General features: G+C 39.4%; 2 protein-coding genes across 16 annotated transcripts; one reads left to right on the forward strand and one right to left on the reverse strand.

Annotated features, from left to right (window-relative positions):
• Window positions 1–6,685: 6,685 nt before the first annotated feature.
• On the reverse strand, window positions 6,686–85,479 carry PHF20L1 (PHD finger protein 20 like 1). 10 transcript variants are annotated; one of them, XM_070802426.1, is made up of 22 exons: window positions 85,189–85,476; window positions 82,923–83,042; window positions 78,549–78,693; window positions 67,652–67,823; window positions 67,416–67,500; window positions 63,079–63,167; window positions 62,758–62,835; window positions 58,176–58,389; window positions 57,464–57,592; window positions 51,856–51,938; window positions 48,099–48,351; window positions 45,814–46,002; window positions 45,336–45,533; window positions 38,593–38,649; window positions 37,276–37,383; window positions 25,722–25,886; window positions 21,932–22,113; window positions 20,857–20,956; window positions 19,359–19,554; window positions 17,251–17,617; window positions 15,841–16,006; window positions 6,686–13,466 (listed from the first exon to the last, which is right to left on the reverse strand). In XM_070802426.1, the coding sequence occupies exons 3-22, from the start codon at window positions 78,599–78,601 to the stop codon at window positions 13,324–13,326; spliced, it is 3,027 nt and encodes a 1,008-aa protein (XP_070658527.1). In that variant the 5' UTR covers window positions 78,602–78,693; window positions 82,923–83,042; window positions 85,189–85,476; the 3' UTR covers window positions 6,686–13,323. The 10 variants fall into 10 exon arrangements, with proteins under 10 accessions (XP_070658527.1, XP_070658524.1, XP_019829300.2 ...); XM_070802423.1 differs by lacking the exon at window positions 78,549–78,693 and having other exon boundaries at window positions 82,923–83,038; XM_019973741.2 differs by lacking the exon at window positions 78,549–78,693 and having other exon boundaries at window positions 15,841–16,003; window positions 57,464–57,589.
• Window positions 85,480–96,160: 10,681 nt separating this feature from the next.
• On the forward strand, window positions 96,161–130,561 carry TMEM71 (transmembrane protein 71). 6 transcript variants are annotated; one of them, XR_011570482.1, is made up of 12 exons: window positions 96,161–96,444; window positions 99,061–99,212; window positions 100,549–101,031; window positions 102,449–102,530; window positions 103,962–104,022; window positions 106,495–106,707; window positions 108,599–108,771; window positions 117,213–117,398; window positions 121,523–121,598; window positions 122,951–125,844; window positions 125,969–126,029; window positions 129,503–130,561. XR_011570482.1 is itself a non-coding variant. In XM_019974094.2 (11 exons), exons 2-11 carry the CDS (start codon window positions 102,485–102,487, stop codon window positions 129,529–129,531), a joined length of 969 nt encoding a protein of 322 aa, XP_019829653.2. In that variant the 5' UTR covers window positions 100,705–101,031; window positions 102,449–102,484; the 3' UTR covers window positions 129,532–130,561. The 6 variants fall into 6 exon arrangements, 5 of the variants coding, with proteins under 5 accessions (XP_070658532.1, XP_019829653.2, XP_019829649.2 ...); XM_019974094.2 differs by lacking the exons at window positions 96,161–96,444; window positions 99,061–99,212 and adding an exon at window positions 128,234–128,295 and having other exon boundaries at window positions 100,705–101,031; window positions 125,783–125,844; XM_019974090.2 differs by lacking the exons at window positions 96,161–96,444; window positions 99,061–99,212 and adding an exon at window positions 128,234–128,291 and having other exon boundaries at window positions 100,706–101,031; window positions 125,783–125,844.
• Window positions 130,562–138,216: the final 7,655 nt, after the last annotated feature.

The following is a 138,216-nucleotide window of genomic DNA, read 5'->3' on the forward strand; positions in this document are numbered from 1 at the left end:
AAAGGGAATAGCAACCCACTCCAGTATTCTTGCCTGGAGAATCCCATGGACAGAGGAGCCTGGTTCAGTCCATAGTGTTGCAAAGAGTAGCACACGACTGAGCAGCTTTCACTTACTGAGGACTGTAGCCTGGGAGATAGCCTTTGAGGATGTAGAAGCACCAGCTTCTAAGTGCTTTCTGGCTAGGGGATCCATGCATTTGGGCATGCACCTTGGTTAAAGATCACTGCTAGTCACAAAGAACAGATATCTTGAGTTAATCACTCAGTGCTCTTCAATGTATGGGAAGATGCAAGAATCTGAGTTCAGTAAAAAATCTGCCTGTGATATATATCTGTCTAAGGGGCTGTTTTCCCAAAGCACAGAGTGGCTCATCTGTTCTTCACCCTGAACTTTCTGCAGGGTGCTTTGCGGGTCACTGACCACAGTGGCTGACAACTTAATCCTTGTGGAACTGGTGGTGAGCAATGCTCTTCTGCTTTGTTCACAACCAGAGCCTGACGCTCCTGAAGCACTGCTCTTCCTCACTTTTGACTCTTTGTGTTTTGAGCAATACTTGTTTTATTATTTTCCATAGTAGAGGAATATAATCCTGACATTTCAATTTCCATGGTGGTTCCGCTTTTACTTTTAGGAAGGCTCAGACAATTTTCTAACACTTTGAATAGCTTCTTAAATCATTCGCTTTTCTTCTCTGGTTCATTTTGTAGTAGTATTGTTTGCTAGATTTGAGTCTTTCTCTCTTGCCCTGCTTTGCTAACTGAAAAGGCATATATTTAACAAATGTGTCTCTAGGTTTTGTCGTTTTGGGTCTCTTAGATTGGAAGAAATAAAATCAGGAACCTCTAGGACTGCCAAAGCATCAGTTATTCAGACCAATCTTGTCTGCTGCCACTTCTCCTGTCACAGTCAAGGCATTTTCCCAACCAATCAAGAAACCAGTCATGGATGCTATCTGGTTTTGCCTGGGTTCTCTTCAATAGGTTTCTTATCTGTGTGTCTTACTTAGTGTGTGTGTGTGTGTGTGTGAGAGAGAGAGAGAGAGCACGCAAGTGCCGTCAGTTGTGCCTGACTCTTTGCGACCCCATGGACTGTAGCCCGCCAGGCTCCTCTGTCCATGGGATTTTCCAGGCAAGAACACTGGAGAGGGTTGCCATTTCCTCCTCCAGGGGATCTTCCCAACCCAGGGATCGAACCCTCGTCTCCTGCATTGCCAGGCGGGTTCTTTACCACTGAGCCACGTGGGAAGCCTGTGCCTTACTTTAAGAGGCATCATTTGATCAATTTCTCAGGCACATTCCTCAGGGCAGAAGTAGTATTTGTGCCTCCACCTCTGCATAAAGGTAGCTGCCTCACTTTGAAACTCCCAGAAATTACCTGGAGTCTTCTGTGCTGATCTTCATGGTCTAATCTTCCCACATCTGTCTAGATTTTCTATGAGCATTGCACACAGTGGCTCATTCAAGGTGTTAGAGAGAAGACACTTTCCTATACTCTCCTGGGTTCTCCTGGCTAGTCTAAGAATTAGGTCAACATGAGACAAGTGAACAGGGGAAAATCAAAAGTTTAGTAACACTTGTACATGGGAGAGACCCATGAGAAGTGAATAATGGGCCCAAACAGCCCAAATCCTCAACTTAAATACTATCTTCAGCTACAGAAAAACAAGGATATTGGGGGTAGTGCTTTGGGACTTCGAAGGGGAGGAAAGCAATTGGCATGGAGATGCAAAAGTGAATGTTTGGTGAACAAATGCTTGCTGAGCCAGGAAGATTTAATGAGTCCCAGAGTGGACTGATGAACTATGGATGGAGGTTTGTGACACTATACAGGAGACAGGAATTAAGACCATCCCCAAGAAAAAGAAATGCAGAAAAGCAACATGGCTGTCTGAGGAGACCTTACAAATAGCTGTGAAAAGAAGGGAAGCGAAAAGGAAAGATATACCCATTTGAAAGCAGAGTTCCAAAGAATAGCAAGAAGAGATAAGAAAGTCTTCCTCAGTGATCAATGCAAAGAAATAGAGGAAAAAAATAGAAGGGGAAAGACACAAGATCTCTTCAAGAAAATCAGAGATACCAAGGGAACATTTTTTGCAAAGATGGGCTCAATAAAGGACAGAAATGGTATGGACCTAACAGAAGCAGAAGATATTAAGAAGAGGTGGCAAGAATACACAGGAGAACTGTACAAAAAAGATCTTCATGACCCAGATAATCATGATGGTGTGATCACTCATCTAGAGCCAGACATCCTGGAATGTGAAGTCAAGTGGGTGATGGAGGGAGTGGAGGTGATGGAATTCCGGTTGAGCTATTTCAAATCCTGAAAGATGATGCTGTGAGAGTGCTGCACTCAATATGCCAGCAAATTTGGAAAACTCAGCAGTGGCCACAGGACTGGAAAAAGTTAGTTTTCATTCCAATCCCAAAGAAAGGCAATGCCAAAGAATGCTCCAACTACCGCACAATTGCACTCATCTCACACGCTAGTAAAGTAATGCTCAAAATTCTCCAAGCCAGGCTTCAGCAATACATGAACCGTGAACTTCCAGATGTTCAAGCTGGTTTTAGAAAAGGCAGAGGAACCAGAGATCAAATTGCCAACATCCGCTGAATCATCGAAAAAGCAAGAGAGTTCCAGAAAAACATCTATTTCTGCTTTATTGACTATGCCAAAGCCTTTGACTGTGTGGATCACAATAAAGTGTGGAAAATTCTGAAAGAGATGGGAATACCAGATCACCTGACCTGCCTCTTGAGAAACCTGTATGCAGGTCAGGAAGCAACAGTTAGAACTGGACATGGAACAGACTGGTTCCAAATCAGGAAAGGAGTCCGTCAAGGCTGTACATTGTCACCCTGCTTATTTAACTTATATGCAGAGTACATCATGAGAAACGCTGGGCTGCAGGGAGCACAAACTGGAATCAAGATTGCCAGGAGAAATATCAATAACCTCAGATATGCAGATGACACCACCCTTATGGCAGAAAGTGAAGAAGAAGTAAAGAGCCTCTTGATGAAAGTGAAAGAGAGTGAAAAAGTTGGCTTAAAGCTCAACATTCAGAAAACTAAGATCATGGCATCCGGTCCCATCATTTCATGGCAAATAGATGGCGAAAGAATGGAAACAGTGGCTGACTTTATTTTTTGGGGGCTCCAAAATCACTGCCAATGGTGATTGCAGCCATGAAATTAAAAGATGCTTACTCCTCGGAAAGAAAGTTATGACCAACCTGCTGCTGCCGCTAAATCGCTTCCATTGTGTCCGACTCTGCGACCCCATAGACGGCAGCCCACCAGGCTCCCCCATCCCTGGGATTCTCCAGGCAAGAACACTGGAGTGCGTTGCCATTTCCTTCTCCAATGCATGAAAGTGAAAAGTGAAAGTGAAGTCGCTCAGTCATGTCCGACTCTTAGCGACCCCATGGACTGCAGCCTACCAGGCTCCCCTGTCCATGGGATTTTCCAGGTTAGAGTACTGGAATGGGGTGCAAGACAGCATATTAAAAAGCAGAGACATTACTTTGCCAACAAAGGTCCATCTAGTCAAGGCTATGGTTTTTCCAGTAGTCATGTATGGATGTGAGAGTTGGACTATAAAGAAAGCTGAACGTGGAAGACTTGATGCTTTTGAACTGTGGTGTTGGAGAAGACTCTTGAGAGTCCCTTGGACTACCAGGAGATCCAACCAGTCCATCCTAAAGGAAATCAGTCCTAGCTGTTCGTTGGAAGGACTGATGTTGAAGTTGAAACTCCAATATTTTGGCCATCTGATGCAAATAACTGACTCATTGGAAAAGACCCTGATGCTGGGAGGGATTGGGGGCAGGAGGAGAAGGCGACGACAGAGGATGAGATGGCTGGATGGCATCACTGACTCAATAGACATGGGTTTGGGTGGACTCTGGGAGTTGGTGATGGACAGGGAGGCCTGGTGTGCTGCGGTTTATGGGGTCACAAAGAGTTGAACACGACTGAGCAACTGAACTGAACTGATAGTGGACTCTGATCTCTAGGCTGCTCAGTTTTCCCCACCAGACGTTGCCCATGTTCTCTGCAGTTATCTGCAGTGACAGCTCTATTCTGGAGCAAGCCCTCTACCTAAATCCTTTCAGATAGCTATGAGCAAGATCAGTCTTCTCCTGAGTCTTTTGGGCCTTGTTTTCAGCTCAAGATAATCCATATTGCCAGAGAGACATTTGGGGGATGGCAAAAAAATTCTGTTTCCCTACAAAGAGATGGTCCCCCCTCTCTATGAGCCTTCCATTTGTGACTTTATAGTCCGCTGATCCTAGACCTGTCTGTCTTTGGAGAATTTCCAACAAAATAGAGTCAAGATCTGACCATGCAGTCTGGTCTAGTCCTCTAGTTCTAGCGTCTCTTTTCAAGACAATTTTATCGCCCATGCGACACTATCACTCACTTCTATCAACCTTCACTGGCCTTCCAAGCCCTGTTTTCTAATTGAAATCTGGCCAGTCTCCCTTGTAAGATCTCAGCCTTTCTCCCAAGCAACACTCTCTTATTCTTCTGTCTTTGAAGTTTGTTTTCAATCTTCCAATGCTCCCGCGCTGACTGTAAGAAAGAAGAACGCTTTTCTAATGAAGGCATTTTCTTCTTGATTTCCTGGACAAGACTGACTCCTAGAGACAGTGTTTCAAGAACTAAACTTTAAATTGTCTGTAGGGTTGTCATAATTTTACTGAATTCTTCTCTTTCTCAAACTAAAAAGACAGCATAGTATAATTATCCCCTCGCATTCCTTTCTCTTATAACTTTTTAAAATATATACTTAGTTTTAGATTTACAGAAAAATTGAGCATACAGTACAGAAAATTCCATTATATCCTTTCTCCAGTTTCTGCTAGTACTGACATCTTGCATTAGTGTGGTACGGTTGTCACAATTAATGACACAATACTTATACATCATTTTTAACTGAAGTCCACAGTTTACATTGTTTCATTTTTTTTTTACTTTTCATTTTGAAATAATTTGTCAACTTGTTCCAAAGTTAAAATAGTAGTAGAGTTCCCAATACTCTTTAACCAATTTCACCTAATATTAACATCTTACATAACCATATCGTAATTACCAAAACTAAGAAACTATCAATACAATACTATTAACAAAACTACAGACTTTTACAGGTTTCCACCAGCTTTTCCACCAGTAACTTTTCTTTTTTTTTTTTTTTTTCCTGTTCCAGGATCCAATCCAGGATCTTACATTTTATTTACCTATAATGTCTCCTTAGTTTCCTCCTTAGAAAATATTTGGAAATATTAAAAAATTCTAGGATTAATAAGTGAATTTAACAATGTCATAAGATACAAGATATTTTTAAAAAATCAATTTTATTTATATTCTAGTAATTAAACATCTGAAAACAAAATTGAGAAAACAATTTCATTTACAATATCATCAGAAAGAATAAGATACTCAGAAACAAATTTAACAAAATAAGTGCAAAATCTGAACACTGCAAACTACAAAATATTGCTAGGGAAAAAAAGAAAAAAACAAAAATGCTAAACAAATGGAAAAACACACCATGCTCTTGGATCAAAAGACTCAATAGTGTTAAGATGGTAACTTATCTGTAGACTCAGTGCAATTCCTGTCAAAAGTCCAGCAGGCATTTAAAAGAAAGTAACAAATCTGAGAAGGGGATGACAGAGGATGAGATGGTTGGATGGCATCACTGACTTGAGGACATGAGTTTGAGCAAGCTTTGGGAGTTGGTGATGGACAGGGAGGCCTGGCGTGCTGCAGTCCAAGGGGTCGCAAAGAGGCAGACACGACTGAGTGACTGAACTGAACAAACCTGATCCTAGAACTTCCATAGGAATGCAAAAAAAAAAAAAAAAAACCAAAAAAAACACTAGAACTGGCAAAATACAGGCAAGAAAAAAGAACATAATTAAAGGAATTATACCTAATTGATTCCAAACCTTAAAGCTACAGTAATCAAGATAGTATGACATTTGACTAAGCACAGACATCTAGATCAATAAGAAGAGAATACAGTGTGGAAATAAACCTACATAATTATGGTCAATTGATTTTTGACAAAGAGACTGAGGTAATTCAAAGGGAAAAATAATATTTTCAACAAAGGGCACTGGAACAACTGGATACCCACATGCAAATTAAAATGAAGTTATCACTGCACACCTATTAAAATAGCTAACGTGCAAAACACTGGCAAACACCAAACACTGACAAGGAAGGATGTGGAACAACAGGTACCCGCCTTCATTCGGCTGGCCACATTTTTTAGGTCTATTTCTAGATTCCCTATTCCATACTACCAACCTACATCTCTGTCTTTATGCTACGTCTACACTGTCCTGGCTACCACAGCTTAACAACCTCCAAATCAGAAACCGTATGCCCTTCAACTTGAGTTCTTCTTTTTCAAAAGTACTCAGGATATTCTCGTTCCTTCACATTTCCATATAAAATCTGATCAGTTTGCTAATTTCTGCTTCAAAAAGTCTGCTGGGATTTCAGTTGAGATTACATTCTATTAGTGTTTTGGGAGAACTGACATTTTAATAGCATTGTGTCTTCTACCCATGTTCTTAGTATTTCTATTTATCCCATCATTATTCTAGGCATTGTTTTGTAGTTTTCTGTGCACAGGTTCTGCATATGTTTTCAGATTCACTGCGACGTTTAATATTATCAAAAATGGCATTAAAAAAAATTCTAATCTCCAACAGCATCTTGCTAATGTAAAGAAATCTTAATTCTAGTGGCATTTTTGGTAGGTTCCTTAGGCTTCTGCAAATACATGTCACCTGCAGATGTTTTTTCTTCCTAAGTGCTATGCCTTCTATTTTTCCTCCTTTATTGCCCAGTGCCCTATTGCACTAGTAGGGCCCACACATTAAGGTTGGATAATAATGGTGATGCTGGATATTCTGGGTTTGTTCCTTATTTTAGAGAAAGTATTCTTTTACCATTATGAGGTTTGTCTCCTGATAGATGCTCTATATTGTTACGCAAATTCTTATTCTAGCAGTTTTTAATCATGAATGGACACTGAAATTATGAAAACCCTTAGTTAATTAACATAATTCATTGACTGTAAACCACCTTTGTATTCCTGTGGAATACCCAATTTGATCTTGATATATTACACTTCCTGTATATCACTGTATTTATGTAATTATTTTGTTGAGGACTGTGTCTATATTCTACATATGTGTTACTCTGTAATTTCCTTTCTTTGTAGTGTCTTTTTCTGGTTCTGGCATGAGGTTAAAAAGTTGGTCTTGAAAAATATGTGTTTCTTTCTTGTCAGTGCTTATGTAAAATCAAGGCTTCTTCCTTAAATGTTTGATATAATTTACATTTAGGCCTGGAATTTTGAAGGAACATTTTCAATTACAAATTCAATTTATTTAAGTTGCTTTGCTAACTTCTATCTTTGAGGAATTTTTTGTTTCACGTAAGCTGTTAAATTTATTTTTTTTTCACTATATCCCTTTTAAAAATTGTATGTTTGATACATTGTAATGTCCCTCTTCCATTCTAATTTTCGATCAGTCTATGTAGGAGTTAACCAGTTTTATTTTCCATGCAAAGAATCAGTTTGTTTATATTGATACTTCCCTTTTGTGTGTCCATTTGATACTTCATAGATTTCACACATTTCTTCCCATTTATTTTGGTTTTAAACTGCTTTATTTTTAAAATCTTAACCAATGATTTTTTATCTTATTTAAAATTTCTAGTTTTTTAAAAAACTGAGGTATAATTGACATTAGTTTCAAGAGTACAATGATTCAAAATTTGCGTATATTGCAAAATGATCACCACAGTAAGTCGTTAAAATCTGTACCTTGCTTTTTATTATAATCATTTAAAATGGTAAATTTCCTTCTAATATCAAGCCGCATCCCCCAAAATTTAACATTATGTGGTTTCCTTTTCATTCACCCATTTTCTAATTTAACATAACTTTTTTGAGTCATGGATTGTTTACAAGTATGTTGATAATTTCCAAATACTTTGGAGTTTTTTAAGATATTTAATACCAGTTTCCAGTATAATTTCATTATTGTTGGAGAACATGTTATACATTTCAATTTTAAATGAGTTGAGACCTATTTTATAGCCTAGTATGTAGTCCATCTCTTTGAGTGTTCCATGTGTATTAAAAAGGAAATTCATATTCTCATGTTGTTGGGTGGAATGTCCTCTCAACATCAATTAGGTTGAGTATTCATTTTTGTTCCAGTCTTCTGTCCTGATATTCTGGCTACTTGTTCCATCAATTAGTGTTAAAGGAGGGCTGAAATCTTCAACTATAATTACAGACTTCTCTATTTTATATTCAGTGATTAGTGATTAGTTCGCCAAGTATTTTGATACTCTATTAAGAAGCCTATAAATACAATTTTAAATTGCAATTCTTTTGTGTTTATGGACAAAAGTATGATAAAGACTTGTAAGTATAAAAGAAGACAACATTCTATTTGGAAGTAAAATAAAAAGGCAAAAAATATAAAAACTGAAAATTTTCCAAATGTTACAAAAGAGCTTGCCTGTGTACTTTTAAAACAGATGTTGGTAACTAACAAAAACAGTATTGATTCTATTCCAACACTGATAAGAGGTTGATTTTAATTGCCCAATATTTAAAAATTAGAAATCACACTCTGCAACTGTTTAAATTTATGATGAGCAATTTCAAATGGCAGACTCAAAGCCCCGCTGCCCACAGCAGTGCCCAGTTGTGCTTATTTACTTGGGCTTTTTCCTCCCTCTTTCCTCATTTTCTCTCTTCCTCACTTCAAACTTCCTTAGATGATCTAAGTACAATTCCTTAGCTGACTAAGTACACTCCAGTTTTGTCTCTGGATGTACTTTCAGGGTTACCCAAAGACAACAGGTACCAGAAACGGATGAGAACGTTTTGAAATTCCTATGGAGAGTTCACAGTCAAAAAACATTCAAAACGACTGTTTTAATTGAAGGTTTTCCAGGTGGCGCTAGTGGTAAAGAATCCACCTGCCAATGCAGAAGCAGCAAGAGATGTGGGTTTGATCCCTAAGTCGGGAAGATCCCTTGGAGTAGAAAATGGCAAACCCCTTCAGTATCTTTGCCTGGAGAACTCCATGGACAAAGGAGCCTTACAGTTCATGGGGCTGTAAAGAGTCAAGACATGACTAAGTGACTGAGCGCACTTTAATTAACATATAGATTCTATTTCCCCCAAACTTCTCCACCTACAAGTCTATTTATCTTTTCTTTCACCTCCATGGTTCCTTGTACTCTCTGACATCACGTATCTTGTTGAAAAAATATTTTTTTAATGTTTCCATTAGGCTATATAGACTGTGATTCTATTAACATTAATTTCATGTCCAACCATGTAACTTAATGGCTGGCAAACAGATGACATTCAATGTGTCTACTATATTTAACTTTCAACTTTACAATTTACTGTATTTGCTTCATCAAACCCTCAAAAACCAGGTTATAAGCTAGGTATTATTCCTTTTAACACATAAGAAAACCAAAGCTCAGAGAGGTTATTGCTAGTAAATTACCAGAGCAGAAAATCTGAGAATTACAGAGCTCCTTTCTGTTCCACCATAGGAAATATATTGTCCACTGACATGGTCCCTCCATAGCTTGGTACAATGACGCTATTAAGACATCTCCAGTGATGGACTGCTTCTCTTAGGAAGAGAAATCAAAGCCTGAAGTACTGTATGCATTTGAAGAGACACAAAGGAGAATTTTCCAGAAGAAGAAAATAATATGAAGGCAAGAGATGGAACCCATCTATGGAAATCATGAGGCTATATACTTAAATGAATTTGAGAACTGATTAGGCAAAGTACAAAAGATCCAGATTACACAGATCTAACTTGGTTTGAAATAGGGAGTCACTAAGGATTTCAGAAAAGAAATGACAAGAATATGTGAAACACACCTGCGAGGAGAACACAAGCTGGAACAAAACTGGGCTTGCATCTTGAACCTGCCAAGTCTCTCAATGTTTTTAACCCTCAGCTTCCTGTCCTCCTCCTCAGCTTGAAAATGAGCCTGTTCCACCTCTCCACAAAAGAACCAAATCAGATGCTGCAGGTAACACGTATAATACCTGGCACAGAGCTGTCACTCAGTGTTAATCCCCTAGCCTGACAGTGATCATTTTGATGAATCAGAATGAAAATTAAAACTTCAGAAGCCCACAGTATTACCGTCATGATGTGATTTTATAAAAAATGGTGTCCTACTACGTGGGACTCAGAAGGAAGATGACACCATCCACTTTGAGGAACCAGCACAACCAGTGAAGGAATGAACTGGGGTGGAGTTGGGGAGGGGGCTGTGAGTTTCCACCCAGGGCTCTTAGAAGATGCGACAGCAGAGAGAATGAAGCTGGCAGGAGATCCTGTTGGCTGGAGGGGAAATGGGGTCCTTCATCTTGAAAATATAGAATATGAACATCTGAGAGGATGTAAGTCAGTGGAAACAAGGTGAATGTGGGACAAAGGATTTCACCTTAAATAATGAGAATAATCAATTTCCTTTAAGGAAAGTGTACACTACTCTAAGTTTGAAAGTCAGCAGAACCACACAATGAGTATAAAGAAGTACAAACTGTACTTATCAGTAGCATACTAAGAAGGATCTCTCCCTACAACGTCTGTCTACTCTGTCTGGGTGGCAATGAAAAGTCACCTTTTCAAGAAACACCCTCCCTAGTTTACTGCTTATATTTAGATATATACTCTCATATTTTTTTAAAGTAAGACTAAGTGGAAAGAAAACCAACTCTGAAACCTCTCATACTGGACTGACTTCTCAAAAACAAATTTACTCACCTAAATACGGAAGGAGTCAGCAGCCTATAGTTGCTAAAATGCTTCAACCAACTGTTGATACACTCTGTATTACTAATAAATGGAGATGTGCGTACAAGTAATTCAATACAGATTTACTTTAAAACATAAATCAAAAACTTCAGACTCCCAATTCATATGCATTGAAGCAGAACAAGAATTCAATATTCTAATTATTAATGAAACTTTTAGCTAGCTGGCTATCAAAGTGATCTAATTTTAAGATGTCCCAAGAAAAAATGCACATTAATTTAACTGTGGTCATCAGGGGCTGAGAATATGAGTGTTACTGGGCACAAAAGGTCCCTCGAGCATGTGACAAGAATCTGGGCAACACTGGTGTTTACAGCCTGTTAAGAATGTTATTTGTTCCATTTTGAAAAACAGATAAATGTCTAGAATTTAACCATAATAGGGAAAAGATTAGGGTCATTATTTTAAAACACAAATGAAAAGATAAAGTATCAATCTTGAAAAAGAGACATTAGAAAGTTTACTCCACACATGAAATACAGGCACTATCTTTTTTTACTTTAATATTCAAATTTAATAACTACCTTGTATCTCCTCTACTAAAGCTTTTCATTTCTCAGTAAGATTTCTGACAACGTTAATGCATCATAAGTAAATCCATAGGGCTGTATTTTATGTCTGTGATCTTTGGCACATGTGTCAAGTTGGAGAATCTCAAAAGGCAATAAAAATTTCTAATTACTGCTTTGCACATTCTTTTAATCATCTTTACATCAAAATATAAGGCTGCAAAAAGGCAAGCTGAAATTTTATGATATGTGGAATTGTTTTAATAAAGAGTTTTACATACAGTACCTTACATATAGAACAGTGTGTTTGCAGTTTTAAATAATATCTGAATGTACAGTGGCATGTATTCTTATCAAAGATAAATTCAAGTTGACTGTCTATCAGTTCTAAAATGCATTTATACAGATTGCTAGAACTGATAAACAGGATGAGGCATAAAATATTCAAGTGTTAACATGTCATCAAATAGCCTCCTCTTAACAGTCTTTTCTCCCCCCTTTTTAAAAAAGTTTCAAAACCTATACATAACATTTTTAATATTTTAAAAACAGTCTGTTAAAAGGTAACATTTCATGTTAACCACCAACTCTTATAGACTATAGTAATAAAACTAGATATGTGTAGATATAAATATGTCGATTATGTACACGTGTACGCTGAGTGTTTGTTTCAAACAAGCACACACACGGAACGCACACCTGCGCGAGCGCGGGGGCGGCACACGGCGCGCAAGAGCACTGGCAGACGGAGGCCAGGCCGAGGCCCAGCAAGAGCTAACGCAGCAACTCAGTTGCCTTTGGTTTCAGAAATCTGTCCATTTGTGATCAAAGCTACAAGTTTTGAGTGCCTCATGTATTTTTTAAAAATAAAATTCATCTTCAGAAATGAAGCTTTTCCAGTATTCCACTACCAGCAGTTTAAAAAAAAAAATCCACAGCCACAAACTATTTCGTTATTTTTGTCACTCCTCATCCCAGCTGAGGTTATTTACATTTTTTTTTTCTGAAGGCAAATATCAAGCACATTCAGGATCAAACTGTACGTTGAAACCTGAATGCTGAACTCTGACTATATATATTCTATATATAGTATATGGGATAGACGCGTCTCTGATGGACTGATGGCATTATGTAAGACTTGGGTGAGAGAACTCCCACAGTATTTAAATCTCTCTTTCCAGCAGTATCGTTATTTGGCACACTGACAATTCTGCGAGCCATTCTGTTTTTACAATGAGCTTCTAATGCCAGCAATGGATTCCAATTATTTCACTGTTTTTAAAATATATTCATAATGAAGTAAGGATGCCACAACTGTTTTCCTCAGAAGTGAGACTTCTACTGTCAGTTTTCTGGTTAAGGACATTCATCACCTAAGAAACAGTTCATGATCCCATAAAAGTTTAAATACTCTGGACTTCAGTGCAGCTGGATCAACTGCAGAGAAGACAGTTCTTACAACAACCTTACAGAACTCTCCACAATTTAAATCTCCTCTACAATTTTCGTTTTGGCCAAATGCTGGTTTATAAACTTAGATCTTTCACTAAGAACTATATGAATGCACCATATTTCTTCCTACAGGTATCTCGTGTTTCATGTTAGCAACTACTCAAAAATCCTGCCAATCTGATTCCCTCAGCATAGATTCTAATCTACCTCCACTGACCCTGGGCATATGGCACATTATCATTTGTATCTAGCTCATGAATGCTTTTTAACATTAGCTTCCCTGATAAAGTTGTTCTTCACTTTCCTTTCCAAGGTGCCATCCTATTGATGGCACAAATCAGTAAATGACCAAACATCACTAAGCTTTTCAACTATCCACTTAGCAGCCATGTGGATAATAAAAGCGAGTCGACTGAACAGAGCCCCATTCTTTGCATCATGTGTTCACTGCCGTCATACAGAGCAGAGAGTGGCTATCTGCTGTACTTTTCCCATGTCAATTAGGAGCTGTTTGATGTGGCGTTTAAGCTGGGGCAGCCTTGCAAGAGGATCGGGTGGCTCCAACTCCCCTGTGAAATCAAGCCAGCTTTCCAGAACTACAAGAGAGAAGAGAACACACACATTTACACGGCAACTGAAAACACAGTCAGAAAATGGTATAATGAGAAGGTTGAAAAGTGATGCAGAAAGAGTTCACTTCCCTTTCTCTAGAAAGCTGCAAGCCACCTCTGAGCTGTTAAGCATCCTCTATCCCTCAGCCCATCTTGGTAACCTTTATCTGTTGTTTTATCTGTCATTATTTTAGGTAATTTTCCCCTTTATAGATATAAAGTAACTTCATTTTGAGTGTCTCCTTTTACTCGCTTCTAGAACAGAAAACAACATCCCCTGTTCCTGCTCAAGATTATTATTAATTTAGGCTTAAATCATTTCCATTTTAAATGAAACTCAGCTACCCTAACCTTTTTTAGTCCATAAGTTCTTTTTAACAAAGAAGGTGGCAACTTCTTAGTGTCCTCTTGAACCACTACTTTAAAAAAATGCAAACATACTAGAAATCTAGGCAGAATGCAATTAGTTACATTTTATCCTTTTTATTAATAATAGAAAATGGCATCAAGCTGCATTTTTTTTCTTCTTTAAAAATCTACTTAAAACTAAACTAACTCTGCTGCTGCTACTGCTGCTAAGTCGCTTCAGTTGTGTCCGACTCTGTGTGACCCCAGAGACGGCAGCCCACCAGGCTCCCCCATCCCTGGGATTCTCCAGGCAAGAACACTGGAGTGGGTTGCCATTTCCTTCTCCAATGCATGAAAGTAAAAAGTGAAAGTGAAGTCGCTCAGTCGTATCCGACTCTTAGCGACCCCATGGACTGCAGCCTACCAGGCCCTCCGTCCATAGGATTTTCCAGGCAAGAGTGCTGGAGTGGGGTGCCATTGCCTTCTCTGAAAACTAACTCTACAGCTAGCTGATAACCAAATGGAGGATGCTTCTGAAGTGGGTTTCCATTTCCTCTTTTCACAGGGAAAAACAAAGGAGTAGGAACCCTAACTTAGTGGGGGGTAAAAGTAGTGCATGCTTTTGCAAATAAAAAGTGGGGGTGGGAAAAACAATCTATGAGTTTAAAGATGGAGTCAAAAACCACAGGAAAAGCACTAGGTTTGAAATCGGGTAATCTCAAGAGTTGGACTGTGAAGAAAGGTGAGTGCCGAAGAATTGATGCTTTTGAACTGTGGTGCTGGAGAAGAAAGACTCTTGAGTCCCTTGGACTGCAAGGAGATCCAACCAGTCCATTCTGAAGATCAGCCCTGGGATTTCTTTGGAAGGAATGATGCTAAAGCTGAAACTGCAGTACTTTGGCCACCTCATGTGAAGAGTTGACTCACTGGAAAAGCTGATGCTGGGAGGGATTGGGGGCAAGAGGAGAAGGGGACGACAGAGGATGAGATGGCTGGATGGCATCACTGACTCGATGGATGTGAGTCTGAGTGAACTCTGGGAGTTGGTGATGGACAGGGAGGCCTGGCGTGCTGCGATTCATGGGGTCGAAAAGAGTTGGACACAACTGAGCGACTGAACTGAACTGAAGTGAATCTCAATGACTCTTATTTTCTCAACTATAAAATGGGGATAATATTTTCCCTGTCTACTCCTTAGGGTTCCTGTGTAATAAAATTAAAAATACAGAAGAAAAACATCTGAAATTGTATATGTGAACTAAAAGTTTACCCACTTAACCTAGCAGGAGTTCTTTTTTGTTGTTAATTTCACTTAACAAACACTGACCACAGTGAAAACAAAATGTTTTCCCCAATATTTCAAATATGCTTCAAGTCCTTATGCTGACTTTCAAAGAAAACACAGTTCAATGAAACTAATAAATATCCTACATGTGGTATACACTGAGCCTGGCAGATGGAGAGTATTTCCTAAGTACCTATCTTAAAAAAGAAAAATCCCTAAAATAGCCATCCAGTCATACTGTCTCGAGACTGCTGCTGCTGCTGCTAAGTCGCTTCAGTCGCGTCCGACTCTGTGTGACCCCATAGACGGCAGCCTACCAGGCTCCCCCGTCCCTGGGATTCTCCAGGCAAGAACACTGGAGTGGGTTGCCATTTCCTTCTCCAATGTATGAAAGTGAAAAGTTAAAGTGAAGTCGCTCAGTTGTGTCCGACTCTTAGCGACCCCATGGACTGCAGCCTACCAGGCTCCTCCGCCCATGGGATTTTCCAGGCAAGAGTACTGGAGTGGGGTGCCATTGCCTTCTCCGGACTCGAGACTAAAATACCCTAAATGCCAGATATGCTAAATACAATGTAAAGGAAGCAATAAAGCTCCATCAGTGTGGTCACTGTCTGCAGTTTTTGTTCCATAATTTAAAAGACTTTAAGGAACGTCATGTTATTCATAAGCACAATAAAAACACTTTACAGACTATAGCAACTGTGTTACAGATCCTTCATAAATTACCGTCAACTTCCTTTTCTATGAGGTCCATCCTGCTGGTGACTTCTTTCTGCACGTTCTCTATGTGCGTAAGGAGATTGAGCTGCCACTGAAGATGCGAGTCTCCCGGGTCTTCAGTGCTCTTTTTATCATTATAAACAAATACTGTATTCCTTTCAGCTGGATTCTTCTCCAAAGAACCAACGGAAACAAAGAATTGGATGAAATGTAATGTCATGTCACACAGGGAAAGATACATTAAAAACCTCATTACCCAAGAGGATAGGTTAAAATCCAATCTGACCCCCAGAATATTCTTAAAGGAAGTACAAGCACGTAATTAAATTACACCTGATGGCCCTAAAAAAGCAGACATGCCTGCTGTGTCTCTTCCCAATGCCTAGCCCAGTGCTACACAGGGTAGAAGGCCTTCAATCAAACCTGCTAAAGAAATGAAGGAGCTAGTTATATATGTAACTAGGAAGCCCAGATAATTTAGACTGACTCCTTCCTCAATTAATCTAAACTGTGTTTAAGTGGAGTGAAGGCAAAAAGCAATATGAAAAAAAATTACGGAAGGTGGCAGAAGCCAGTATAGTGTCCTTAGCTGCACACTAGAATTTATTACTGCAGCTAAGTCAATGAGATGAGGGGAAGATAAAAATCCTTTAAAAATTTAACAAGTGCAGACTGCTTAACACACACACAAAATCTGAGCTCAGATTCACCAGCGATAACTCACTTCATAAGATGAATATTAATTTGACAATTAATTTACCACAAAATTTCATGTAATACAAGCTATTCAAATTCAGTTAAGTATTTACTTATAGAACTTACTTGATAAAAGAGGCCAGAAAAATAAAGAACTGATTTTAAAGCAGTATTGCTAATTGAAAATCAATAAAAAATGAAGGCATGACATCTCTAAGTCGTGAATAGGAAATAAATTTATAAATATTCAATGTATACAGAGCTACAGGAATTCAGCTTATGGCATAATAGGATTGATATACAAATATGCTAAAGTTTAAAAAGACAACCGGACTGACACTTATCTGAAACATGTACAAAAGAACACAAGTTGTATTAATATACACACACCCATATGCACTCTCATGTTTTTAACACATAGATGTTCTCTGGGAAAAAATGCGGTTCACGGTTTTTAGAGACATCTAAGTGTACTTATAAAATTAGAACTTTCGTTAAGGCAAAAGTTTAATGAATTACTGTATTTCTGAATTAGGGGATAATTAAGTGTTCAAAAGGTCAGTGTGTTCTTGGAGAGACAGCAAAGAATGTCTTTACCCTAACAAGGTACTTATGAATTTGGAAATATAAGTAAAACCTGGGAATTCAGTACGCCTTATTTCACGAAATTTTCTTTTGTTCTATCGTATTTCTAAGCAAAGACAAATGAACTACTTATACCTTTCCGGGCCTTCCATCTTCTTTTACTGGATATCGTAAACGGTTTTTATCTCTCGTGTGAAATTCTTGTTCTTCTTCAAAACTACTAACATCATCATCATCTGAGCTCCCAGGCTCTGCGAGAGATTTGCAATCTGGACCAAAACTTTGTGGCTTTTGGTAGCTGTGCTCACTTGTTATATAAGTTCCTTCCATTTTTAGGGGTAAACGAGGTGGTTCTTTGTGGTTCTGTACATGATACTTCTTTTCTTCCACATTAACTATGTTTTGCACTGTTATTTTTTTCTCCACCCCAGCAACCACTTGATCTTGATCTTTCTTCTTCCCGGAACAAGCCCAGAGACGAAGGTCGGGATGATGTTTATTCCTTAAAACAAAGTGGGAGAAACAGCTCAGAGGGAAAAAAAAGTGTAGTAAGTTTTTTGTTGTTGCTGTTGTTTTAGGTTTTTTTTTTTTTATGTGGACCTTTGCACCTGACTCGAAGAGCCAACTCACTGGAAAAGACCCTGATGTTGGGAAAGACTGAGGGCAAGAGGAGAAGGGGGCAACAGAGGATGAGATGGATGGATGGTATCACTGAGTCAATGGACATGAGTCTGAGCAAACTTCGGGAGAGTGAAGGACAGAGAAGCCTGGCATGCTGCAGTCCATGGAGTCACAAGAGTTGAACGCAACTTAGCAACTAAACAACAACAACGTTGGCACACAAGTGGGGATATCAGTTAGATCAATTTCTAGATATGGAATTGCTAGAAAATGCCTGCACATTTTAATTCTGACAAGTACTGCCAAAGTGGCCTCCAAAGAGCTTGTACTAATTACGTGCTAACAGTCCAAGATAATGTGTCTTTACCACCATCCTCACTGAACCCTCAAGCATGATACTGCACAATTGATTCTGTAATAATTAAAATTCTGCAGTAAGTAAAAGAGGAATCCTTTCCTCAAATTCTATAGCGAGGAAAAGAAGGACAATCTGGAGACATAAACCCAAATCTTGTTTCTGAAGCTATAAATTTTATCTTTTAGACCCCTCATTATTTAATATCCAGAAAATACTATAATTCTTCAACAGTAGAAGGTGCAGTAGAAGGACAGCTAGACTTGTAACTCAATAGTCCAATGGGTAGAGTCTTGCTCTGCCTCACAGGAGCTTGGACGACTTCCAGAACCTCTGTCTTTGATCACCCAGCTATCAAAGTAAGGTCATTATTGTAAGGATTAAATGAAATATCATAAGAAACCAACAATTTCAGGGACCTAGTAGACTTTCAATAAATACTGCTGCTGCTGCTGCCAAGTCGCTCCAGTCATGTCCGACTCTGTGCAACCCCGTAGACGGCAGCCCACCAGGCTCCCCCGTCCCTGGGATTCTCCAGGCAAGAACACTGGAGTGGGTTGCCATTTCCTTCTCCAGTGCATGAAAGTGAAAAGTGAAAGTGAAGTCGCTCAGTCATGTCCAACTCCTAGCGACCCCATGGACTGCTGCCTACCAGGCTCCTCCATCCATGGGATTTTCCAGGCAAGAGTACTGGAGTGGAGTGCCATTGCCTTCTAGCTAGTGATAATAACTACTATTAGTAGAAACATTAACATAAACAGAACCTATAGGCATGAGGCAAAATTTGTCCAGTTGAAATCTTTACTGAAATTACAAATGTTCAGAAATTCATATTGATATCAAGGACAACCACATTTTTTTTTTAAAGCCTAACTTTATAAATTAGTTTCTCTCTTGAGTTTTAGCATTTGTGTGACCTTTTTATGAAGAAATTCATCTTCAGGTTTATGACATCCAACAGAAGCGAATTTCATTTGTTACTGAGAACTCATCCCTCCACTAAGCTCTAGGAATAAAATGATGAGTAAGACACAATCCCAACCTTCCAGGAACTCAAGGCTTAGTAAGGGAAGACAGACATAAACAAGGTACACCAAAGTGCCTGATACCAGGATGCATGGAGTCTACCAAGGACATGATCAGTTCCAGTTGGCCAGTAAAGCAACTACACTCCAGTAAAAATTAGTTAGAAACAAAAAACAACTGACTTAGCTTGAATTAAAACTTACACCTAACTGAACCCCTCCCTTGGCCACCCTTCACTTACTTGAGTATTCCGATCTTCAGCTGTAACCCGTGCAGGACTTCTGTAACACCACAGACGTCAGCAAGCAGGTGGTGTGTGGAAACTATCTTTTTGGCATTGAGGTGAGAGTAATTTTCTTTTAAAAATGATAACCCACACATTCTCCCATTATTCAACCAATCCTTATCGTAGCGATACTTTGCACTCCATCTCTGACCTGTAGATGAAATTGAGATTACAGTGACGAAGGAGTCCATTCACTCGAGACTTCCCTTCAACTACTACCAGACCAATATCACTCAGTAAACGAGGCAAGCTCTAGGACTAAGAACAAATTCCAAAGACGAGCAAGGCTAGTGTTTCGAGCAGTTGGCGCTGTTTAGAGTTCTTCCCACAGTCAGATTTCCTGTCCACTAAGGAAGACAAACTCCATTAAGGATGTGGTCAGTGGCAGGTCACACCTGCAGAGGAACCTTGAGTGTTACTTTCTATTTTTTATGTATCTGTCTTCTGTTCTCTAAAAAAGGTTGAAAGGGGTAGACAGAAACTAGTTGAACTGGATGAAACAGAATTCTAGTTAAGTAAATAGGGACCCCTCCTTCATGTCTAAGAGCTCTGTATCTATAGAATCTGATATAATCCTATATCTTCACTATCAACAGTGACTATATCCAGTTACAACTAGCTGCTTCTATGTCTGTGTCCCCTACTATACAGTGAGCGAGTGGATGGCACAGTTACCTCTTACCTCATCTTACCTCTAACCACAGAGACTGGCAAACAGGAGGAATCCCATAAGTGCTGCTAGATGAATGAATGAACAAATGCCTACATTCATGAAGGTTTAAATAACTCTCCTGCTTCTTCGTGTTATTCATCTGATAGACACAAGAAAAGGCAGCAGCCTTTATCTGAGATGCCTCCATGGGTTCCGCCGGGGAGCTGGAAGCACACACCACATGCAGGACACTGCTGCTCAGAGCCCCTGTGGCGAGGAAGGCCCAGGTGCAGGGGAGGCAGGTGCAGGAGTTCCTCCCGGCGCCGCCAGTCTAACTGTCTTGAGCACAAGGCACGTGATACCCAGGGTCCTACTTGCCTCATCAGTGAAACAAAGGGGCCGGCCATGGTCCCTGGGCATCCCACCTGCTCTAATACTGCAACGTCATGCAGCACTCCCAGAAGAGCATTCAAAATCCCGTCAGGAGGAGCCTGAGTTCAGGCTATGAATGCATTCAAATAACCATGTATTAGCCTATTTAGAAATCAACACACAGGAGTACATTAAAGAGATAGTTCTTCTCCAGGAAAAAGCCACAACCCGGTCCTTCCTGTAAGGTGTTAAATTATGCTGATGAATTTATGCTAATGTTTTAAGTAATTGATGTGGAAAATAAAACTTAACAGCAAAAAACACTTTTAAGTTTTAACAAGGAAGCAGTGTCTAGCTGACACGGAAGGTGGGATGTCAGGCGGTGGACGTACAGTGGGACCTGTAAGCGCAGGAGGGATGGAGGCTTACCCGGGGGGTCCCGGCAGATGTAGCAGAGGTACTGCTCCGGGATGCTCTCCTCCAGCAGCCCCATGCACACGCTGTGCTGCCAGCACAGGCACTCTTCACACTGCCGGAAGACAACCGCGCTTTACTTGCCGGGAACAGAGACAAGCCCCTTCTCTTCAGCTAGCTGGCTGAGTCCTCCTGCAGCTTCGGCCCGCTCACTTCTTAATCCACGTCACAAAAGTGAGTCATGACTTACCATGAGCTTTACTTTACTTAAAGTAGACTATTTCAGGAACTTCCTCTTGTTGCACCCATTAACATGTGCTTTAGTAAATGGGTTTAATCACAAGTCAGTCAAAAACTATGTCTCCTATTTCCCACATTCTTAAAACTTAAAAATTGCATATTAGAGAAATTAAAAAAAGAAAAAAGCAACTTTGAAGCAGTGTGTGAGGCAACAACCTCATGAAGTACTACTTGTGTGGTGAACCTACAAACTTGTAGTTCCCTTATTTGAGAAAACCATTGGAAATCGGGGAAAAGAATAGTAAGAGGGAAGTTACTCTTCCTTCACTTCTAGAACTAACACCTTCAGATCTTCCAAACGTCATCACAAAACATGGGTTATGCTTTCCTTTTGTCTCAAAGATCCCTTTTCTACAGGGAGAGGTGATATGTAAGGGTAATCCTTGAAACAAAGCTTTCCTTTAATCTTCGATATTCCGGAAACTCTGTTTCAGTATCTCCCTTGAAGGGTGACTAGACAACATAAATCACTAGACAACAGGATCCAGACCAGCAGAACAGTTCTATGGTTTCCCCTTTGTGTGGAAGCTTAGCCATTTTAATGGCTCTTGGAAAGAATTTTAGCTCGTAAACCTCAAAATAAACACCCTGGAGACAGGTCTTCAGGTAAGAAAACTACACTTCAACTGAAGATGAGACCTGCCAGTCGTTAAAACTGGTACTTTAAACGTGATGACAAGCTAGAAACCTCCATCTTCCAAAGGACGGGGAGGAAAAAGAACACAGATGCCCCCACGCACATGCCGAGCACCTGGACCGACTGATTCCGTGTGAAGGGAACACAGGTCACCTGAATCATAAAGCCATTCTCCTCGTCCAGCTCACAGATGCATCGCACAATTTCATTAAGGGCATCGTCTTCATCCTGAGACTCTTCGAAATTCGTTGAATCAAAGTCCTGATTGTACTCATCCCCACTGAGGAGCAAACTCTCCGTGGAAGAATCGTCCAGGAATTCCATGTCCGATAAGTCTAGAACATACATAAAAGTGCGCTCAGCACTGCTTTTTCCATTTTTATGTCATTTTCTAGAAAGAAGGGCGCTATGGGAAGTGTGTATAAGCTATTAAGTCTTTAGACAGGGAGGATGGATGAATGGGAACAGAGTATTTGTTGCCAAAGAAACATATGATTTTTGAAGCTTGGGTGACTGTGATTGTTTTACATCTTATGTTAATACCATTATAAGTGACTCAGAAAGTATCCTCTAGTCCAGGTGCTTATAGAAGTGATGGCCAAAGTGGATATTAATAACTAAAATAGGCAGTCTTCAAATGCTTTCACAAACATTATCCCTTCTGATCCTCACAACAATGGGTCACAGAAAGAGGTTTTATTATTTGCACCATACAGATACACAGTACTTCAGGGAAGTGAAGGAGCGTGCCTAGGAGCTAACAGCAATACGACTCTTTAACAATCTCAGGAACAGTAACCACTGCACTTCAGAGACAGACCACATGAAGCACTTTATATGTAAGACACAACCTGCCTGGCAGTGTAGCCAGCGTGTGGTAAAGCCAACTGCGTGCCAGGACTGCCTGATTCTAGAGCCTGTGCACTCATGGACCTCACCGGGATTTCTTAAACCGGGATTATGAGTTCCCTGAGGAATTTAATAACATTCTAAATTTCTTTTTGATAAAAATCCTCAAAAAAAAAAAAAAAAAAAGTACATCCCAGAAGTTAGATTATATGGATGACCACTACAAAGACTCTATTTAAGTGCTAGGTTTTAGGTTTGTTCTTGTAACAGGGTCAAATCAAAGACTACCATTTAGCTCAGGCTACTCAGGAAAAACAACTGAGGCAAATATAAGGAAATACTTGAGTGATGACAAAGGGAAAGAAATGACGGCAGGACACTAGAGGTGTGCTGGAGTGTGAGTGGAGAAATGCTGGGGAACCTGAGTCGTCCCACTGCCCGGAAGCTGCTAAATGGGGGCCACCCTCAGAGCAGAGAGGGTTCCTTCCTCTCTACCTCACCTCCCTAACTTGCAGTCATGTGCTCAGACATTCCTCCACTGCTGTTTATTCACCTCCCCTTTCTAGAATGTCAAGCGTGCAGGAGAACAAGGGCTTTTGCACTGCTGACTGCTCTGCAGCCAGTGCTCAGAGTGAAGCCTGATATATACGACAGCCACTCCAGAATGTTTCTGGAAGTGGGGAGGACGGAGTCGTGATATACAGAAAATTTCCTTTTCAGACTTAATCAGATCAGATGTAAGCTGCCTGAACTCAAACCACGTAATTCATGCTATTTGTATTCTAAATATTTCACACGCTTTAGAGTTTCCTTATCAGCTTCCAATCTTGGCTATTTTCTCCCTGACTCAATGTTTTTGAATGTTTTGTTTCTGATTTATAAAAAGTTAATGTTTTATAGAAAAACACATGTTTTTTTCTCCTTAGAATCTTGGGACATCTTGGAGAGTGAAGTCAGTAGAAATGAGGATAATGGTAAAGAAATACAAGAAAATACTCAAGCAGCAAGAAGTAAATCAATTAGCTATTATAAAATATTTCAATATTAACAATCTGAGTAAGAAATTTCATTTATTCATACTCTTCCTAACTTAAATCCAAAATCTGTATTTTTCTCTTGGGCTTTCCTGAACACAAGTTCATGTTTCAAAATGACAGACTAGAACACAGATAAACAGTTTCAAACACTGCTGCACACATACATGGTATTAAACGGATGGCAATCATAACAGTAATGAATTTAATTTAAAAACTATTACCCTTAAAAGGAATTAGGGTGTATCTTACATGGGCTTGTATAACCAAAACAGTCAGGCTTTATGGTGTTAGAAGGCAAATTTGATATATTGGCCAGAAAATCCAGTCTGACTAACTCACATCAAAGCAATATTTGGCTGAATTCTGGAGGCTAAGTAAATGGGTCACAGGGTTGAAAGTTAAATAAGAAAAGCAGGTACAGGTTCCCTCTCGCACTGGACCACCACCTGTTGACAGCTCCAACCAAGCGGCCCCAGCACACTGCTGCCCCCAGAACTATCACTCCTGTTTCCAGACAATATTCCCCAAGTGCGCTGTCCAGGTCAGCACTGCCTGGGAACTTGTCAGAACCCAGAAAATTCTCTGGGTAAGGCCCAGAGATCGGGTATAAGAAGTTCTCTAGCTGGTTCTGATGTACCTTCACATTTGAGAACCTCCCCACTTTCCTTCTCAGGGCTCAGCACTTGAACATGTGAAGGGCAAGGGAAGCCAACTGACTGGAGGGCACACGCTCAGGACACTCTTTTCAGCCACGCTCACCTGTTCTAGTTCCGGCCACACCACTTGCCCATCCCCCACTCTCCATCACTCTGCATAAACAGGCAACCGTCAGACCTTGATGACTCACAGGATGGGGGTTACCTGATTTTCAACACCAGCTACCAGGGCTATCTTGCCAGGATCTGCCCTCCCCAAACCCCCAGACCTGTACCCTGCTGCAGCACCTAAAATACCTGGTATTTTAGCCTCACATCAATGAATATAATGTACACCTGAGGTTAAGAACCACTGGCCCAAAAGGGAAAAGGGCACGGACCTTTTCCCTAGTCCTCCCTCCCCTGTTTTTCTTAGATTTGAGATTTAAAATATCTCACAAGTGCTATGTGCTTATTTTAGCGTCAAGGGAAGAATATACTTTTCTCTATCGTGAGCTAGAGGGGAGTTGGGCCTGGAAGAGAGCAGGCGGTAACAGTGCCAAAGAGAAAACATGACCTGGCATCCGCCATGCAGGGCACTCAATAAGACAGGGCACCCCCTAAACAGTCCTGGGATTTCACACAGGATGGAGCCCCGTCCTTTACCTTCCATTCCCTGACTGTGCTGGAGCTCTGGTCTCAAGCCACTGCTATCAATGTCTATAGTTAAGAGTCTCTCTTCCCATTGCTTAGAACACTGGCAGGAGAGAGTCCTCAACCCCTCCACCATCGGGACTCGACTTGCAGGAAAACCTGAACCATTCCAACTCCAGGGCTCGTGTCATCGCCTAACTGGCTTTCTGTCAACATGCCTAACACCTGAATGTGTTCAGATCACTGCCTGGACCACATTTCCAGACTTTTGGTTACAGAAATATCTGTGATCCGGAATTCAAAGTGTCTTTTTAAACTAGGATAAAAATCTGGCAGAAAAAGCATTTTCTTAGGAGTTAAGATAGACCTTGGTTTGAATTTTAATTCTAATGCTAATTAGCCCTATAAGTTACTTAACCTATAAGCCTCTGCTTGTTTACACAGTGTGGGTAACAATATCTATTTTATAAGCTGGTAGTGAAGAATATGAAAATACATGTAAAAACAGCCACAGAAGACCAGTACATGGTGGACACTAATTGTTTCCTTACCGCCTGTCCTACAATTAAGTAGAAATGCTCATTTTACTTCATATAAATTTTAAAAGTAGCTAAATTTCTAACGTTCAAGTTTTCATATTGGTTTATGGAGTAACTTTTTAAATTGTGGGCCCTGCTCAGACAGGACCTGATCAAGTATGCGCTGGTCTCAGTTCCACATTTAAGAATCGTTAAGACTTTGTTTTAAGCATTACATGGTTACACATACTTTCACCACTAAGATCAACTGACAAGATTGCCCTTGGGTACTGATATGTTGTATTTTTCTCCGTAAACATGCTTCGCAGAGCCAGAGAACTCCCAGAAGATCGAGTTAGTGGAGAAGAGCACCTTTCCAAAAATTCTAGGGAACTGTCTTCATAGTCTGAATAGTCTGCAACATAAGATACATAGAGAAATATTAATAAAGTATCAAGTAATCAAGAAGAGTCACTACAAAAATAAAGAGAAGGTCATGTTTTATGACAAATAAACAAGCATGCCACCACTTTCTCTTCTCATCCACGAGCAGCTAGATCATCATGCATCTGATGAACTGGCTTTGGCAAGAACATTGGAAGATATACCCCAGGCAGTGTCTACCCAGCAGGGAGCACCAGGTTTTAACTGGTATCCACAAACTCTTATTAAGTAGTCCAGAAGTGAACAAGGATTATAGCTACATTTTCTCTTCATCATAATCACAGCTATGTCTGAAGCTAAGATGTGGAAGATGGAAATTAACTGTTTGCTTTTCTTTTTAGTAAAGAGATTCTCATGATGTCTAGCATGTCAATTATCATAGTGATAATTCAATCAATCAATTCTTCAGCAGAAAACCTCTGAACTACATTAAATGGTCCAGAAAGAAATTAGTCAAAGTTCTGTCTTCCTCAGCTTAGACTGAGTCGTGCAGGACTGGCTGAGTTGGGTGCGGTCAGGGGGCAAAGACAGGAGAGGGTGTGAGTCTAGGCACATGGGGCGGCCACCAAGCAGAACCCTGGGCACACCTGAACGACGGGACAAGCCTGTGGCCAGAGCACGGTGAGGGAGGGAGGGAGGTAAGAAATGAGGCCAGAGTGACAGGAGCCAGATCACACTGAAGGTAAGATTTTTTTTTTTTGGTTTTAAAGGAACAAAAGTCAAAGTTTGTAAGGAGGAGCAGGATGTGACACCTGTGTTTTATAGCTGTGGAATGGAGGGGGGAGTCTGGGGAGCACAAACAGAAGTGGGGACACAGTTCAGAGGCAGTGGTACAGACCAGACAAGAAATGCTGGCAGGCTGGGCTGGGAGGATGGCGGCTGAGGTGACATTTGAAAGCAGACGCAGTGATCTGCAGACTGGAGACGGAGGGCTGTGAGCCGCCATCATGGGCAATATCCAGGTTTCTGCTTGAACAACTTGGTGCTGAAACTGGGGTTCTGAGATGAGGCGGAAGCATAAATAGGAGATGGAGAAATCAGAAACGAAATGTGAGTTCAGCAGAGGGCTTTTGAAAGAAGGAAGATCCTACACATTGTCCATACAAATCTAAACATGTGGTAGGGGTGGTGATGGGGGTGGGCGGGGGGGTGGACACGGGAGACACGCCAGGACTCAAGAATAAAAGGACAGGCAGTTCTTCCATTTGGCAGAGGTAAAAGAGAGGACATATTCAGGTAAGTACAAAGATGTGGTGGAGAAGAGATGAGCCAGTGTTCATCTGATGGCTTCCATTTCCTCAACTGAGTGTGAGGCAAAGGATGTAAACTAATGCAGATGAGGGAATAAATGAGAGGTAGAAAAGGCTGAAGAATCATAGAGAATGGAAAGCAATGTTTACAAGAACAGTCCAATGCAGGTGCACACTGAGTCTCAGCCATTTGCAGCTGGTAGTTATGGGAGAAAGAACAATGGTCCCCTAAAATGTCCAAGGCCCAATCCCTAGAACCAGTGGATATGCTGAATCATACGGGGAATTAAGGGGAATAAGGCTGCTGATGGAATCAAGCTGGTCTTCAGATGACTTTTAAATAAGAGACTATCCTGAACTATCTGGGTTGGCCCAGCATAATCACAAGGGTCCCTAAAAGAAAGAGGGAGGCAAAAGAGTCAGTGCCAGAGGGATGTAAACTAAAACAAGACCTGAGCCACCACCGCTGGCTTTGAAGATGGGGTGGGACATGAGCCAGGACATGCGGTGGCCTCTGGAATCTGGGAAAGGCAAGAAAACGGATTCTCCCTAGAGCCTTCAGAGAGGAGTGCAGTCCTGACACCTTGATTTTAGCCCAGTAAGACCCATTTTGGACTTATGACCTGCAGAACCTTAAGATCATCAATGTGTGTTGTTTCTGACTCACTGTTAGGTAGTGGTGTGTGGCAGCAGCAGTGGTCATCCTAAACACCATGGCATGGGCCATGTTCATCAAGGGCTCTCTAGGTGCCAAACAGGACCCTAAGTGTATTACAGGTACCAACTACTCTTAATCCTCACAGCTCTCCAACAAAAAACTACTACTGTCAGTGCCGTTATACAAATGAAAAAACAGGCAGAAAAGGTTAAGCTGCCCAAGAAGACACAGCTATCAATGGCAAAGCCAACATTCGAACCCAGACAGTCTGACTACAGAAGCCTTACTCTTAACCAAAAAAGCATTATTAGTGGATTTTGCATCTGATACACACTGGGAAGCTTGTTAAAACCACTTTTCCCGGGCCTCACGCCCACGTCATTCAGCAGTGGGACGCTCCCAGACGATGCTCACACTGCCAGACCTGAGTCATCCCTCAGAGCCTCCCTGGAACTGCAAAATTGTCAGCATTGCATTACTTGAGCACAGGTGTGGAAATGCGAAGGGGATCTACTAAATGCTAGCCAGGTACTGAGTACTTCATAACAATATCCTTATGACATCCTAACAATGAATCTACGTAGCAAAAACTATCATCACCATTTTATACACAAGGAAACTGAAGTGTATAGAATTTAAATAACTTAAGCTCTAAGTGTCGCAATCGGGATGTGAACTTGCACACTCGGCTCTTAAAAGCTGCCCTTTTACTGACTACATGTTACAATGCCCTCTCAGAGAAAGTGGAAGTATTGGTTCAGTACAAAAATGTTAGAAATCTCAATTTGTTATTAAAAACAAAACATGGAGGACATTTAATCTCTGTACAGTATATTAGCATTGAACACAATTTCCTAGCACTCTACACGCATTCATGTTAAGTCACTTCAGTTATGTCTGACTCTTTGTGACTCTGTGCACTGTAACTTACTGAGCTCCTCTGTCCACAGGATTCTCCAAGCAAGAATTCCAGAGCAGGCTGCCATGCCCTCCTCCAAGGTGATCTTTCCAACCCAGAGATTGGACCCATGTTTCTTATGTCTCCTTAAGTCTCCAGCAGGTGGGTTCTTTACCACTAGGTGCCACTTGGGAAGCCCTAGCCTTCTACACCGAACCTGTATTCCCCAAACTCATGCCCTATGGCTATTACGAATAGAAGTCTACTGCTGTGTTTCAGGGTTAGAGCAAATGTCATCTTCTTCATAAAGCTTCACCAAGTAGAATTTATTTTGTATCAGTTTTACCACACACACAACACATCACAGTAGACATTTATTCATACTCCTTACCACTCCTAACATACATGCTTGCTTACAAACACTTAGAAAGGAATCTTTGTTTTACTATACAATACTTTGGATTCTCTTTGCATTTCTCATTCTAGTTCTCTTAAACCTCTGTATGTCTTCATTTCCCCATATTTACAGATACATAAAAGACAAGGAGATGAAGCAATTTGCTTAAAATAACAAAGTTAAACACTGGCAAAGATGTCACTCTTAAAATCCCAGCACAGCATTTTCTCACACACATGGACTGAACACAAAGTTAACTTTATATTATGTAAACTAAATCTGGTAATCAAAACATCTGTCAACCCACAGTTGTATGGAATAATTATAAAGGATCGTTTAACTACTATTTTCCATAGCTTCATTTAAACTAACAGATAACTACTAAGGACTTAGTATGTTAACAGACACAACAAAGGAAGGATGCACAGCCTAGAAAACAATATTTAAGGCAAGGAGGTCAAAATTAACAACACAGCATGAAAATTAAGACTCAGAAGCTAGACTGCCTCGGTTTAAATCTGCTTTTCTCCACTTACTAGCCATGTGAGCTTGGACAGCTCTCTTTATCCTTCTGTTTTAGTTAACTGTTTATAAAATGGGGATAACAGGCCCCACCATGAAAGGTTAATGTGGGGATTAAATGAACTAGTATATGTAAAACACCTAGTATTTGGTACATAATAAGCATCACAGGATATGCAAAATTGCACTGAGTGGTAAAAGGAAAAGAATTTTTTAAACTCCTTGTTGGTAGTAATTGCAGACTAAAATACATCTTCTATTAGGAACGCATGCAGTAATAATGTGAATTCTTTAAAATTTAAGATGTCCTTAAAATTTCAAAGTTATTTAAAACCCCCTATTTAAGTTTAAAGAACACTCTTCTAATTTAATCACCTGGGGGAAAGTGTCATTTCCAAGATGAATTAAACAGCCCAGAATAAATTTTCCTCAAATGTAATAATTAATTGCAAAGATGCTAGTGATTACCCGATCTAACACCTGCTGTGTACAAAGAGCAATGCTCCTATGCATCACTAGTCTATACCAGGACTCTGTTTTCAAAGTTAAGATTTTCATTTATAGATCTGATTTTACAATGCAAAGATATAAGGTTCTTTTTAATTTAAAAACATGCAACTTTTTTTTAAAAGGTTTATTTCTTTAATATGTGCTTAGTTGATCAGTCATGTCTGCCTCTTTATGGGCTGTAGGTCACTAGGCTCCTCTGTCCATGGGGATTCGCCAGGCAAGAATACTGTAGTGGGTTGCCATTTCTTCCTCTAGGGGATCTTCCCAAGCCAGGGATCAAACCCATGTCTCCTGTGTCTCCTGCATAGTAGGTGAATTCTATACCACTGAACCATCAGGGAAACTCCACAGCTCTTTATAAATAGTGGCGCCATAGGTCATGGTAGGCTACAAGTCTGAGGTGCAAATTTACTCTGAACTTGTCCAAGACTTAGTCATATCTGGAGAAGGAAATGGCAAACCACTCCAATATTCTTGCCTGGAGAATTATATGGACAGGGAAGCCTGGAAGGCTGCAGTCCATGGAGTGGAAAAGTCAAACATGACTAAGTGACTTTCACTTACTCATCCTAATCATTCTCCTTTCTTTAAGTCAATTCTCTTTTTTCCTCCTGCAATCTCACTTGCGGTCACTGTCCCTCACTCTGCTACCAAGTATGGCCTGCTTCTTACTTTGTTCTTCATCAGCCACTCCTTGTCTGTTCCCCACTGTCACAGGTGCTTCAGAACAGGAGATTCTGCATCTGCTACAGCATATTGGAACAGTCCTGTTTGCTGATGCGATGTTCAGTTCAGTCGCTCAGTCGTGTCCAACTCTTTGCAACCCCATGAATCGCAGCACGCCAGGCCTCCCTGTCCAACACCAACTCCTGGAGTTCACTGAGAGTCATGTCCATCGAGTCAGTGATGCCATCCAGCCATCTCATCCTCTGTCATCCCCTTCTCCTCCTGCCCCCAATCCCTCCCAGCATCAGAGTTTTTTCCAATGAGTCAACTCTTTGCATGAGGTGGCCAAAGTACTGGAGTTTCAGCTTTAGCATCATTCCTTCCAAAGAAATCCCAGGACTGATCTCCTTCAGAATGGACTGGTTGGATCTCCTTGCAGTCCAAGGGACTCTCAAGAGTCTTCTCCAACACCACAGTTCAAAAGCATCAAGTCTTCGGCACTCAGCTTTCTTCACAGTCCAACTCTCACATCTATACATGACCACTGGAAAAACCATAGCCTTGACTAGACGGACCTATGTTGGCAAAGTACTGTCTCTGCTTTTCAATATGCTATCTAGGTTGGTCATAACTTTTCTTCCAAGGAATAAGCGTCTTTTAATTTCATGGCTGCAGTTACCATCTGCAGTGATTTTGGAGCCCCCAAAAATAAAGTCTGACACTGTTTCCACTGTTTGCCCATCTATTTCCCATGAAGTGATGGGACCAGATGCCATGATCTTTGTTTTCTGAATGTTGAGCTTTAAGCCAACTTTTTCACTCTCCTTTTTCACTTTCATCAAGAGGCTTTTTAGTTTCTCTTCACTCTGTGCCATAAGGGTGGTGTCATCTGCATATCTGAGGTTATTGGTATTTCTCTCGGCAGTCTTGATTCCAGCTTGTGCTTCTCCCAGCCCAGGGATACAGTGGAAGTTAGAAATAGATTTAAGGGACTAGATCTGATAGATAGAGTGCCTAAAGAACTATGGATGGAGGTTGTGACATTGTACAGGAGACAGGGATCAAGACCATCCCCATGGAAAAGAAATGCAAAAAAGCAAAATGGCTGTATGAGGAGGCCTTACAAATAGCTGTGAAAAGAAGAGAAGCGAAAAGCAAAGGAGAAAAGGAAAGATATAAGCATCTGAATGCAGAGTTCCAAAGAATAGCAAGAAGAGATAAGAAAGCCTTCCTCAGTGATCAATGCAAAGAAATAGAGGAAAACAACAGAATGGGAAAGACTAGAGATCTCTTCAAGAAAATTAGAGATACCAAGGGAACATTTCATGCAAAGATGGGCTCGATAAAGGACAGAAATGGTATGGACCTAACAGAAGCAGAAGATATTAAGAAGAGATGGCAAGAATACATAGAAGAACTATACAAAAAAGATCTTCATGACCCAGATAATCATGATGGTGTGATCACTCACCTAGAGCCAGACATCCTGGAATGTGAAGTCAAGTGGGCCTTAGAAAGCATCACTACAAACAAAGCTGGTGGAGGTGATGGAATTCCAGTTGAGCTATTTCAAATCCTGAAAGATGATGCTGTGAAAGTGCTGCACTCAATATGTCAGCAAATTTGGAGAACTCAGCAGTGGCCACAGGACTGGAAAAGGTTAGTTTTCATTCCAATCCCAAAGAAAGGCAATGCCAAAGAATGCTCAACTACTGCACAATTGCACTCATCTCACATGCTAGTAAAGTAATGCTCAAAACTCTCCAAGCCAGGCTTCAGCAATACATGAACCGTGAATTTCCAGATGTTCAAACTGGTTTTAGAAGAGGAACCAGAGATCAAATTGCCAACATCTGCTGGATCATTGAAAAAGCAAGAGAGTTCCAGAAAAACATCTATTTCTGCTTTATTGACTATGCCAAAGCCTTTGACTGTGTGGATCACAATAAACTGGAAAATTCTGAAAGAGATGGGAATACCAGACCACCTGACCTGCCTCTTGAGAAACCTATATGCAGGTCAGGAAGCAACAGTTAGAACTGGACATGGAACAACAGACTGCTTCCAAATAGGAAAAGGAGTCCGTCAAGGCTGTATATTGTCACCCTGCTTATTTATTTAACTTATAGGATGCAACGTTAAGGTGACTTAAAAAAAGCATGCCCTTCCTGCCCAGATGCTTCGGTGTCTCCACTGGAATACCCAAGGCAGCCAAATACCCTCAGCTAGTTCATCTGGCATCTGTCCTGCAGTGTGACACTTGTCATTTCTGCATTCTGATGTATCATCATGGGAGAGAAGTCACTAAACAGGAATCTGTGGTTCCTGGTTTCTGTTTACCTAACTTATGGTTCTCTCCGGTATGGCTTCCACAGAGCTGTCTATGAAGGGGTGGGGTCAGACAGAAAAGCTGAGGAGCAAGGCAGATTGTCTGGGAAGTGGGTCCAAGTTTTTCAATGCCATTTTGATCCCATGTCTTCAAATTTACTTTGCTAAGTCACTTCAGTCGTGTCTGACTCTGTGCGACCCCATAGACAGCAGCCCACCAGGCTCCCCCGTCCCTGGGATTCTCCAGGCAGGAACACTGGAGTGGGTTGCCATTTTCTTCTCCAGTGCATGAAAGTGAAAAAGTGAAAGTGAAGTTGCTCAGTCGTGTCTGACCCTTAGCGACCCCATGGACTGCAGCCTTCCAGGCTCCTCCATCCATGGGATTTTCCAGGCAAGAGTACTGGAGTGCGGTGTCATTGCCTTCTTTAGAGTTAAAGAATACAGAAACTTTATATTCTGTGGGAAGATCAGATGCTATTTTTGACCTATAGAGAGAGTTAAAATCTGAAGAATTTACCAACAATGATTACAAATTCTGAAAGTACCTCATTGGCGTCATAGTTTCTGAAACTGTTTTTTAAGTATTTGATGCATATGGGGGAGAAATGGGTATGACATAAAGCAGGTAAATACTACAAAATACTTAGATACCCACCATGTACTCTGAGAGAGTATCACTGTCACTTTTGGAAGGTTCCTTTGTGCCACCTTTCAATGTGAACTAAAAAGTCCTTTCTCTACCTCAGAGGCAACACTAATTCTGAATTTCTATTCATCATTCTCTTGCTTTCCTTTATGCTTTTGCTACATACATTGGAATCTCTAAAAAATATACTGCTTAGTTTTACAACTTTTCGATGTTTACATAAATGAAATTGTAAAACTGTACATGTTTTCCTCTGTGACTTGATTTTTAGCTTTGTTCATGAGATTCCAATGGGTATAATCCATTTATTTTACACAGTGACACAGATTCCACTGAAGGACAGGTGGACACAGGCCAACGCCAGTGCTGCCATGAACATTCCTGCACATGTCTCCTGACAGACCATGTGAGTTTAGTTCGGAATCTGGGGTCAACTCTACGCTCATCAGAAAAACATCACGGCTTCCCCATGGTGGCTGTGCCGCTATCTGCACCTCCTCAGCACTTCTGGTACCATTCACCTCATACTCTCTGCCAATACGGCAGAGGGGAAATAGATTTCACTAGGTTCTAAAAGTTACATTAGGCAGCTTCACCTAAGAGTGTGCATTGTCTTGTATAATCACTTTCAGGTTTCCACTTCTGTGAAATACCTATTAAACTCCTTCGTCCATTTTCCTACTGGGTTTTCTTTCTCTTTTTGATCTGTAAGGGCTTGAAATACATTCTGAATACTAATACTCTGTCAGGTATTTATGTTATCATTATTTTCTTATGGTTTGTGTTGTTTTTTCACTCTCTCCATAATGCTTTTGATGAACCAAAGTTCATTTAAGTCTAGTCACATTTTCAACCTTTTCTTTTGGGTTAGCATTTTTCATTTTCAAATCTCTGCCCAAAGAGCACAAAGATGACTTTCTATACTTTCGAAGTTCTATAGTTTTGTCTTTCACGTAGGAAGTCTCATCAGTATCAGTCTGATTGTTGTACATGGTATAAGGTTGGAGCCCAGTTTTATTGTCACTATATGCATTATAAATTATTCTAATACCAATTACTTACCTAACAAACTAAGATATCAGCTTTGAATAAACTAAGTTTTGAAATATGTATGATCTGCTTTGGATTATTCTGTTCTTAACGTATTCTATTCCTTCAAAATACCTCCCGGCTTTGATAACTGAATAGTAACTCTCCTTATTCTTCTTCAAGAGTGACTATCTCATTCTTGGCTCTTTACTCTTCCATGTTAAGTTCAGAATCAGCAATCAATCTATAGATTTATTTCAAGCGGCACCTTTTCAACAGTAATCTACTACCCCATGAATATGAATCATTTCCCCATTATTTAGGCTTTCTTTATGTTTTTAAGTTAAGTTTTACACTCTGCTATTCAAAGTTTTTTTTTTTTTTAATATAAGTACACAGGAATTCATCAAATGGTTTTTCTACATTTATTGAAACTATGTTACTGTGGTGAATTTCATTAATTCATTTTCTAATGTCAAACCAACTTTGCATTCCAATCCTATATGGTCCTATTTTTAAACATCCTGCTAGATTTAATTCCCTGTGTTTTGCCTCTTTGTCCACAAATAAGAACAGCCTGTGACTGCCCTTTCCCATACTGTTCTCTTCTGATTTTGAGAGCAAAGCTATTTAAACCAATTAAAATAAATTTTGGGGCTTCCCAGGTGGTTCAGCGGTAAAGAACCCACTTGCCAATGCAGAAGACCTGGGTTCAATCCCTGGATCGGGAAGACCTCCTAAAGGAAGAAATGGCAACCCACTCCAATATTCTTGCCTGGGAAATCCTATGGACAGAGGAGCTTGGTGGGCTACAGTCCATGCATGGGGTCCCAAGAGAGTTGGATACAACTGAGCGCCTAAACAACAATAATAACAAACTGAATTTGGAGTTGTATGAGTTTCCCAGAGCTGCCCCCAACAAATTACCACAAAACTGGTGGACAGAAACAACAGAAGTTTATTCTCTCAGTTCTAGGGGCCAGAAGTCTAAAATTAGGTGTCATCATTTAATTTTGGCATTTTTCATTTTTTGCTACTTTTTTTTTTTAGTTCCTTAATTTCTGTTCATATGTTTATCATTCATGTTCACTTCTACTTTTTCTGGGCTTAATCTTTTCTAACCTCTTAAGCTGGAGGCTTAGCTGACTTTGAGCCTTCTTTTCTTTTGTAAGCATGTATGGCAATATTCTTCTCACAAATGCAATCTTAACTACATTTTCAAGTTACATGTATAATATTTTCATCACCTGCCAGGTTCTTAACATCTTATTTTCCCTTTGGCATTGTCTTTCATCCATGAATTATTTAAAAATATTCTGCTTGATTTCTAAACATATGGGGCTTTTTGTCTTCTCAATAGTGATTTTAAGATAACTCTACAGGCAATAATATTGGAGTTGGCAGCCATTCCCTTCTCCAGGGGATCTTCCCAACCCAGGGATCAAACCTGGGTCTGCTGCATTACAGGGAGACTCTTCACTGTCTGAGCCACCAGGAAAACCCTTAAAATATGTTGAGGTTTGCTTAAAGTTGCATCCCATGGTCCATTTTAATAAATGTCTGAGTCTATTTGAAAAAGCTGTCTACTCTGCAGCTGCTGAGTTCAGTGTCCTGGACAGGTCTGTTGGATCAACTATGCAGCTACCATCTTTCTTATCCTTACAGACACTTCTGGGTTTTGTGAATTTATTAATCACTAAGAAAGATATGATGATGTTATTCAGTGATAAAACTTAGAAAGATGTAAAGTGAACTCAACCTTTATCACTATATGGTAACCTCCTATCTCTAAGAATGATTTTTGCTTTAATGACTATTTATTATGGTAACTTCCTATCTCTAAGAATGATTTTTGCTTTAATGACTATTTAGTGACAAGCTATTGTTAGAAAAATCATTTGTTTTTTCTCCAAGCTTTTCTAAAATTATTTTCTCTCACTTCTGGAAAGCTAATTCAAAGGACTTTAAATTCGAGATTGACAGAAATTCCTTCACAGTACACAGAGGGGTCCTTGTTCAGGGTACCTAGTCCACCATACCACTGGCAATGAAAGACTCTAGTCATTGCAAGGACTAATTTACAGACCACTTAACTCACTGACTGTAGCTAAACAGGCAAGATAAAGGAAGGTTACTAGACGAACTGCTCAGCTCTCAAGAACATGGGAATACTATCCTACCTCCACTTTGTAAAAGAGGATAGCTAAAAGAACCTTAGATATTAAAAAATGGGAATCACCATTTTAGCATACAGGCAGCCTTCTGTATCCACAGGTTTTGCAACTGTGGATTTAGCCAACTGCAGATCAGTTTTTATTTCCACAGATCTATGCAGAGCCCACAAGTATCAAAGGCTGACTATACCATGCCATTTGATACAAGAAACTGGAGCATCTGTGGATTTTGGTAACTGCCGGGAACTAATACCCCAGATACTGAGGAAGGACTGTACTTACCATGCTGCTTAGATTTCTTTTTCTTTTTCTTCTTCTTCTTCTGCTTTGGTTTGTAGTGATCTTTGTCCCTCTTCTCTTTTCTTTCTTTATCCTTTTCTTTTCTCTTACCTAAATGACAATAAGTGAGTCAGTTAGTAATCATGACTGATCCCGAGTTGTTCCCTTGGGTTAACCTAAAAGCAGCATTTATGGTTTAATCAGCTATTCCAGTCACCTGCCCAGAGTGGATGGATTCAATTAAACTGTTCCTGTCATGAGTCTGGAACTCCTGATTAGCTTACTGGGCTATAAGAGGGAATCTTCATTAGCAGTGTTGAGAAATCCCAACTCCTGACACCTTAAAGTTAACACAGACAGTAGTTAAAATTCTTAAATGAGTAATGTAACTCAGTTTCCTGATGTGGCAAGAAATATACTCCACAATTTAAGAAAAACTTGACCGAGGAGACTCAGCATTTCCATACAAAATTTAACAAGAAAATGTATTAGAAGATTAAAAAGACTTGAACTTTTTTCTTTGGGAAAAATATTAAAAAAAAGTCAAATCCACAAATAATTCCTTCAGTCTTTCAATAGTTTCCACGTATATAAGAATGAAGATAAAAAGCACAAAGAAGTAAAAATTTAACTCATTAAACTAATTTTTTTCTTAAAAATTTTAAAATATTTCTTTTTTCCCAATCATATGCACTTTAAAGAAAACGTACAGATGTTAAAACAGTATCCTAGAATACTTTATTTAAAACTAACTCATCACACATATTCAACTATTGTCCAACTCAGAAAGGTTTAGCCCACAGCTTATCAACCACACTGAACCAACTTTGAGTAACTCAAGCTCCAGGGAGCTAATTTGTAGAATATTTAAGACTATTATCCATTATTCCAAAACTTATAGTCATGACAGCACAGAAGACAGAAAAGACAGCAGAAAATTTAGTATCTTTTTATAAAGAAAGTAAAAAAAAAAAGAAAAAAGGCTGGGGAAAAAAGGCTATTTTATTTTACCATCCATTCTCTAAGGATCAACAATATTAAATGGCACCATATTTTTAAACAGTCATAATTTCAAAGATGTTCAAAAACATCAAGTTCTCAGAGAAAGCCTTAAGGTTCCTTGACAAAAAATACACATACTACTACAAGACATGTATTAGGAAACAACATATTTGGAGGTGAATAAACTAATAAACACTAAAACAGAGGATCACTTACACCTACAGGAGCACTAACAGGTAAAAAGTAAGGGATAGACTACGTCCTCCCACTGCCAAGCCATCTACAGTCTTTTGCTTAAAGATTACTTTCTGTTCATACCAAATGCAGTTGAGCTTTTTTCTTCCAATTTCACTTTTTTTTCCATTTTCGATATTCCTGCAGGTTTAGGGGAAAAATATTTAAGTTTAGTCAGAAAAGGTTAAGAGTATGAGACAATGTTTTAAATTACAATTGCTCACAAAACTCTACCCAAGACTCTTTTCCCATAAAGGTCTACATTATTGCCTCAACTAGTAACAAAGAAGTGGCATTTCTTACTTCAAAGAAATAAGGATGATGTTTGGTCCTTCACACTATTCAGATTAGATTCCTAGTTCCACCATCTATTAGCTGCACAGTCTCGAGGAAATCATTTAATCTCTCTGTGCTTCAGTTTCCTTATCTGCCAAATAGGAACAAGAGTATCTACCTACTGCTGTTATCAGCACTATGTGAGTCAAAATATATAAAATGATTAGTGTCTGATAAATAATGAGTGGTTTTTTTAACTTTTCTCCTTTATGGTGGAGTAATTTGAGAGTGCACCATTTCTAAAAATAGCATAAATGTGGGTCTAAACATAAAAAAATGTTAGGGTGAATGCACTAGGCCATATCAGTTCAACTCTGGCACCACAGCCTTTGGCAACCCAGGAGATGTTGGAATGCACTCCAGCAGTAGGTCCATGTAACATTTCTGCTCCTGTGACAATTATGACAAAATGCTATTCCTGTCATCCAAATGAAATATCAAATTTCATATTAAATTATACTGGTTTTCAACAATCTGCATAAATTTTTTAAACTAATATTTAACCTCTGTTGCCTAGAACAAATGGAATACCTCTGAACTCCATCGAATGTGTTATGAGGTAATGAGAAAAGCCAAAACAGAATTATTCTATAAATCATTTTTGGTCTTTATCCAAATGTAAGATATAAAGGCTTATTAACACATAAAAAATATTCAACTTAATGGCACTTAGGTATTATTATCCAATAGTCCAAAATACATTCTTAAACCAATAGTACACCTCAAGAACTGTGTTGCTGTTTAGACACACTAAACCAAGCTTCTCAACTCATATTCAGCTATTCCCAATGCTAATATCTTATCTGTGTCTAGGGTTAATCTAAGAAAAAGACTCTAGCACACTTAAATACAATTTCAGTCTATTAAATTATGCTCTAATATCACCATTTATGAGTTCTTTGACTTTTAAATCACTCCAATAAAGTATCAAAAAAGCTAGCATTTGATTCACCTTACTGCAAATAATTTACATAAATTAAATAAAACACAACAAAAATATAAAAATACCACTCAGCTTGAACTAAATGTTAATGAGGTTAATAATTTATTCAAATTCAATAAAAATATTGGTAATCTCCCTGATAAAAAGATTTCTTATGACCAAAAAATGAAAAGAACATCAAAGAGAAATGAGATTAAACTTCCTTATTATCAAGACTGTTGAACAAATGCCTCATTTCCTTTCACTAATCACTGCTTACTAACAATGACTGCATACCATGACATTTTCAAAAATTTAATGCGGCATTCTTGACAATAACAAGGCATTTACGACAGAAACAATAAGAGATTTGCATTCTAAATCTTAAGTGATGGTAGAGATACACCAGAAGCAGCCCTTGACCATGATTTTTGCCCCCATAGGGCCCTAATCTCTGGGAGCACTGAGTCTCCAGTGTGAAAGGTGGAAAACGTCCAGAATCCCCTGCGTGCAAGCTAAGCCACTTCAGTCACGTCTGACTCTTTGCGACCCCATAGACAGTAGCACGCAGGCTCCTCTGTCCATGGAATTCTCCAGAGAGGAATACTGGAGTGGGCTGGCGTTTCCTACTCCAGGGGATCTTCCTGACCCAGGGATCAAACCTGCGTCTCTTATGTCTCCTGCACTGGCAGGCGGGTTCTCTGCCACTAGCGCCACCCGCATGTTGTGCCTGGGTGCTCAGTCACTCATCATGTCAACTCTCTGCAGCCCTATGGACACAGACCTCCAGGTGCCTTTTTGTCCATGGGTTTCTCCAAGCAAGAATACTGGAGTGGATTGCCATGCCCTTCTCCAAGGGTTCTTCCAGACCCGGGAATCAAACCTGTGACTCCTGCGTCTCCTGTGTAGCAGGCAGGTTCTTTACCCACTGAGTCACCTGGGAAGCACCTGGGGTGATTCAAATGAAAGAACTGCCTTTCAGGGACGCCTTTTCTGGCTGGAATGTGTGGGATCCCTCAGGCACTTGGAAAACAAACAACATGGTCTTGACCCTCAGCTCTGGAACACAGGTCAGCATAGCAGAACATATACAGAAATTATAATATCAGAGTGCTTTCAGGAGGATCCGCTCTAGACTGTTTTCACATGTTCTGGCAGGTCCCAAACCTTTATATTTCTTTTTTTTTTAATTGGAGGAAAACTGCATTTCAACAATATGTTGGTTTCTATATTTCTTAACTATTAAATTTCAAAAGTAAAACTAGGGAACTGAGAAAAGCTTGTCAACATTTAAACAAGGATATTAAAGTAAATATTCCTATAGGCAATAATGACAGGACTTTTAAAAACATTCATGCACAAATAGATTTAAAAATAGATCTATTTAAGAATTCCACAAAAGAACAAATGTCATTTTACGAGACATTCTCTACATTGTCTTTATTTCACCATGCACCAGAATTTGGGAACCAAAGTACTAGGTTATTAGTTAAAAGAATAGTGATTTGTAACTAAATTTAATCAACAGACCTTTTTCAAACAAAATACTATATAATGGACAATATATATTACAACCCCACCCCCTAGCCCTGGCCAAACAAAAAACACGATAAAAAACAAATGGAGCTGGTGCACTGGGATGACCCAGAGGGATGGTATGGGGAGGGAGGTGGGAGGGGGGTTCAGGATTGGGAACACGTGTACACCCGTGGCAGATTCATGTTGATGTATGGCAAAACCAATACAATATTGTAAAGTAATTAGCCTTTAATTAAAATAAATTTAAATTTTAAAAAATAATAATAATTAAAAAATAAAAAAAACAAATGGAGCTATTCAGATTAAAGCAAGAGAGACAGATCTCTGAGCCATATCTGCTTTCATGTCACGGAAAGCCCCATAATGCAGATGGTTTCTTCAGTGTGTTAAATATCTGATTTTTCTGGCAATAAAAAAAGAGGCTATCCCTGAGACTCTCCATGGAAACCCCAGGCTTTGAATAAACCATGAACATTTGGTGTGGGGGTGGAAGTAGATTAAGGAGTCTCTGGTTGTGGTTTGGTTTGGTTTTGTACAATTCTGGAAAAAAAAAAAATTGAAAGCCACTCTAAAACAAAAAGGCTTTCAAAAAATAAATGTGAAGTTGGTGTAAGATGATGGACTAACCACCAAACATTTAAGATGCCTGCACAGCACCGGGCACAGGCGACTCAGCCACAAGTCAGTCTGATTGTTGGCCCATCCTTTCATACATTGAGCTTCCAGATTTAAACTCCTTAAAGAAGTGAAGTGAAGTCGCTCAGTCGTGTCCGACTCTTTGCGACCCCGTGGACTGTAGCCCACCAGGCTCTTCCATCCATGGGATTCTCCAGGCAAGAATACAAGAGGTTAGAGTAATTCAGTAATTGTCATACAGACATCCAGGAGATAAATAAGAAAACCAGCCAACATTCCCAGTTAGCAACAGAACTAATAATAATAGAACTAAGACTCTATCCTTACCTAAAACTGATGGACTCTGTTAGATAAAGCATTCTGAAAATAAAATAAAAACAACGGCACCAAGTTTTACAAGGGCACCAATGACTGTTTTTGTTGTAATGTGGGCAGCAATGTATTCTTAATCTTGTTTAGTCATATTGCACGCATGCTTCCCAGTAGAACGTAGAGGATTGGTGCAAGTTCATTATCTCTACTAGAAAAATAACTAAAAGCAAGTGTTAACCTATTGAGAATAGGTGTATATAATAACTGTATAATCTGCATAGTATTATCAGTTCTTTATCTTGACTGCTAAACTCAGCAGTGAGAACATAATCTCCCACAAGAAAAACTAAAACTCTGTTAAACTATTCCACAGTTAAGGACTAATATCCTCAGTCATTCTAAATACTCCAAGAATTTCAATTTGAAAAAAACACCCCCAAAAATGTCTTTGATACAAGCTCTGGGAAATAATGTTTTCTACAGAAGTTTTAAAATTCAACAGTAACAAAACTTACTTTTATAATTAAGACGGAAATAAACCAAGTGAACATTAAAAAAAAAAAAGATGAAACAAAACAAAAACTCTTGGTACTTTGACTTCAGATGGAAGAAAACTTGGAGTACAGAGAAGGCCTACAAACACTGCAAACCATTTTCTAGAGTAGCTAACAAAAATGTCAAGAGAAAAAAAGCACGCAGACCACTGAGAATTTCCATGCAAGTCAGACAGGTTCACCAAGTTTTAATCAAAAGGTGTCCGATCAGAACACAACTTGAATTCTATTATTTCCCTCAAAAAATAAAAAATTAAAAGAGGTTAAGAGAAACAATCCCTCCCAAGCCCACATTCAAATGCATTCAAATATGTTGTGACTGTGTTCAACCCTAATAAACAAGATTTTCAGTTAATTAACATTTAAAACCATACATTTCCTTGATTTAAGCAATTAAAGTTGCCAGTCATCACCATACTTAAAATGGTCGTCACTCTTCAACGAATTTACAAATTCATCACATTATAAAACCAACTCCTCTCTACCTTTCACTTTCCCAAAACACTACCTTGCTACTTGGACTTTCTCAAATAGTTATTTCTAACACTTAAATGGGAAAAAAAAATCATGCCTTCCCTGTACCCCAGTGCATCTTAACCATTACGAGAAACAAGAACCACACTTCAATGATAATTAACTGTATCTCCACAAATATGCTAGAAATTCTGGAAACAACAATAACAACACTAGGCTAGCACTCTGATTAAACACAAAATCACTGGAATCATGGATTTCCATGCACAATCACTACTTTGACATTTTAGGATACATCATCCAGCTAGCATAACTTAGTTATAACATACTATTTACACTGGTCTATCTTTCAGTCTTGTTACTATTAGAAAAAAATACATATATAAACCAAAATACAAATATTTTCAAATGCACAACTATAAATAATCTCCCCAATGAATATATATTTTAACTTGAACATATTTTTATATATTCAGTACAGCAACAAATTCCATATCGTCAAGGCACTCTTAAGAACTTTACTTCTTGAGGAAAAGTATCTTAAAGGTTAAGGGTAATTCAGAACTCTTGTGAAAACAGGGGAAAGAAAAATCAATTATCCACAGATGGAAGGGGCTTTTAGAAAGTGTCCAAAGACAATGGATAAGATTTGGGAAATGACAAAAAATGTTTCAAAGCCTACATATCTCCAAATTTGGGCATCAGTTTTTTAAAAAATCAAGATATGGAAACACTATTGCATATAAAATAACTTTAATCTTTTTTTATTAATGGACTTGTAGAACACTGTATACTTACTGTTAGTTACATTTTTACTTTCAAAGAAGGAATAAGAAGGTAACAGCAGTAATGTAAAAAGCATGTTTCTTTAAGTTACTTCATTTTATTTTAATATCCACCAACGGCCACCAGAAAAGAGCAAGCTCTATGCTTCACCCAAAGATTTGATAAAATGACTTCAGAGAAGACGCTATTAAAATCAATTATCCCCAATGCTCTTTGGCTGCAAATCAAAAACAGTTTTATGTTTTTTTCCCATTTCAGAACTGACTCAGTTCAGATCTCCTTCATCCATCTAATTCTAAATTAGTAACTTAGTGGAAAGGTATTAGTATTTGCCTTTATTTTTGAATTGCACATACTCTATGCTTGAGGTTAAAATCCTATAAAATTCCAAATAAAAGGATGTAAACATATAATGGAAATACAAATTAATATTCTGTCACATTAAAACACCAATTTGATAAGACACCTCAGAAAGGTTTCAAATTATTACAACAAGTATCATAAAATAATCAAAAAATGTCTTATAGAGTATGGTTGGTTTTACACATGAAACTCCCAAAATAACATTATAATCAATTATGGTTAAATTTGGGAGATTCTGCTCCAAAATATGGATCTATATTTAAGTTAAAGGTATATCATTAACTTAAGCTAAGTGTTTCTTAAACATTAAGTTCTATTACAAACACTGGAAAAGACCCCAATGCTGGGAGAGATTGAAGGCAGGAGGAGAAGGAGGCGACAGAGGATGAGACGGGTGGATGGTATCACCGACTCAATGGACAGGAATTTCAGCAAACTCCAGGAGATGGTGAAGGACAGGGAAGACTGGACTGCTGCAGTCCATAGGGTCATAAAGAGTTGGACACGACGTAGCGACTTAACAACATTCAGTAACTTATGCCAAGTGTTTCTCTAATTCTATTACACTTCTTAAACCTATAAAGTACTGATCCTGTTAAGTATTTTCTGGCTTCAAAACCAAGAACTTCTGTGATTATATTTAACTCTAGTAATTCCTACTTAGTAGAAACGGGATATAAGAAAAAAGTAGGGAGAAGCAAGTAAAGTGACAAAATAACAATTATGTCCAGGAAAAATGGTAGAAAATGGTCACACAAAATGACTTTAAGCCCCATCTTCCACAGCTGTTACATAAAACATTTATGAAGAGGAACAACGTATTAAAAAATGTAATTTATACATGAAACTGGTTTTACCATATAAATGCAAGCCTAGCTAACTTTGTAAAAATGAATCTCTTTTACCTGAGGCTGCTGGAGCTCCTCTTGCGTCAGTCACTGCTTTGGAAGAAAGATTTGTAAGCATCTGTGTATCTTCCTTTTCTGCTCTGAGGCATTCATTATGATAAGAGGGATCTGGGGCTAGCGGTGTTGTGACTTCCGAACCACGACTTAAGTCAAGAGGGAGACAGGGTCCCAATGACAAATGTGCAACGTCAGGTACTACACAGAATAAAGAACGCAATATGTTAACAGAGGTACACTGTCTCAGTTAATATCAGTGTGGATTAAAATGCTACATAAGTTAAACAGTGCCTGGTAATCAACAAAGAAGGCACTGAACGAACATTTGTAGAATCAAATGAAGTGCTTATCTACAAAGTCCAGAGATCTTAAGAAGGAAAAAAGCAGAAATCTCTTAATATTTTAATAATCTTTATCTCTTAAGCGTTTTCTTTGTCTTCTTTTATGTTTGGATCTATAGGAAATCAATATACATTACCCTCTGGTCCTGAAGACTCTTGCTGATTTTGAGAACTGATGGAGAATACTTTCCCATCAGTGGCTGGAGAGGGAGGAGAAACCTTTTCTACAGAATCATCAGGCATGGGCAAGGTGGCTAAACGCTGCGATCTTCTTCTCCGCTCACTATGCTTGAAAGGTCTAGGGGGGTTCACAGGCTGTGGAGGACCTAGAAAAAGATCTTCAATGTTCACGAAGCAGATACATGCCGGGATCATCTTATCATATTTAAGGAGAAAAAACGGGAAAAATGATTCAAATTCTGCCCTCTGATGTTGTTAAGGTATCCACAAGGAACAGCACATGTTCCAAAAGGAATCAAAGGCAAAAGCTGCCCTCATTCACAAGGGTTAATCAAAACTTTTCAAATCTAAAGCCTACTAGAACCAAAAGAAAATAACATGGAACATTCACTTCAGGTAGTTTCCCATGGAAAAGACTACAGTTTATTCTCTAATTGCAGATCGTTGTTAGTTGCCATTCTTCCTTTGGGAAAATTATCTCTGTATAGCCAAAGATTTCTTAAAAAAAAAAAAAAAAATATATATATATATATATATTCCTTTTGCTATATTACAAATCTAGAATCTCTAAGGGAAAAAAAAGACAGGGGCATAGGTAACAAAATTCTGACATGCATTGTAGAGTTAGTGCTTTACTTGCTAAAGTAAAACTAATGTAAATAATTTTATCCCACCCTCATTCCCCCAAATGGATTTTTGTAAACATATGTTTGGGCCTGATTCATTAAAAAAAAAAAATAAACTGAACACAAATAACTTTAAGTACTCACTATGGGCAAAAAATGAGAATTTTTTAAAAATATGACAGTTCTTACCCTCATGTGTTTTTTGTTTTGTTTGGAAAAACTAACTCACTGAGTCACTTGAGCATCTTCTAGCTATATATTACACAAAAGCTTAGAAATTCTTTATGATCTTTCATTTTCTTTCTACACAGCACATAAACATTTTGATTATTTAGAACAGGCAGGACTACATAAGCCAATATATTTATGTTAATTTAGAAGGAGAAAATAAGCGAGGTCTAAAAAAGTTGATGCTTTGGGTATTTAAAAGTACTTTTACAAAAATCAAAATGAAAAAGACATGGTGATAACTGAAAGAAAAGGATAAAATTCATTGTGTTTATAATACTAAAATATAAAACAATTCAAAATAAAATACATATCAATGTCATCTGACATTTTAGTGACTACTAATGACATTATTTAATGATAAATGCCATAAAGAAGTAAAGCTTAGAATGAAACAACTGAGTTTTTCTGTTCCCATCCTTTCATTTATTAAACAGAACCAAATCAAAACAAAAAAGTACCAAAACCTAATCGAAAAATGAAAAATACAGTTGAGCAAAAAAATACAGCAACTGAATGGAAGAGAAATTTAATATATTTGACTGATAGAAGTCTTCTCAATGCCACCATTTTTAGTTGCTGTAGAAGATATGATATGGAGGAGTTCATAGGGAAAACTGTCATATTCATTTAATAATCAGGTTACTAATTCATTTGCTGTTACAAACAACAAAATTATCTTTTACCCAGTGAATTTAGGTAATTTATTTTTCATTATCTCTAACTTAGAATACTAAAATATGAGAAACATAGGGTCAACACAAGTCTTGTCTTAAATATATCCAAACCCATGTTGAAAGGTTATGTTTAAAAGACTAAATAAATGCTTCAAAGATTAGCGGTATTGAAACAGTAAAATCTTTAAAAATAAGATCAAGGAAGCAGTTTTCTTCTTTCATTAGTAAAATTAATCTGAAGTCTGTGCTCTAAATCTTAGAAGAACTGAATAAAATGTATTGGGGGTGGGGTATAGACAAGTGGGAACAATGACTAAATTGATCCGTAAGAGTAGTCTTAGGAGTTCAGGAAAATATCCACATATCCACCATGGGTCTTTCTGTATCCCATAATTTTTTTTTTTTTGTAATGAATCAGGCCTCTAACTGTGTTGGATCATTAGTTGAGGAGAGTCAAACTACAGTGGAATTATGGTTACTAAATGCTGACGTTTCTTAACCAGTAGTATAGTCACTGTCCCTCTGTACAATACATCAGTCAGAAATGTATATGGATTTTGCCCCTGAGAGAGTTTCAAGCCTTCCCTGTCATATCCACTTAAGTTTGAATTTTTAAAATGCAACTTCATAAAAATACAATATAACTACAACCAAACTGTTTTTAATGTATCTTATAGGATAAGTAACTATTTTTTAAAAATCTGTGCTCACTAGTTTTATTTATCATTGAAGAAGAAAGCTGAGATACAAGCGTCAAATCCTCGACTTGTATTAATTCTGGGGAAAGTGGTGATTTAGGGGGTTTTATACACCCAGAAGAATCTCCAGATTCATGTTTGCATTTCTTGCTGCGAGCCTTCCCTGAAGACAAAGTTGAGGATAACAGTGCAGGTTTCTGAGTGTTGGCAGAACTGCTAATGTCAGCTTCATTTTTTTTCTGACTTTGAGGTTTAGGTGAAATCGCCTGAATAAATAATAAAAAATTGATATTTTTATTTTGGTTTCTTCATTTTTGTTCTTGTTTTCTATTTTTGATTGTTAAGCAACTTTAGTATCCAAAAACATTGTTAAGCAACATATAACATTTCTATTACAAATGAAAAACCAAAAAGAACCCCACAAATTATTAACTAAAAGTTGAATAGGCTGTCTTTAAAGGGATGCTGTCGACCTGTCTAAACTGGGGTTTGTTTTTAATGTATTATTTATAATATTCTCAGAATATAAAATGTTACCTTACTGGACAAATATGTTTGGTGTTAAGTTAAAAGATACCTCTTTGGAAATCATAATTACCAATGACAATAATAATTAGGTAAATAAACAAATTTGTTTTAGAGCATTAAAGGAATACATGTAAGCTTCTGATCTTCAGATTAAAAAAAAATAATACTGTCTTTGAGTTCAATGCAGAGGTTTAAGTAGACAATTTCCCTTTAAAGAAAGATCTCAACAGGAAAACAATGACCAAATTAACGAAACATTATCTTTAACTCATTTTAGTGCTGAAAGCTAGAGTTTCATAAGCATAATGCATCATGAAATCGAAGCCACCAGCAATAGAGAGTTAAAAGACTAAAAAACAATACAAAACAAGCAACAACAGAAAAAAAAAAAAAACAAGGAGTAAAACCAAGTGTAAGTTAAAAACATTGGATTTAAAAACAAAATACGTCGCATTCTTAGATGAGAGTTTTTACCTTCTTCCTGCCAACTGATACTTTTAAAAAAAAATTAGAACTTTGTCAGTTCTTTCATAAAGAATACCTTAATTCATTTGGCAGTAAAATGTCCTACATTTGTAAAATTATACGTGAATGTGTCCAAAGACTACAGAGAACAGCCACGTCAGATGGACTTGCCCTCTACGGTGTTGGAATGCCTATACTGTCTCTCTTTTTGACATATGTATCTGAGAGCAAAGTATGAGATACACTTAAAAAAAAAACAACAAAAAAACCCTATACTAAGATAGGCCTCTATAAAGAATCAAACTGCTAGCTCTATGAACAACATGCTGGTCCCCAAGAAACCTTTTTTACTTCCCTATCTTTTGTGAGGGATGACTAACAGGTCTGCAGGCTGCAGTTTTCTGGAATATGAAAGGTCACTGTCTGGGAACCAAATAGCTTTCTGTTCCCTGAAAATCCAAGGCGTTCATTTTTGGTAGAAAAACAGCGAATATCTGGTATTAAGCAGGGCACCTTTGACTGTGCTACAGATGGCATGTTAGACATACCACATTAAAAGGTGGGTGTCAAGCATCTCATTTACTCAACTGTCATCATTTATATTCTTGAATTTACTCATTACACATGTGTATAAGTGTAGATTCATCACTTGAAAAAAAAAACTCCATATATAGAAAGGATTCCTAAGCTTATTATAAAAAGTGTTGCCAGAAAAGTAATTAGAGCCATTACTTGTAAATAAACAATTTTATTGTTCATCTTCACATATGTGAGACATCACTACAGCATCCATTACTCTCAAGTTACAAAGTTATAAAACAAGATTTTAATACTTAAATTAATATCTTGATAAGGTGCTTAACTTCTAAACAAGGACAAATTAACATTCTTTAAAACTTACTGAATTATGCATCTAATGCAGGTTTTATCCAAAAGTAAAATATAACATAACAATTCCCTAATACAATTAAGTAATCTATAATTAATAATCTGAGAACTGGGGTTCAAGACCACAGAGTTTGAACTTTCTTAAAGTAAATAAATAAATTCCTTAGCACAGTAAGTTTGGGCCTTAGGCCTGTTATAAATCTATGTCGTGAGTGAAATTATTTTACTCATTAGGGCAACATAGGTTAGTGACAATACCTCTTCTTCAAGTCATACCAACTGAGATGTAATTAAGAATTTTATAACTCGGCTTTTTAACTCTGAAGCAGGGCAAACAGTATAAGAATTAAGAGTTTGGTTACAAAACAGTTCACATTGAAATCATCCTGAATGACAAAAAAGGGGGCAACAGTATTATGTTCTTAAAAATCTAAAATAATTTACAAAATTTTCATTATTAATCGCTGGTCTCTTTGTTACAAAACTGGCAAGGACTCTCAAAATCTTCTTAATTATGTGAATAAAAACAGCCGAGTTACTCAATTTTTCTCCTTTTTAAGCTCAGTTTCAAAATGTTGTTTTCTATACTTGTCTCTGAAAAGGGCACTGCCCTCTACACTAACTTCCACACATAATAATTTTCACAATCACATTCATCTCAGTAGGATTGTGCATAATGAAAGATTGACATTGTAATGAATTTTCCAGAAACATTTTATTACCCAAGTCCCTGACTTATTGCATTCTGAGAATACCATAAACAGTGGTGAAAATACAAAATATTGTTATATCTGGGACGTTGAATATAATAATACACAGTAAAAAAAAGTCATTTAAAATTTGGTTGATATACTGACAATAACGGCAAAGACTTAACCGTTTGATGACCACAGAAAATCAGAAGGCATGATTCACTGACATATTAATCAATTTAAAAGATCACTGATTTAATACAACATTAATGGAGGCACCAAACAATGCACTATTATCAAATCAGGCCTAAAATAACCCTGAAAAACTCAATACAATATCAATTAAATTTGGACTGTTTTTTAAAACGCATATGGAGAAGACCAAAAGGTACTCATTTTAAAGTCTTCTTTATTAGGCTACTAATAAAGAAAATTAAAATAATACAAAAAGGATATAGTAAAACTACATTAAGGCTCAGATTTTAAAACAGGAGAACCAAGGAAATCCAGTTATGGCTATTACTGTGTTCTTATAGTCTTACAGTGCCCCAAAAGGTAAGCCCTTAGAGAATGGAAAAGCATGCACAGTCCATTATATACAGGTATTGTGGGAATCTGAAGGTAGCCAAGGCAAAATCTAGCAACTGCAACCTTCATTTTCAAATTCCTCTATTAGGTGGTTTAAAGACAGACCCTTAATAGCTTTTTAAATTATTTTTGTAGTTATTAAAATATACATCCTAGCAAAAATGTATGGCTCATTGATCAATTCATAAAACACATAGTCAGTCTAACAACACCAATTGTTACAATATAAAAGAAACTTCTTACAAAAGAAGCTTTATAAGATGTCAAAAAACCCTGTTTTAACTCACAAATGAAAAGTATTTGTGTAAGGGTCTTTTCGTAAGCTAGTCAAAGGTGATCCAGCTGGAAGCCTGTATGCACCCTGGGAGGCCCGTCTCCTGGCTTTTCACCATTGGGAGACAAAGGCTTTAATGCTAGCCTACTGAAAATAAACACTAAGTATGTAGTTTATCTGCATACCCTGGAGAAGGCAGAGTTAAAAATGTATCACCCATTATTTTCTTATCCCCATATCTGATCAAAAGGGTGATTTCAATTATGTGGATACTATAGCTCCGTGATAACTCCAGCGGGGAACCTTGAAAACAATCAAATGCTACCGTTTCATACCTGCTCCAGCATTGGAGCCGTTTCATTGTAGTCTTCCTTTTTTTCAGCACCATCCACCCCAACAGCTTTGGATGCCAACAAACCTTGAGGAAAATCGTACAGAAATTGCTTATTAGAAAAGATATTGGCTTTCACATGAATTCTCCAAAATTTTAGCCGCTGAATCCCCTATACTTTTTTTATAGGAAGTATACTCTCAGACGGTTGTCAAATAGACAAACATCTTTAATAATGACTCAAAGGGCTAAATCAGAACTTGAGAGTAGCTAACATAACAGTCTTCAAAATAAAAGTTACCTTAAAATATCCTTTAAAAAAAAAAATCACACACATACACATTTATTCTGTACAAATTTAAATTTCTATGGATTAATATCCAAAAATCTAAGACTGCTTAAATCATTAATACCTTAGGCTTTGTCCATACAACTGAAATAAGATATGGAAGTAATATTAAGATTAAGAAATCCTTTCAAACATCTAGAATATAAAATGATTGTTGTTGTTATATTATTAGCTTTTTATATACTCCCAATTTTTTATTTCACTTTGGATTCTTTAACCTAAGCTTCACAAGTATGTTTCTATACCCAGTTGTACCCGATCACTTACAAAAGTGGTGAGAACATGGATGGATTCCTTTTATGTTAATGGAAAAAGAGTATAGATCTTGCCTACATTTGGACTTCATATGATAGCCTCATTATACAATTGATGAAATAAACTGGGAGTTCCAGTTTTTTCCCATGTATACCTTTAATTTTCAATTTTAGAAGACAGAATATTTATCCAGAGTATAGTTAACATTAAGAGACACTAAAACCTGGCTTTAATTTAGAAATTAAAGGCATTTACTCAGTCAAGAGTCTTTGGTAAACACCAGATAGGTGCCCTCAATGGAGGCAAATTTATTAACATAACCCTTGTACACGTTTATTTGTTATGGCCACCACACACATAAAAGGTCACCCAAAACCATTTCTGCATCACTTCAAAAGTCAGGCACACAAAACTCTGGCTTCAAAGGAAGTACGTTTAACAATCAACAACTTAACAATAAATTTACTTCAGCAATTATACTACTTGTAGTATTAAAGCTATCTATCCCAGGGACAGGGGAGCCTAGTGGGCTGCCGTCTATGGGGTCACACAGAGTCGGACACGACTGAAGTGACTTAGCAGCAGCAGCAGCATACCATTTTTAACAGGAGGAAATAAGGGCCCCAAAATGCCACATAACTTTGAGTTATCCCTGTGCCAACGCCCCTTGACTCTTTCAGGTAACAATCTCTAAGATGTTAAGTAATGTAGGTAGAAATTCAAATATTAAAATTGCATTCTCAAGGTAATAGTAGAATCAAGTGTTCAATCAGGCAAAAAGCACCTTTCTATTGTTAGATAATGAAGCCGAATATCTATCACTCAGAATTGTAATTCAAAATAGGAAACACTGAATATAAAATAATGATTTTGATACAGCAATGACTGGTATTAAAACTGCTATTGGTGCAGTTTGACATAATCCATATTGTTCAAGTCCCATACAGTTTTAAGTGTATATTCAAATGAAGGGAAAAAGACTCAATGTATAAGTAGTTTCATAAAAATAGCTTATATATCATAAATTCAATTCTATCTGTATTAAAGTAACTTCTGAACACATTTTTAGATGACTAAAAAAGATGTAAGCACAGAATTTATTTAACAAAACTGCATTCACTGGGTATTTCTTCTCTAGCTAATATTTTTTACATTAACTACTACTGAAAGTAAAACAAAAAATAATTAGGAAAATTAGCTTCTTCTTTTGTAGGGAATTGAGTAGAGGCCCTACTTCTATGGGTATTCAAGGAGAACAAATATTTGCTATTCAATCTACTGACTATATTTTTTTTTTTCCCTTCATAAAGGTGGTGGAAATACTTTCAAATCACATAATAGATAAAATAGATCACAAACTAAAATTAAAACTTAAGTACTAGAAGTTTAAAAGAAACAAAATAATTTAGTCTTACTAACTGAATTTACATTTGGATATTACAGACCCAAATAATTAAAAGCAATTCTCACTTAATGGTTTGTGAAAGGAAAATAAAGCTTTGTAATGTTCTTATAAAAGCAATGGGGCATTTAATAAAAACTACTTAAAATTAGGTTAGAAGATGTAATACTTGGTAGCCAATTAATTCAAAAGCTTCAAATATGATCAGTAAAAAGGCTTTCATACTTTACATGCAAACCATCTTATACAAGAGTTATCAAATATACACAAGGGACAAGAAACTTTTAAATGCCCTTGAGGAAGACGCTGACTACTGCTGCCTTAAGAAGCAGTCTAAAGTCTGTCATCATGACCAACTAACATTCTGGGGAGAAATGCAATAACCTTCCAAAATGACACGAATTGGAGGGAAATAAAAAACAGAATTGATTTTTAGTTATTTGCAAATATGTATTAATTATCAATATATTACTAACAAGTCATCATCCAAATAAGATATCTATGCCTGGAGAATCCCAGGGACGGGAAGCCTGGTGGGCTGCCGTCTATGGGTCCCACAGAGTCGGACATGACTGAAGCGACTTAGCTTAGCATAGAGTAAATATCTTAACAGAATGCATTATGCAGTTTCAAGAAATTATTTATCAGGTAGAAGTAGAATACAGATTTTTATGAGTCCCATCTACAAAGTGATACTTTCTCAATATCCTACTTCAGCTCTAAAGTACACAGTTGGTCTCTCACTGCCAATAGGAACCAACAGAACAGAGACAAAGCATCTTAGAATGGTAACGGGGAGGAAAGAAAGAACAGAGCAGTTAAATTCACGCTCTGCTTTTCGGTCAGGGATTCCAAAATACAATATTATTGTTGAGATTAAGAATCAAACATCCTGAATATTATTATCAATAACATTACCGGCCAATTCAAACCTCTGAATTTTAAAATTATATTTTACATTTCTTAAGCTGTACAAATGTATCTAAACTGGCTTAAGGTCTAGAAACTCCTAGAACTATTACACACATGCCACGCACCAACTGCTAATGTTTCTTCTTTTACTCTCTACCAATATGTATTTTAAAATCTACTCAAATTTGCTTGCAGTTCGCTTGCAATTCTGTCCCAAAGTATAAACTCCTGAGCATCTTTGTAACATTGTTTTTTCTAAATCAGCATGCACAAAGTATGTAATTATCAATAAGTTTATGACATAATGAAAACTAAGATTCTGGAAGAATATATATACACATACACACACAAACACACATACTCTCTGCAACAATAATTTCCATGTCTACTTATTTAAAAATTTTGAAGCCATCCTATACCATTCCCTATATAGAAATCAGATTTGGAATCTCTGTAGGGTGTATATATGGTTAAGAAACAGAGAGTGAATAAATACATGAACTAAATTTATCCAGCAGCTGGTTCACTTATTTGCTGTAAGAACTACTTAAAAAATAAATTAAAAAGTGTGGTAGGGAAATAGAGCAGTCTGAGATGCTGCCATGTTACCCGGCTATTTCTCTCATCAGTAGATGGACAAAAAGACACATATAAGTGAGCTTGATAAATTTAAAATACACCATAATTCCATAACAAAACTGCTACTTCCTATTAGTTCTCATCTCTCTTTTATGGTCTACAAACAAAATTTACTGTACAGAGGCAAGCCTGCGTCTCAATCATCAGAAACAATCTTAAAACATCTATTATCTTTTTGCATGATACAGTTGTAACATGAAATCAGAAGTAGACTGAGATGAAAAACTATTAAATTAACACATAACTTGACTAAATAAAGGGAAAAGATCAGAACAGCTTCACACTTGTAAAACTTATGCCTTTCTACTGCTGCCAGAACTATTACCTGTTGATTTAAGATTCCCAAGAGGAAGTGAAAAGTTCCCCCACTACTATCTTTTCAAGGCCATCGGAGATACTGCATCACTGTGAATTAAGCTGCTTTCTTACTTTACTTCTTTAAACAGTGAACTTGAATTTCTTAGTAAATACACATGTTAAGTGTATACTGACTGAAACTAAAAGTATCCAGATTTTAGGGAAAAACACGATGCTGGTAAGCTGACAGCTGAGCCATCAATGTCACTTCCATCTTCCTTGATCTTGGCTCTCCCAATAAGGCGTTTCAATCTGGGTATCAACAGCAGTGAGAAGTACTATCCCACAGGACACAGCTCTGGGTCCCATTATTCTAAGACAAAACTGGGATCTCAAGCTGCCAGCATAATAATCACTAGAATAACATTCATTAGCTTTCTCCAACATTAATAGTTTCTAAGGAAAAGGTGGAATGGGAATGGGTAGATTGATTTGAAATATTTCCTGTCCTGGGGCCAAATATATCCCTTATCAGAGAAAGGCACAAAAGTGATATTAACAAATGGAAAGATTAAATACTCTCACCTGTTGAAACCAATTATAATTACTTAGATGAGTGGGCTTACACTCTTTAGATAATGGTCAAAATGTTTAATTTACATTTATTCTTGGATCTGATGATGAAACCAACTTTTTCAAATTATTTAAAAGAATGTCAACGAAGATTTACATAGCTTCATTAGGCCAAAGGGACTAAAATCATTATCCTTAAAATTAAGAGCATGTGACTGATTATTAATTAAAATATTTTAGCAGCCCCTTCATAATATATGTGCTTCCCTGGTGCCTCTGGCAGTAAAGAATCTGCCTACAATGTGGGGGACCCCAGTTTGACCCCCTGGATTGGGAAGATCTCCTAGAGAAGGGAACGGCTACCCACTCCAGTATTCTTGCCTGGAGGATTTCATGGACAGACGAGCCTGGCGAGCTACAGTCCATGGGGTCACAAAGAATCAGATATGACTGAGCCACTAACACTTTATAATAGAACACGCAAAAAATTAAATATATTAACAATCTCTTTTAAAGATTAGAATCATTAGGCCTTGGAAGTGTGGGACTTAAATATGACTGGTCCCTTCTTCTGTGAACACTAACCAGGCTGGAATTTCCTGTGTTTTTCATCATTCTAGTATTCTACTTCCTAAACTACAACACGGCAGAGAGAAATAAGCCCAAATTCTAGAGACCAACCTGAAGGTCAGGATAGAAATTTTAAAAAGTTACAGAAGTATTTTTATATTGGGAATTAACAGATTCAGGAGCTGAATTCAAGTCAGTACTTTTCTTTCCGATGATCCCTAATGAGACCAGTCAAGAATAAGAATGTTTGTATAATATTTAGAACCTTGGACAGTATGTCTCCACAAGTTGACAAAAGCAGATGATTCAATTTTTATAGAACTAATCCTGCCACCAAAGTGATTTTAAAACTATGGAATTTTACAATATATGACCCCGTGCATCCTCACAACATCCCTGTGAGGTAGGCAGAAGACAGGTGATACTGTTTCCATTTCACGAGAGAAAAAACCCATGGTGTCCAAAGGTGATGACCTTAAAGAAACAAAGCAACTGTTTTTCTTATTAATCAGTTAGCTACATTAAACCAAAAGATATATTTTCCTTTATTAAAAACAAACTACTATAAAATCAAACCCTCCATTCCCCCCCACAAAAAGAATCATTGTAGTTTACCAGTAATCTTGTTAAGCCGAGCTCTCTTTGCCTGAAATGAGTTGCCTTGATTATTTTTCCTCTTGTTTGTTAATGTGCTCTCTGGCTGTGGAAAGACCATCTTTGGAACGTTCTCTACATGAAGTCCTACTTTTAATAGAATACATATATGAGAGTTTATCTAGAATCCAAAGTTAAAACACATGAATTATTTTAAGTAGCAAAACACTAAGATAAGCTTTGCACTTAAGTGTTTTTAATCTAGTGCTTAGACACAGAACTTTAAAAGACACAAATTTCTCCAGACAAATGTATTAGGGGAAAAAAAAAAAACAAAAAACAACTAACTACTAAAGGCAGTTGTGCTTCGGGAATGACTTACTGCTTTTTCTGTATTATATATTGAAATACATGCAAAAGCATTTTAAAAGTTAAAGAAAACAAAACAAAAAATCCCACACAAAAAGAATCTCAATACCCACTACCAAGAAGTTAAATTTCAAAATCACAACTCATTTCTATTTCAGAATACTGAGGGTATCCATTGTCAAGTACCCGTATTAGACCATTAACCTTCAGAGCTGATAGAAAAGTTAACCGTCATTATGATGCTAGGGAAAAAAGCCCAATAATTCAACTGTATGTTCAAACTACAGGTAGCCAAAAGATCTGAAAATTCACTATGTGAGTTTACCACTGCCATGGGGAGTGAACATAAAAACATATTTTGTACCAAAAGTTTCACTAGATGTAGGCAGATCTTCCTTCTTCTCAACTTCTGGTGTGGTTATAGAAGTTGAAGTTTCTTCCTTTTTTGAAGGTACTTTAAACCATTTTCTTTCATCTTTCTCTTTATCTTTATTGCTGTTAGCGCTGGTTCGAGGTTTGTTCCCTGTTTTATTCTTGGCTGCAGCTGCAGCAGCTGCTTTGACTAAAGCTATCCAATCCTCCAAAGGAAAAACACAAAACATGTGAAGCATTAAAAACTTAATTAAAATTACACTAATGAATAAAAAACATGTATCATATTTTCAAAGCTACTTTCACAGGCACACAAATATGAAAATCAGATTAACTACATTTACAAGGTAGATCATCAATGTGTTAGATTATCAAATTTAATAATCTAATCAGTTATATGACCTCACATAAAATGGGAAAATACTTAATTTTATATTGATATTCAATAACAAATATCTTTTGATGGAATAAAATTTAAAATATAAGAAAACCTATGATAAATGTGGAAATATCTCATGACATTCTACCTTAGTACTTTAGGGTTTAAATGTCTGTTTCTTTTCTGTGATGCAACATATTACAAAAATAATATGAAAAAAATGCTTATGTTTCAATTCTGCAAATATTAAAAGAAATGTACGGTCAGTCAGCATTATCTTTGGGTTCTGCATCCAGGGATTCAACCAACTGCAAAACAAAAATACTTAGGGGAAAAAAATTTCCAAAGTTTCAAAGTGTAGAACTTGAATTTGCCATGCTCTGGCCACTATGTACATAGCTTTTACATTGTGGTAGGCGCTATAAGTAACCCAGAGATGATTTGGGAGGATGTGAGCAGGTTATATGCAATATGATGCCATTTTATACAAGAGACTTGAGCATCTACAGATTTTGGTATCCATGAGGGTCCTGGCAACAATTCCCTGCAGATAATGAGAAACGACTGTGTTCCCACAGAGCAAATGACTACTCTTCATTAGGAAGAATGTATCACTCAAAGTAAGGTCAATTTCACAAAGGTCAAAGTATGATTTTATTATTTTTCAAAGTTTTTAAAGTTTGCATAACATTTAATCACAAGAGCTTGCCATATTACCAGTAAAGGAAAAAAAAAGCTACTTGACCAAGGTAAAGTATACACTGTCAGACTCTAGTTTAATTTCCCTCCCTTTACAACTTTCTGAATCTGTATTAGCTGTCATTCTTCTGAGATGCAAATATTTATGTTCCTGTGTTGAGGTTTTTTTTAGCTTGTGACTAAATAATTTCTACTCTTTTACTTTGAACTAAAAACACGTATTCTTAGTCCAAGCAACTAAAAACAATTTCACAACATCAACTATATGTTAATTCATGGGTTGTATTAACAAACACAGGCCATTAAGCAAATCAAGTTGATGGCTGTTCAGTACTGAGAATATATGATAAAGACAACAAGCCATTAAAGGGAAACAAACAAAATAAAAGCCTCTCTCTCCCCCATGACTGAAATGAACTGAAAACACCATGCGATTGCACCTAACACATTCCCACTGACCAATTTCCTATTGAATACCCTATTGATGTGCCAGGAAACATGCTAAGTTGATAGAAGATGCTAGCTGAAAACCTCAGGAACCCACTGGCCTGGAGTGACCACATTTTTGCTCCTGCCTGGAAGACACCCAATATGTAACTTCCCCATATTTTAAACAATGTCCCCAAATGTATTAGAAAGCAAATTATGACAAGGTTGTGAAACAAAATTTTATATCTCTAGTTTGTAAAAACAAACTAACAAAGAAAACCAGATACACCAGTATTATCCAGCCCAAGTTTTACTCAGAACCACCTCTTTAGTCCTTCCCATAAGGAATTGACAGGCAGATAAAATTAACTATAAGACAATGTAACAGGACAGATAGTAGAGAATAAACAAAACACAGGCTTCTGGGGAAATGATAGATGATTTGAACCCTGAAAGAGGAATCTGCTGGGGAAAAAGTCAAAGAAAGAGAAATGGACTCTCCAAGCAAAAGGAAAACCATTAAACAAAGGCAAAGTGTATACAAATAGAAAAGAGAGGTTTAAGGTCAAGGAGCAATCTGGGTGACTTAAGTATTATGGCTAAGTTGAGCCTTGAGACTAACATTTAAGTAGAAGGAAAAAAACACCACCAACGCAAATGACTTATAGAGCTCCATCAACAAAGCAGAAAGAAAAAACAAGATTATATACAACAGACAAGCAAAGCAAAGTGCTAAATTCAGTCTTACTAAGAACAGGGCATTTAATTCTAGGTTTTGCACTGTGGGGAAATCTTTAAGTTGTTAAGAGAAATGCCAAAAGATGCTAAGGGCAAAAATTCCATGCCCAAATGTTTTCTCTCTCCAATAAAAAGAAAAATAGAAGAGATTAATGTTGTACTCTTCAAAAGTGAAATCAGATAAAACAGTTCTTGATCATAGGACATGTTAATCATGGGGATCACTGTAGTTGTGTGAGTAAAGAATTCTTCAATTATTTCATGCTTCCATTTTTTAACTGGAAAGATTCAATATCAAAAATAACTGGTGTGCTCCTTCCATGAATGAGAACTAAAGATGAGAACACAGAGCACTGTACTAGAATGAACACTGCCTGAAATCAGGTATGAGTTCAGAGCTGCTCTGCACACTATGGTTGAGTGAAATTTCAGGTGAGTTGCTGAATTCTCTCAGTTCTGAATTCCTCAACGGCGAAATAGAAATACCAGCTATACCTATGTCAAATGATTTGCTATGAGAATCCAATACAGCAATGTATTAAAAAAAAGTTCTAACAATAGTAAAGGACCTTATGAACATGCCAAGTCGCTCAGTCGTGTTCAACTCTTTGCGACCCCATGGACTGTAGCCCACCAGGCTCCTGAGTCCATGGGATTCTCCAGGCAAGAATACTACAGTGGTTGCCTTTCCTTCTCCAGGGGATCTTCCTGACCCAGGTATCAAACCCCCATCTCTTAAGTCTCCTGCATTGCAGGGGGGTTCTTTACTACTAGCGCCACCTGGCCAGTCTCTTAACACTAGTGAGTTACGGTGTAAATTTTATATCAGCACACCCTCAAAAAGAAAAAGAATAGGTGAGAAAAAACTACACAAAGTTTAGAGAAAAACATCCCCATAGTGCATTTATTTGATTCCTTATCCTTTGCTGGTTAAGCAAAAAAAATTTTACTGTATATCTTTACAAAGAAATTCTCAAAGGACTCAAAACTTAGAAGATAGTATGCAAAGTTGGATTCTCTTATTACTGTTCAAACAACACCTGATTTATTATATGACCTAGGTGAAAACAAATCAAAAACTTGTGAGGAAAAAGATACTCAAAATATAAGGATATTTTATAAAAAACAATCCCATACATGTCTTTAATGTGCTTGTAATTAAAAACTATGAAAAAACAAAATTAAAAGAAATATACTAATATTTTCTTTTAGGAGTCTGTATTTTGATACTGATTTTAATGTTACCACACATCATGGTGTGACTAGAATACTCATTAAAAATAAACATCCACTATGTCCAAAAAATTAGTTTTTATAACTTATTTTACCACAAACCAAACTGGTTCAGTGTCACTTCGGAAAGAATAGAGTTTTAAAGTTAGTGCCATCACATAAATATTTGAATGAACAAAATAACAGTTTTAAAGCAAAAAAAATAAAGAAAAATTGAGAATTTTAAACAGTATATATTAAACTAAGTTGCCAATGTCTCAATCAATCTTTCTGTGTAGTAACCAAGGAATCACATCACTGAATGCTTGAGAACATTTTATTTATATATACAAGTAGAAAAACACAAAGCAATTTCCTGATCAAAAGTGTTTCCATTTTAAATTGCATTTCCATATTAATTGAAGAAAAAAACTCTGATACTTGATGTCAAAACCACATTTTTGAAAACCAGGTAATTTAAAACATTCCAACTTCTCAAAAAACAAAAATAATGTTTCAACTGTGGTAGTCTACATCCCAAATACAGCAGTAGGTAGTCTGTTAAATGCATACACTTGACTGGAAATGACCACGTGATTTCAACACAGTTTAAGATGACATTTTTCACCACATGGTATGCAACAAATATGTAGCATATTTCCATATTAGACATTTTTACAGATCACTTTCAATTTCTTAAAATTAATTGTAGGTCCAGGTGCTGAAAATCCCAAATAACAGCAGAACATAAAAGAAAACATTTTAAATTTCTACTGGCACCTTTTCTTTCCAGTATTTCAGGAAACATATTCAATCAATAGAATTATGGTTTTAACTTCATCCCAGATTCTCTTTCAAATGCTTACCGTTCATTCTTGCTTTGAGCAGTGACAGCATGTAATACACTGCTTACATCATATAACTCAGAAAGCCCTACCTGAAACAGCCTACAGAGTGTCAGGTAAGCGCCTTTTGAAAGAAAATTAATGACTATGATTTACAGAAGAAAAGAAGAAGATAAGAAACTCAATATAAAATTTTATATTAAAAATTAACTTTCTAAATGATAACTATATACCAGGAAAAATGAAACAGAATTAACAAAAAAGGCACTCACCTCACTTCCCATAGACTGGTTACACGATCCAGCTGGGTCGCTAGGACAACACCAGCTTAGTGGATGCTGGGCTTTCACCTGGAACAGAAACTAGTGACCTGTAACTTGGGCAGGTCTAAAACCAAAGAAGCAAAAATCAAGTGTATAACTGATTTTACATTCTAAGCTTCTCTTTCTTGCTGCTATTTGGGGCTATCAGCACATAATCCTACAATTAGTTCACTTTAAAATATATATATATGTGAAAGTATATATATATTTTATCAGTCACCATTCAAGAAGACATCCCTTTGGGAATCTAGGAATGCTGAACACTCTTACCTGCCCCTTAGCATCCTCGGGCATAGCTTTAATGTGCATTCGTTTTAAACAACGAATTACTCCATCATAAAATTGAACTGTGAACGTTCCTGAAATAGGAGCAAGTCAGGATCATTAGACAATATAATTCAGTCTTACAGCAACACCTGATATCAAACAAGTAATGCCCTGACACAAATAAACACCCTGTGACTGCAGTAACTGCAAACACACATCAAGTGTACAGAGTTTACAGTCTGTTTCACTGTAAAAATAACTCTGATTTCCCTTAAGGAGTGCACAAATTCCATCTTGATAAGTTAGCTGCATATAACTCTGATTTTTACTGGAGGATTTTAAAATGTATAACAAATATATGTTTAAATAACATATCAGTTATGTTATAATATACCTGAAGAAAATAAATTATTATTTACAAAAGTGAATAATATTTCTAAGAATCAGCATTTGCTGTCTTTGAAAGTTTCTTTCTAAATAACAGAAAAATCTGGGAGAAAAATTTCAGGAAAGGATTATTCCTTTTCTCAGGGAAGGATTATTTCTTTGCAATATTAGTTAACTGGCAAACAAGAATTACAGATTCCTGGGCTTTTAAGCTACACACCATTTTACGTATCATTGGCATGACAATCTTCCTGTGCCAATGACCTCCAGTGAAACAGACCTCCAGTGAAACGGAACGCTGACCTCCAGTGAAACGGAACGCTGCATCCAATGGCGGTTTACCAGCAGCACAGCCATTCCCCGAAACCCTGATTCCCGTGTCTTTCCCACTAAACCATCCTGCTGTTGGGATTCATGATTCTATTTACATGACTATTTCAAAGGACACTCACTTTTCGTTACAGACTCCATGCTTTCATGCTTGTCAGTACCATCAGAAAACATATAAATTACACAGATTTTATATTTATGGAAATCCCAGTGTTCTTCTATCATTTCCTGTACCAAACCAATGTGGGCTGAGTGACACTTGATGTAAACAGATATTTGATCTTTACAAAAGAGGTATAAACAATTGGCATCAAAGCCAATAAATCAATGTACAAAGATTTTCTTTTCTTTGTAATATGAATAATACCATTGATTTCATATCTTTCTATTATTACCATTACATACAAATCATGGACATAAAGAACTAAACCCAAATTACGAAAGAAACGGAGCAGCTGAAGAGCAAAAATGTGAAGAATTCAGGAAGACTGTGAGACTGAAAAACCACTTGTGCCCCTTACACTACCACCGTTTGTGCCCCTCCCTTCTCCTTCCTCACGTGGCACTGCAGATGAGGGCAAACTCTGCGCCACACTGACCATGCACTCACCCACCGCCTCTGAGGACAGTCTCCCCGCTGTGACGCCTTTTCCTTTCTCAACTCCAACCCACTCTTCAAGGATCAGCTCTTCAAATCCCACCCATCATATGAAAACCTCCCTGATCACTCCAGTCTAAAGTGATTTGCCCCTTCTCTTCAACTCCTCCAAGACATATTATGTATACCTAAATGTCCACATTTGTTAGTTTTGTTTAGCTTTTGCAGTGAACAAAGTGCTCTGAGGGCTTCCTTTTTTAAGGGGGGAGGGGAAGGATGGTGGCAGGAGACCAAGGGAGACTCATTCAGCCTGTGGGCCACACAGGAAAATCACTAAATTAATACCTCCCATAGAAAATGTTTAAAAACAAGTTATATCTGCCAATATTTCACTAAGGGCTTCCTCAAACTGCTCTTGAAATGGCAGAGGTTGCAATGAGTAACATCATTCTTCCACTGATGTAAGCTTAAATTTCTGTATTACATGCGTATGGACAAATGGGATAGGATAAAAAAGGAGGGTGGCTTGTTTCTGAGTATGTCGTACGTGTGCATATGCATGTGCTTTGTAAAAGAAGCTTCACACTTATAAGAAAGGTCTCAAAGCTCTGCACATTTAAAGAAATTTCTCATAATGAAAACAGAGAGCACTGTTTAATTCTGTTCTGTTTGGGTTGTTGTCATTCAGTTGCCAAGGTCAAGTCTGACTCTTTGCAACCCCATGGACTGCAGCACGCCAGGCTTCGCAGTCCTTCATGATCTCCCAGTGCTTACTCAAGTTCATGTCCACTGAGGAGGTGATGCAATCCAACCATCTCAGCCTCTGTCTCCCCCTTCTCTTTTTGCCCTCAATCCTTCCCAGCAACAGGATCTTATCCAGTGAGTCAGTTCTTCGCATCAGGTGGCCAAAGAACCGCAGCTTTAGCTTCAGCATCCATCCTTCTAATGAACATTTAGGGCTGATTTCCTTTAGGACTGACTGGTTTGATCTCCTTGCAGTCCAAGGGACTCTTAAGAGTCTTCTCCAACACCACAATTTGAAAGCATCTATTATTCAGTGCTCAGCTTTCTTTAGAGTTGAACTCTTACATCCATACATGACTACTGGAAAACTATAGCTTTGACTAGATGGACCTTTTGTCATCAAAATGATGTCTCCACTTTTTAATACACTGTCTAGGTCTGTCATAGCTTTTCTTCCAAGAAGCAAGGAATTAGTCATGGTTTTTTTTTCTGTTTGGGGAAGATCCTATTATCTAACGAAATGGATTCATTACTTCTTCTCCTTCCAAAAATTGTTACTGACTCCCTAACTCTGTGCTAGGCTCTGAACTAGACGCCTGAGGAGCCAATATAGGACATGGGAATGTGAGCTCTGAAATACAGCTTTCCAGAAGTTTAAGTAAACAGTGATTTAAAGGCCCCACTAGGAAAGAAGTAACCTGAAAACTTAACAACTGAGATGTCCCTCAGGTGACTAGTAATAAGCTCACAGCCATATCTGTTATTTCAATTAACTAAAACAATAAATTAGACTAAGGCTTTTGTAAAGTTACATCATCAATTCTAGCCAGACAACTGTAACTTACTTTTTCACACTTAACATTTTTTACTGTATTTCTTTTTAAATGTTTTCTTTTTTTCTTCTTCTATCTTCTCTTACCTCGTAATTTTTCTCAAGTTTTTTGTTAAATTTTCAGCTTAAATCCTTAGCTAAATTCTTTAGCAAGACTACAAGACACTTCATGTACCAATTTTGTTTCTTTCCTCCACCTCTTCTGTTATTCTACAAACCTGAAAGGAATCCTTCACTCCAGTTACATCAAAGACTTGCAGTTCCTTAAAAACGGCATGTCTCTCTTCTATTCTTTTGCATATGCCATTTCTTCTGCCAGAAAACCTCTTCAACCCTCCTTTTCTAGCTAATTTGTTTGGCTTTCAAGATATAACGTAAAGTAAGTATTCCCTTACTTAAGTTAGATGCTCATCTTACAAAAAACGTATCAATGTGGGTTTTTTGTTTTTGGTCCTGCTGCATGGCTTATGGGATCTTAAAATTCCCCACCAGGGACTGGACTCAGGCTCTCAGCAGTGAAAGTGCCAGGTCCTCGCCACTGGACTGCCAGGGAATTCTCTCAATGTGTTTCTTTAGTAAAAAGAATAAATGAGTGGTAGAGTTTGAGAAATCACTGTAATAGGAGAACAACGTACTACTGATTTGGAAAATATACTTATAAGTATTTCACAATTATTATTTAAATGAGATTTGAAGTCAGAAATGTGAAATATTTAAGTATACTTCCAATAATAATTTAAATATTAATTATAATCCATTTCCAAATTAGTCGGTCTACAAGTTTCAAAATTAATTATCTGTGCAACAGATTCTCTTGTTTTATGCCACACTAGCACACCTAATTTCTGTGTTATTTTCTGTGTATCTGGTAAATTCAGTAACTTTTCCTCTGTATTAATGTTAGATATCACAAAAGGCTGATAGGAAAATTAATTATCTACAAAAATTAATTAAAAGGGGGCAGGGAAAAAGATGCAAGAAAGGAAATCCTCATATTGATAAAGTTCCATACTCTTTCCTCAGAAAATATTGTACTGTGTTTTACTTCCAACCTGAACTGATTTGAATTTTCCTGTATCTTTAGCACTCAGGTAAAGATGTTCAAAAAATTATTTAGCCAGCAAACTGGAAACAGAGAAGCAGAAATAAAATGTGTATAATATAAGCCTGTCAACTGAAAGCTGAAAAAGCTGAAAAATTTTAACCAACTACTAACCCAAATACTCTACTTAGGCAGCATATTACATACCATCTTATTCTATATAATACATAACGAATTAAATACATAACAAATTAAATTTTTATCCTAAAAAGTATTAGAAGACTAAGTATAAATCAAAGAGAAGTAACAGCTACATGTAACAACTACATGCATTAATTAAAATTAGAAATATAGTTAAATTTTACTATAAATCCCATTTTAATTCTCAGATCATTTCAAATACGTACCTTCTTTGTTAATCGCCTCAATCTTGGCAGGGTAATAGCGACAGTCTGTCCAACGAGCCAGAACCTCTTCTCCAGCTTTAAAATCCTATTTTAAACAACTTTTAAGATCAATACCATGTATAATAAACAAGCATTTCCTTAATTAAAAAAAAAAACAAGCTTTTGTAAAATTTAACAGAATTCCTTTAAAAAATACATCATTACATATCTAACAAACAGAAAGCCTTGCTACTTACAAAGAAATCTTCCTCATCTTTTAGCCCTTCTTTTCTTAATGCAGGTCTCTCAAGGGGGCGCAACCTATTGCTATCCCAGTAAATCCACTCATCATAACGATGACTCCAGCGCTCAAAATGGACCAACATCTTGCCCTCCTCATAGTCAATTTTTTCAATTCGTGATGGATACCTCAAAAATAAAAAAAGCCATATCAGGAGAAAATTCTTACATTTGTTTACATAAAGTATGAACTGAATACTGCTTACTATTATACCCATAAACAATATGGACCCATATTTTTAAACTACTGACCAACAAAGTTTGCTTTAGTCTTTGTCTTTTCTTTTTAATGATTGCTCTCAAGACCTACTGAAATATTAACAGTTCAATCCCAGTGGACATATAAATTATATTATTTATAATATAAATTATGCTATCTTGGGAAATAATTTGATAACATGCGTCAAAAGCTTTAAACATATTCTTACTTTTGACTCAAAAATTCCAATTTTGGAACTATACACACAAAACTTGTATAAACAAAAAAATAAAAACCATATGGTTAAAAAAAACCTGAAAACTGTCCATAACTATATAAACTATGGTATATCTACTGAATGGAGTATCATACAGATTTTAAATGTAATGCTTACAAAGAATTTATAATGTAAGAAAATGTAAAAAAGCAGTACTGTGATCACTAGAATTATAAATATATATTTCTATTATAAATATATAAGATGTTAAATAGTAATACATTGGTCGAGCAAAAATGACATACATTTGTCTACTTTCTCTTTTCTATTTTTCACACTATCCAATATTTTATAATAAGTATTAATGATGGTATGGAAATCTTAGTTAAAACTTCAATTTAAGAATATAGAAACAGTATCACATTGTTCTGTCTTCACATGTGCTGATTCTCCCAGGATTAATTCCAAAATAAAAATTAGTTAACCTGAAACTTTAAACAAAAAAAAGCTTCATAATTCTTAATGTATACAATATGTAATCTTCAACAGCAGCACACAGTAGATTATTTAGCCCTGTGGTTTATCTTATACTTTTACTAGTTATATCAGTTTTTTATTTCCCCTGTAGAATATAAATTTATATTAACATAAATTTAAATATAAAGCAAAACAGCCCTCACATTAACTTTTAAATTAAAAACTGAGTACTACCTGCTTCACACATTCACGCTATTCAAGGCTTTTTATACATTTCAAGGGCCCCGAATCGTTCTCTGCTATAGCCTCTTTCCTCCCTTCAGTCTAATGACACTGAACTATTTGGAATTTCCTTAAACATACCATGCCTTGTCAAACACCTATGCTTTTGTCTGTTCTGTTCCTTCTGCCTAGACCTAAGCTGCCCTTCTATTCCTCTGTACACTCATCATTCAAGACCTGATTTAACATGGAATGATCTGTGTGAAGACCCCCAACTGTCCACTCCCTGGTACTCTCAGTGCACCCATCTCGTCACAATCATCTGCGCAGGATCCTAAACTGTGGGCTGTGGAGCATTTACAGCCCTTGAGACATTAAACATATGACACAAAAAAAGGGGTCCTATGGTCAAATAAGGTAGGAAAATACTAAATTAAATAAACCACTTTCTTTATTGAAGACTTCTTGGTTCTGTCAACAAGACAGGAATAAGGCAGTCACTACGACCAAAGCATGTAACCCCTTTCATCACAAAGTATTTACTAACACTTGGCAAGACAGGAGACATCTCAGAAACAGGATGTTAGCAATTACAAGGGCCTGTGAGTTTCGGGGACTGAGTCACAGTCACCTTTGTACCCCCAGCACTTTCACAGTGAGAGACACACACTGGCTACTGTGGGAATGCTCAGGGTGAACAAGTGATGTTAAAGAAAGAAAATCTGTGCATTTCTTCAGAGCTGAGATAGCAGTTTCACTCTTTAGAGGGCATAGGTGTGAGTAAGGAAACATTCTGTTAAAGAGAAGCACAAACACAGGAAAACCTAGGGGATCAACACACACTCCCTGAGGTGGGCATGCCGATTCCCCATTTAGAATCAAAAATGCTTGTCTTCTGTAGTTTTGCTGATTTGTTTCTGCTGCTCTGGTTTTCAAATCAAAACAAACAATGCCAATAGCATTAAGGGAAGCCTAGAGATAAGGTTCTTCTTTATTTTTCAACATTCACTAGCCATTTAACTACTATAAAAGGTGTTCTATCAATTATAAAAACTAAGTTTCTAATTTATGTGTTTATATATTTTTGATTTTGAACAAGAAAATAAGAGGTTTATTCTATAGGTTCCTTCAAATTCTAAATGTATACAATCAAATGTATACAAATAAATGGCAGGTTAAAAGGAAACATAACTAACCCTTATCTTCAAGGAGCTTCACTTAGAGTCAGATGAGGAGACAGAGAAGCTGCATGTTATTTCTGAGAGTCATAAATCCGTCAGGCCCTATGTTCTTCCTCTATTGAGCATCAGCTGATTTTTATATACCTTATCTCATCAGAGCCTGGTAACCATCCAAGGTACAGATAACACAGTCACCATTTAACAGATGAAGACTGTCCAAGGACACACATGTAAGAGTAGTCAAAGTAAGAGCTAACTGGTACAAAGAGCCTACAGGAGAAATGCGGTAAGGCCTATATCAAAGTAATTATACCACACATGGTAAACTGTTAAGTTAATAAAACATTTTTTTTCTCCTTTGCATCAAGCTTTTAGTTCTGAACAACCATGAATTTTTCAGAGTTAAATCGCTCACTAACACATTTCCTCACAAGTTAGTTTTCCCTGAAGATAATGAGCAGTAGTACAATACTAATTTCAACTTTGATTTCTCTTTGTCTTTATTTTTTTTTAATTTGAATATAATTTGCTTTTTTCATTGAAGTATAGTTGACTTTACAAAAATCCTACATAAGATGCAACAGTTAATATTTCAGAGAAAACTGGCGTCCTGGTGACCATTCTTGGGAGAAGTTACCTACGTTGGTCTTGGTGGGGGACTTTAGGGATTCAGACTTAATCAACATGGTACAAAGGTAAAGTGTATACAAAGCATTACTCATTTATTCAGTCAATGTTCATTTACTTAAAACCATCATGTGATTCAGGGTTGAGCATCAGCTGGACAAGGAGGATTCAGACAAACAGAATGTGGTTTCTGTCTTCAAGGACCTCAGGACCAGAGACTGGAGGGGCACTTCCAGGAAACAGTTCCCTTTGGCTAGACTATATGGTAAGTAGTAAGGTGAGTAAAAAAGAGTGGGAGCTCAGACTGGACTGATCAGCTAGGTTCAAACTAAAGGGCCCTGAAATAGTGAACCAGTGAAACGCCTCTTCATTCATTATATTTAAACAGGGAATCCTGTAAAGTCTGTACTTAATTTGGTTATCAGTTAACCTTAGAAAAAAACCCTAACATCAAGATCTTTGCTATCCATTTAAAATACACAAAAGGGTAATTTAACATATAGCCCTATTATTATTTTATTCTATACAGTGAAATGTTTCCCTATTCAAGATGGCCCATAGTAATGCCTTGATACTCAGTGAATAAAAAATATTTCTGAACAAATGTATTCACAAATGCCTCTACATCTTGAACCACAGCAATTATTTTGATGCACAATGTATGTTTTATTATAACTGAGTATGAATGGAATGTAAAATTTTTCTTACTAAATTTGGAAGATGCAGTGATAATGTTTTTGTTTTTGCTTTTCAAAGGATGAATCATGGAAAGATGTTAAGAGTAAAGAACAGTGACTAGGCTGAGTCCCAAATGTTTGCAAATGATTGGGAAAAAAAATCTGAAAAGTGGGAGACTGGAATTTCAGAGTTAAAACAATTAGGGATAAGAAGAAAACAAAAACAAATAACATAGTTGGCACCTCTTCAGGGTTCAAAAGAAACAGATGGAGAGAAGGCAACTTGGGCTATGATTCTTCGATGCCAAAATTCTACAGAGCTCTACTATTCCTTATGACGATACAACAAAATATCATAAAATTTCCACATCTGTCTTCCCTATCATATCCCACTTTAAACTACTTGCACTGTTTAAATGGTATTAACCAGTGTAGAAATAAAGGGACTGCCTCCATTGCTCTGGGCCTATCTCGCCCTTGTATGTCTTTTCCCCTTGAATCTTAAGAGAACAGAGTTTATTCTAGGCAAACTTAGCAAGAAAAAATAATCCATCCTAAATTGTTTATTAGGTTTAATGGAAACAAACAGCATTCAGAAACGCTGCGAATGATCCTTGCTGAATTTAACAAAATTTTCTTATGTGCAATTCTACTTCTGAGAAGGAAATGGCAACCCACTCCAGTGTTCCTGCCTGGAGAATCCCATGGGCAGAGAAGCCTGGCAGGCCATGGTCCATGGGGTCGCAGAGATTCAGACACAACTGAAGTGACTTGACTAAGCACACAATCTCGCAACTGATTTCTTAGGACTCTTTCTGAATCAGTGTGGTCAAACTCTCTAATGGTCCAGTTCAACCGTGGCTGTAACAGCAGGGTAAAGTGAAGTGAAAAGTCGCTCAGTCATGTCCGACTCTTTGTGACCCCATGGACTATACAGTCCATGGAATTCTCCAGGCCAGAATACTGGAGTGGGTAGCCTTTTTCTTCTCCAGCGGATCTTCCCAACCCAGGGATCGAACACAGGTCTCCGCATTGCAGAGGGCGGATTGCAGGGCGGATTCTTTACTGGCTGAGTCACAAGGGAAGCCCGACTAAAGCAAGACCATTATTAAAAACAAAAATTACTTTCACCTTCCACTTTATTGCCTCATCCGATAATACCAGCATTTTAACACTGTCACTGGTGCCTCCCACTTACACAAGACGGGTCAGAGAGTAGCAAGCTTTATGGATTCTGAACTAACTCTGTAATTCATTAAAAACCAGACACTGAGCAAAGAGACTAGGTACACACTGAATAAACTGTATTGGTTCCCTATAACATCAACTCAAGTCTATTGTCAAAACATAAAGGAAATAAGAAACCTACAATGGGAATTACCATTACAGATGAATTACTACACTGGCTCATGTTATTAACTGTTTTACATGACAAGTACTGACTGACAGCTAGATCAGGAGACCAAGATTCCCTGAGAATGTATGTAAAAAAACCATCTGGCCCAGAAGTATACAAGTATTCTCTTGAGAGAAGGGTTCCCCACTTTGATCAGATTTCCAAGGGGTTCACGATTCAAAAAAAAAAGTCCTCTGGAAAGCAAGACCATCTGTTAGCCCTCAGACCATAGGTGCTCCATATTCCTGGGAGCAAGGAAACGATGATGGGCATGCAGCTATGCCAGGACTATAACCTGACAGATTAAAGCATGTAAGCCAAAGGACATGGCTGTTAACTACTCATCAGTAGGTTACCACCCACTGAGCACTACCAAATATCCCAAAGACCATCAGAATTCACTCCGAGATTTCACCCATCATATGAACAAGAACTGTGTTAATCAAAAAGGCAACTGACCCAATAAATTATTCAAATTATGTATTTTAAATAATAATCCTTGTTTATATTGGTAAAACAGTAAAATTTCTAATTTACACAAATTAAAAAATTGACAGTTCCTCATCCATTTCATTTAACTCGGCACTGAGTCTCTAATTCACTGAATGTCAGACACTAAAGTAGGAATAAAGCTACAAACAATCAACAAATTTAGGAGGGAGAGGAGAAGAAAAGGGAATCAAATAAGGTAATACAATTACAACATGATGTAATAGCTAGTAAAGGTACACTGCAGTAGCACACAGAGAGAATACCTAAATTAGATGTTCTCTTGGATAAAGCAGTTCTTCAATTTTTAAAGGATGAAATACACTTGAAAAATGACTTCAATGTAATTTAAATGTTAGCAGGATCTCCAGGAGTTAGAATTAACAATTCAGAACAGTCTTGTGGATAGGAACTGCATTAGCAAGAAACTCTCAATGTATCATAAAAAATGACTAAAACATATTATAAGATATAGAAATAGAGACCTTCCTTACATATAATTGTCAGAAGAGGTTTATCTGCCAGATAATAAAAATTAATGTAGAATGAAGTCGAACGCAAACCTAAGATTCTTATAACCTGCTAACCTTTTAAAATTTTTAGTTTCTTGGAAACACTTTAAATTCAATCATGCTTTGTAATTTTCAGGTGTTTCCTCATGCATTAACTGATCACAACTACAATACGTCACCTGCTAGAGCAGCATTTTTAGATGACATGCTTCTAGGCACTGCACGCTTAGTTTGTTTCACACTTAACAACATGCTGAAAACAAAACCCTTTTGATTAATTCAAACTTGATGTTCCAAAATGAAGCATAAATCCAAAGAATCTAAATTTTAAGAACACTCAGAGGATGGTTATATACATCAAAACTGCATCCGTTCCAACACTGAATTCCAAGGATCTCACATTATCCCTTAGGTCTATTCAGAGCCATTCATCACGAAGACACACACATGACATAAAACAGATCACCCTGCTTCCTACCTGTTCATAATCTTTGCAGCAAAGACCGGTAAGACCAGAGTTAGCTGTGTATTTTCCCCTAGTGACTTGTAGCAGCCACTTTTCAAATCAAGGTTTCATTTCAGATGACTCGATTTAAACTCCTGCTGCTCTACCTCCTCAGTATCTGAATCTCCTCTGTGCCTGCATTCACTCATGCCATCGGTTCTGACCAAATCAAAATGCTTACAACACAATCTCTATGCTCATTACCATCTCCTACCGTAAGAATCAATTAGACTATCAAAAATTCCTTTCCCACTCCACTAAAAATGCCACCAATATTCTACTCCAAGTTTATGTGCTTCATATAATTTGTTCAAACCAACATGATCAAACTTTGTTGTTACAAAACTCCAAACACTAACCTTACCAGGTTGCAGTTGACCGTTTCTATTTCTTAATATTTAGCACTTAAAAATTAATTTAATATACTACACGTAGTCATATATGCTTATACATCTAAGATTAAAATTTTAGGAATTTACAGTGACTTCTCTATTAGATTCTATTTTCTTAGAATAACTAATGTTCATTCTGCTATTATCATTAAAGCTAGCACTTATTTACCATGTGGCAGAGACCATGAAAAGTTCTTAAAGTGCACTCTCTTGCTAAATATTCAAACAGCCCTTTGAGTTAGGTACTACTATTATTTCCAGTTATTTAAGGAGGTCATAGAACCTCTGGAAGTCAAGTAACTTCCTCAAGTCGAAACAGTAAGTGGTAGATCCCTGAATGGAGGTCTGTCTATCCTTAAAGAATATGCTTTTGATTATCATATATTCTGCATCTTACAACTGATCATTTTCAGCTCCTGTCAACCTTACTGCAGTACTTAAAATACAGGGGGCTCTTTCTCAAGAGATACAAAAACAATATGAAATCAAGTTATATGTTTATTTTTTCTTGCAAATTTAATTTTAATCTTCTGTTTCTGATACAAATAAAATGCAAAAAGTTTCTGTTAGCCAGAAAGCATGGAAAATAGCTTTTATTATATTGTACAAAATAAACATTCCTCTCACCCCATATAAAAAGACTAAGCAAACAGACTCTTCTGTTTTATTATTAAAAATTCTCAAAAAAAAAAAGGCAAACTGCATCTCTCAACTATGTTTAAGTATGAAACATTACATTATGATGATAAAAGAATGTAAGGGGGAAAAGTAGCTTAACTTACATGCTTGATTATGTCATAACTTACATTTAAAAGTTAAGATAGGAAAGTTGGGATATGAGTTGTTAGGGAACTAAGAAAAACACTAGGTGACTTTAAAAATGAAAACATATGAAATTTCTTAATAGTTTGATAAATATCGTTCTTATTATTCTATGCTTAGTTTTCAACAAGTAAGTCACAATTCATTTGCAGTAGTGTTTTACAGTGGTAACCAAATTTCAAGATATCCCCAAAACTTTCCCCGGTGCCTCAGAGATTAAAGCGTCTGCCTGGAATGCGGGAGACCCAGGTTCGATCCCTGGGTCAGGAAGATCCCCTGGAGAAGGCAATGGCAACCCACTCCAGTACTCTTGCCTGGAGAATCCCATGGAGGGAGGAGCCTGGTAGGCTACAGTCCATAGGGTCACAAAGAGTGGGACACGACTGAGCAACTTCACTTTCACTTTCCAAAACTTTCAGGTTCATTCTTGACTAACCCACTAAAATTCAATGAAATTTCCTGGGCACCTTTTTATAAGTAAAAGGGGTAGGGCTTGCATATAATTACTTCACATTAGTAGCTTATTCTTTAGTACCCTACCTACCCATGATATACTAGAAACATACTCATTTTTCACTGAAGAGGGTTGGGTTTTTGGCAATGAGAAGAGACTTTTAATATACACTGAATACTAAACATCCACATTCTCTCCTCAATTTTATTGCAATAATTCTCTCCAAGTTGAGTTAATTTTAATGACAGAAATAATGTACCTTATGTACCAGCTTCTACTTTAATACAAAGACAATTTTTATATGCTGATTAATGATCTGCATGAGGCAGTAGGAGGAATGGTTAGTAGCTCTTCAATACACAGTCATATAAAAATACCAAAGCACCGGGGCCCGTCCGGTGACTCTGACGCAGGCTCAAGTTTGAGAACCACTCTTTTGGACTTCACCTGAATCACTTTTAAAATATAGTTACTAGCATCAGTGAACTTAGTAAGAGAATCAATTCGTTAGTAAATAGGTACCATACAGGAAGTTAAAGTCTTGTACTGAATAACTACTGGCTTCTTAAAGCCTTTAGTTTTAATTCTAAGTAATTTCAAAATTAAAGTTAATAAGAAAGCATTTAAATGAGCAGAACAGCAGGATGGAGAAAGAGTAACTACCTTCCCAACACCACTATAACACAAGTACTATAAAATTCTAGATATCTTTTCCAATTACATTCACTGTTCTCCATCTTTTTCAATTAATTTTCTCTTCTTCTAGAGTCTGGCAGTTTTGAGCACACTGCATGTGACTTCCAGCCTTTACCTACTTTACTCCTGCCTCAAGTCATTTATTACCCATCTAAAAGTGAGACTAAAATACCTGTCCCTGATCAACAGGTAAAAAGTAGATAAAAGAATCTGTTTCCAGTTCAGCGGACCTGAAAGATCACTGAATATGTCACACCTTCATTTTAGGGACATTAAAGCAAAGAACTCTCCAAAGTCCCATAGTTCATGGCAGAACAGCACCTAAAGCCACGTTTTCTGACTTTAGTTATATCTACCTTTTTCAATACTCCTTTTCTCCTGCCTTTCAAGAAAACTAGGATAAACAAAAAAAATGTAAAATATCATATAAGAAACGAATCACCAGTCCAGGTTCGATGCAGGATACAGGATGCTTGGGGCTGGTGCACTGGGATGACCCAGAGGGATGGTACGGGGAGGGAGGTGGGAGGGGGGGTTCAGGATTGGGAACACGTGTACACCCATGGCGGATTCATGTTGATGTATGGTAAAACCAATACAATATTGTAAAGTAATTAGCCTCCAATTAAAATAAATAAATTTTTAAAAAATTGAGCAAGAAAAAGCTAAAAAAAAAAAATGAACTAACATAATGAAAGAATATAAGAGAAAAGACCACAAGAATAAAGTAGGCGTATTTTAAAATAAATATGTCTACTCTACACCTATTTCTAATATTGCTTTCAACATTTTTTTGTGGGGAGGAACAGGGGAGAGAAAGGGAGAACTTTATCTTTGAAAGCTCACAGAGGGACTGCCCTTACAGTCTAGTGGTTAGGACTGCACCTTCCAGTGCAGGAGACCTGGGTTCCAGTCCTGGTCCAGGAGCTAAGCTCCCACACGCCTCACAGCCAAAAATCCAAAACATAAAACAAAAGAAATATCGCAACAAACTCAATATAAGACTTTAAAAAAAATACTCCACATCAAAAAACTATTAAAAAAAAAGTTCAGAGCTTTCTAAGTGGAAATGTTAAAAATTAAAGAACTAAAATGATTGTACACTGGTGTAGACCTGTTTGATGATTATTAAACTAGGGTTCACTTAGATCTTAGGATTCAAAACTTTTAACTTTCTTACTGTAAGGAATCTCAGAATTTGTAAGTCTTACAAAATTCAATTTGAAATTCTCTACAAACAGGGTCCTTAGTCTGGAGTTCCCCGTTAAGCTTACTACCACCACCCATAATAGATTATTCAATTATTTTGTTGTGTAAATATGATTGTACATTCTTCTGAGTCTACAGCTGAAATTAGTTTTCAAAGGTAGTTAGTGACCCAAAACTAGAATCAATATCTTCTAAGCACAAATAGATTTAGGGAAGTTCCATGTACAAAAGGACATACTTTATTTACATTAGCAAAAGAATATTTTAAAAGTATTCATCCATGGTTTCTACAAATTCCAAACTCACCTAATGTAATTTAAGTATGTTTTCAGTTTTTAAATTTGATCTTGTCATTGTTCAGTCGCTAAGTTGTGTCCAACTCTTGGTGACCCCAAGAACTGCAGCACGCTAGGCTTCTCTGTCCATCACTATCTCCCTGAGTTTGCTCAAACTCATGTCCATTGAGTCAGTGATGCCATCCAACCATCTCATCCTCTGTCGCCCCCTTCTCGTCTTGCCCTCAATTTCTCCCAGCAAAATTTGATCTACACACTCCTTTTCAGGAACATTCCTCTTCTGTTTCAAATACAGACCACACAGCTTCCCTCTACTAGTGTTTTCCTTTGAATAGCAAATCCGATTAGAAAAAGACAACTCTTTTAATTCAGATAATACAAAATTTTAATTTAAATTATAAAGTATGTGTACTTGCTACAATCTGAATTTATTCAATTTTCCCACTCTACAAAATTCTGTTCATGAACATTTTAAAAACTCACATTTGCAAATGTTCCATACAGTTCAAAAAACTCCAAATGTGTGGAAACAGCATTTGCCAATTCAAATTTATACTGTTCTATCAAACTCTGACACTTGGAGACATCTCCACTTTTTTTTAATCTTTCATTTTCCTTTCCTTTAGATCTAGAAGAGAATTAAATAGAAATATTCCAAAAAAGGTCAGAAGAGCATAACTCATCTGAATGTTTTAAACTAACTTTATAATTTCAATTTTAAGAGTAACACCAGAGCACACTTACTTTACTTGTTGTGTTTTCATAACTAAATCATTTGCTATAGAATATTTTAATTTCAATCTTAAAGTTAAATCAGTAGTCAAAACTGGTATGATTTTATCACTTTTCTTATTGAATAATACTCAGAACGATTAGATACTTGAATATCTTAAGGGTGCTTTGTAAATTATGAAACTCTGCAAAAACAAAGATTTTTATTATCACCTCAAAAAAGATGGTTTATGCATGTTGCAATGACATGATATTCCTTCTACATCTTAGATCATTCTCATGTCAACACTAAGGCTACATTTAAAAACTTACACACCTGAGTCTTCAGATCCCCGAAGATTTTTCAACTCTTCCTCTTTCCTTGCATTTACCTCAGTGCTTTATAATTATCTATTATTTCATATAATTTGAAGCAAGTTTAAATACATTATTTTATTTGATCCTTAAAGTAAGTAAAAGTAAGTAACACTGCTTTCATTTTACTGCTAAACCAACCAAATTCAAGGACTTACCCGTATTTACAAGATCAGAAAGTGACAACCTGACTCTTTCCTCTTTAGAATTCACTGATGGTGTGTCATAACTTCAACTCTGAACTTTTTCTTTTCCCAAACACAACCTGTATCAACAACCTGTATCTATTTTCATCCTTATGATGTTACTGCATCCAAGAGATTATACAGCCAATATGTTTAGGTTAGGATATAAAGATAAGAGAAAATGGTTGATTGTCTTAACTGTAAACATTAGCATTTTTAAAGACTTTTAAATTAAAAGATTGTTGAGGAAAAAAACAAAATGTTTTGAGTCAGACTATAAATTTTTTAAAAATTAAAGCAACCCACACTTTTCAGTAAGAATTAGGTTTAGTCCTCAGAGAACAGATCCAGGTATCTAAAAGCACACCAGGGATAGAAGGCGAGTGGCCTCTCTCTGGTTTCTCAGACCCTGCATTCATTAGTGCTGGTAAAATCAAACCACCAGGATTTTCTGATGTAGCTGGAAAACTACTCTGAAAGCAAAAAAAGTAATAATTTGCTACTTGAAAATGTGAAACGTATTTCCAAGGATGAAATATCTTTCTGAACTCCTAAGAGCATGTGATATGATTTGCTCAAGGAACAATAATGTATTTTACCAAAGAAAAATAGTCTTCCTATTAAATCAACTCTACCCCAAGCCTAAATGTAGGCACTTAACTTTATTTCTGCCCACTAAATTTAGAGTTTATCCTTTTATTTATAGGGCATATACTAAAAACATATTTTCCTTTACCTTTTCTTATATAGGAAAAACCTGCTACATATAAGACAAATTGGTATTCAGGTGCCTCACTATCACGATTTTTTCCTCTGTGTTTCTCTTTAAGAGCTAATGTATCAACCTGTGAGAAGTCATTTCTTAATAATAGCTACAATGCTTATTATAAATGTCTTGAGTACAAAGAGAGTAAGTAATATTTGCATTCCTGCATGTCCCTCCCTGTCTAATGCCTACAATTCAAAAGACTTCTATGTCAAGTAGGTCTTCACTACTATTCCAGTTTAACGAGTAAATGTAGAAGACTAACTATGGATGCATTCAATATGGATGCAACCCAAAGAGAATATGAAAGAAAGGAGAGTGGGAAGGACGAAAGTTCAGTGTATTTTCAGTGATTAACTGCTTTGCCCTCATAACAATATCAAAGTTTTTCAACACTTAAATAACCCTTCAATAGTTTTACTTGATATTAAAGCAAAAATGTATAGAATTTATATGGAATACAGAATGGTCCTTAACAAAACATAAAGAATAAAGTTTATCCCATTTAGAAATAAAATCTGTTAAGAGCACCATGTCTCACATGACTTCTTTCTGCCCCACATAAAATTCAATAAATCTTAGCAGTTAATTAGTTGTCCTACAAATTAAAGGGTCACTGAAGCCTAAACAGTTCTTGAGACTACTGACATTAATAAAGTCACAACAAGAAAATTATTTCTTTCAATTACCTAGAATATGTATATATAATACTATTAATTTGTTTTTAATTATAGCACCACTATAGCAGAATGCTAAAATCTTCATATAAATGAATGCATAAAAATCAAACTGACAAGTGTCAGTGATTATCATATGTGATTATTTTGGTTAATGTTTTACTCACTTTAGAGAGACCATTATTACTGGGGTCATTTAAATTAAATCTAAATGTTATGAATGAGTACATCTGCATGATATCACTCTATCTAAGCACTTGAAATTTTTTGATGAGAAGCATAAGACAGTGAAAACCCTAAGCTATAACTTTGTTCTCTGAAATTCCACATACTCTAAAAGCAAACTCAGACTTAATTTTTAAAGTAGTCCTTTTTTATAATCTTTTTAACTATTGAATCATTGATTTAACAGCTAATGAATTAGGAAGCATTTCACCATAAGTGAATTTCTTACAAATACCAAAATTAAGTATGTCAATATCTCTGAAGGCCACTGAAGGACTAATAAACTATCTACTTTTTCAAAACTGGAAGCTAATTCAATTGCAACTTTGTCAGTTTGGAAGCCTAAGAAAAGAATCTCATGAATTAAACTAGAAATTCAAAAAGTTAGTAACTTTAACAAAAGAAAAAAAAGTAAAGATTAACATCAAAGAAGTAGCATCTCTCATCCTCTTCTATCACAGAGAGATTCAACTGTGAGTGCCTTCAAAGTAAAAAGTTTCCTTTGGTCAAAATCAAAACCAAAGAGAGTTAATTATGGACTAAAATAGCATCTTTCCTTGTACAGTCTAATGCAGAGGCTCTCCATTTGGGGCACAGAGAGCCCCTCAACCCCAGAACAACCGGCAACACCTACCGACAATGTTTACCATCACGACTAGGAGGGGATGCTAAACTGCCTGGTTCCCAGGTATTTTCCAAGCCCCTCCTAAAAACACTGTGTATATTTTCCACCTTATGAGAGTAAGTAAGCCCCCTAAAAAGAAACACTCACTGAGATGCAGCTTGGTGGCATGAGGCCAAATAACTGCCTTCCCACCTCAAACCAACCCAAAAAGACCCATTAAGCTGGGGGTTCACAGACGTGTGCAGAGTTCCAATGCCAGATGCTAACAGACAAAAACCCCAGGCTGGTCTAAAGTCAAACATCATGACTAAACAAGATTTCTCTGCCTGCCACTGCCAACTCAGGAAGTTGACTTAATACAAATCAATCAAAGACAAATCTACAACATGCCCACTACATTTTTAAGAGAATTGTAAAAAATGTCCAAAAGTCTGGCGAGTTGCTGAACTGCTAGACCCTTCATTAGAATAAATGGGCTTCAAGTGGAGCTGAGCCTGAACCACTACCAGGAGAGGAAGCTCTCCAATGCCCATCTCTGTGTAGGGGGCTGAGAATGGCACCAAGAGACATCCACCCAGACAGCAGAGCTAGAGACCAGCTAATGAGAATGAGGAAGGCATTCCCGAGCAGAAAGAGAGAATTCTTATTCCTACTGTGGTGCAGCCATCCGGGTGTATGCTATTTTTCTTTCTCTCCTTTCTGGGCAGTGACTTTATGCCAGGTAACCAATTTCTCCTACACCGTATGCAGGGGTTTGCTGGGACTATCTGAATTCACCACTTATCACAGGCAGAGGTAGAAATGGCAGATAGAGGAGAAGAAATAAGAGAAGGCCTGAAAGGATTACTCATTTAAAACTGGAAACAGTGAAAACTCGCCTTTAGGTCACCACATTCTGAGGAGGAAAGAGAGATACTGGGTTTTGGTTTCAGGTGGAATAGTCAATGACAACTATGCTAACCATCAACAAATTCTATAGTTTGAAAAAACAGCTATGAAACAGGGCCCCCCAAAACAGATTTATATCAAGTTTTATACAAAACTTGGGAACCTAGTTATTTAGATTAACCCACTCTCTCTCCCACCACCCATAGAGCTCATATTAAGTACACAAGAGTGCTGATAACTGCAAAATCTGTTGAAGAGTAGGAAAACTAAAAAACAATGAATATGCTTATTCAAAATGTGAACAAGGTAATGTTTCTGCCACTGTCAGGAAAAGAGCAATTAACCAACCCATGTAGACTACAGACACTGGGCTTTACTTCAGGGGCTCTCCTGTATTTTCCATACCATTTTTGTAAGTAGTCCAGTGCCTCCAAACGAGCACCGATCTCAAAAGTGATTCCAGGACGATTTGGGGGCTTTTTACTCATCTTGAGATCCTATTCTTCAGGATTCTCTTTTCACTACCTCAAGAGAGAAAAAAAAAAATGTTAGGTTCTGATACATAAAAGGCACAAGTGATTAAACAATTTTTTTAAACATTAAGTGAGAAGTTAAAATAACCACCAAATTTTTAAGAAATTTGAATGATGACTGCCAATAAAAGTACTGTGCAACTTGCAGGCAATCTTACTAATAAATTAAGAAAAAGGACATTAAAAAGGTAACTACTTTAAAAGAATGAACAAATGAGGATTAACACTAATGGTTGAAGTGCTTTAAATTTTAACTTGAAAATATCCAAGAAAATTCTTCAAGATAACAGTTGAAAATGTTTTGCATCTTTGAAAAATCAAGACAACTGAGTGATCTGGCACATGACTATTGAAATTCTTAAGAGAATAAATTAACCAAGTTTTTCAACTAATATTTATTGAGTGCCTTATAATATAAAGCACTTGATAAGACACTAAAGAACATAAAGATGAAAGAAACAGTACACACACTTATAGTAAAAATTTTAGTAATTCCTCTAGTGATTAGGATTTTTCACCACTTATGATCTCCCACCTGGTAGCACATGATTCAATAATTTTAACTAACATAAAGTTGCAGAGGAAACCTCATATTCTTCATATTCAATAAGCAACAATGACACAGAGTTTTAACTCTGAGAACTTCTACTGTATTTCTATATAGACAGTACCTACATTGGCAATAAAAGTGGCTGTAGTTCAAACAAAAAACTACAAAGGAATACCTATTCCTCTCTAGACCATGGACATATAGAATATTCACTATCATTTTAGCCAGTGGATGTTCAGCACACTTGGTAGTCTCTTTTTCACAAACTAGCACCTGAGGAAGATGGATGCATTTTGAGACAGCTTAATCAAAATATATTTAATCAGGAATAGAAACCTACTGCTAATGTGGGAAAGGAGAAATCCTTAAAACCTTTTTGAAATTAAGAATTACAAATATGACTATGCTCCCTCCCAGTTTAAAGAAGAAAACACACAACGGTACCATGCTTTTTCAATGGTTTTGTCACAACTGAAAAGGGACAAGACATAACAGCAAGCATAAAAACCAACTGCCCTTTTCTCTTAGAAAGAATCTGCTAGGTAAGGGAAAGTACATGCCATAAAAAAATATGTAAAAATCAAACATAAATACTCATGGAGTGGCGAGCAGTGGGGAGAAGGAGGCGGGGGTGATATCCTCCCGCCGGCCATGGCAGCAGCGAAGATTAGTGCATTAAAGTTAACAGCAAGCTCAGCCAGAGGGCATTCGGTATAAGAGAAACAATAGTATGAATATTTTTAATAACGGTCTGGTCAGTGCCGCAACATCCAAGGCGGTTTACTTAAACGTTTTGCGAAGAAATCGAATCCACTTTTCCTGCTGTTCTTCACAAGGAAAACTTAGGAAGGGTAACCGACCAGTTACACTAACATTTTCTAGGATCAAACTTAGAACCCTCAAGAAGTGACAAAGTTAGGACATACAATCCTCTCAGAGGTGCTTCTGGATGAGGTTTCAGAAAAAGCAAGATTTCCTTTTCTTGAGTGCAGAGGGGCAGATGGGGAGGGATGTGAATTAAGGAAAAGTAAAGACCAAGTAAACAGTTCTAATGAGGGGTAAAACTTGAAGCAAAAGAGAAAGGGGGACAGAAAGAACCAAGAGGGTAAAAAAAAAAAAAATTGGAAAGGAAACGAACAAGATAGCAAAAATATATAAGGACTGTGAAACGTGTGGACCTGACAAACGGCAGTAAGAGAAAATTTAGCGAGAAGACACACAACACTGGAGAGTGAAGCCGGGGTCAGGGAATGGCCGCGGGGCCAAAGAAACGGTGGTGGTTGGAAGGAGCGGGGGTGGTTGGTGATGCGGGGCGGGAGGGAGGTGACCAGAGACCGACAGGAAAGGCTCAGACCCGGCTCGCAGGGTGTAGGAGACGCCTCCGGGTTTGACAGCCGTCCGGCCCCCGGCGAGAGGCGGCGGGGGAAGGAAGGGAGGGGGAGACGGAGCGGCGGCGCCCAGACAATAGGGGCGGCGAGTTACGGTGAGGGACGCGGGCCAGAGACAAGACACCAGCGCGGGGGTGTCCCGGTCGGCCAGGCGGGGGGCTCGGCGGGCTCCAGGCTCTGCTGCCGCCGCTGTCTCTTACCGACTCGGCCTCCTCTTTTTTGCACAGTTGTCGGGCTGTCCGGGGCCGAGCCGGGGCGCGAACAGGACGGCCAGCCCGGGCCTCCGCCACCGGCCTCCGCCCAGGCAGCGGTCGCGGAGGGAGCAGGATCAGAGCGAGCCGAGGCCGCAGCGCTGGGTCGGTCCCGAGGTCGCGCCGGGTAGGGAGCAGGTCCGAGCGCTCAAGCCCGCTCGGTGTCCGCTGCCATCGCCTCCTCAGCCGTCGCCGCCGCCGGCCAGCCCTGACGCGACGCCGGGCCCAGCGACGTCAGCCACCCGCGACGCGCCGGAAGCGGGCCTGGGCGCATCACGTGACGCAAGAGGGTTGGGCGCGGGCCGCGCGGCCGATTGGAGGGCCGCCCTGGGAGGCGGGGCTTTGCGGCAGTTGGCTGACCGCTGGCTGCAGGGACCCTGGTTAGCAACTGAGGAACGCGGGCCCAGGCACCTCATTGGCAGTTGTGAAGTGTTTAACCTTTGGGAGATGAGGCCTAAGCCCACTGAATTTAATGCTGTTCATTTGTTGTTAACCGGACTCTCAAAATTTCCTCAATCGCTGCATCCTGGGCAAACTTTTGTATTGATGTATGCACACTGCACCCCCATTCCACATAAAGGAGAGCAAGTGGTTACTGTTGTAAAAGTGAATAAACGTCTATTGAATACCTCCTTTATAGCAGGCAGTGTACTGTGAGTGCATCACATGACAACTACAATCGCACAATTGTATTCCTTTATAGGAGATCCTTGGAGAAGGCAATGGCACCCCACTCTAGTACTCTTGCCTAGAAAACCATGGACGGAGGAGCCTGGTAGGCTGCAGTCCATGGGGTCGCTAAGGGTCAGACACGACTGAGCAACTTCACTTTCACTTTTCACTTTCATTCATTGGAGAAGGAAATGGCAACCCACTCCAGTGTTCTTGCCTGGAGAATCCCGGGGACCGGGAAGCCTGGTGGGCTGCCGTCTATGGGGTCGCACAGAGTCGGACACGACTGAAGCGACTTAGCAGCAGCAGTAGCAGTAGCAGCAGCATAGGAGATCCTTACAACACAAAAGGCAAATATTACTAAGACATTTTGTGTGGCGTTGCAATAGTAGAACTGGACGTGGAACAAGAGACTGGTTCCAAATAGGAAAAGGAGTCCGTCAAGGCTGTATATTGTCACCCTGCTTATTTAACTTCTATGCAGAGTACATCATGAGAAACGCTGGGCTGGAAGAAGCACAAGCTGGAATCAAGATTGCCTGGAGAAATATCAGTAACCTCAGATATGCAGATGACACCACCCTTATGGCAGGAAGTGAAGAGGAACTCAAAAGCCTCTTGATGAAAGTGAAAGAGGAGAGTGAAAAAGTTGGCTTAAAGCTCAACATTCAAAAAATGAAGATCATGGCATCCAGTCCCATCACTTCATGGGAAATAGATGGGAAAACAGTGGAAACAGTGTCAGACTTTATTTTGGGGGGCTCCAAAATCACTGCAGATGGTGATTGCAGCCATGAAATTAAAAGACGCTTACTCCTTGGAAGGAAAGTTATGACCAACCTAGATAGCATATTGAAAAGCAAAGACATTACTTTGCCAACAAAGGTTCGTCTAGTCAAGGCTATGGTTTTTCCTGTGGTCATGTATGGATGTGAGAGTTGGACTGTGAAGAAGGCTGAGTGCCGAAGAATTGATGCTTTTGAACTGTGGTGTTGGAGAAGACTCTTGAGAGTCCCTTGGACTGCAAGGAGATCCAACCAGTCCATTCTGAAGGAGATCAGCCCTGGGTGTTCATTGGAAGGACTGATGCTGAGGCTGAAACTCCAATACTTTGGCCACCTCATGCGAAGAGTTGACTCATTGGAAAAGATCCTGATGCTGGGAGGGATTGGGGGCAGGAGGAGAAGGGGACGACAGAGGATGAGATGGCTGGATAGTGAACTCTGGGAGTTGGTGATGGACAGGGAAGCCAGGTGTGCTGCGATTCATGGGGTTGCAAAGAGTTGGACATGACTGAGCGACTGAACTGAACTGCCTGTAAGGGACGGGTGCAGCTGAAGAACCTATGACTAAACTGAAGTGACTTTTCTAAGAATAAGCCATCCTTGATGGCTCTGACGCTAAAGAATCTGCCTGCAATGCGGGAAACCCAGGTTCAATCCCTGGTCTGGAAGATCCCTTGGAGAGGGCATGACAGCCTAAGAATAAACGAAGAATGATAGCAGAACTACTTTTCTTGAACACCTGCTGCTGCTGCTACTAAGTCACCTCAGTCGTGTCCGACTCTGCGACCCCATAGACAGCACCCATCAGGCTCCCCCGTCCCTGGGACTCTCCAGGCAAAAACACTGGAGTGGGTTGCCATTTCCTTCTCCAATGCATGAAAGTGAAAAGTGAAAGTGAAGTTGCTCAATCATGTCCGACTCTTTGTGACCCTCATGGACTGCAGCCTACCAGGCTCCTCTGTCCATGGGATTTTCCAGGCAAGAGTACTAGAGTGGATTGCCATTGCCTTCTCCACTTGAACACCTACCATAACCCAAACTCTGTACTAGTCATAGAACAAAGCGTCCCTATTGTAAGGGAAACCAACAAGTGAACACATTGAAAGAATTTTGAGATAAACGTCTTTTTTCTCTTTCCAGGTTGCCACTTTGATTCTCAAGCTTTCTAAATGCAACATTGCATACAAACAACACAATACTCTGATCACACTTTACATAGTGGAGTTAAAATAGCAAAGTATCACTCTTTAAGCTTCCAGTATAGTGAGATTCAGTAACTGAAATAATTACATCCATATCCTTTATTCAACAGACATTCAATCAGCTCTTACTATGTTACTTATAGCTACTGAATTACACTGAAAGATAGTAATATACAGAAAAGATATAAGACAATCTCTGTGGACATTTGTCTTCTTGGTTTTTCTGTTGACCAGTATATGAAATCCCTTTCCATATTTGGGAAATTTCCCATTGTGGTTGTCATTAGAACAGTACACCATATATTTCCAGAATCTTCTGTACACATAGCAGGTTTATATTTTGCATCTTCCTTAGAATTATGTGTGACCATTCGATTTGCTCTGGCTCATAAAACGAAATTGGAAGTTTTGTCACAGCCAGTTGGTAATTTAAAAAGCCAGTTCACCAAGCTATCTGTGTCTGGCACAGTGAAATGCAATTTCTGAGATGGTTACTGTTCTAACAACTCATATTCTAATAAGATTATGATGGCGCTAATCCACAACTGACATACAGTATAAGGAAAAAATAATTGTTGGTTTAAGCTATTGAAATTTTGAAAGTTGTTTGTTACCTAATAAAACTGACATATACATCCACCTTATGAGTCGCAGGGCAAAAACTTTCAACCTTGCACTAAATAAGATGAAAATATAAGAAACTCATGTTCTCAGTTTCCCTTGCAGCTAAAGTTCTGTTCTCAGCTATACCAATTAGCCTCTCTCACTGAGAACTCTGTATCAGAAACTGCTAGTGATGCTCAAAATGAGAAAAAAAAAATTTCCAGCAGCACTGGAAATACCAGTAATCACATTTCTGATTTCAGTCCAGAGCTAACTAACTGAACCCTGGCAAAATCCCTATTGACCCACAAACCAGCAGGTGAGAAAAAATATGTATAGTTGTTGTTTTACATCACTGAAAATTTGAGGTTGTAATTTAAATAGAATACATACATGAAGGATAGCAGAGATTCTATCCAATCTCCACAGTTGGCTGACAATCTACCAATCTACCCTGAACAGATGATTCTTCCTTTTTAATTGGAATTTAGCAAGAGACCCCTCCAATAATGTAATTTGAAAGAAAATAAATGGAAACTAGGTCTAACATAAATGATTCCTGGCTTGAGTGGATTGCATGGGTGAGTCTTCTCAATGGAGTCAATACCTTCCTTTAAAGGGCTCCGTAGAAATGGACAGGGCTGGATTGGCAGGGGGCTTGCGAGGGTGCGGAATGTGAGTGTGTGTAATTTTAGTTGTCACATGACTGGGGTAAGGCACTGTGGAAACTGAGTGGAGAGGGACCCCACCTTAGTGGGGACAGCAACCAACCTCCAGGAATGCATAAGTTACTCCCATACCTTGAAGAATTTCCATTGGTCATACATGACTTTTGAATGCTCCTCCAAACATTCATATAGGTAAAAAAATTTTTTTTCATTAAAAAAAAGAAACTGTTCACCATTTTCACAGCATAGAACTCAGTCTTGTAAGCACGCAATATTTTTGCAAGGTTTTAATATACACTCCATTTTCAAGGACTGAAACCAGTGTGTAACATGACAGAAGGCTCTCCTCTTTGTATATTACCAAGAGTTTACTGCACCTTTAAAATCGTGTCACCAATGGCAGGGCCACTCATAGTAGCTGAAGCACTGATAGAACACACCTGTCACTCTGCATTTTACAGCTGTTACATTCAGGATAAACCTAAATTTCTACGCTGGCACTTGACCACTTTATTGTGGCTCTGTGAGTCGAGGCTGAACACCTGTGTACTGAGATGTATATTATTTTTATTGAGTTATTTTCATAAATAATGTATTTTTAATTTATCATATGACATTGTACTGATTTTTTTACAAAAAATCAATGTGGAGTTTTTCTATGTGGAGTTTGATTATTTTTATTTATGGATTTAATTTCAGAGAAGTACAGTGGGTCTTAACATAGTATTAGCTCTAAAAAGGGGACATTAAGTCCTATAAGATTGATAGAAAGCTCATATAGGCTATCATTGCTGCTTTTGACTCTAGAAAGTCAAAGGTCAGAACCGAAAGGGATGCGAGATATAGAAAAGTCTAGAGCTGACTCCCCAGCTATACAGTGAAGCTATGCATCGCCCTGTCCTCTCTGTTCTCTCCCACCCAACACACCCCTCATCCAGATGGTAAATGTTAGCCATCAGTCACTTCATCTCCAAATTTAGATAGAAAGAATTTACAGCTGTGTTTGAGTGGAACCAAACAAGCAGTGGGCAAATTATCTTGAAACAAGGGTCTTTAGATAGAAATCACTGAACTAAATTCCTCCAACATTAAAAATATGCATATGGAACCATAACATCTCCTGGAATAGTCAAGAACTGTCTATACCTAACTTAAGAGAAGAAGTCATTACTAAACACCAGGTATTCCTTAATTACATATAAAACACAAGAAAGCTATTTTGTGTGTATTGCTTTAATACGTATAATTAGCATCAGTGAAGAAAATTGAAGCAATTTAAATTTTTAAAAAATAGACTGGTAGAAACTTAACCTACTGAAAGAAACATCCTTTGCACATTATCTATTCCACTTACAAATCTTTGAAAATGGCACTAATGTCATATTCTTCACCTGCCAAAGAATTTGGTTCTCTTGTCTCTCTAGCACTGTATCCTTTAATCAATTGACCAGAAGTGATAGTTGTTTCTGAATTAATCTCTGGCAGTTTGGCCCCTAGACCCAGTATGAACCTGCCAGACCGATATCTCTCCTGTATATTCACACACGGAGTTCTACTCACATTCCTAATGCATTTCCCATTGGGGTTTTGGGTTCATAAGCTGCTTTCCTAGAGTGAGTCAGCCCTGAGAACGATGAGACATTCTAGACAACTTTATTTATATTACTCGAAGTTTATATGCTATTCCAAAGCTACCTGGGTTCCTGAGATTTTTGAGGATTTTAGACTTGGCAGTAATTAATGATTTCAGTCTCTGCTAGTAAAGGTCATAAAATAGAAAAAAATAAAAGTTTGGCTCAGAAAAAAACTTGGAAAAACACAGTAAGCGGCCTGAATGACAAAGAACTTGTGTAGATTGCCCTGAAGCAATGGAGTGACCATAAAATTTATCATCCAAACCAGGGGCAATTTTAAGAATGGTAAGAAGTGTGATTAATAATTATACCAGAACAACAGGTGGATATCTGGGCAGTCCTGGACAAACTGAGACATATGATCGTGCTACGTAAAGCAGGGGGAAAAGAAGGAGAGAAATCAGAGATTTCCTAAATGGAAAAGAATTGAATATGAAATCAACTCCTGATTCCCCGATGAATTTTCCCATTTTTGATAACTAAATGAGGATGAGCTCCTTACTTCCAGGTACGATGTCAATGGGCTTCCCAGGTGGCGCTAGTGGTAAAGAACCTGTCAGCCAATGCCGGAGACATAAGAGCTGTGGGTTCAGTCCCTGGGTCGGGAAGATCCCCTGGAGGAGAGCATGGCAACTCACCCCACTATTCCCGCCTGGAGAATCCCATGGACAGAGGAGCCTGGCGGGCTACAGTCGATGGAGTCGCAGAGTCTGCCGTGACTGAAGTGACTTGCCGTGCATGCACGTGCTAACACTTTGAAGTTCCTCTGATTCTGATTATTGCTGTTTACTGTTTCACTTTCATGCACTCTGTGTTTCTCTAGCGTTGGTCCATCAGTCACTGGCATTAGACCCACTCAGGCTGTTTGTTAAAATGCAAGTTCATGGGCCCGAACCTGTATCTTGGCAATAGAGACTGAAAATCTGCATTTTAAAAGCCTTCCTAAATGATTCTTATGTACATGGAAGTTTCATACCTGCAGTATGTTAAGGGTCTTGTGGTTGCATGAGACAGAAATTCAATACAAACAGACCTAAGCATAAATGGAATTTCTGTTTGTGGAATTAAAAAGGGAGATGGGATATTTTGCCTTCTGGGGTGGTTTGAATTAGGGATCAAATGATAATACCTTGCACTCTGCTTCCTATGGATTAGCTTGATTCTTGGGATCCGCATCCTCCAGGTCCCCAACAGCTTCCGACTTGTCACTGAAACATCTTAAAGAACATACAAATGTGTCCTGGACATCATTCTCTCATTGGTCTAAATTGAATCAAGTGCCCAATTCTGAGCCAAATGTAGTGGCCTTGGAAATGACTTACACTGCTTTGTCATGAACCTGGGTCCAGTCCCCAACCGAGCCAGTGGGAATGGAGCCCAGCCCCAACCCCAAGGACTGAGAGATGGGGATAAGCAGGTCCTTAAAAGAAAATAGAGGTGCTGTTACTGGAAAGAAGAAGGGAAACGGACAACAAAAACAACTGATATTCATCGCCACTGACTTATACTGATTCTAACTCCAAACGACAGTTTACAGCCACTAACTTGTTCTCTACATCTGTGAGTAGTCTGCTTTGTTGTTATTGTTCACTAGTCTCTTGTATTTTTTGGATTCCACATATAAGTGATCTCATACAGTATTTGTCTTTCTGTCTAACTTGTTTCACTTAGCATCATGCCAAGTCCATCCGTGTTGCTGCAGATGGCAAAATTTTCATCCTTTCTTTATGGCTGAGTGGGTATTCCATTATATTCCATTCCCCATATACCACATCATCTTTATCCACTCGTTTGTTGATGCATACTCTTTCTAGTTTTGATTCAAACTCTGACAAATCAAAAACAGCATGCTACTTCCAGTTCTTCCACAGCTGTTGTTGACCATTGGCAATGTGCCAAGTTCAGCGCTAGGCCCAAGAAGCATGAGGATGAATAAGCTTAATTCTTGATCAAAGGCGTTAACAGTGTAGTCCAGTAGACCAACACACTAACAGGTCATCTTGATACAGCGTGAAGGCACATTCAGGGTCAAAATATGTGCTCTAACTGGTCACTTGCAATTTGACTAAGTATCTGTCCTGTTGGTCAGGACCAGAAAACAATATCAATATCTCCAAGGTAATTGTCCAGACACTCAGATGAAAGAGAGTTCTACCTGTGGGGGATGGGAGAGGGCTGGACCAGGGCAGAGAACTTGTTAGGACATGTGTTGCCACAGTCCACAGTTTTGTCTTAGAGAAAAAGCACTGAGGCAATCCAACCTTGTGGTCAGGTATTAGATTACTTCCTCTTTTGCAGTTTGCAAAACATTCAACAGAGTCAGTGTCCCCAAGAAAAAGGTAAACATCCTTTGATTTCCTTTATGCGCTTTCCTTTTTATGTATCTATTTTTGAGAACTATGAGTACCATGAAGATCATAGGAGACTATATATTTGAAGGAAATCAATCCATTAATGTATTTCTTGCTGTTGTCTTTTAACGGCAACTTAAAATAAGAAAGCATATGAAAAGCAGAGATTAAGAATACCAGAAATTGTATGTTAGACCTGACGCTGTTACCAGAGTGGCTGGGGTCTAGACACTTCTCTGATTTTCCTTTCCTCACAGGTGCGTGAGAATCTTAAGTCTACTTCACGGAGTTGTAATGAGGATTAAATTAGAAGGAAGCAGCCTTATATGTTTTCCAAATGAAAATTGATACACAAATGCCAGATGTTTCCAAATGTTCCTTTCTCACCTTTCATGCGGACCCTTATATCTGATCACTGTCATCTCTGGGGGTTCTCTAGTTCCCTCTCTGTGATTCTATGAAAACACACATTTTCTGAAGACTCACTTTGCTTCAAGTCCTCTATTTGCTGCTGGAGATCATGGAGATGAGTAAGGCACTGTTCTCGCTGCCAAGAATGCAAGCTTTTATTAAGACTTTATTACAGGCCTTTCACTAACGAATCAGTCTCTCTCTATCTTCCTCCTCTACAAACTCCCCACCCCCCAGTTTCTCAGTCTGCTTCTTGTCTCTCTCCAATTCTCCCTTTAAAAAGTACTCCCGTGACAATTAGAACTGCAAGAAGTATTATGTAAATTTTAAAAAGACGCATTAGTAACAAAGGCAGTTTGAGAACATCAGTTTTAAGAAAATCTAATGTAGGACTTCCCTGATGGTTCAGTGGTTAAGAATTTGCCTGCCAATGCAGGGTATGTGAATTCGATCCCTGGTCCGGGAAGAGTCCACATGTTGTGGGGAAACTCAGCCACGCACCACGACTACTGAGCCTGCACTTGAGAGCCCAGGAGCACAACTACTGAAGCCTGAGTGCCCTCGAGCCCTGTGCTCTGCGACAAGAGCAGGCACCCAACGAGAAGCCCACTCACAGCAACTAGAAAGCAGCCCCCACTTGTTGCAACTAGAGAAAAGCCCAAGCTGCAATGAAGACCCAGCACAGCCAAAAATAAATACATTTTTTAAAATGGTTGACTATGTTTTTGACAGAATGCACAGACAAAGAAGTACTGGCTTGGTATCAAAGACATTATAACAATTCAAGATTTCAGAGGACTTCTCCCACTTTCCTACTCCTAGGAACAGAAAGTGGACTGAGAAAGTTGCTCTGTTCCCAAAGAAGGTATGTCCCCTCATCTTCAGAGGTGGTCAAGGAGAGTAAGGAAAAGGAATGACTTACTTTCCAGAGGGTAAAACCAAGAGCCACAAATAATTGCCTGGGTTGCCACACCTCGGGAGTAGAATTAGGGTCTTATCAGGAGCGTCTTCCATTTGCTGGGTGTAGGGCTCTTGCAGTGTCTTGACTATTCAGTTATAGAATTTCTATGGAACAGCCATTGTTGTGTGTCTGCCATTAATCCCCTTTCTAAAGGGGAAGGTTTAGGGGGGAAATATCCTGTCCTTCTTCAAGTATTGAATGTTGGGCATAGGGGGCAAGATGGTTCAGAAATCTCCATATAAAAAGGAACCAATACAGAAATATTAGAAGATTCTAGACTTGAAATCTGTGGTCATGATTGAATGGGATTTGGGGGTGTTCTCTGTGGAGATGCATCCTCTTAGCATTTTTGAAAGTTAGAGAGGAGGTAAATATTTGTGACCGAGATGGAGGGCTATAAATTACATAATCATTTCAAGCTATTCCCTTTCTTCCCTACATACATCTACTCCAATCCCCATTCATGGCCTTGTGACTTGCAGTGCTTTCCCTGGAGACGTGTACTTGCCCCACTGACACTGAGGCTGACTGCATGATCTGCTTTGACCAATAAAATACAAGTGGAAATTTCAAGTGCCAACTCAAGACATGTCCTCCCCACCCCAGCCCCAGGGGCTGATCCACCAGCCTGGTTCCTGGAATAAAGGCCTGAGGGGCAGAACTACAGCCAACTTGCAGCTAATATAGGGCAAGACATGTTGGTCAGATTCAAGCTAAGAGGCAGAATCATCAGGAATGATGAAAAGTATGATTTTTTTGAATAAGCATTGACTCTTAGACAATTTTATGTTATTTTTGCAGATATGAGTATTATTACTATTTAAGAGACTTGCTTTTAGAAGAGAATTTTCTTTTGGTGACAATACAAAGTCTGTGAAAATGCAAGGTACTTAAATACATTGAAAAAAAAAAATCTGTTGCCCTTGTTTACCACTAATCACAACAGTTGGCTGGTAGAAAGATGTGAGTTACTGAAATGAACAGTGTAAACATGTGTGATCGATCATCCACACAACAGGAAGAAAAATTGGGCTCCTTACCGTTTGCTTATAAAGATGCTACAAGGAAACGTGTGGTTATTGGAGGAGGTCATGGACAGAATGTGACCAAAGGGTGACCTGTGGGCTGGATCCAGCCAGTGGAAGGTTACTCACCCTTCCTACCCCCAAACCCCCACCCTCTGTCTTTGGAATATTTGTTCTGCCCACTGTTTCTGCCAAGCGAGTCACTTTCAGTGATGCAGCTTTGAGAGAGTAAGTTGTCATTGGGACAACCTGGACTGAATACATGACTAAATCAGGTTAAAACATCTATGTAAACTTTGGAGATTCAGTCGGGTGGGTACAGAGATCTACTCATCTTGTGGTGCTCAGGACAAGTCTTGGAAGTAGGTTCCATGGTTTATTCAGCCTGCCAACTACCAGTCTGGAGTTCTCTGTCTCCTTCTTTGGTGTGTCCTTGCTTTCTGTGTATGGGGGCCAGGTTGTGAACCAAGAGTGTGGTCCAGACAATCTGAGATTATGTTAGGTATACATGCTCTGTTTATACAGTTTCTTTGCGTTAGGTTTTTGAGGGAGAAGGGAACAATTTCAGACACTAGTAAAAAAGTTTCAGTTTATTTTTTTTTGTTGTAGGGATGCTGAACCAGAAGTTATAAGAAGATTGGTCAGGATCAAATAGTTGCCAGGAAGTAGGGTGAGTGGGGACCACTGGAATCCCTGGAGAACCAGCTGGAACATGACTCCATCTATCACTGAAACCCACGTTGGCCTCTTCCCATCTCTAAGCCTCTAACTTTATTGCCATGATTGCCCTGCTATAGAGCCACTCTCACTCCTGGACCAGGATTTGGGAAGCTGAAGGAAACCATCCGTCAGGGATCAGAGCTATGGGTCCAGTGCATGCAGTGAGCCAGTAGGTAGGTCTGTGAAATTTTGCATGAGCAACAATGAGGCCTGAGCCACATGGACCTTCCAAGGAATACCATGGATCCTGCTGAATACCTACCTTCCAACTCTTGTACTGATTGCAATTCTGGCCCATCCTAGCTAGGGACATACAGAGAAAGAACTCTGAGACATACGGTCAGTTTAACCATATTGACACATAAAGCCACTATGTGGGACAATATGTGATAATTACTACAAGCCACTAAGATTTGGGCTTTGACTTTTACTATGTATGCTCAGTTGCTCCACTGTGTCCAACTCTTTGAGACCCCATGGACTATAACCCACCATGCTCTTCTGAACAGGGATTCTCCAGGCAAGAGTACTGGAGTGGGTTGCCATTTCCTACTCCAGGTGATATTCCCAGCCCAGGGATCAAACCGCATCTCTTGTGTCTCCTGCATTGGTAGGTGGATTCTTTACCACTGTGCCACCTGGAAAGCTATAGCTCTGCTCTGAAGAAAGAACTATTTGCATCTAAAAGATGAGTAGGAGAGACAGTGGCTGGGGAAGGAGATGGCCAGGGGCAAAAGAAATAGCATGTTCAAAGAGTTTGAGGTGGAACTAAGCTGCTGCTGCTGCTAAGTCGTTTCAGTCGCGTCCAACTCTGTTCGACCCGAGAGATGGCAGCCCACCAGGCTCCCCCGTCCCTGGGATTCTCCAGGCAAGAACACTGGAGTGGGTTGCCATTTCCTTCTCCAATGCACGAAAGTGAAAAGTGAAAGTGAAGTCGTGCAGTCGTGTCCGACTCTTAGCGACCCCATGGACTGCAGCCTACCAGGCTCCTCCATCCATGGGATTTTCCAGGCAAGAGTACAGGAGTGGGGTGCCATTGCCTTCTCGGGAACTAAGCTGGAGAACCTGAAAAAACAAAAAGCCACCATGATTGAATTCTAGAAAGATGGGGTGTGGTGAGGGAAAGAGAGGCTGGAAAATAGGCAGTACTGGACCTCCCAGGGCCTTGTAGATACTGGAAGGGACTTTGAACTTGATCTGAGAGAGGAGTAATGACAAACCACTGAAGTATTTAATCAGAGGAACAACGTAATCAGATATTTACATTGCAGAGATCATTCTGGCTGTGGCTTAGAGCAGCAGTCCCCAGCCTTTTTGGCACCAGGGACTGGTTTTGTGGAAGAAAATTTTTCCACATGTAACGGTGGGGTGGGGGGTGTTTTCCAGATGATTCCAGCACATTCTATTTATTGTGCACTTCATTTCTATTGTTATAACATCAGCTCCAGCCTCAGATCATCAGGCATTACATCCCAAAGGTTGGGGACCCGGATTTGGGGGATGTGTTCGGAAGAGGCAGATGACAGAAAGTTGGTACTGAAGTCCAGATGAAAGAAGGTGGCCTCTGGAGCGCCAGAACTGACAGTGGAGATGGAGAGTCTCATTCAAGGGCTACAGAGGGAATACTGTTGACTGCTCCTGGTCCCCTGACCTGAGCAGTTGAATGGAAGGTGATGCCATTCAATGAGACACAGAAATCCAGAGGTGGGTGAGGCTTAGGTAGGAAGGGAAATCATGAGTACTTGAAGGAGTTAAGCAAGCATGCAGGCATGTTTATTTATTGCTTATAGTATTTTAAATTTAATTCATGACATGCACCAAGTACTATTAGCATTTCCCAAAGTGTACTCACTAGCATCCTGCTCACCAAAAAACAGTGTATGAACTACAGTGTTTTCACCAGGAGCTGGTTGTGTGTGTGTGTGTGCTTGGTCACTCAGTCATGTCTGACTCTTTGCAACCCCATGAACAGTAGCCTGGGAAGCTCTTTTGTCAGTGGTGATTCTCTAGGCAAGAATACTGGAGTGGGTTGCCATGCCCTTCTCCAGGGCATCTTCCCAACCCAGGGATCAAACCCAGGTCTCCCACATTGCAGGCAGGTTCTTCACTGTCTGAACCACCAGGGAAGCCCAGGAACTGCTTACAAATACAGAATCTCTATTGCTACTTTAGACCTACTCACTTCTACAAAATCCCCAAGTGATTCACAGTACATTAAAGTTTCTGAGACACAGACTTAGGACCAAGTTTTATGAAATGTTATGTGACCAAAAGGTTTCCAAGGAATATTATTTTCATAAATGATGAGAACAGGTGTTTTTTGAGTAGTTTCAAAGCCCATTATTGCTTAAAGAATTTATAATGATTTCTATTTTGAAAACTTATATTTTCCAGAAGCTTTTTTTAAAACTACTTTAAAAAAATTACTTTACAACCATACTGAGGCATGATTGACATAGAAAAAGCTGAACATATTTAATGTACACAATCTAAGTTTAGAGATAAATATACACCCACGAAACCACCACTAAAATCAATACCAATAAATATATATCCATCACCTTCAAAAATTTCCTCCTGCTCTATTTATCTACTATCTATGAATCTATCATCTGTTTTGTGATAGGTCACTTAACATAAGATCTGCCTTCTTAGCAAGTTTTTAAGTATGCGATGTAGTATTGTTAATTGTAGATATTATGCTGTTCAGTAGATCTCTAGGACTTATTTATCTTTGCATAAACTTTGCATCTTTTGACCAACACTCCCCTGTTTTCTCCTCCTCCCAGTCTCCGGCAACCACCATTCCACTTTTATAAAGCTCACTGACCTGGTTGTTGGCTGCATTCTTGGCTCATGGATTCAGGACAACTTTTGAGACAACTTTCAGATCCTTCTCCAACATGACAGCTTGCTCCATCCAAGTGTGTAAGACAAAGTGGTAAGACAGATGCCTCCAACTTTTGTAACCCAAGCACAGTAGTGGCAACCCATCAGTTTTGTCTTGTTCTATTTAGAAGAGGCAAATTATTCATCTCGGCCCCCACTGAAGGGGAGGGGATTTTGCAAAGGATTCTTAGGGGACAGCTTTGAAAGCTGCTGACCACGGACTAGATGGACTTGCCTCCTAATAGCTTTTCCTGCCTGGGGGTGTTCTACAGAAGACTCTGCCTTTGGCATAACCTCAGGGGAAAGGAAACCCCCAAGAAAGAATGAGATTGACTTTTGTGCAGCCTGGTGACTGGTGCCTCAGAAGGGAAGCTGATTTACAGAAAACAAACAAGGAATCCATCTTGGACATATGAGCTGAGGACTCACTTAAGTCTCATTTTTTTAAACCTCATTTAATGTTCCAGGCCATCCAGTAACATACGTATTATTACATTTATAAACGTAATGAGAAAGTTACAACTCAGAGGTTAAGTCATAAACTGGGGGCACAGCTAGTATGGCAGACAGAGTTTATGTGTCTGTCTGGGTGACTCTCCATTACCCTATGCAACTCAGTATTGATGGAAGTTCTATTTCTTTTATCACCGACAACTGCAGGCTTTGTAGAGACCCTACAATAGCATCTGGTGTTTCCCTGGTAGTTCCAATGGTAGAGAATGTGCCTGCAGGACAGGAGACCTGGGTTCCATCCCTGGGCCAGGAAGATCCCCTGGAGAAGGGAATGGCAACCCACTCCAGTATTCTTGCCTGGAGAATTCCATGGACAGAGGAGCCTGGGAGGCGGGGGTGGGGGGGTGTGGTACAGTCCATGGAGTTGCAGAGAGTTAGACACGACTGAGTGACTAACACTTTCATGTACAATAGCATAAGAAGTTTTATAATAGCTGAAGAGTTTTCAGCTCCAGAAACATTTAAATATAAAATTTAAAATGCCACTCACAGTTTCTTGAAAAGTCCAACCTTTGTTGGATAAACATATTGGCACTGCAGACACTTTCAGAAGATCAAGCTCTGGAATTTGATAGTCTTCTGAATTGAATAGCATCAATGTCTGGTCACCAATAACGATTTGGGCAAAGCATTACAATGCACTAAATGCATGCATACTAAGTTGCTTCAGTTGTGTCCAACCCTTTGCAACCCTATGGGCTGTAGCCCACCAGGCTCCTCTGTCCTTGAGATTCTCCAGGCAAGAATCTTGGAGTGGGTTGCCGTGCCCTGCTCCAGGGAGTTTTCCCAACCACACACGACTCATACTGAAAATGGCCAGAAGATGATAAGTGAGAGGTGCTGCTTCTCTGAAAGTTTTTCTTTTTTTCTTGCAGCTGGGGTGATGAGTTGGTGCAGAAGAGCATCCCTGGTGTGCCTGTGATGCGTCCAGCTGGTCTGATTCATCCCCCACTGCCGGTCTAGGAGACCGCTTTAATCTTCACCATGTTCCTCAGCGTGAGCGCCACTGATGTGAGTCGCACAGGAAGTGTGACCTCATTGTGCCTCTCAGCCTCTGGTTACGCAGGCTGTTTTTAAAAGAAAACAAGAGCAGTTGTAGGCTGCTTTCCAGAGAACTACATGCCCTTCTATTCTCAGAAACAGCCAAAAGAACAAGTGGCTACTGAAGACAAAAGTTCCCTGCAAAAGCCTGCACAGGGAGATGTGTGCAGCTATCTATTAGGAGGAGGGAAAGACGGGGTTTCTCTTTCTTAAGAGACTTCTGCACCTGTTGATATGCTGGCATTATTTTCAGCTGAAGACCTGCTAAGTCCTGGATCTCTCTGCTGACTCTCAACCACAGGAAGCATCATATTTCAGTAACTATTTTTCATTTATCAATTAGAAGAAGAGGTTGGGAACTTTCTTTGGAAGGAAGACGGACGGACGCATGGGCAAATTGCTTTACAGGACAGAGGAGTTGCTTTCGTAGAACTGATAGATAGGGTCTGTTTTCTTGAAAAGTCTTAGAGCTGCACCGGAAGTCTTTTTCAATGTTACTAAGATTTGATTAACTGTTAGCTAACCGTAGCCTGTTGTATTTCCATTAATAAGATGTAGCAGTAAGACCTTACTTTCTGCTGTGCAACTTGTTGGCTTAAAATTGAACTTGATGATTGGGGGAAATTAACATAGGGTAACTTGGGCTGAACAAAAATGGAAAGGACTAGTGACATTGTACAGTATTGTAGAGCAAACAGTATTATTTTATATTCCAAACCATTGAAATCTATGCGTATGCTTTGATTTAGAGATCTTTCAGGGGATGGCAGAAAGTTCTCCTGATTTCTCTTAAGGTCCCTATAAGGCAGGATCTATATTATCTGGCAGGTTTTGTGTCTAGTTTATTGAAAGAATCAATTTGAATATATAGAATTATTCGGGTTTGTTTTAATTGTGTGACAGCTACAGAAACAATCCATTAGTAGTTACCACATTTGAAAAAAATGTGAATAGAGATGATGAATCAGAGAAGAATTTTGTCTTACCTTACTCTGCTGCTAGGATAATAATGTATACAAAATTGAATGATCAGTGGAAAGCAGATCCATGCGATGAGTGGTAAGTGATGAAAGTTTACATAATATACACACTTGTATATGTGTTTAATTTGTAACTGAGAAAGTAAATTATATGTTCATAAAAGGTGAGTTTTGAAATCTGCCCAGCAATATACTATTTTTAGTGCAATGCTTCTTATGCTACTTGGAAATGTCCAGGCTGATAGTAATGATAAAGACCACCAGCCCTCTCTGTAGCTACCTGTCAGTGGTTTGAGGTGTTAGGCAAAAGACGGTCCCCAATCTTCTAGCATTGTTTGAACTTGATAATGAGGTTGAAGTGTGGTGGACGATAAAAATACAAATACATCTATTTAGAGAATTCTAAAACCAATCTTTTTTTTTTTCGGATTTCTTGACCAAATAATTAATTTTCGTTATTTTATTTTGAATACAAGTCAACCTTTGTAAGTTTTGCTTTCCCAAATAAAATGTTATCTTTATTTACAGAAAAAGATGATTTAGATGCACTGAGTGAGACAATGGAAAATGAAATATAAAATCATCGAGGCAGACACAAACTCAGTGGTCCTTCAACTCTGCCTTCATTTCCATTTATCTCTGTATTCTTTCAGTAAACAAATCTGACTAGTGCAATGAGTAGATGCCATCTGTTTTGGCATCATCTTTCTATTTTTAATACATAATCCACCTTTTTTTTTAATGTCTTGTGCAGAAAATCTGTGAAGTTTGAACAAGCAGCCGTCCCAAGATGTACCAAATATCTCAACTGATGTCAACACCAGTAGCAAGTAAATGTAAGAGAACTGCTCTACGCAATTATCTTTTGAACGATTAGATTCCTTTTAGCAATTTCCCTGCTTTGATTTTGCTGATACTCATACCATTAACCATCTGTCAGTAGCTTGTGCTTCTTAAATGCCAGCTTTCACTTTGGCAATGATTTTGACTTCATTTCTTTCCTTGAGAGAAATGTGGTATTTTTCCTTTTAGTAGGAAAAAAAAAAATCACTTTTTTAGATGCCTGTGCATAAACGTGAAAGATTGTTTATCAGCTACTATTAAGATGCAAAACGGTTTGTCTATAAAAAAAATACTGAATGATTTTGATAGCTACTTACAGAAAATATGGGCGTTGTTAAAACGGTAGTGGTTTCAAATTTCTTCCTTCCTCTTGTCATTTGTTTTTTCCCCAAACCCTGCTTCTAACCTTCCTTCACACACCTACAATTTTCTCCTTCAAATCAGCCAACTCAGTCTGAAAGTCTAAGCTCCTTTCTTTGTCTTAGATATTAATTATCAGTAATGGAACCAAGTTTCACTGAGGCTGTCTATCACAAGTATTCACACCATTTCTATACAATATAAAATGCTGCAATAGCATTTAGAATATTAATCAACTGCAACTTTTCCCAACTGAAATGTGTTGCCAGCCCTTTGGTTAAACCGGAATGAATGAATGCACAATCTTTTTAAAAAATTAAGAATATTCACAGGTGTCATACACTGGAAAATCATTTCTAGAAAACAGACATTTTTTTCCTCCAACAATGTCTTCTGCTCGTTATTTTGTAATAGAAGTGCCTTCAGATGCACTAATGAGAGAGAATCTAGGCAGATGATTGAATTCCTCAAATGAGTAAGCTAAACGAAACAGCACATTGGGTAATTGATTTGGGTTTTCGACAGCTTCCCACAAGATGTTTTCTTCCTCCTTTTCATGGGTCAGTTTGATGCTAATGGTTTATTATTTTTGTTGTTGTTCAGTTGGTAAGTCATGTCTGACTCTGCAACCTCATGGCCTGTAGCCCCCCAGGCTTCTCTGTCCCTGAGATTTTCCAGGCAAGAATACTGGAGTGGGTTATCATTTCCTTCTCCAGGGGATCTTCTCAACCCAGGGACTGAACCCTGAGTTTCCTGCATTGGCAGGTGGATTCTTTACCGCTGAGTCACAAGGGAAGCCTGGTTTATTACTGCCTCGTCCAAACTAAGGAGTCTCTCAAGGAGTGTTGAAGGAGAGATGAGACAGAATATAGAAACCCCTGGATTAGGTCTTGCTCCCGTAGAGTCCTGAGAATGAGTTATGTTAGTCATGAGTCACTGGAGGGTTGCACCTGTTGAAATCTGCCGAGGCTGGGACATCAGCTAGTCACACCCTCCACTGTGTGCAATCATGCATGTTGATGCAGTGTGATAAATTTGTATTTCTCTCTCATTTGCTTATGCAGATTCTTCCCAGTCGGAGAAAGAGTATGCTGTAGAGCCGTCTCCCCCATGCATTCTCCCAAGGTATTCTAGGGGACCTCTCTTGTGAAACATCAGTCAGATTTTTTTTTCTGTATGCATTATTTTGTTGTATTCTTGACTTGGTGATCCAGTAGCTAAGACTCTGTGCTCCCAATGCAGGGGGCCCGGGTTACATCCGTGGTAGGGGAAGTAGATACCATATGCCACAGCTGAAAGATCCTGCATATGGCAACTAAGACTTGGCACAGCCAAATAAATAAGTAAACAAATAAATACTTTAAAATACTGGAAATTCCCTCTCAGTTTAGTGGTTAGGACACTGTGCTCTCACTGCCATGGCCTTGGGTTCAATCCCTGGTCAGGGAACTAAGATTCCACAAACCGTGTGGTGCAACCAATATATATATATACTGGTTTTAGCTTTCATCCAATTTTGATATGGAAATATATTTCCAGTCTCATGCACATATGAACTGAAAACTTGCCTAACCTAACAATGGAGATTGGAAGGGAGAGGAGTGTGTGGGCAAATGTGAATTGCTCTTGTTTGGTGCATACCAAATACTGATGTATTGTTACTTTTTCTCTTAAATTGATATTCTCTTAAATATACTTTTACTGCCTTATTTTATAAGAGCCATGAGAGTCTATACCAAAGCACAAGCCAGCCAAATCTCATGTTCCATGAAGACATGCTGAATCTGCCATTTTGTTCAAGTTCTGCAAAGAAGTCTCTATCTTTTCCTTCCTTTGCTTTTCTTTTTTCCCTGGTCTCTCTGTCTTTTATTCCTTACACAGGCATCAGTTGATGTTTCCTTTAACATTTTGTGAATCATGCCAGTAGTATGAAGGAATCATGCAGTGATATTAGAACCCGCCCCCTCTTATAAATTTCGGGCCTCCTGCTACAATCAAATGAATCAGCCAGAGGAACAAGCAGCTCTTATGGAAAGAGCACGTGCCTTAGAATCAGATAAACCCAGATTCAAAATCTTAACTCTGACACTTACTAGATGTGTCAAATACCTGATATATTTACCATTCTCCATCTCTCTCTCTCTCTCTCTTTTTTTTTTTCCTGCTGTACTATGAAGATACCAATCTTTAACTTTTAGGGAGGTTTGTGAAAAGCAGATAAAGTGTGAAGTAGGGGCCAAGCTCATAGTAAGTTTTCCATAAATAACATCCATTTAAAATAGTGTTTTGCTAACTTTAGTACATGTAAGTGTGAGTAGTCTTTTTTCTTTGATGGCACCAGTTATTTTTCTAAGTTTTTAAATTTTTTTATTGACGTATAGTTGATTTACAATGTTGTGATAATTTCAGATGTACAAGAAAGTGATTGAGTTATATATATTTTGAATATATAGATATGTGTATATTCAGAGTGAATATTCAGAATATATATATATATTCTTTTTCAGATTTTTTCCCTTAGAGGTTATTACAATATATATATTGCTCAGTATATTACACAGTACACTATCTGTGTACTATAGTACACAGATTTTTGGTTATCTATCTTACATATAACATAAATAAGCTTTAAACTTAAAATTTTTTTCAGAATTTCAGTAAAGGGTGAGGCACAAGGTTGCATTTCAACCATATAGGCATGTGATTGTTTTTCAAACCTAAGGCAATTACAGATGAGCCTGACCAAGTAGAGGACTTCCCTGGATAGCAGATCAGGGAAGGTAACTGTGTGATCACGTATGCAGCTGATCTGAGGGAAATTGGCAAAAGCCAAAAAAAAAAAAAAAAAAACCACAAAAAACTCTTTAAAAAATATTTGTGTATTTATTTGGCTGCATCAGGTCTTAGTCGCAGCTGCCAGATCTTTCCTTGTGGTGGTCAGACTCTCTATTGCAGCATGCACGCTTAGTTGCTCTGTGTAGCATGTGGGATCTTAGTTCCCCAACCAGGGATGGAACCCATACCCCTTGCCTCACAAGGCAGATTTTTTTTTTTCTCTTTTGCAAAGCAGATTCTTAACCACTGGACCACAGAGAAATCCCCCAAAAGATCTCTTTGACTGCATGTTCTCCTATAACTCATTAGTGTCTGGTCTGTGTAGTTGCAATTTCCCTACTACAGTGACAAGAGTAAGGATGTAGCAGTTGGAGGGCTCTTCAAAGAAAGGGTGGGGAGTGAAAGATGCTTGGAGCTTCCAGCATCCCAGGTAGGCTGTTTTGCAATTTCTTACATCCAAGAAAATGGACCATGTCAAGGACGGGGTGGAGGGGGCATCATATCTCAAAGAAACCAATTCACCCTAAGTTTTCATCAAAGTGTTTAAAACAGGAAGAAGCACTAAACGTGCTGTAGTTCAGTGGTCTCACAGGTGAAGAGATGAAGCTCAGAAGATTAAAAGAGACACCATCAGAAGTGCAGAAGTAGTTGGTCATCAGGAAGGCAAAGAGGTGGTTTTCCTTCATGGTGACTACATGTGTGGTTTGTGTGTGGCTGGATGAACCGGATACAGGCTGAAAGGGCTTAATCGTCCCCCTGTAGCTCTGTCTGTGATTTCCTCAATGGTGACAGTCCCTTTGAGGGCCACTCCGGAGATCCCCTGACGGACTCCCCGTTCACCTGTCGACGAAGTCCCAGACTTCTCACCAACGGCTACTACGTCTGGACAGAAGACAGTTTTCTCTGCGACGAAGATGGAAACATAACCCTGAGCCCCTCCCAGACCAGGGTTCTCTACAAGGAGAACTTAGTCAGGTAAGTAGAGGAGGTTAGGTCAAAGGATCTGCATTCCAACCCATCTGTCAATTATTCATTCACTGGTTCATTGAACATTGTGTATAAGCAGCCTATTTCTGCTCAACATCATGGAAGTACACGGGCTCATAAGAAGCAGGGGTGGCTGACTCATGAAAACGAACAAAAGTTATGAACTGGGATGTCCCTGATGGTCCAGTGGTTAAGACTCCCCGCTTCCATGGCAGAGGGTGCAGGTTTGATCTCTGGCCAGGGAACTAAGATCTTGCATGCTGTAACGTGTGATAAAAAAAAAAAACACCTTTTTTTGGGGGGGCTGGTGTTTAAAGTAATGAAGATGGGCTTCCCTGGTGGCTCAGTGGTAAAGCATCAGCCTGCCAATGCAGGAGACATGGGTTTGATATCTGATCCCGGGAGATTCCACATGCAACTAAGTTCAGGTGCCACAACTATTAAGCCTGTGCTTTAGAGCCTGGGAGCTGCAACTCCTGAGCCTACGGGCCCTAAAGGCCATGCTCTGAAACAAGAGAACCCACCGCCATGAGAAGCCCTTGCACAGCAACTAGAGAAAAGCCCGCACAGCAATGAAGACCCCGCACAACCAAAAATTAAAAAAATCAATTAAAAGAATGAACTAGTTTTTTTTTAAAAGTAATGAAGCAATAGAAGTGCTGGGATAGAAGCCTGGATGGAGGGTAGCGGAGTAGAGAAGGAAGAGAGGCCCATTTTCTTTGGCGGGATAGATTAAAACGAGCTTCCTTGAGATGAAGATGGTTGATTGGATGTTAATTAAGAGGGATGTAGAAAAGAGGACTACCTGAGAGAGGGTACAGGTATGGAGGCCTAAGAGACCCTGATACAGTGTGAGGAATGGCAAGTCGTTTGGAAGAAACACAGTTTACGGTGGAAAGACTGCTCTCCACGAGAGGAGACTAAACCCAGAAGCAGGGCTGGATGGAGGGGGTTACGTTCCAGCCTGAGGAATCTGGGCTTTATTCTGTAGATTGACAGGAGCCCTTGACAAACTGTCAGATTCATCCTTAGCAAGATAACACTGCTTATAAGGTAGAGGATGGATTGTTGGATTGTGGGGAGTGGGGACACATGGAGAACCAAAATCTTTGGAAATGCAAACCCAATCAGGTCACCACCATCTGCTTGTCCTTGCCATACTTCAGAGCCCTTTATGTTAAATTCTAACTCCTTCACGTAATAGTCAAGGTTATCATTGGCCCTCTTTTTACCTTTCCTGCCTCAATTCCTAGCATGACTCAATATGAGACTGTTTGTTTGTTTACCCCAGAAAGCCTTCCTTGTCTCCAGATTAGCAATACCTCTCCTGGTGCTCTCAAAGCAGCCCTAGTTGACACTGCCAGAACACACGTGCACACAGCACTCACCAAGGGCAGAAACGATGGAGCCAGACTGCCTGCGTGTGCATCCCAGCTGTGTCAGCTACTAGCTGTAAGACGTCAGACAAGTTATTTAACTTCTTTGTGCCTCAGTTTCCTGATCTGAGATATGGGGTAGCAGTAGTACCTACCTGTGAGGCTGTTCCAAGGATAATGTGAGTTACTGGGCATAAATCACTAAGAAAGACACCAAACACAGGATGAGGTCAATGAAAGTGTTCGCTATATCTGCATTACTTTTGTCTTTCGACCCAAGGTTTTGTCTTTTATCTCAATATCCTTGACATTGATGCAAACGCCTGGCACATACAGGAATCTAAGAAGCTTCTCTGGAATTAATGGAGGAAAAAAAAGAAATGCGCTTCATGGACCTGGGCGACAGACACGGGTCCCATGTGTCTGCTTTCACTGAATTCTCTGCTTTGCCCGTGAGTTGACTGCTACTTGTTATTCACCTTACTACTTTCATTTCTCTCCAGAATATTTAGAAAGAAAAGGAGAATCCGCCGTTCTTTTTCTTCTCTCTTCAACCTCAGTGCCTCTGAATCCTGGCTGCATGGAAGTATCTTTGATGATGTTGACTCCTCCCCCAGTGAGGATGTCTGGTTGGAGGGGGTCAGGAGGCTGGAAACAAACCACTGCAAAGAAAATGGTGAGTTGAACCTCTTTTTTCCATGGTGAGATAGCATTTCCAAATGGGCAGTAGCAACTTTTAAATAATCACCTAAAGTCCTCTCCACACTACTCATGTGATCCAAATGTATTCATCTGCATCTCATGCAAAATAACCTAATTTAAATATGCAAATTATTAAGCCAATAATACCTGGAACATATCTGCATGTCTCCAATGGATCTTTTCTGTACAGGACATGGATAGACAAAGGTTACTGGAATCAGAATTCAAGTCCTAGTTTGGGCACACTGTGATAGTTACTTAACTTTGCTAAGTCTCAATTTCCTCATTTTAAAAATAAGATATGTATACATGCTGCTGCTGCTGCTGCTAAGTCGCTTCAGTCGTGTCCAACTCTGTAAGACCCCACAGATGGCAGCCCACCAGGCTCCCCCGTCCCTGGGATTCTCCAGGCAAGAACACTGGAGTGGGTTGCCATTTCCTTCTCCCATGCAGGAAAGTGAAAAGTGAAAGTGAAGTCGCTCAGTCGTGTCCGACTCTTAGTGACCCCATGGACTGCAGCCTACCAGGCTCCTCCGCCCATGGGATTTTCCAGGCAAGAGTACTGGAGTGGGGTGCCATCGCCTTCTCTGATATGTATACATAGTGTAACACATATACATACTCCTATCGAAATTTATGCTATATGCATAATTAGATATATAATATATACATATTATATGCTGCTGCTGCTGCTAAGTCATTTCAGTCGTGTCCGACTCTGCGTGACCCGATAGACGGCAGCCCATCAGGCTCCCCCGTCCCTGGGATTCTCCAGGCAAGAACACTGGAGTGGGTATACATATTATATAGTACACATTATATGATATTAATATATCTAAATATGTATGTGTAGATACATATATAAATATAGTGATAGGAACTCAAAGCACATCTTTTTTATGGTTATATATTTTTATTTAATCAAGAAATATAATAAATGTACTTGTATGTGTACTTATATACACATACAAGTATTTTTAATACTAATTCACACCATATACAAAACCCAATTTGGGGTGGATATTAGACCTAACTGCAAAAACAGGGTCTATAAATCTTCTTGAAGAAAACTTAGGAGACTATCATCACAACCTTTACCAAGCAGATTTTTTTTTTGGATAGGACCCAGAAAGCACTAATCAGAAAAGGGAAAAAGAAAAGTAAGATAAACTTAAATGATTTTCTGAAGACCCAGTTCAGAAAATGAATACAGACAAAAACCATTTTACACAGCATATTAAAGAGTGGCAATGGACTGAAGAAAATGGGAATGGCTAGGAGGAAGCTGCTGTGTTACACAAGGGGCTCAGCTCGCTGCCCTGTGATGATCTAGATGGGGGCAGTGGGAAGGTGAGAGGAAGGCTCAGTTCAGCTCAGTTCAGTCACTTGGTCATGTCCGACTCTTTTCGACCCCATGAATCGCAGCACACCAGGCCTCCCTGTCCATCATCAACTCCCAGAGTTCACTCAAACTCAGGTCCATGAAGTCGGTAATGCCATCCAGCCATCTCATCCTCTGTCGTCCCCTTCTCCTCCTGCCCCCAATCCCTCACAGCATCAGGGTCTTTTCCAATGAGTCAACTCTTTGCATGAGGTGGCCAAAGTATGGAGTTTCAGCTTTAGCATCATTCCTTCCAAAGAACACCCAGGGCTGATCTCCTTTACGATGGACTGGTTGGACCTCCTTACAGTCCAAGGGACTCTCAGGAGTCTTCTCCAACACCACAGTTCAAAAGCATCAATTCTTCGGCGCTAATCTTTCTTCATAGTCCAACTCTCACATTCATACATGACCACAGGAAAAACCATAGCCTTGACTAGACCGACCTTTGTTGGCAAAGTAATGTCTCTGCTTTTGAAGATGCTATCTAGGCTGGACATAACTTTCCTTCCAAGGAGTAAGCGTCTTTTAATTTCATGGCTTCAGTCACCATCTGCAGTGATTTTGGAGCCCCCAAAAAATAAAGTCTGACACTGTTTCCACTGTTTCCCCAACTATTTCCCATGAAGTGATGGGACCAGATGCCATGATCTTAGTTTTCTGAACGTTGAGCTTTACGCCAACTTTTTCACTCTCTTTCACTTTCATCAAGAGGCTTTTTAGTTCCTCTTCACTTTCTGCCATAATGGTGGTGTCATCTGCATATCTGAGGTTATTGATATTTCTCCTGGCAATCTTGATTCTAGCTTGTGCTTCTTCCAGCCCAGTGTTTCTCATGATGTACTCTGCATACAAGTTAAATAAGCAGGATGACAGTATACAGCCTTGACGTACTCCTTTTCCTATTTGGAACCAGTCTGTTGTTCCACGTCCAGTTCTAACTGTTGCTTCCTGACCTGCATATAGGTTTCTCAAGAGGCAGGTCAGGTGGTCTGGTATTCCCATCTCTTTCAGAATTTTCCACAGTTTATTGTGATCCACACAGTCAAAGGCTTTGGCATAGTCAACAAAGCAGAAATAGATGTTTTTCTGGAACTCTTTTGCTTTTTCTATGATCCAGCGGACATTGGCAATTTGATCTCTGGTTCCTCTGCCTTTTCTAAAACTAGCTTGAACATTTGGACGTTCACGGTTCACGTATTGCCGAAGCCTGGCTTGGAGTATTGTGAGCATTACTTTACTAGCGTGTGAGATGAGTGCAATTGTGCGGTAGTTTGAGCATTCTTTGACATTGCCTTTCTTTGGGATTGGAATGAAAACTGACCTTTGCAGTCCTGTAACCACTGCTGAGTTTTCCAAATTTGCTGGCATATTGAGTGCAGCACTCTCACAGCATCATCTTTCAGGATTTGAAATAGCTCAACCGGAATTCCATCACCTCCACTAGCTTTGTTCGTAGTGATGCTTTCTAAGGCCCACTTGACTTCACATTCCAGGATGTCTGGCTCTAGGTGAGTGATTACACCATCGTGATTATCTGGGTCGTGAAGATCTTTTTTGTATAGTTCTTCTGTGTATTCTTGCCACCTCTTCTTAATATCTTCTGCTTCTGTTAGGTCCATACAATTTCTGTCCTTTATTGAACCCATCTTTGCATGAAATGTTCCCTTGGTATCTCTAATTTTCTTGAAGAGATCTCAAGTCTTTCCCATTCTGTTGTTTTCCTCTATTTCTTTGCATTGATCACTGAAGAAGGCTTTCTTATCGCTCAGAGAAAAGGAATATATGTATACACATAGCTGATTAACTCTGCTGCACAGCAGTGGGAGCACAGAGCCCGAACCACTGGGAGTTACATTACTCTCTTTTAACAAAGAACAGGCTCAGAGCTTTCCCCTACAAAAGTATTTAGTGCAAATTAAATAAGGTCTCATGTTCATTGTACTTGTTCTTACATTTACTTTTTCTTTAGGGCATTTAAATGAGTGATATAAAGTTTCCTTTAAAGTAAAAGACTAAGGTGAAACAGTCTAAGAAAATTTGAAGTGGCTAGGAGTTAAGAAGGCTCTGCTGCTGCTGCTAAGTCGCTTCAGTCCTGTCCAACTCTGTGCGACCCCACAGATGGCAGCCCACCAGGCTCCCCCATCCCTGGGATTCTCCAGGCAAGAACACTGGAGTGGGTTGCCATTCCTTCTCCAATGCAGGAAAGTGAAAAGTGAAAGTGAAGTTGCTCAGTCGTGTCTGACTCTTAGCGACCCCATGGACTGCAGCCTATCAGGCTCCTCCGTCCATGGGATTTTCCAGGCAAGAGTACTGGAGTGGGGTGCCATCGCCTTCTCTGTAAGAAGGCCCTGGGAGGTGGCAAAAATCAGGTGAACTATCCGTGGATGTTTAAAGTTTGGGAATCGCCACTCTAAAGGCAGAGTTTCACATATTTGGAAATTCACATGTTGTTTTTCCCATTGCTGCCTCTTCAAAATATGTCCAAACAATCCGAAAGCAATTGGACCGCAGCAGTGCTGCACGTGCATGAGGTATCTTGTTAAAACTCTCATGGTTTCAGAATGTCTTCTAAATATAACAAAATCAAGTACCCCCACCCCCAATCAGTAATTAGTCAACCCGGGTACACATGGGGCTTTGAAAGCGCTCATCTCTGCTGTCAACTGTAATCAAATCTTCCCCAGACTTCTTGTTTTCCAGATTTACCCAAAGCCCCCTGACTTTTATCAGCAAATCCTTTTTCTCTGGAAACATCGCCGAGTTAGAAGACTCGAGAGAAGAATTCAAAATTAAATTGTTCTGCCGTTTTCTCTCTGGGAAATGGATGCAATCAAAACTTACTTCCTCTGATTTTCTTTTCCTTAATTTTTCAGGCTAAAATGGGCTTTTTTTGTGGTGTTGGTGTTGTTGCCTATTTTGTTTATCCTCAGCTCACCCCTTCCACAGCTGCATCCAGACACCTTTCCTCATTAGCTGCAATTCATCTTCTAGCTCTGATGTTTCGTGGCTGCCCAGATCCAATGCTGCAATTTGGACTGCATCCTCAGAGTCCATGAGTCATACTGATAGAGGATCCAGGATCTAGACAGGGAGGACTCATCAGGGCTTCCAGCTCTGTTTCTGCCAGTCCCAAGAAAGAAAGACACGATGACCTCAGACAAGGCACCCCCGTCTGAGGTCTACAGTTTTCTCTTGATCTAGTGCCTCCTCCATAAATGTCTTTGATGGCAACATCTGTACATGGCTTTGCGTTTCCCTCTATAGCAAATGATAATGCCTATTTTGTATGTAAGGATAGGGAACTTGCTTGGAAGAATTAGATTCATCCTTGTAAAACAGAAGCCAAAAAAAAAAAAAAAAAAATCAGAAGCCAACCACACAATTTAAATAAACCAAGAGAAACAGAATAAAATTAATATCTTCAAATATAATCCCAAAGAATTATTTATTGATACGTTCTCTGGATTATGCAGGGCTTCCTTCATAACTCAGATGGTGAAGAATCTGCCTACAGTGCAGGAGACTCAGGTTTGATCCCTGGGTTGGGAAGATCCTCTGGGGAAAAAATGGCAACCCACTCCAGTATTCTTGCCTGGAGAATCCCATGGACAGAGAAGCCTACTGGGCTACAATTCATAGGGTCCCACAGAATCAGACGTGGCTGAGCGACTTTCACTTACTTACTGCATGATGATTCTTTCATTTATTATTTTTAACATGTTTTCTATTTAATTTTGGCTGTGCTGTGTCTTTGTTGCTGCCCATGGGCTCTCCTCTAGTTGCAGCAAGCTGGGGGCTACCCTAGCGGCAGTGCGTGGGCTTCTCACTGTGGTGACTTGTCTTGTTTCGGAGCACGGGCTCTAGAGTATGAGGGCTTCAGCAGCTATGGCATGTGTACTCCATAGTTGCAGCTTCTGGACTCCAGAGCACAGTCTCAATAGTTGAGGCACACTGGCTTAGTTGCTCTGCAGAGCGTGGGATCGTCCCGGGTCAGGGATCAAACCTGTGTCTCCTGCATTGACAGGTGGATTCTTCACTACTGAGCCCCCCCCAGGAAAGCCCCTTTCATTTATTATTAAGGTTAGAGGGGGAAAAAATGTCAGTGAAGTGTGAATTGGGGGAAAACCATGTCTTTTCAGAGATGAAAATTCCTTGATCATTTTTTGTTAAGACTCTTTTGTCTGTAAAAATTTTTTTATCTTTTTTTCTCTTTTTAATGCCATCTCTTCTTTTAGAATTTTCTTTTAGAAATTTCTGTGCAATATTTCCAGAATTCTACATGAGATACATTTTTATCTCATCTAACTCTCAGCAGCAAAGCGTAAGTTCAACAGAGTAGCTTTGGGCAACAGCTCAGGAATATTTTTACTGTTGTCACATCCTCATCATGTCTCCCCAGATCTTAGTTCAATGCCACGCTTGAATACATAATCAGCCACAAAGGTACCAGTTCCTTCTTACTTCCATGTGAATATGACCACATAGCTTCCTCTCTTTTTTAAAAACAGCTTTATGGAGATATAGTTTATATATATATATATATATAAAGTCTTTATATATATATATATATATAAAGACTTCCCTGGTGGCTCAGATGGTAAAGAATCTGCTTGCAAAGCAGGAGACCTGAATTTGATCTCTGGGTGGGGAAGATCCCCTGGAGAAGGAATTGACAACCCACTCCAGTATTGTTGCCTGGAGAATCCCAAGGACTGAGGAGCCTAGAAGACTACAGTCCACGGGGTCACAAAGAGTCAGACATGACTGAGTGACTAACATGCCACACCACACACATTCTATACGATTGTGCCAATTGGACATTTACAGGAGGTTTTTAAGGTCAATATTGGCTGTCTCTGATCTTTACTCAAGATATCAGAGCCCAGCGTCCCTCCAATACTGCAAGATTCAGAGTAAGAGTAGTACAGTCCATGGGGTTGCAAAGAGTCGGACATGACTGAGTGACTAAGTTTTGTAGAGTTTTGGGTGGGTTTTTTTTTGGTCTTTTGTGTGTGTGTGTGTGTGTGTGTGTGTGCGCGCGTGCTAAGAAAAAAAAATCTACCTTCTCAACACATTTTGAAGTACATAAAATACCACATTGATATCTATAGCCACATGTGTGGCAGAGCTCTAGAACTTATTCATCTAGCATCACTGAAACCTTATATCTGTTGAACAATTCCCCTTAGCCCCCTGCCCCCTCACCCCCAGCAGCCACCCTTTTATTCTCTGCTTCTCTGATTTTGACTATTTTAGATACCTCGTGTATAAGTGTAATCATGTGGTATTTGTCTTTCTACGACTGGCTTATTTCACTTAGATGAACCTCCTAGTTCATCCGTGATGATGCAAATGGCAGGATTTTCTTTATTCATTTGCCTATTGATGAACATGGGTTCTTTCCGTATCTTAGCCATTGTGATTAGTGCTGCAGTAAACAAGGTCCAGGACCTCCTCTGCAGTCTGGGCGTTATTGGATGCTCGGCATGGTTCACTTCCTACCATTTCCTTTTTCTGTGACAACCAGCAAAGATGCTTCTGCAGACTGCTTTATCAAGAGGCAGCAAGTTGTGGGCGGGAGGGTAGGAAGGAGCCTGCAGGGTTGGCGGAATTCCCATGTCCAAAAGCATCAGTTCATTGGTTCAGTATCCAGGCCTGTCCTGTGTATATGGTATCACAACATCCCTGGGCTTTATTCCTTCAGATACCAGTGATACCCTATCCCTTTTTCCCTGCTGAATCTGTGACCATCCAAAATGATTCCAGACATTGTCAGATGTCCTCTGGGGAGAGAAATGACTTCTGGTTAAGAAGCACTGCTATATGAAGACCCCAAGAGTTCTTGAGCTCCTCAGTCACTCCCAGCTTCTAGAACAGGGCTGGGACTCTCTCCACCACTCACACCACTGAGTGAGCACCTCAACACACAAAGCACCTCTCAGTACTCCCATCCTCCAAGTTGCCCACAGGATAAATCTGAGCTCCTGAGTGAGCATGACCCATGAGGCCCTTCATGATTTTGATCCCCATTGAGCAATCCCAAGTAACTCAGCTGATAAAGAATCTGCCTGCAATGCGGGAGACTCCAGTTTGATTCCTGAGTTGGGAAGATCCTCTGGAGATGGGATAGGCTTCCCACTCCAGTATTCTTGCCTGGAGAATCCCATGGACCGAAGAGCCTGGCAGGCTACAGTTCATGGGGTTGCAAAGAATTGAACATGACTGAGTGACTAAGCACAGCACTAACAATCCAGCCAGAACCATCTTCCAGGACTGCCCACGCTCAGGGGCTCCTGTCTGGCCACAAAGGACGGCTTGTTCTTCTGGGAGCCCACCATATTCTGTGCGGGGACTGATGTCTTTCTTTCTTCTTTCCCTTCTTTCTTCCCCTCCCCCTCCTCCCCCTCCTCCCTCTCCTCCTCCCCCCTCCCCTCGCCCTCTGTCTGTCTCTTCCTGGCCTTTGCTCTTCCTTCTGTCTCTCTGCAAGTCCTCCTCCTAGGCCTTCAGATTTCCGCTCAAGCACTCAGACACTCCATCCCAGGCTCCATCTGGACACCTTCTGCCAGGTTTCCGTGCAGTGATGACCTCTTTGCCTCCTAACTGTGATCCGGTGTGCCTGTCCCTCCCCAGCCATGGATGGCACACAGCACTTGTCTACTCTGACTTCTGACGCCCAGCCTCCCGAACTGTGTCTCGTATGCAGTTATACAATAATTCTGCACTGAATGACTCCACAGATCCGCCTGCCCCAGGCCTGTGAAGCTTTGGCCTTCCCCTCAATGCTGGCTCCCCTTCCCAAATGTCTCAGGCTTGGCGCCTTCTTGGGGGGCTCAGTCACCCGTGGGCTGCCTCCGGCTCTCCTCTCTGCTGTCATTTCCCCTTCGTCACTTTATGCTCCATGGAAATAGAGGTTAGAAAAAAATGTTTCTGCTCATTCAGTTCCAATTCTCTGTGCTTCTTGAGACTATTGCTGTGATCATTAGAGTCATGGAAATCACACACACACACACTGAACCCCTCTGCTCTTCCAGGAGGTGATTTTGACTGTTCTCTGACTGATGACTGGGAGTCACAGAAGCTGAATGCAGAGTCTGTGAAAGCCTCCTTTTCTGGCCCTGTTGCCTCTCAGAGACCCAGAGAAAACTCCTACGACTTGTCTCCTCAGTCCCAGTGGACGGCTTCTGAACGTTTCCAGGAAGAGGCGTTGGATCATCCAAGTGAGTTTTTTTAAACCTTTGCTGCACCCACATAATTCCTCCTTTCAGGGCCCGGAAGTGACTAATGTCCCCTTAGGAGCTGGCATCAGCCTGCAGCCAGGTGATGCATCCACAGAGGAGGTGACTGACCTGGAGGAGTCATCTCAGAGGTACTAGAAGGACTGGATTTGCGGTGTTTTCTTTGTTTTTTAAAAACCCTGAAGACATTTGGGAAAATGCTAAGTGTGACTAAAGCTGAGTCGTGCTCATACATAGCTGTCCGTGATCATCGTCTTCATATCTAGCTGTGTGTTTGATATATGCTAGAAGAAGAAAATAAACAGGAGAAAGAACATTCTTTCATGATATGCCCCTGGCAAGGAAAGTCAAAAGATACCAAAGTCTTGATGCTTGCTGTCAGTAGTAAATCTGAAATAAATTCAGCAAGCATCTCCCTTAATCTCTATGCTAATACGGGTGGACCAGGTTTGCACAGTGTTGCCTCAAGGCGCTGTCTTGTCCCCAGCTTGCCAAGTTTCAAAGCCCAGTTCCCACTTCAGTTTACCCAACACTCCAAAACGTCACATTTTCATCTGTAAAGGGAGATACTCATAATTCCCACCCTGTATCGATAAATGATTGAAATAATCCTCATCAAGCACTTAGCATCATGTGCCATGTGTACTAAGCGCTCCAAAAATGTGATGTTACGATTACCTAAGATGGAAGGTGAAACGAAAAAATAATGTCTTCTCTTTCTTCGCCTTCCTCAAATCTTGAATATTTATCTCACTGACCACTTCTACTCCCAAAGACCAACGTGCCCTGCTTCATTTTGTTCCCATTGCAGCTATTAGATAGGTCTTGAGGATTTTTTTAATTCCCTTTCCAGGGGTCAGGATGACCGGGACAGCAGTGTTTATTGTTTAAACAGTTTCCAGCTGACAGTTTCATGTCCCACCTCCTCCAAGGAGTCCACCCTGTTTTCTGGGGAAGAGGTCTTCAGTGACCCCTTTTTGTATTCCTCCAGCTCTCAGGACTCCCCTCTCTCTTGCCCATTTCTTGTACTGTTCTTGAATGTTTACTTTTGTATCTCCTCCATCAGGCCGTCAGCTCTTTCAGGATGATGGTGACCATACCTCAGGCATCTGTAGAATCCCAACTGCCCATGTAGTGCCTGGCACAGAACAGGGGCTCCAAGACAGTGGTGGGCCAGTTAAATGAGCTGTCTCCATTTTACAGAATAGAATACTCAAGTTCCGGTAGGCCAAGTCAGCCTTTGCACGAGTTCTTTGTTGTGTCTGGAATGTCTCCCACGGGCTATATGCCTGGAAGACCCCTACTCTTCCTTTAAGGTCCTGTTAGAGGAGACTGCCTCTGTGGGGCCTTCTCTGCCCCATGCTGGTGGGTGGAGGTAGCACTTGGCTTCCCCAAGATGCTGTAGCACCCGGCACCATGTATCTCTCTCTTGGGGCCATCTTCCTTTGCTTCACTTGGCTATAAAGCCCTGAGTGGATGAGGTCTCCATCTGATGGAGATGATGCTGTTTTATCTCCTTCATGTAGGTTTTGAGTGTGCAGATTGTTTGAGGTACTGATCCATATGCTAAAGGTATAAGTGTGCCTGGCATCATTTTATCAGTCAGGGTTTTTTGAGTTCCAGCGGAGGAGAACCCAACTCAAAATGGATTGATCAGTCATTAAATGTATTGGTTCATATTAATAAACATTCCAGGCAAAGATTCCAGGTCTCTGTCAGTCTCTTCAAGTCTCTTTTCCTCTGTCCACTTTATTTTTTGAAATGCTCTTTATTACTCCATGGTAGTTCTGCTGGCTCTGTGCCTGCAACTTCCCCCAGTCAAAGTCAGCAGAAACAAACTCTAGACTTAGGACAAGAGGGCTGGCTACCTTGGTTCTGGAAGGGTCCCAATTACACAACAAAACCTATCCCTTTGTCACTAAGTATATGAAGATCCAGGGGATTGCCAGGTGATGCTAGTGGTAAAAAACCTGCCTGCCAGTGCAGGAGATGTAAGAGATGTGGATTAGATCCGTGGGTTGGGAAGATCCCCTGGAGGAGGGCATGGCAACCCACTCCAGTATTCTTGCCTGGAGAATCCCGTGGACAGAGGAGCCTGGCAGGCCTATCTATGGTCCATAGGGCTGCAAAGCGTCAGACATGACTGGAGTGACATAGCACACATGCATGCCTGTGAAGCTCCAAGTGGATTGGAGCGCATCAAAGGCTGGGAGGGAAATCAGTCTGTTCACTGGAACCACACACTAGGAGGAAGGGAGAGGGGACTTCTCAAGGAAAATATGGGCACTGCTGCTGAAGAACAGCAAATAGATGCCAGCTATTGTCAATAGTCTGACGGGGAAACATAGAGAAATAAAACAATAATTTTAATTCAGTGTGGAAACTTTGTTGATGGAGACATGCATGAGGTATAATGGGATTTCAAAGACAGAGCAGCTAAGGGCCAAGGGGGAGGTGAAGACATCCAAGACTTCCTGAAGGAGTTTACACTTGAGCCAAGCCAAAATTCATGCTAAGTGAATGGCTACTGATGGAATGAAGCAATGACCACCTTGTCCACAATCACAACGCATGTCTTTACAGAACTTGAGTTTAAACCCAGTCTTCCTTCAGTATTCAAGTCTAGGGATCTTTGCAGTTTGTCAACCTACACTTATTTCTGGGAGAAAATATGTTTCAAATTCCACATGAAATCAGAGGAGGCTAAGAATAGAAACATTTTAAAAGATGGTTAAGTGTTTGATTGAACCCACAATAACTTATTTAAATCTCTGTATATATTAATATGAAATACTGTATATGTGCAGTGATGTCATTCACAACTGCTATATTTTGCATTTGCCCATCTTCAATGTTTCACCCATATTATGGACTAAGCAGGTTCTTGTTAGCTGACTCAATCTCAATTCAGAACGTAAATAGCAAAAATAAATACATGCAGAGCTCAAAGTCCTTACAAGTTTTAAACAACTTGCAAAATTGAGCTTTGGAAGCATTTGGCAAAAATGAAGCTGAGATCTGTTCTATTTTCCTTTAGATCTTTACGTGGTCATCCTTAAAGCAGCTCCGATTCCTTTTAGGCGGTTAAAATAAGACTCAGAGTCACAATTGGTTTAACTCTTCCTTTTTATAACTGCTGGATGATTTGCAGTCATTTCCACCATGGCTCAGTAGCGCTGAAGTATTTTAAGACAGCAAAGAGTTTTGCAAGGACAAATAGTTCAGACTATTTATTCTCTTGTTTAGCCCTTTAGAGACTCCCAGTATGCCAAGTTGCCATTCTTTTACCCACCCTATTTCGGACAAAACATGATGTTCTGGCTGGACGTGGTTTTTCAATCTTGGCTCTGGCAGCACATAGCTCCGTGACCTTGGTTGAATTTCATCACTTGAAATTTGGTCTTCTCATTTGCAGAACTGTGATCATGGTTCCTGCCTCCCAGTCTGGTCATGGTGATGAAATGAACTGATGTATGAAACCTCTTTGTGAGTTATAAGGCACTCTACAAAATTTAGACTTTAATATATAATCATCATCCCAGTTAGATTTCTGACATTAGCATCAAGTCTACAAAGCCTTTTGCCAACACTGAGGTAAAAGGCAAGCTCCAAACTGTCTATGTGGTACAATCGCTTATGTTTTAAGTGTTAGGAAAAAACTGATAATTTTCAGAAAATTTCTAATGAAAGGCCCTAGACAGCATTTGATAATTTGATCTTATTGCCATGCCGTGCCATGTCACTTCAATGGTGTCCAACTCTTTGTGACCCTGTGGACTGCAGCCCGCCAGGCTCCTCTGTCCATGGGATTTTCCAGGCAAGAATATTGGAGTGGGTTGCCATGACCTTCTCCAGGGGATCTTCCTGAACCAGGGTTCAAACCTACATCTCCTACAGCTCCCACATTGTACGCAGATTCTTTTCTGCTGAGCACCAGCGAAGCTCTTAATCATATTACTTAGGACAAATTACTTGAACTGACACACATTTAAAAACATTTTTTTTTTTTGGTGTATCAAAAAAAAGTTTTAGTATGATTTTGTTGTTCCAAGACTACTTAATCAACAATGATTTCTAATTCATTTATTTTTTATTTTTCCTGTTAGAAACCAGTTTGTTACGAGAGGTCTCCTTTCAAGCAATTCTGCTTGCTGCATGCTTAATCATTTCTGCCTGTGCAAGGTAATTTAGCTTTTTATGTTCATGCAGTGGTGTTTCATAATTAATGAAGCTGTAATTGATTGATGATTTCCTTGCCTTATTCCACAAAGCATTTTAGGTAGCTCTGCGGTTAAGATTTGTCCATTTTTCTGTCCATTGGCTTTTTATCTACTACCTCCCTCTTCCCATTATCTCACAAAACACACCAAAGGCAGTGGATCTTGCTAGAAATTGGATTTGTACCATGCATTATCCTTTGCTTAAATCCTCAGTGACCCCTTGTTACAGATATAATCTAAGTCACCCTACATGGAGTTCAAGGGCATATGACATCCCCACTAGGGCACTTGGAGTTCCCACTGGGACTCCATCTTTCCCATTATATTTTCATAACCTCACATAAAATGTCTTCTCAGCATCTCAGAGGACATAATGCTCTTGGCTGATTATAGGCATGTTTCTGTTCTACCCTCTGTCCAGCGTGTCCTTCCTATTCTTTTCTTACCCAAGTCTCCAGGGCAGTCATCAAGTCCCTTCTGTGCTAAGCCCACTTGGGCCTCAAGGCCTTTGCACTTGCTATATATTCTGCCTACTACAGTCTTTTTTCCCTGGAGAAACAATAACTTGTGCCCTTACTTCTTTCTGGTTATCTGTTTAAATGTCACATCGGCAGAGAGCCCTTCCCTGACAACCGTAGATAGACAGAATACCATTCTCTATCACGCACATCTCGCTTGGCTTTTCTCCAGAGCATTTATCATGACCTGACCTAGTCTATGTTCGCGGGTTTAAAAGTTAATGCTCTATCTCTCCCTACAAGATTGTAAGTTCCCTTGAGAACAGAGATACTGTGCTAGGGCCTCATCGATACTTGTTGAACCAATGAAACGGGAATGAATGATACACCCTGGGGTCTTGTGGTCCTTGCGCTCCGGTTAGTGCGTGCTGCTTCTCCTCAAGTCCTTCCTTTTGATGGTCAAGTGCCTCACATCACTTGGGAGAGTTATATTTTTAAATACAAAGTCCTGGATCCCATCCCTGGAGATACCAATTTAGATCTAGTGAGAATCCGCACTTTAAAACAGCTTCCCAGATAATTATGAGGTTTGGAAAGTATTTTTAGATCATAATGGGACCAAATGAACAAAAAGGGGTGGGGGGCAGTCCTGTAGTTAAAAATAATGTTGCAGAATTCTGTATTATATATCCCAAGTTGGGGGAAATCACGGTGTACATTAGCATGATAAAGGCTCAGTGAAATAACATGGTGAAGAAACCTGTTCAGCTTTGCTTAACTTAGCTTTTCCCAAACTTAGCTGATCATGGAGACTTTTCTTTATTTCACAGGACTATTAATGGAATGTTCCTCTTAGGTTAATTTATGTAGAAACTTCCCCCTTAAGAGGAGAACTTGACTGCCTTTGGAAACTCGATTCCAAAGAATAGTGTTTGGATAGAGGAGGAAAAGGAAACTTGACAGTTGAGAAGCCTGACAAACACTACCTTGATATGGTAAGAATGGCATTTCACCTCTAGGGTCTTCTAAACCCCAGTCTGAACATGGTGGTTATGGTAGTCTAGAAGCTAAGTCACGTCTGACTCTTTCGACCCCAGGGACTGTAGCCTGCCAGGCTCCACTATGCATGTAATGTTCCAGGCAAGAATTCTGGAGTGAGTTGCCATTCGCTTCTCCGGGGGATCTTCCCAACCCAGATATCTAACCTGTGTCTCCTGCATTGCAGGTGGATGCTTTCCCATTGAGCCACCAGGGAATCCCAATCACAGGAAAAACCCACCTTGAGGGACACTCCACATTATCTGACCAGTACGCCTCAAAACTGTCAAAGTCATCAAAACTGTGGAGAGTCTGAGAAATTGTCACAGCCCAAACTAAGGAGACATATGACTAAATCTCATGTGATATCCTATGTAAGATGCTGGAAAATGGATCAATTAGGGAAAAGCCGTAAAGTTCAAATGAAGTGTGGAGTTGAGTTATTAGGGAGGTACCAGTGTTGGTTCCTTTTAATTATGACAAAGGTACCATGTATTGCAAGATGCTAATGACAGGGGAAGATGGATAAGGGATATTTGAGGACCCCCTATATTATTTTTTTGCAACTTCTCTGCGTATCTAGTTATTCTAAAGTAAAAAGTTTAGTTAAGTGATTTTGTTTTTTTTTCAAAAAAGCACTCTTCCTATGGGCAATAGCGTGGATGAACCTCAGAAATATGATGTAAGTGAAAGACGACAGACACAAGTGTATACACAAAAAATTCAAGAAAAGGCAAAACCAATCAGTTCCTATAGATGTAGGCATAGTAGTTAATTTGGGAGGGTAAAGTAGGAAGGATCAATACAGGAAAAATTATGAGGTGTTAGAAATATTTTATTTCTTGATTTGGGTGATTACAGGGTTTTTGTTTTTAAAATAACACTAAAAAACCTTTATATGCTTTAATGTACATTTGTTAAAGCTCATTTTTTTTTCAGCAATAAAGTCTTTTTAAATTAAGGTATAAGGAAGCTTGGGACTGGTGCACTGGGATGACCCAGAGGGATGGTATGGGGAGGGAAGTGGGAGGGGGGGTTCAGGATTGGGAACACGTGTACACCCGTGGCAGATTCATGTTGATGTATGGCAAAACCAATACAATATTATAAAGTAAAATCAATAAATAAATAAATAAACACAAACTCATCTAGAAAAAAAATAAATAAATAAAAGGCAGTGTCTCTCCATAAAAAAAGATTAAGGTATATACATTTTTTTAAGATACAATGTTATTGAATACTTAACAGTTTACAGTATAGTGTAAACATAATTTTTATATGCACTGGGAAACCAAAATATACACATGATTTGCTTTATTATGATATTCACTTTATTTCAGTGGTCTTTGAAACTGCAATATCTTCAAGGTACACCTGTACTGATTTTTTTTTTTAAGCAGGCAGTTAATTTGCCTGAATTCAAACTCTAAACTATTTCTCTTGCATAGGCAGGCAGCAATTAAAAATCTTTGATGAATTATTTTAGCCTTAATTTGAGTGCCTGAAGTTTCCCCATATATGTTTTGGTAGCAGGTCAGCAGTGTTGGAGTTTGGAGATTTTGGCAGTTTATATGTAGAAAGCTCAATTTTTGAAGTTTTTAAAGTGCCTATAAAGAGATGTCTGAAAGGATATTTGTCAGATTTTAATAATGCTTCAGGGTGGTGGGATTTTTTTCATGATATTTTCCTTTTGCCTTTGTACTTATTTGTAATATCTTTCAATATTCATATTTTGAGCACAAAACTATGAAGATATTATTCTTTAAAAAGAAAAAAAATCCACTCCGTGATACCATCATCCATTAGATTGACAAAAACCTGAAAGTGTAACACCCTCATTTGTCAAGGTTATGAAAGCTTAAGCATACAAATTTTCTCCTTTGTTTTTTTTCTAGAAGTTTCACACTTTTGTGGCTTACATTTCGGTCTATGACTCATTTTGAGTGGAGTTTTATGTTAAGGTGTGATGTCTATGTGGAGTTTCATGCTTCTGCATGTCCAAACAACTCGGCAGCATTTGTTGAAAAGAGTCTCCTTTCTCCATTGCATTGCTTTTGCACTTGTGTTAAAAATCACTTAACTTGGGCTTTTCCGGTGGTTTGGTGGTAAAGGAGCCACCTGCCAATGCAGGAAACACAAGTTTCATCCCTGGTCCAAGAAGGTCCCACGTGCCTCGGAGCAACTAAGCCCCTGAGCCACAGCTACCGAGTCTGTGTTCTAGAGCCGAGGAACCGCAACTCTTGAGCCCATGTGCCACAACTCCCGAAGCCCCCCTGCACACTAGAGCCCACGCTCCACAGCAAGAAACCTATAGCACCGAGAAACCCACAAACCACGATGAAGAGCAGACCCCACTCGTCACAGCTACAGAAAAAACCACAGGGCCATGAAGACCCAACACAGCCAAAAATAGATAAATACAATTTTTAAACATTAAAAAAAAAATCACTTAACTTGTATCTATTTCTGGGCTTTCTATTCTTGTCCATTCAGCTATATTTCTATCCTTTTGCCAATGCTGCACTGTTTGAATTACTGTCGTTCTATAGTATATCCTAAATTCATTCGTCTATAGCGAGTCTAAAAGAACATCTCATGTGTTGGAAATATATAATCAGTTTGTTAAGCCTGAGCAATCCTGCTGTTTCAGGTGGTTTCTGGGAGGAATCATAGCCAGTGTCTTCTCGTGTTCCTTGGTGATAATCATTGCTTGTAAGTAACCATTTCCCACATCACTGCTCTGATTCCCGTATTTTATTCCAGTTTGAGGCATTTAAAAATATTTTCTCAAAATTGAAAAAATAATAATAAAAATATTTTCTCTTTCTCCTCCAAGATGTTGTCAAGTCATCCTTTTTCAGCCTTGCCAACTATTTCAAAGCCACCACGGGCACTTGGTAAGTATTTCTTGTGTTATCCTCGTTTGTACAAAGATAACCATAATCTGACATCTGAGAAAGCTTTCTGCTGAGCAATGGATGGCAATGACTACATGCAGGAAAAGTCCTGACTCTGTCCTGAAGAATAATTTCTATTACCAACTTGTCTCCTAAATACTTATACCAAAATAGATAGAATTAATTTTTAAGGCAACAAAACTTAGGAAATAATATGAGTTTTGAATTTTTTTAAATAGTCTTTGAAGGGATTTTATAGATTATATAGCTCTGTACTTCACAAATACCTCATATTAAAAGGGCTTTATCTTAAAGTTTCCTAAAGAGCTGGCAAACTGCCCATGAAATGATCTCAGTTACAAACTGATTTCTCCACCATCTCTCACCCACTTAACGATCCCCCTGTATACTGACTGCATGGTTCAGCATATTTCAAAAGGTTACTGGGGTCTGGGTGAGACGCTCACAGAATCTCAAACAGTCTCCAAAGCGCCCTCCCCTTGCAAGACGGATTGTCTTAATTACCTTCACTTCAATATGGCTCTCAGAGGCAAAGTCCCAGAGCTTGGAGGCTGAGGTCTGTAATTCAAATTAGTTTACTGGCCTTCGCTCTTGATACTCTGTTGCCCTATTTATGAAATCCTTGTATTTAACTCTGAAATCACAGTGGGGCTTAGCAAAGATTTATTTTGTTTTGGACTCCAGCCAATATTGATTTACTGACACCCTGAGCAATGTTTTCCTTCATTTCCTGGCATTCCAGGTTTCTAGGGACAGGCGTTGGTAGAGCTAAGTTTTGTCTAACCTGATAGGTAGAAAATTGGGTCCTGAGGTCACCAGAGAAATCCTTATTCTTTAGCCCTTGAAAATTAATGTTGTTGCTGTTCAGTCACTAAGTTGTGTCTGACTCTCTGCAATCCCATGGACTGAAGCACACAGGGCTCCTCTGTCCTCCACTATCTCCCAGAATTGGCTCAAATTCATTAAATTAGTGACATTTGTTTGAAATCTTCCTAAGAGGGACTTACCTGGTGGTCCAGTTGGGGAATTAAGATCCCACATGCCACATGGCATGGGCAAAAATTTAAAAGAAGTAAAATAAAATAAAACCTTCCTGAGATACCCAATTTTCTCCTTCTAGCTATGGGGCTGCACACAGGCCCACCTCACACGAGGTTAACTGTCAATGTGCATGGGTGCTCAGCTTTTGGTGCAGGCTGGACTGGACTAACATATAATGTCTGAACAAAAGACTCAACGGCAGAGTTGTTTTGTAACCCAGCTCACAGAAATGTCAGATGGTGTACATTGTATAAATCCATTTTCTTTGGGTTTCAAGATGAATATGTACAATTAATCAGAACAAGTGTCATCTTATTAGAAAGCTCTGTAATGAGGGCAGAGTTTCTCAAAGCACAGCACTGGGGACATCTGCTCTAGAATCAGCTGGGTAGTTTATTTGAAACCAGTTGTATGGATTCCAATTCCAGACTTCTGAATCCAAATTTGTGGGGGAGGGGCTCTTTATTTTTAATCACCTCTTCAGATACTTCTTTGCACATTAACTAAGAAAGTTTTGGAAAGATGGTCTGTAAAAACCTTTATCCCTTGATTTCTAAAGTGGCATTGCTTAACCTAACATTATCTTCATTTAGAACTCACAATGTGTTCTGCGCTGAGCTAGGTGCTCAGCAGACGTTTACGGAGCCTCTGCCAAGGGTCAGACACCGTTGCTGAGTGCCAGGGTTACGATGCCAAGGCCTCAAGATTTGAGTCTAGTTAGAAGGACTTGTGAAGGGCAAGGTGAAGTTGTGTTTTTAAGTCAATAAGTGCAAGTGTAGAGTTAGCACAGAGGCTGTGGGACTACCTGGGGCGATGTTTGGCCAGACCAGGAGAGATGAGGAGGGTGGGCAGGGAAGGATGGATGGATCAGCCAGTGTCTGAGCTGCAGGGGTTGTCATCTGTTGCTTTAAGGACATCGCCCACTGTTCTGTGCTCCTCCTAAAAGAAATTATATCAAGACCAGGATGATACTTCCATTTTAAACATTCTCATCCATAGTTTCATTTATGGAACAAGATCACTTCTTTGATTACTTGTATACACACTTCAACTTGTTTTTCTCTCCTTCCCTCTCTGTTTTTTTTTTTTTTTTTTTACCCTGTTTCCCACCCTTCCGACCTCATATCCACACACTCTTGCAGTCAAGATCTGAAAACAAGGACTATTGACTTCATTTCCGTATCTGATGCCTTGAAAAGAGTAGGTACTGTACTCCATAAATATTCATTGAATGTATTTGCTGCATCATTTCTTAAAGTACTTCCTTTAGAGCCAAGAGCTCTGAGCCTGTACATTAAAGATTTTGCAACTCTCTTCCTTACATATAAACATATCCAGAAACCAATCAGCCAAAGACATGATTATTAGCATCAAGAGTCAAGAGTGACTCATAAGTTTCCTCTAAGAACCAAGGATAAGAATCTGAGGGAGGTGAGGACAAGTGCTGTACTTGGTCCAACATCCTGGAGCAGCCCTTCCATACCTGTCCTGCACTGCACATAGTTAGATAGATAGCATGCCGTTTTTTTTTTTAACATTTTATACTTCTCAAGTTACATCTCTCTTCATAACATTATGCAGTTCTTACTCAACTGCCTTCTTGTTTAAAGTCTTTGAGTTTGGGGACTGTCTGTACTGCTCACCATTGGCTCAAAGGCCTCCTTTCCAATGAAGGTCATCAGAGGTACCCATGTCACCAAAAACAAGTTAGCATCAGAAGGGTCCGTTTTGCATTTATGACGTCATAGTAGCAAAATGGGTAACATCTCTTTTCCTACTTTCCCATGCAGGAATGGATGTTTATATAGTTGGTGAATGAGTGAATCAATTTTGTTATTGTTTAGTTGCTAAGTTCTTTGCGACCCCATGGATTGCAGCTCTCCAGGCTTGTCTGTCCATGGGATTCTCCAGGCAAGACTACTGGAGTGGGTTGCCATTTCCTACTCCAGGGGATCTTCCCTACCCAGGGATAGAACCTACATCCCCTGAATTGGCAGGGGGACTCTACCACTGAGCTACCTGGGAAGCCTCCAATCAACTTTAGGGAGTAGAAATACAGGGAAAACTCACTTGTTACTCTGTAGGGATTTCTATCCTAGAAGGGATGGGGAGAAAAGAAGGACAATATAAAATAGTAGTTAACTAAGTACCAAGCTGGGTTTAGGGACAAAAAGCCCTGTAGCCTGTCCCAGGAAAGAGAGAGAACTGAGAACTGGGAGTAGGAAGGAAAGACCTGGGGCTCCCCTGTCCTAGTTCTGATTATTTAAGGTAGCTGTGTTTGTGTGTGTGTGTGTGTGTGTCTGTGTGTGCCTACACATACACACAGTCACTCATGCAGTAATTCAAGTAGATACTGCATTTCTTGTGTATGTGGATAAATGATGAATTTGTTTTCTCCTTTCTCTGATCAGGTTTGCCAAAATCTGACAACCATTCATGAGGGCCTCTGATGAATGTCTTCAATCTGAATATCCAGAAATTGTCTGATTTGTGGTCTGCTTGGAATCAACTGTTTATTGGAGAGAGTGAACAATTGGATAATTGAGGGAAAAAAAGGATTTTTATTTGGTTATGTCGGTTTTTTCAAAAAATCTGTTTTGCCCTCACAATGATAGTATGCTCATGAAAATAGCATTAATTTGTCTTTCCTTTGCAAACACTAGCAGTTGGAAGGGAAAGGACTGGGAAATGTGACAGAGAACAAACCACCTGGATGAATGGTCTCCTATTATACCTTATACCTTAAGGCAATGGTTCTCAAACATTAGTTTTTGTTAGAGAAGTCTATGAGGAGCTTATAACAATGCAGGTTCCTGGGCCTGCCTGTCTATACCTATCCTTTGATGAACTGCTGCAGTTGAACAAAGAAAGGGAATTTACATAATCAACACTGACTCGAAAGTAAATAAATGTGGTCTGTACATAAAATACAAAGTAGAAAAAGTTTGCTTTTTCTTTTTTATCCTTGGTTCTCCCCAAGGAAACCTTGTAATTGAAGGTGGTGACAGTAGATAATGGTTGATGGAAAATGGGCAGGAGAGAGCCATTTTTTAGACAGTTCTTCTTTTGAACCAATTTCTTTACCAAGTTTTCAATCATCCTGGGACTCATGACTACTTTTCACTCAAATTGAAATTCAAGCAAAGATACAACAACAACAAAATCCTTTAGGGGCAAAATAAAGGCAAAACACCATAGTGCTTTAAAATATGTAAAAAATGGTATGGTTACACATGCATTATAGGAGATGTTCCCTCTCCATTCCTCTTGCTTCATATATATTCCCAAAGCAAACATGGCCTGCAATTCAGACTTACTTTGTATGGTATCCTTTAACTAGAAATTTGTATGGAGAAAATTGCCTGTGTTTAAAATGGTAAGGTCAAAGTATCACTTTTTCTATTGATTGTACTTAGTGTATTTTTTTGTGGAAAAGTATTATACTAATAAATAAAAGCAATCATCACTGACTTGTTTTGATCAAATACTGGTTGATATATTGCTCTGAAGGTGTTTTTTGGATGTAATTAACATTTACAATCAATTAATTTTAGGTAAAGTAAATTCGGAGAAGGCAATGGCACCCCACTCCAGTACTCTTGCCTGGAAAATCCCATGGACAGAGGAGCCTGGTAGGCTGCAGTCTGTGGGGTCGCTAAGAGTCGGACACGACTGAGCAACTTCACTTTCACTTTTCACTTTCATGCATTGGAGAAGGAAATGGCAACCAGATCCAGTGTTCTTGCCTGGAGAATCCCAGGGATGGGGGAGCCTGGTGGGCTGCCGTCTATGGGGTCGCACAGAGTCGGACACGGCTGAAGCGACTTAGCAGCAGCAACAGCAAAGTAAATTACCCTTCATCATGTAGGTGGGCCTTGTGCAATCAATTGAAGGTTTTAAGAGAAAAGACTGGAGTTTCCTGAGGAAAAAGGAATTCCGCCTACAGATTGCAACAAACAAATGCTTCCTGCATTTCCAGCCTATAGACTCAGGACCACAATATCAACTTTTACTTGAATTTCAAGTTTGCTGGCTTGCTTATAAATTCTGGACTTGTCAGCCCCCACAACTGCATAAGATAATTCCTTAAAAGCTCTCTAGATAGATAGATATGTCTAAATATATCTATAGATATCATACCATATGTATTAATATGCCATACTGGTTCTGTTTCTCTGGAGAATCTTGACTAATACAGCAGGTGTTATAACCAGCATTTGATCGATAACCTTAGTAAAGTTTGGTAACTTTCCCCAAGCACCCAAAGGGTAGGGCAAACTCGGGTCTGCGTGATTTCACAACCCTTACTCTTCCCGCCGCTGATTGCTGCTGAGAAGGGTTATAGGGGAGAGACATGCACCTTGAGGATCAAATATTGCCTGAATCACTCTCTCTGGAAATTCCAACCCAGGAAATATTTTCCATGAGTCGAAAGATTAAGTGGAAAGAGTTATCTTTCAGGGACACCCGTGACCTTTACCTTTTTTCCCCCACATGATATGGTTTGTATAGTATTTTATTTACAATTTTTCAGAATTATTCAACCTCTTGATTTACTTTTTTAAAAATTAAGGGTATAGTTGCTTTACAATGCTGTGTTAGTTTCTGCAGTATAACAAAGTTAATCACCCATATGTATATCTGCTCTCTCTTTGTGTTTGTGTGTGTGTGTGTTTGTTTCTGTTTGGATCTTATATCTCAAATCTAGTCCTGCAAAGATTTGGTGTGAATGAGATGACAGAGAAATCATCTAAAGCTGTCTGGTTTGCTTTAGGACCTCTGCTTGTAGAGGTTTCTTTAGCTGCAGTCAGCTCACATTGGAGCCTTTACTTTGTGCTAGATGTCTTATCTTCAGTTCAGTTCAGTTGCTCAGTCATGTCCAACTCTTTGCGACCCCATGAATCGCAGCACGCCAGGCCTCCCTGTCCATCACCACCTCCCGGAGTTCACTCAGACTCATGTCCATCGAGTCAGTGATGCCATCCAGCCGTCTCATCCTCTGTCGTCCCCTTCTCCTCCTGCCCCCAATCCCTCCCAGCATCAGAGTCTTTTCCAGTGAGTCAACTCTTCGCATGAGGTGGCCAAAGTACTGGAGTTTCAGCTTTAGCATCATTCCTTCCAAAGAAATGCCAGGGCTGATCTCCTTCAGAATGGACTGGTTGGATCTCCTTGCAGTCCAAGGGACTCTCAGGAGTCTTCTCCAACACCACAGTTCAAAAGCATCAATTCTTCGGTGCTCAGCTTTCTTTACAGTCCAACTCTCACATCCATACATGACCACTGGAAAAACCATAGCCTTGACTAGACGGACTTGTTGGCAAAGTAATGTCTCTGCTTTTCAACATGCTATCTAGGTTACCTGTAATCCTTACCATAGTCCATAGTTGGGTTTCAGTTGTTACAATAGGCAAATCCATGTAATTCCTAATGTGGTCCAGGCAGCTCTCTTTCTGCTTGTAACCATGCCATTGGCTATCTCTGACCTCCAAGCTTTTCTGCTTACCTGCCTCGGGCTGACGAGGGACATGTGCCAGAAGTGAGGGACAGTCATATGATCCCACTAGTGGGGGTGGCTGGGAAATGCAGGGAAGCATTTGGATCTTTGGTGAGCTCAAGCAGACCCTGTGAGATCTTCATTTTAAAGAAGAGGCAGGTAAATTTCACAGAGAATGCATGACTTGTGCACCCCAGGTCTTTAAGGCTCCTGTATAAACTCTCCTGCCAAGTAAAAATCTACTGTAGTTACTTCAGAGCAACTCAAAACGATCTGCATATGCTATAGTGGATGCCAACCATCTCCCCCTCCTCGCCAAAAGGAATCCCACTATTGCTCATACAATACAGCAGAGCGGACACCTGCTAAGTTGGCATTCTTTGCCTCAATGCCACATTTCCCTACCAAGCTTTGATGAAGGTCTGATCATGTATTAAAAAATATCTATCCCGCAGTGATGGTTGTATCCCCTCCATCTGTCCCACGCTGGGTAAAATCTGCTACAGCTGTAAGCGACACCTGCTAGAGAACCAGACGGGGTACCTCGGGGGTTGGGGGTACAATTTAGCAGGTGGATGCTAAGAGCTGGCAAACACTCTACCAAAATTTTCTACCATCCTTTTGTAGCCTTAAAAGAAAGAAAAACAAAGAAAATGCAAGGCAGGATGAGAGATAAAGGCTGGTACCCCAGGATTTTGATTTTCAATGCAATTAGTGTGGTGAAGAGAGAGTGACCCGCCCACCACCCTAACCTGAATTGCACTAGCATATTTCTGTGTGGGTGAAACTGACATTCAGGCTGTAAATGATCTGCTGTGAGGGAGGTGGCGGAAGCTCTATGCCAGGGACTCCCTTTTTCTCCCCCCCACTTTTTTTCAGGGAAAGGAAAAATCAAGGACCACATTCTAGATCTTTCCACCTTCCCCATTTCATTGTTTCTTCCTCTGCTGAGTCACATCCTTTGAAAATCAGCAAAATAGTTTATAGCACGATATTCCTGCTCTGGAGTCAGGCTGGACCTGGGGCTGAGTTCTGACCGGGCTGCTTACCTGTTATGTCACTTTGGACAAGGTGTTTAATCTTTCTAAGGCTGAATTTCCTCATCCATAAAACAGGATAAAGTATTATTTAATTCCTAGTATTTGTATGAGAAGTAAATGATTGCATGCCAGCAAGGCACTTAAAATTTGACACAGAGCTTAGGTACATGCCAAGCTCTTCCAAAGTGGGATCTGCCATTGTTAGCAACAGAAGTAGTAACATTAGTAGTTGGGGGGGTGGGTAACAGTTTTTCTGATTTCTGGGACCATGTGAGTTTTTCAGTTAGTAGATGAGATGGTATAAGAATCGGGTGAGATGTGGGCTGAAGCTTGGCCAAGGACATGTCAATCTGGCTGAATAAATGCTTCTTCCAATATTTAACACAAGGTGGAGTGATTATAAAGCCAATAAGCCTTAAATTTTTTTTTAATATTTATTTTTCTTTATTTGACTGTGCTGGGTCTTAGTTGCAGCATTCAGGATCTAGTACCCTGACCAGGGATCGAACCTGGCCCCACCTGCTTTGGAAGCAAGACTCTTAGCCTCTGGACCACCAGGGAAGCCCCAACAATTGGGTTTTGCAGTTAGACAGAGATAGGTTGGACTTGGCTACTGTCATTTATGACCTTGTGACGTTGGGCCTGTACTTCAGCTTCTCTGAACTCCAGCCGTAAAACAGATACGTTCACGTCTCATGGTTGTACAGTATAGGGGTGGGTGGTGGTGGTGGTATCACTTTAATGACAAAGAGGAGACAGAAGAGAAAATGAGCTTATATCTTGGCATGAGAAGGGATTCACTTTAAAAATAACCGGCTAAATTTTCTTCATTTTGTAAGCGCTTCACCCTCATTTCATTTAAATAAAAAAAGAGAAAATTCAAATATGCAAAAGAGAAAAGGCAACCCGGGATTCCTCAACCCAAAGACAGCCACCGCCAACATCTTGGTGTTCAGCCAAGAAAACTGTCTTGATGGCAAGGTTGATGAGACATGGAATCAGGCCCCCCAGAGAGGAGGACTTTGGACATGGAAGCAGCTACCATCTGGGGTCAGTCGTGCGGCCATTGCCCTGATGGAAGCAGGGAGCTCCAGCGATGACAGGCCCAGCCCCCTGCTGTGCTTTAGTGTAAGGGCCATGCCATCAGCTGTCACCCCGCAGGAAAGTTATCTCTCCCCTCCCCCAACATGGGGGGCCAAGATGGCCACATAATGGAAGTGAGTTTTGAAGAGCCTTTATCAAAAGGGAAGCAGGAATAAATGAAAATCTAGTGCATTTGGGACGCCACTGTGCCCTCACTCCCTTTCTCCCTCCCTGTTTTCAAATCTTAACCCCAGTGGCAGCTCTGAGCTCCACACAGCTCAGGGCTCACAGTTTAATGGGTGAGGCAGACACAGAGCCAGTGACATCATCAACCTGATGGGCAATAAGACAGAGGGGACTCCAGGTAGCCATGGGGACCTGAAGAGGGTGGGATGCTCCCACCTCCGCCTGTATCATAGAGTCTCCCAGGTGTCCTCTACACCCCCTGCATAGCACTCAGTCTCACTGGCGTAAGTCCAGCATCTGTCGTTCCTCATGAGTATAAGCTCCAGTAGTGCAGGGACCACTTCTTTCCCCAGTGCCCAGCCAGGGCGACTAGGGAGGTGCTCAGTGAATACTGGAAAGACAGATGCTGGTGAAAGAACACGTGTCCTAGGGGTGTCTATAGTGGGCACCAGCTGTCTTGTTCTGTCCAGTATCCCTTCTTCCCCCTGTCTGGTTCCTATAGCACCTTTCTTAGTCACCCCTACCCCAACCCATGGGTTTCACTGGGGCTGTAATCCCAAGCCCTGGAGGAGGTGGAGGTACAGGACACAGCTTGGCCAATCAGATTCTTTTTCTCCCAGGGACAGAGGTGATTAGAAGCAGGCTGTGAGAGAGCCTGGAAGGAGGGCTGCACTCATCCTGTGGCTGGGTCTCCCCACTCCGGTTGCCCAGTTCTTTCCTAGAGTCTCTGAGAAACCTCAGTGTTTTTCCAGTAGAGACTTCCTTTTAGCTGAAGTTAGTCCAAGTACATTCATCTTGCTTGGTAGAAAAAAAAACCTAGTATAGTCTTTTTTTCTTTAAAAATTTCAATTGAGATGAATTTCACAAATGTAAAATAAATCACATTAATCATCTTTCCGGCTCACTATCTTTCTACCTCCTTCATTGCTATCAGAGTCAAATTATATCAGTCCTGACAGTCTGTCTGTCTCCCATCTTCTATCATGTCATTTTTGTTCTTCTCCACCTGGGGTTCCATGTGTACATACTCAGTCATGTCTGGCTCTTTGTGATCCCACGGACTGTAGCCCACCAGGTTCCTCTGTCCATGGGATTTCCCAGGCAAGAATACTGGAGTAGGTTTTCGATTCCTCCTCCAGCCGATCTTTCCAAACCAGGGATCACACCCACGTGTCCTGTGTGTTCTGCATTGGCAGGCAGATTCTTTACCACTGAACCACCTGGTAAGGCCAAGATTCCTTGAGTTGTCATTACAGTCATTCATTTGCAGTTATTTATGTTCATTGTGCTTTCCTGGTAAAACTGCATCTTTGGTTATATCCAAGGCGACATCTGTTATGCATCTTTGCCCACACACTGAACATGACTTGAGAAAGACCATGCAACCAGGCCTTTCTTTAAATTCATGACCACAACCCTCAAAGTGTGCTTGGTGTTGCCTGGCAAGCACCATACCCCATCCTATGTACGGACTCTCCTACTCTATAGGTGACTATTTCATACCTTGTCCTTTCCCTTAAATCTTTAGGATATCTTTCTGAGTCTCATTCTTAGCTGATGTCCTTGCTTCCTATTTTGCTGAGAAAATAGAAACAATTATGAAGACACAACTAACCATATCTATCCACCTACCAGCATCTGTTCCTGCTCTCTTCCTTCCTGTTCTCTGGATGGAAAGTCCTTGCTGCTATCTAAGACCAACTCACTGCTCATGCACTGAAACCCACCCCCTCTTATCTATTCATAGAAAAGGCTCCAGGAATTTTTCTCCCTTCTGCAGTAGCAGCCTTGATTATGCTGTCATAACTCCTGCCTTAATTAAGCCTTTGATTGACTCCACACCCCTTAAAACTCTCTTCTTCCATTTCTCTGCTCCTAGTAGTAGAACAATTCTTTAGTAGGCTTGTCTTCTGTACTTATTTGTCTCTAATTCACCTCCTCCAAGTCTTTCTTGAACTCAATCAAGATTTCACTCTAACCATCCATCATAGCAGCCCCTGTCAAAGCTGCAAGGACTTTCAATGTTGCTAAATCCAGTGTGGGTCTCATTTGACTTGAGCTATAGCAGCATTTCACATAGTCGCTCCCTCCTTCTCAAAGCACGTTTCTTACTTGGCTTTACCTCCTACCTCACTGGTTTTGTCTCTCCCATTGAGGCAGTCTGAGCACGGGTTGGAAGAGAATTTCCAGAGACAGATCATTTCAGAAGGCAGTGAATTTATTAAGAGCAAAGAGCAGAGATAATGTAGGCACTGTGAGCACAGGAGGGTGGCACCTCCTGACAGGCCAGGGAGAGCTGATGCTTTTCATGGGTTAGTAGCCAATTTTTATAACCTCAAGAGAGAGAAAATTTCTGCCAGAAGGTTGACGTTAGGTAATCGGTTAGGGTGCTATAGGGTGACTACTGAGGTGGGCATTCTTGCCTAATTTGGGGTCAAGAAGCTGGCTGGTGATGATCAGGGGGTCTTTTGGCAATGGTTGCAAAGGGGCTCAGTCAGCTTCGGAGTGACCTTGATTCTGGGCTCCGCTTCTGTGGCCTTAGTACCAGGCCTCGAACCTGTGGCCTTGGGGCAGGACTCCACAGCTCCTTTGCTAACTCTTCCACATACACCAACTTTCAAATTTTAGAATATCTTCGGCTTTGTCCTTGGACCTCTTCTCTGTCTAAACTCCTTTCCAGAGTGTCTCATCCATGCATGCGAGTGTAAGCACCTCTACAAACCGTGACCTCTCCAACTCTGTCTCCAGCTTGGAGCTCTGCTCCACATTCACATACTCAGTTGACCTCTCACAATTTCCACCCAGATGTCTAAAATACACCTCAATTTTAACATGTGCAAAACAGAGCTTCCGAATCCTACCTCCTCCAGATCTTCCCTATCCACTGACTTCACCATGTCAGTTCATGGTAATTCCATTTTTTGGCTTTCCCAATAAAAAGTCCAACAGTCCTCCTTGACTCCTATATTACTTTGCTGGGGTTGATGTAATGACGTGTCACAAACTAGGAGGCTTAAAGGACAGAAAAGTATCTTCTCAATTGTTCTGGAGGCTAGAAGTCCAAAATCAAATGTCAGTAGGCTTGGTTTCTTCTAAGGGCAGGGAGGGAAGGATCTGACCCTAGCTTGTAGACAGCCATCTCATCCTTGGGTCTTCACGTGGTTTCTATTTGTGTCTATGTCCATCATATTTGTAATAAAAGCCTTGCAAGGTCCTGCATGATTGTCAGCCTCCTTCCTGCCCCTTAGCCCTTGTTCTTTGCTCATCTGTTCCAACACGCCAGTCACCTTTCTCCACCCCTTTAGCAGGGCAGGGTTCTCGC

This window comes from Bos indicus, chromosome 14, assembly GCF_029378745.1.
Source record: "Bos indicus isolate NIAB-ARS_2022 breed Sahiwal x Tharparkar chromosome 14, NIAB-ARS_B.indTharparkar_mat_pri_1.0, whole genome shotgun sequence".
Classification (NCBI taxonomy): domain Eukaryota; kingdom Metazoa; phylum Chordata; class Mammalia; order Artiodactyla; family Bovidae; genus Bos; species Bos indicus.

Coding starts and splice junctions, on each gene's coding strand:
- PHF20L1 (XM_070802423.1), bottom strand. CDS start 83,005: ATGAGTAAAAAGCCCCCAAATCGTCCTGGAATCACTTTTGAGATCGGT. Junction 46,003..48,098: donor TTCAATGATAAATAAAACTA/GTGAGCACAGAT, acceptor ATCTTTTTCTAG/GTCCTCCACAGCCTGTGAAC. Junction 25,887..37,275: donor AAAGAAATCTAAGCAGCATG/GTAAGTACAGTC, acceptor CTTATGTTGCAG/ACTATTCAGACTATGAAGAC.
- TMEM71 (XM_019974090.2), top strand. CDS start 102,485: ATGTACCAAATATCTCAACTGATGTCAACACCAGTAGCAAGTAAAT. Junction 108,772..117,212: donor AAACCACTGCAAAGAAAATG/GTGAGTTGAACC, acceptor CTGCTCTTCCAG/GAGGTGATTTTGACTGTTCT. Junction 125,845..125,968: donor CTTGGTGATAATCATTGCTT/GTAAGTAACCAT, acceptor TTCTCCTCCAAG/ATGTTGTCAAGTCATCCTTT.